Source organism: Salvia splendens, chromosome 17 (assembly GCF_004379255.2).
Source record: "Salvia splendens isolate huo1 chromosome 17, SspV2, whole genome shotgun sequence".
Taxonomy (NCBI): Eukaryota; Viridiplantae; Streptophyta; class Magnoliopsida; order Lamiales; family Lamiaceae; genus Salvia; species Salvia splendens.
In genome coordinates, this window is record NC_056048.1 from 19,567,722 (window position 1) to 19,711,900 (window position 144,179).

The 144,179-nt window shown below is 39.2% G+C and overlaps 7 protein-coding genes and 3 long non-coding RNA genes across 13 annotated transcripts; 5 read left to right on the top strand and 5 right to left on the bottom strand.

Moving 5' to 3' along the window:
- Nucleotides 1-27,034: 27,034 nt before the first annotated feature.
- LOC121775258 lies at nt 27,035-28,363 on the top strand. Of its 2 annotated transcripts, none has more exons than XM_042172308.1 (2): nt 27,035-27,242; nt 27,530-28,363. In XM_042172308.1, the coding sequence occupies exons 1-2, from the start codon at nt 27,115-27,117 to the stop codon at nt 27,870-27,872; spliced, it is 471 nt and encodes a 156-aa protein (XP_042028242.1). In that variant the 5' UTR covers nt 27,035-27,114; the 3' UTR covers nt 27,873-28,363. The 2 variants fall into 2 exon arrangements, with proteins under 2 accessions (XP_042028242.1, XP_042028240.1); XM_042172306.1 differs by having other exon boundaries at nt 27,046-27,242; nt 27,521-28,363.
- Nucleotides 28,364-35,093: 6,730 nt separating this feature from the next.
- Nucleotides 35,094-43,346, bottom strand: LOC121773755 (chromosome transmission fidelity protein 18 homolog). Of its 2 annotated transcripts, none has more exons than XM_042170675.1 (23): nt 42,674-43,346; nt 42,230-42,291; nt 41,881-42,021; nt 41,430-41,705; nt 41,022-41,108; nt 40,327-40,428; nt 40,150-40,215; nt 39,796-39,906; nt 39,658-39,719; nt 39,323-39,367; nt 38,542-38,615; nt 38,282-38,349; nt 38,073-38,141; nt 37,872-37,972; nt 37,718-37,799; nt 37,497-37,575; nt 37,317-37,404; nt 37,096-37,249; nt 36,498-36,680; nt 36,324-36,383; nt 35,921-36,180; nt 35,485-35,590; nt 35,094-35,361 (listed from the first exon to the last, which is right to left on the bottom strand). In XM_042170675.1, the coding sequence occupies exons 1-23, from the start codon at nt 43,278-43,280 to the stop codon at nt 35,308-35,310; spliced, it is 2,937 nt and encodes a 978-aa protein (XP_042026609.1). In that variant the 5' UTR covers nt 43,281-43,346; the 3' UTR covers nt 35,094-35,307. The 2 variants fall into 2 exon arrangements, with proteins under 2 accessions (XP_042026609.1, XP_042026610.1); XM_042170676.1 differs by having other exon boundaries at nt 35,094-35,387.
- A 7,248-nt stretch (nt 43,347-50,594) lies between these two features.
- LOC121773827 (putative vesicle-associated membrane protein 726) lies at nt 50,595-52,611 on the bottom strand. Its single transcript, XM_042170745.1, has 5 exons — nt 52,342-52,611; nt 51,739-51,880; nt 51,544-51,664; nt 50,945-51,007; nt 50,595-50,882 (listed from the first exon to the last, which is right to left on the bottom strand). Exons 1-5 carry the CDS (start codon nt 52,529-52,531, stop codon nt 50,739-50,741), a joined length of 660 nt encoding a protein of 219 aa, XP_042026679.1. The 5' UTR covers nt 52,532-52,611; the 3' UTR covers nt 50,595-50,738.
- Nucleotides 52,612-70,209: 17,598 nt separating this feature from the next.
- LOC121774432 (nucleolar and coiled-body phosphoprotein 1-like) lies at nt 70,210-77,944 on the top strand. Its single transcript, XM_042171310.1, has 3 exons — nt 70,210-70,413; nt 76,523-76,934; nt 77,025-77,944. The coding sequence occupies exons 1-3, from the start codon at nt 70,210-70,212 to the stop codon at nt 77,942-77,944; spliced, it is 1,536 nt and encodes a 511-aa protein (XP_042027244.1).
- Nucleotides 77,945-81,083: 3,139 nt separating this feature from the next.
- Nucleotides 81,084-83,112, top strand: LOC121774842. The gene is made up of 2 exons (XR_006045037.1): nt 81,084-82,699; nt 82,796-83,112. It is a non-coding gene; the product is annotated as an uncharacterized LOC121774842 (long non-coding RNA).
- Nucleotides 83,113-84,467: 1,355 nt separating this feature from the next.
- On the bottom strand, nt 84,468-86,227 carry LOC121774037 (UPF0481 protein At3g47200-like). Of its 2 annotated transcripts, none has more exons than XM_042170954.1 (2): nt 86,097-86,227; nt 84,468-85,920 (listed from the first exon to the last, which is right to left on the bottom strand). In XM_042170954.1, exon 2 carries the CDS (start codon nt 85,908-85,910, stop codon nt 84,621-84,623), a length of 1,290 nt encoding a protein of 429 aa, XP_042026888.1. In that variant the 5' UTR covers nt 85,911-85,920; nt 86,097-86,227; the 3' UTR covers nt 84,468-84,620. The 2 variants fall into 2 exon arrangements, with proteins under 2 accessions (XP_042026888.1, XP_042026889.1); XM_042170955.1 differs by having other exon boundaries at nt 86,005-86,101.
- Nucleotides 86,228-100,834: 14,607 nt separating this feature from the next.
- Nucleotides 100,835-103,419, top strand: LOC121775224 (probable pectate lyase 8). Its single transcript, XM_042172261.1, has 7 exons — nt 100,835-101,022; nt 101,161-101,205; nt 101,295-101,372; nt 101,683-102,325; nt 102,402-102,505; nt 102,585-102,723; nt 102,793-103,419. The coding sequence occupies exons 1-7, from the start codon at nt 100,925-100,927 to the stop codon at nt 103,012-103,014; spliced, it is 1,329 nt and encodes a 442-aa protein (XP_042028195.1). The 5' UTR covers nt 100,835-100,924; the 3' UTR covers nt 103,015-103,419.
- A 25,229-nt stretch (nt 103,420-128,648) lies between these two features.
- Nucleotides 128,649-129,716, bottom strand: LOC121774433 (WEB family protein At5g55860-like). The gene has a single exon (XM_042171311.1). It carries the CDS (start codon nt 129,714-129,716, stop codon nt 128,649-128,651), a length of 1,068 nt encoding a protein of 355 aa, XP_042027245.1.
- An 8,064-nt stretch (nt 129,717-137,780) lies between these two features.
- LOC121773519 lies at nt 137,781-139,344 on the bottom strand. Its single transcript, XR_006044763.1, has 2 exons — nt 138,586-139,344; nt 137,781-138,033 (listed from the first exon to the last, which is right to left on the bottom strand). It is a non-coding gene; the product is annotated as an uncharacterized LOC121773519 (long non-coding RNA).
- On the top strand, nt 138,040-140,360 carry LOC121773518. Its single transcript, XR_006044762.1, has 3 exons — nt 138,040-138,418; nt 139,780-139,844; nt 140,316-140,360. It is a non-coding gene; the product is annotated as an uncharacterized LOC121773518 (long non-coding RNA).
- The last annotated feature ends 3,819 nt before the right edge of the window (nt 140,361-144,179 follow it).

Below are 144,179 nucleotides of genomic sequence, written 5' to 3' on the forward strand. Positions count from 1 at the left end.
TACTATTATTATTAATCAATATTAATATTATTATTTTGATGTTATAAATTAATAATTACTTTATTTTTTAATATCACTTAAATATACTTAATCATAATTATAGTTATAATTATATTTAATTATTATGATAATATTATTTTTTATAATAGTAAAGCTAGTAGTAATTAATAAATAATTATTATTATTATTATTTATATTAAATTAATAACTAATCTATAGTCTTAATCAAAATTGAAAATTGTGAATTGTATTCATAATGATAAAGAGTTGAATATTTTTAGTTAGGTGTTTCAACCTAAAATGAGTATAAATAATTTAATAAAAAATATTCAATTGATTTAATTACTTTAAATAATTAATTTAATTAGGTATTTTGTTATTCATTTATATTATGAATGCAATTAGATGTATGTATAAAACACTAAAAAGAAAGAAGAAAAAGAAGAGAAAAGAAAAAAGAGGAAACATAAACTATGGAGAAAAAAGAAAGAAGAAAGGAAGATAAAATACTAAAAAGAAAGAAGAAAATGAAGTAAAAGAAAGAAGAATAAACTAAAGAAGAAAAAAAGAAACAAAAAAGGAAGAAAACAAAATCACATATTTGGTTCTATTTAATTGAAATTTCCAAAAATATCCCCCATAACAAAAATAGCACATGTTTGGTACCTAGGGTTATTTTTGTCATGAGATACCAAAAACGATATAAAATAAAGATCAGGTATCATTTATGTGCGGAAGTGAAAGATCAGGTACCATTTATGTAGTTCACTGTTTTAACGTGATCCCATTTCTGTACAAACGAATAATTAATAATTTGGTGTTATGCCAAGTACTCCCTCTGTAGTAGAGGCGTTTCCTTTTACCTTGAGATTTAAGAAACTGAGTTAAAAGTAAGTTAATTGAAGGGAGAATAAAATAGAAAAGTAAAAAAATAGAGAAAAAAGTAAGAGATAATAAATACGCTTGCCAAAAAATGAAAGAAAATTTGAAAATGAATTGCAAAACCTTTTGTATTTTATTTTTTACATCCATGGAGACAATCCAAAAAGAAATACAACTCGGGTACGGAGGGAGTACTATTTATCACATAAAAACCTTAATCAATTCAACACGACATCCCATTGAAAACAAATGCAAACGACACAGATCGTACAAAATATAATTATTAATTATTTACCAAGAAATAATTATTCACGTTCAGTTTGGTTTCCTATTCGCCATTACTTAGCATTTAAAAGATATAAGAAAAAAGGTTGGCGCTACGAAAATAGTATCATGTGAAATCAAGAAATTTTTGTTGTACCATATTTATTTGAAATATTAAAGCTAATTTTTGACATGATAATGACAACAAAGAAACTGTAAAGTTGTAACATATGTAAATAATAGATCCAAATCTCCCTCACCAAGCCTGTTAGCCATGGAAAAGTGATTAGTAGCTTTTATTTAAAATTGTAGATTGACTGAACAATGGCAACTCTTCTTCTTTGCCATTGCTCAAACTATAAAAATAATTAACTATCCCAGCCATCGATACAAAACTCACTATGAGTATTTATGCTCAATTCTTACTTTCAGATCCTGTATCATTTCCATTCCAAACGAAATATTTGAAGTAGAGCAGTATAAGCAAATTTTAATCCATAACAGCGCAGTTCCTCAATTTATAATTCAACTAACTAGGATAAGCAATAACTAAAAGAGTGAACTACATAAATGATACCTGATCTTTCACTTTCGCACGTAAATGGTACTTGATATTTATTTTATATCGCTTTTTGGTACATATAAATCACATTTTTGGTGTCTGATAACATTTTCACCCCAAAAATACCCTCTAAACAAATACTCCCTCCGTCCTATAATAGATGTCACACTTTCCTTTTTAGTTTGTCCCACAAAAGATGTCGCATTTCCTTTTCTGAAAAATGTTCTCTCTCACATTAATCTAAATATAATATTTTCTCTCTCCACCTAACGCACAAAACAACATCTCCTAAAATCTAGTGTCATTCTCCAACTATGCCATCTTTTATGGGACATAGGGAATACATTTTCTCATTTGTGTCATAGAGGATATTTTGGCATACACAAAACTAGTACCAAAAGTGATATTATAATACATTCTCTCATTCTCCTCGCTTTTTATACTCTTATTATTAATCATTAATATTATTATTTTGATGTTATAAAGTAATTTATTTATTTTTAATGTCATTCAAATATACTTAATTACAATTATAGTTATAATTATATTTAATTAGTATAATAATATTATTATTATAAAACTAAAAACTAGTAGTAATTAATAAATAATTATAGTATAATTATTTAAATTATGAATCATATAATATATAATACTAAATAATAATAATAATAATTATTATTATTATTATTTTATGTTAAATTAATAGCTAATCAATATAGTCTTAATAAAATTTTAAATCTGTGAAATTATATTCATAATGATAAAAAGAATTGAATATTTTTAGTTAGGTGTTTCAACCATAAGATGAGTATAAAATAATTTAATAAAAAATATTCAATTGATTTAATTATTTTAAATAATTAATTTAATTAGGTGTTTTGTTCTTGATTTATATTATGAATGTAATTAGATGCATTTATAAAATATTAAAAAGAAAGAAGAAAAAGAAGAGAAATGAAAAAAGAGGAAACATAAACTAAGGAGAAAAAAGAAAGAAGAAAAGAAGATAAAATACTAAAAAGAAAGAAGAAAATGAAGAAAAAAGAGAGAAGAAGAAATTAAAGAAGAAAAAAAAAGTCACATGTTTGATACTATTTAATTGAAATTTCCAAAAATATCCTCCATAACAAAAAAATCACATGTTTGGTACCTAGGTCATGTTTGGTTGCCAGGATTCTGTATTGTAAATGATACTCGCTTTGTTTAGTAGGGGCTATATTGTAAATGATACTCGCTTTGTCCTTGATGGTCTTGAGGGTATTTTTGCCCAACATAAATTCGAAATAGTAAAAAAGTAGATTAAATGATATTAAGTCAAAGTTGACACGCCTCAAAAGATATTTTCAAAGTTTACGGACCAAAAATGATAGCTTGGTGAAAGCTCTTTATGTTTCCTAAGTATATCTCTAGTGCACGTACAGATTAAACAGATGAGGGTTCACGCACTTGACCAAGATAAAACTATCAATGGATCAAGTAAGCTACTAACTAGTCATTGGGTGAGCAAACTGAGAGACTTGGGGCTTTCAAGACCTTAACCCACAATACTATAAACTAGTAAAGGGAAGTAAGAGTCGAATCCCACAGATACGGAGACGTGTCGAGTTGTGTTTGGGACATTTGGGAAATTTTGGCTGCTGCCACGCTTTGCAGTGGGTTAAGTTTAATCTATAAACAGAACTGATCAAGACACGAAACCTAATGGATCAACTAAACTAAATAAGCATAAAACAAAGACATATTAAATTGATCAACTAGACTGACACACTACAAGTATTTATGCAAAAAGTAGGTGGGACCACTGACTCAAAACAGCACACTAAGTAATGGAAAAGGTGACAGAGATGGTTATGCTAACGAACTACGACCTTCTTCTATAATCAACCAAAAGTAAACAATGTATCAGCCCCTCGGGATGTAGGAAAACATAAACGAACAAAAGGTTCTTCTAAGATTAAGGCTCCCTTCTTCCTTGGCGAGGAAGAAGAAGGGGGATGTAGTGGTAGAACTTCTCCTTCGGCAGCTGCTATCCTACTTGCTCCATGTTAGCTGGCGGTGTGGAATGATGATAGGTGGTAATTTGGTGATGATGTCCCCCGACTTCGTGTGTTCCTTCCACTATTTATAGGACGACTTTGGGGCACAAATCCATAGGGTAAGCTCCTCCTGATTTGGCATAAATGCCCTCGCATAGGAAGGCATTCTTCTTTCTCTCTCCTATGACTCATCCCTCGCTGCTTCCTGATTTCGACTCATCTTGATCAACTCGTACTGCCGCCAGGTCCAGTCGCTCAGTCTGCCTTCACTTGATCAGTTTGCTTCAAGTCTGGGCAATTTTTCTACTTCTTTTCCCAATTGATCAAGTCGCCCCAATGCTTGGCCGTTCTGATGCTCTTCAGCTCCTGCACACTTAATTTACTACTTTTTCCAACATTAATGCCCCGATTGGTGTAATAACCACCATAAAACCATGCTTGGAACGAGCCCTATCACTTGGCAAAGTTTGCGGACTAAAAAAATATTTTCTCTATTGAATTACAACAACTAAATACTCTGAATTTGTTATGTATCAATTACCTGAAAAACTTTCAATCTAAATAACTCAAACTCAAATCAATAATTTTCAATAAATAAAAAAATCCTATAAATTAAACTTTCTTATTATTATTTTCACCTAATAAAGTAAATATGAATAATTTTAGAAATACAATTTTTTATAATTGAACTAAAATTACAAGCAAAGTCCGCCATTGTAAGCCAAATAACTGAATAACTAATTCTGGAGTATTTGATAAATTAAGTTTTACTAAATTAAAGAAGAATTCGTAGTTTTACTAAATAAGTTTTATGGAGTATTCTTACTATCTAATTCTCCTATACCTATGCAATTCTGAATATTTTAATCTAACAAACAGTAAATGCACAATAAAAGAGGCTTGAATCAGTCCGTATCTTTTAGTAATACATTGAAAGCTGGAATTTTCCTTCTTTTTTTGAACTGAAGTACTCATGGTTCACATGCAAATTAAAACATGCAGAGCATGCGCAACTTGACCAAGTAAGACAATGGACAGTTCAAGCTGGTTGTCAACTACTGGTAGCTGGGTGTGTGAAAGGAGAGACTCAGCGCTTTTATGACCTTAACCCACAATGCTATTAAACTAGTATAGGGAAGTAAAGGTCGAATCCCTCAGAGATGGAGGCGAGTAGAGTTGGGATTGAGACATTCGGGAGGTTTGGTTGCGGCCACGCTTTTTAGTGGGTTATGTTTTAAACTAAGGAAAAGGGAACTGATCAACTAACTAAACTAAACTGATCAAGCTAGACTAGAGACATCATAAACAGAGAAAAGTAACTTGATCCACTATGCTAAGAACAGAAAGGTAAAAAGTAACTTGGGACCACTGACACAAAATAAGCGCACTACTAAAAAGCTGTAACATCGAAAAGGTGACAAAGACTGCAATCCTAACAAACTTCTATCCTCTTCTTCGCTAAGCAGGTAAATAAAAACAACGAAAGCAGATCTAAAACAGAGCAATGAGCGTAAAACATGAAATCAGGCAAAACGAACATAGATCCATATGAAATCGACGTAAAGAAAAGCAGATCTAAAGTATCTAACCTATTCTCATGCAAGTTGACAAACTAAAATGTAAATCTACCTACGAGAAAGCATAAACAAGGCAGAACTAAAGGAAACGAAAACAATCAAAATAGAAAACACCAGATCCAACACAACTTGAACTAAAAACTCCATTTCATAAACGATAGTAACTAAAACAGAATTTCAAACAGAGATTCAAAGAGCGATTAACGATGGAAAAGAAACTAGAGTAGCAACTGGAAGATAAACGTTAAAAATAACTAAACTACGAAAGCGATGAACTAAAAAACAGAATGAAAATTGTTTTAACCCCTCGGGGTGTGACAAAAACTCCAACTACAAAGACTTCTACGCAGATCCATGTCCCTCATTCCTTGGCGAGAAAGAAGAGATGAAATAGAGGTGAGAACGGCGACTCCTGCTACTAGCTTCCTACTCCATACTTTAAAACTAAGGTGAAAATGAGGTGACTCAAGGTAATGATGGTGTCAAACTCCTTCTTGTGTGCACTCTTTCCATATTTATAGGACAATGTTGGGCCCAAATCCCTAGGGCAAGCCCATCCTATCTTCACATTTATGCCCTTGAGATGACCTTTTTTCTTCTCTCTCCTCTGACTCATCACTTCTTGTGGTGAACTCCACTTGATCAACTTGTCGGCTAGGCAGGCTTCGCAACTGATCAACTTAGCTTCATTTCTGGTCAATTTTCCGCTCTTTTTTCGAGTTGATCAAGTTGATCCTGCACTTGCCGCTTCTGCACTTTATAGCCCTTGCACACTCAATTTCACCATTCTTTTCGCACATTATAAGTCATGTTATTGTAATAAACCCTATAAAACCATGCTTGTAACGAGCCTTATCAAACTGCTCATACTTAAACAATGCTTATTCTCAAGTATGAAAGAACAACAAGAAAAGGATTAGTTACAGGCATGGGTCCCTGACCGACTCCTAAAAACTAAAAAGACTTACAGATAATCACATGACTGGCTCAAAACAACACTTAAACAAATATTTACATCTCCATGTTTGAAACTGGCTCAACTTCCGGCAATATCCCCCATAAGCTTAAAGTCATTCCAAATATTTTGCAGTCTCAAATTCCCTCATTCCCTTTGGTTCAGTCTGATCAGCCTATCAGTTCGTCAAGATAACACCTACTCTAGACAACTGTTTGATTCACTCGGTCACTCATTTCTCACCAGAGATGTTAGGACCATTCTCTCATTCATTTCGCCATACCACTCATGCTTGAGTTCCATAGGCACATATTAGTTCCTTAAAGTCTTTTATTAAGGTTGTAATGGGGCCAGGGGTTATGCTCTAGATAGACAGGGTCCTATGGGTCCTAAGTTCATAAAAATCTTGAAAAACGATTAAGGACATGCGAGCTCAGGAACAAAAGTGGAGCAGCCTCCCTATTACACTTTTAGACTTCCCAAAATTTAACAATACCCCTCGGTCATTGTGGCCTTATTTCTCTATTCTTTCTACTGCAGGGCAAGGTTACATTATTTCCTACCCTGCCTAAACTAAATATATGACTTTCTCTCTTTATTTTTTATTTTTTTATCATGACTATAACTCTTTCTTTTCTTTTTTAATCAGCTTGGTTGTAACTCTTTCTTCCTATCCCTTCTACCCCCAATTGGTTAGCTGCTCCATTCTATCCCCTCACTCACATGGCATGGAGGCTCATGGTTTCAAAAGAAAGATGGATTCGAATGTAGGCTCAAAATTGAGTAACTAGGGGGTGCCCTTACAATGAGGCGGGTTCTTCTGGTTTGATAAAAGAGAGGCCCAACAGGTTATTTCCTATTGCCTTTTAGTCCTCACTAGCCTATGTCATTTCCCTCTCAGCATCAAGTGGCAGCCACTCTATTTTTATATTTCAGTAGAAAGTGTTCTACTCTAGCTTATAACTCACTTTTAGAGGGCTTCACAGTTCGCTAAAAATCTGGGCTTTTCATCGTTATTACTTCATCCAGACTGACTTTAACTTATTTTTAAGAAAGAGGAGTCTCACAATTCAACATGCATTTTTCTTCTTCATTCACTCTCACTAAGGGTTTTATGCCTTCTGTTTTTTCAGCTCATTCGTGGTTTCCTAGGACAACTTGGACAAGCACATAAGGACTGATTCAACATGTTTCGCTCAAATGACTCACTATCCTACCAACTGACACATCAACTGATCAAGTTATGATTCGACATGTGAAGTGCTGGTCTGGAGAACCGCGTGTGCTTTGATGCTAGGTCGAGCTTCTCGAACCAGAGAATCCGCTAGATCACAAGGTCTAGGAACTCTGAGGATCTCATAAGTCTCAGTCGTTGGACACACAGATTCCGCATTCAAAACCCTCAACCCGCTATACTATGAATTAGCACAGGGAAGTAGGGATCGATCCCACGAAGATGGACGCGTAAGAAAGCATTTAGAAGACTCTGGAAAGGTGTATGGCTGCTGCCACGCAAATTTGAGTTGAGGTGTAACTATTACTAGACTCAGGAATAAAATATGACTCTAAACCTAGGAAACCGAAAACATCATGCTAACATCGAACATCCTCATAACTACAAGATATTAAACTAACTTCCTAGGCTGGGCAAACAATTTCCTAATTTAGCTAGACAGAAAGCAAGTAAACAGTGAGACCATGTTCCAGAAATAGCAAGTACGGAATAAAAGCTGCAAATAACAAACTACAACTTTAACTAACAACGACGAGCATCTTATCACCTGAATCAAACGCGAACATGAAGAAAACAGAGCATAAATCCAGATTCAAGCAAAATGTAAAAGTTCGGACGTCGGAAACTTGCAATTAGCCAGAAATAAGAAAGATCTACATATGTGAGACGGAATGAAACAAAAATACAAAACTCAGGCATCGACCACAACTAATTCTGTTCTGATCCAGATGTCGGATGCTTAATCCACTCCGGATCCAAGCATTCCAAACCCAACAACCCACAAAATCAACTCCATAACTCCCAATTCAACAGATCTGCCCCAATTGACTCAAGCTTCCAACAATTTCTACTCAAACTCAGTAAACCAACTCAAAATCAAACATCCAATTCAGTAACTACGTCAAATTCGAAACCTATCGCATTCATAATCGAAAGCAACAACAGCAAAGTAATTCGGAAATAGAAAATGCATAGATAACGAGAATCCAACAGAAAACAAAGCCGAGCTTCGAACGGCGAAGCTCGGTGAAATTCACGACTGCAAAAATAAATTGAAAGCGAATAATTATATCTTCTCCCTCCGTGAGGACAGTGTTACCCAACTACTTCAGCAAAATGAAACCCGAAGCCCCCTCAAGTTCCTGATAAAATAAGTGTGTAGAGTGTGCGAGTGAGCTAAGAGAGCTAAAAGTACCGAGAGACCCCTTCTTTTTCCAAAAAGTCCTTGCTCTCCTCTTTATATAGGTGCGGGGTTGATCTTCTGGAAGCCTTCGCAGAAATCTCTATTCTGACCTTCAGCATCTGTGATCTTCCTCCGTCTAGTCATTTTTCCACAATACTCACTTTTATCGCCATTTCCCATCACCATGCAAATCTTCATCCTTCTTCCTAGGCCTGGCGAAACTCTCTACACACCTGGCTTAAAAGATGTGTTAGACCCCGTAAATACACGAATTTAACCTCTTAATCAATGCATGAAATTAGCCTTATCAAACTGCTCACACTTAAACCATACTTGTCCTCAAGTATAAAGACAAGAAAATGAAATAAGGCGAATTTCAATGCATGATTATCCTATGACCGACTTTACAAACAAAACACAACTCCTTGATCTAGACACACTAACAGACTAACAAAGAGAAAATAAACACTTACAGAAAAACACGAAGAAAACACAAAGGCATGAACTAGCTTCAACTTTTGGGCAACCGTCCCCACAAGCTTAAGGTCTATCAGATTCGTCTACAGTCTCCAAATCCTCCCATTTCCTTCTTCTACCTCACCGGTCTGTCAGTTCATCAAGATAGCCTTTTGACTTCCCAATTGTTGGATTCGCTCGACCGCTCATTCCTCACCAGGAATGTTAGGATCGATTCACTCTTAAGTCAAAGTTATACCACTGATGCGTCAGGTTATGAGAGTTCTCCTTCCTATAATCCTCCTTTTCACTTCCTGGGTCAGGTTACTATTGCTTCCTGCCCTTAGGAATATCTCTTTTGCTACCATATTTTCCTGGACTTCGTCCAGCTTATACCTCCGAAATTTTTATTTTATTCCTTCTCTGGACTTTGTCCAGCTTATACCTCCTTTCCCGGACTTCGTCCAGCTTATACCTCCTTTCCATTTGTTTTTTTATCCATTTTCTCTCCTTCTGACTCTACTCCCTAAGCATCAAGTGGTGGCCCATTTTTTATACAAGTTAGCTCACAAAGTTTCGGCTTATAACTCACTCTTATAGAGGGGCTTCACAACTAGGTTATCTAAGGCATCCTCTATCGTTCTTACGTCATTCAAACCGAATTCAGCTTATTAAGGAAACATGCCTCAAAGTTGACATGCATCATTTCTTCAATTGCTCTTACTAAGGGAATCTTGCCTTATTATATTCACTAGCTCATGCGACACAAAACAAAACAAGACCTAAAGACACCTATTCACCTTAAAACACGACTGTACGACTCCCTCCCCCTCCCATTTCACTCAAGCTTGTCCCCAAGCTATCCTAGTGAAGGGGGTAAACAAGGGAGTACAAGACAGATAATCATGAAACACATAACAATAGACACGCATAAACAAAACAAACTTCTCACACTTAGACTGAGCAACAAGCTAAGTGGGAGAAAGCACATCAGCTATAAACCAAAACATGCCCAAAAGAAACTTAAACTTCTCACACTTAGACCAAAATTGGGCTAAGTGGGAGAAAGCACATAAAAACGCAGACAAATATATACATCACAAAGCATGCTGGAATAAAAAGCACAAACACAAACAGCAAACACATAAACATCTATAAACTGAAAGAACATAAAAAAAACTGAGAGTAAAGTTACTTGGTCAAGGGGATCTTAATTTGGGGTTTGGCTCCCGCGGGAGCCAAGCTGGGGTGGAACGTAGGGTCGGGTTACTTTTGCTTTTTTCCTCACCGGCGACTCCGACTTATCCTTCTCTTACTCACTTCTCGTAGACACTGGCTTCTTTACTGACATGGGCTTCGATGCAGACGGGGCTGTCAGGGGCTTAGACGCTGGTGGGGGAAGCTGGATGGAGGAACTTTCTTGCCCTGGCGGCTTGGACACACTGCTAGGTCCAGCGGGTAATTTCATCTGGGTCGCGGAAGAGTTCTCCTTTAGCCATTTTGTCATCTTCATCATCATCAGGTTCACGGCCTCCGCCATACGATCGTTCTGTGTAGATGACTTTCCCACCAAGACAATGATGCGCCCCTTGAGGGCCTGCATCTCTTCCCTGACTCCGCCGAGTTCTTTCCTCATCTCGGTCATCTCCTTCCGGACGTCATTGAGCTCCGTTTGCATCAAACCCATCTCCTTTTGAACTGCACCCAGTTCCTTGTGCATCACACTCACTTCCTTCTTCATCTCCTCGTACTCAACACTGGTAACCGCTTCGGCAACATCCTGTACTGGCTTAACTAGGGGTTCCGCTCTGCCGACCTCATAGAAGCACACATCTTTCCCGTGCATGTATATCAAGCCTTTGTTGAAAAAGTAATCCACACTGAAAAGCTCCGGAGGCTCACACATCACTACCCCAGGCGCAGATTTAGCAATCTTCATTATCGAGTTTCGCTGGAACCTAGGAGGTGACACGTATACATGTGGCGGGAAGGATTCGCGACCATTTGATGGCAGGCCTGGGCTAACCAATAGCCCAGATGCACTTTCACTCCCTTGGCCATGCACCATGTGAAATAAAGGTCTGTTGTAGTCAAGGCAGAGTTAGCAGTCCCCATCAAGTTCTAACTGATAAATGTCTGGGCAAAACGCAGAAGGCGGTTTTCGATATGGAACACCTTCGAGTAGCTCGTCTTGAACTGTCCCACTTTCGGATGCGTAACAAACTCCCAGGCAGCCTGCAGTTTGAATCCGGGCGTATACTTTGGGGCTCCTACCATCCTTTCATTCCATATGCCGTCGTCATCCTCTGCACGCGTGAACAAACCCATCCTAAGGGACCATTCTCTAAGACTCATCTCATGTTCTTCAGAAAAAAGGCGAAAAGTGATAGAATCCGCATCCAGATCAGTGGTGGACTTCAGGTGGAAGGTGGAGAAAAACTCCCGGGCAAGTGCTGTTGGCACTTCCGCATCACAATGCTTTTGAAGCCAGTCGAATCCTATCGCACCAATGTACTGACGAAATTCCTCGTCGGAGTCTATCTCCTCCAACTCCTCCCGAACATATCATTTTCTGGACTTTGCTAGCTTTCCGGGTTATCGTACAGATCTATCACCAAGTTCGGCCCACTCTCCTTGGGCTCCGAAACGTCATCAGGAATGAGGGTCTCTCCCCCCTCAGACAACATAGGAGTCCCCCCCTCAGCAACTTTCGGATCAGAAATTAGGGCTTCACCGCCCACGAACCTCTCTGGGGTTTCCCCATCAACAGTCTTCTCAGAAACAACAGGGTTTCCCCTTCAGTCAAACCTTCAACAATAACAGGGGTTTCCTCCTCCAAAACACTCGCAGAAATAACCTTCAAAACACCAACAGAGGGCTCCCCCTCAGTTCCACCTTCAATACCAACAGGGGTTTCCCCCTCACAAACGCTAGCAGAAATAACAGGGGTTTCCTCCTCAACGACACGTGCTACCCTGCGATCACCAGCCGCTATTTGCTCCACCCCTGCAGTCAGATCCGCCTCCTATCCCAGTTCTGCGCCTATCGCGGCATCTTTATTTGGTGTGCTGGCGGACGGTTCGGCTACTGCATGTACGACCGCGGGTTGGGCCATCGAATCTTCTGGTATTTGCGGTGGTGGTGGTGCGGTGGTTGTTGATGTGGTTGGTGTTGCTTTTTCCATCATCGTTGTGAACATGACGAAAGCCTTCATCGCCTCTTCCGGACCGCCGAATTTCTGCATTAAGTCTGCCATGAACGTCGCCGCACTTGAATCGGCAGATGTGGTGAGGTTTCCTGCATTCGGTGCGTTCTCCATGACTTGAATCTGAAAATTACACAAAGAACTTGGAAGAAATTTTCCGATTAGGGTTAGAGAAAGATGGGTATTGCGAGAGTGAATTGGGGATTTTAGGGTGAGAGAAAATTAGGTGTGTGGAAAATAAAGGGATAAGAAGAGAAATAAGTGTTTTGGGTAAGGATGGGACGGTTGCAGGTGGTTGCAGGCGTGATGTAAGTAACCGTACGTTTTCCATAAAGTGAAAATTTAAAATTCGAACCTTTACCACTTCTCTCCAAACTAAAATTTCTCTGCCCCATGTAAATGTTGTCTCTCTGCAATACCACACTTAGATGAAAATCAGTAAAAATGAAACGCCAGACTCCCAGGTCAAGGATTCATATGTGACAAAACAGTTTCCCTAATGAGTCTGGTGTTTCGAAAATATTTTTGGAAGATTGGAATTTTTTTCTTTGTTTGGCATTTTTTTTCTTTTTGAAAAGCAATTAAACTATTTACACTTTCAATTGAGTACTCCCGAGATCCCCTGATTCAGTATGTAGATTAAAATGCATTCCCACTTACCTGACCCAGGAATTCTTCGAAAGTATCCTTTCTAGGCCACTTAGGTGATAATAGAGAGTGCGCGTAGTGGCACTTCCTCTACTACGCACAACTCAGAATTGTCCCTAAAATCTTTTACCCGATGACCATTGACAAGGAAAGAAGTAGAGTTTGAGGCACTGCCCTAGATTTCCACGGCTCCGTTTGCTCGAAGGCCAACAATAGTGTATGGCCCGATCCACTAGGACTTCAACTTCCCAGGTATCAGCTTGAGCCTGGATTGAAAAAGGAGGACCTTCTGACCCACTTGTAGTTCCTTGACCCAGAGATTTTTGTCATGCCAGAGCTTCGTCTTCTCCTTGTACCACATTGCAGACGCATATGACTCCAGTCTTAGCTCTTCCAGCTCTTGAAGTTGCAATTTCCGCTCTTCCTCGCAGGAGTGGGGTTTCATATTAATCTCCTTGACCGCCCAATATGCCCGGTGTTTTATCCCCACGGGCAAGTGGCACATCTTGCCAAACACTATCCTGTAGGGCGACATCCCAATAGACGTTTTGTATGCTGTCCTGTAGGCCCATAACGCATCTCCAAGCCTCTTACTCCAATCCTTCTTGACGGATTCACCATCTTCTCCAATATCGCCTTTATCTCCCTATTGGAGATCTCTGTCTGCCCATTAGACTGAGGATTGTACGGGGTGGAAAGTCTGTGGTGGACTCCGTACTTCATTATCAAAGCTTCTATGGTTCGGTTACGGAAATGCGTCCCTTGGCCAGATATAATCGCTCGGGGCACGCCGTACCTGTTAAAAATGCTAGCCCTAAGAAATTTAGCCACCTCTTTGGCTTCACAAGACGTAGTAGCCTTGGCCTCTATCCACTTTGAAACATAATCCACAGCCACAAGGATGTATGTATTTCCGCACGAAGATGGGAATGGACCCATGAAATCCATTCCCCAGACGTCGAAAACTTTGCAAACGATTACTGGGACCTGCGGCATTTCATCTCTTTTAGAAATTCCCCCTGTTTGCTGGCATCTCTCATAGTTCTGACAGAATTCAAAGGCATCCTTGTGTAACGTAGGCCAATAAAATCCACTGTCTAGGACTTTCCTCACAGTCTTCCTTGTTCCAAAATGGCCTCCACACGCCAATGCATGGCAATGATTAAGCACGTCCATCTGTTCCCATTCGGGGATACATCTCCTGATCACCTGGTCAGCTTCCATCCTCCACAAGTAAGGATCGTCCCAGAAATAATATTTTGCCTCGCTTTTGAGCTTCATCTTCTGGGCCAGGGAAATTTCTTATGAACTGGGCACCTCCCCTGTGACCAAGTAATTTGCCAGGTCTGCGAACCAAGGCTCAGTGTTCAGATGACATTACCCTTTCTCAGAGTCTCCTGGACCTGCTAACGCCATTATCATTTCCCAACTGATAGGTCTAGGAAATTTTCCTAGATAATGCAGATGCTCCTCCGGGAATGCATCAGGTATAGCTTTGTCTGTTTCTCCATAGAAAATCCGACTCAGATGGTCAGCTACTTTATTCTCTGTCCCTTTTTTATCTCTGACTTCCCAATCGAATTCCTGCAAGAGTAACACCCAACGGATTAATCTTGGTTTGGATTCTTTCTTCGCCAACAAGTACTTGATAGCCGCGTGGTCGGTGAAAACTATCACTCTCGATCCTAGTAAGTATGGGCGAAATTTCTCAAATGAATAGACAACTGCCAGCATTTCCTTTTCCGTGGTGTCATAGTTTCTCTGGGCCTGGTTGAGTGTCTTCGATGCATAGAAGATCGCGTAATTTTTTCCATCAATCCTTTGACCTAGCACCTCTCCCACTGCGAAGTCGCTCGCGTCACACATTATCTCAAACGGTTGACTCCAGTCGGGTGCTCTGATAATAGGGGCAGATACTAATTTGTTTTTCAATAATTGAAAAGCCTGCTTACACTCTTCGTCAAAAACGAAATCAACATCATTATGCAACAGATTGGTGAGCGGCTGGGCACTCTTCGCAAAATCTTTTATGAATCTCCTGTAAAAACCTGCATGCCCTAGGAATCCCCTAACTTCTTTCTGATTCGTTGGGTAAGGCAACTTCGAAATCACTTCAACCTTTGCTTGGTCCACCTGTATGCCTTTCTCCGAAACCACATGCCCCTAGACGATTCTCTTGGGTACCATGAAGTGACACTTCTCGAAATTAAGGACCAAACTCTTTTCCTGGCATCTTCTCAATACTACGTCCAAGCTAGCTAAACTGGACTCGAAATAGTTCCCATATACAGTGAAGTCATCCATGAAGATCTCAATACAGTTCTCTAGTAGATCCGAGAAGATACTCATCATACAGAGTTGAAAAGTGCCTGGCACATTGCACAGTCCGAACGACATTCTTCTATAAGCATACGTGCCAAAGGGACACGTAAATGTAGTCTTCTCTTGATCCTCGGGGTCTACATAGATCTGGAAGTAACCACTATACCCGTCAAGTAAACAAAAATATTGTTTTCCACACAACCTCTCTAGCATCTGATCAATGAAAGGTAAGGGAAAATGATCCTTCCTGGTTGCTTAATTCAGTTTTCTGTAATCGATGCACATCCTCCACCCAGTGACAAGTCGGGTAGGCACCAATTCATTATTATCATTCGTAACTACCTGAATTCCTGACTTTTTAGGTACCATGTGAACCGGGCTGACCCATTCACTATCTGGAATAGAGTAGATTATTCCCAGCGAAAGCAACTTCAAAACTTCATCTCTCATGTTAGGATTCAGCTTGCGTTGGGGGTCTCTACAGGCCTTCGCACCCTCTTCCAGCCTGATGTGGTTCATGCAAAGGTCATGACTGATCCCGACTAGGTCTGAGAGAGTCCATCCTATTGCCTTCTTGTTCTTCCTGATTACCTCCAGTAGCTTCCTTTCCTGTTCCTCGGCCAAATCATTGTTGATGATTACCGGGAAAGTCTCGTTCTCTTCTAGGTAGGCATACTTGAGTCCTGGCGGAAGCGTCTTCAATTCCTTCTTGGGGGTACTTGTGTCCTGGGGCAAGGGATTTTTTCTATAGCATCTGTTGTCATTCCCTTCCCAGACCTGGAAGAATTTCCCAAACTAGCTACATGAGCTAATCCCCTTGACCTGGCCGACTCAGGATTTGTACAAAATTCCGAAATAGCTTCGGCCAGCTCTTCATCTGATAATTCCCTTGTATTCATTGTCTCGCACCATCCAGCTACTTCCCTGTCAATAGAGTTACTTAATTCTATATTATCAATCTGCTTCTGCATCAACTCGGTCTCAAGATATTCCTGGACCAGGGGATTAATAACATCGATAGCATGCATATTCTCAACATCTAATGGTTTCTTCATTGCTTCAGAGATCAGAGACATGGCACACGTAGTCGACCCAGATCCGGAGATCGGTTCCCTCACTGCCCATCTAGATGGTGAGCCAACCCAAGCTATAGTTATGAACCCGCGTTAGAGAGCCATCGATATCAAAACAAATGTGTTAGGCATTCTACCGACGTTCTCTGGACGTAGGAACGAGTGTCCATACGAGTTCTTGAATGAGTTTAGCAAGCTATGCAATATTCAGAAAAGGCCCAATGATGCGACAGAGGAGGACTACCGCTTACGTGCAATTCTGTTTGCCTTGAAGGGAGAAGCTAACACATGGCTACTGAGGTTACCTCCGGATTCCATCCGTACATGGAGAGACTTCAAGTTGGAGTTCCTGGATTACTTTTTCCCTTCGAACAAGACGAACACCCTCAAGAAGGAGATCGTGGAATGCAAGCAGGAGTACGATGAGTCTCTGAGTCAGTATTGGTCGCGATTCAAAGGATTACTAGATGCTTGTCCAAACCATAGGATGATCGAGGCAGAGATTTATTATCTGTTCTATGAAGGAGCAAACCCCGAGTCAAAGGATTTGATGAATTCCTCGAGTGGGGAGAATTTTACAAAGAAAAAGGGAAGTGAAGCAAGAGAAATTTTGGGGAAGCTGATAGAGGCTAAGAAGGCATACGACAGTCCGAGGAATGTTATGCGAAGAGGGACAACAAACGCTCTGAGAGAGCAAGATGATGAAAGAGTCGAGGCAAGGATAGATAGACTTGAGAAAGCACTTTTGAATGTAATCGAGAAAACCACCTCACCAGCCTCAAAAGAGAAGGAGAAATCTTCGGGTCAAGGAGAAATTTCACCCCAACAATATTATGGTCCTCAAGAAGGAGATTACCAGACCCAAGTTAGTGCGATGGAGAGTTGGAACCCAGACGGAAGTTGGAATCCAGGGAGGCAGAGGGATGCACCCAGGAGGAACCATCCAAATTTCAGATGGTCTGAGCGCCATTTTAAGTGCTGGTCTGGAGAACCGCGTGTGCTTTGATGCTAGGTCGAGCTTCTCTGTATCTGTTTCTGAAGTTGACTTTGGATCTTCCTTTCCAGATGAACTCCAATCGTCTTCACTTTCCGAACCAAATGGAAATGGATCTCCCGTAGATAATCCCGATCTGGTGGTGACCGTAGTTGCTGTGTCTCTGACCTGCCAAGTAAACCGATCGTTCCTCCACCCAGACGAGTTGCTCCCGTTTCTAAACCGCGAGCCCTTGCTCATAAACTGAAAATAAAGGAAAAAAAAGAGAAAAAAAATCAAAACTATGTACGCCAAAATCTTTTGCACCCAATCGTAAATTACGCCATCCATCCTCGGCAATGGCGCCATTTGAAGTGCTGGTCTGGAGAACCGCGTGTGCTTTGATGCTAGGTCGAGCTTCTCGAACCAGAGAATCTGCTAGATCACAAGGTCTAGGAACTCTGAGGATCTCATAACTCTCAGTCGTTGGACACACAGATTCCGCATTCAAAACCCTCAACCCGCTATACTATGAATTAGCACAGGGAAGTAGGGATCGATCCCACGAAGATGGACGCATAAGAAAGCATTTAGAAGACTCTGGAAAGGTGTATGGCTGCTGCCACGCAAATTTGGGTTGAGGTGTAACTATTACTAGACTCAGGAACAAAATATGACTCTAGACCTAGGAAACCGAAAACATCATGCTAACATCGAACATCCTCATAACTATAAGACATTAAACTAACTTCCTAGGCTGGGCAAACAATTTCCTAATTTAGCTAGACAGAAAGCAAGTAAACAGTGGGACCATGTTCCAGAAATAGCAAGTACGGAATAAAAGCTGCAAATAACAAACTACAACTTTAACTAACAACGACGAGCATCTTATCACCTGAATCAAACGCGAACATGAAGAAAACAGAGCATAAATCCAGATTCAAGCAAAATGTAAAAGTTCGGACGTCGGAAACTTGCAATTAGCCGGAAATAAGACAGATCTACATATGCGAGACGGAATGAAACGAAAATACAAAACTCGGGCATCGACCACAACTAATTCTGTTCTGATCCAGATGTCGGATGCTTAATCCACTCCGGATCCAAGCATTCTGAACCCAACAACCCACAAAATCAACTCCATAACTCTCGATTCAACAGATCTGCCCCGATCGACACAAGCTTCCAACAATTTCAACTCAAACTCAGTAAACCAACTCAAAATCAAATATCTAATTCAGTAACTACGTCAAATTCGAAACCAATCACATCCATAATCGAAAGCAACAACAGCAAAGTAATTAGGAAACAGAAAATGCATAGATAACGAGAATCCAACAGAAAACAAAGTCGAGGTTCGAACGGCGAAGCTCGGTGAAATTCACGACTGCAAAAATAAATTGAAAGCAAATAATTGTATCTTCGCCCTCCGTGAGGACAGTGTTACCCAACTATTTCAGCAAAATGAAACCCGAAACCCCCTCAAGTTCCCGATAAAACAAGTGTGTAGAGTGTGCGAGTGAGCTAAGAGAGCTAAAAGTGCCGAGAGACCCCTCCTTTTTCCAAAAAGTCCTTGCTCTCCTCTTTATATAGGTGCGAGGTTGATCTTCTGGAAGCCTTCGCAGAAATCTCTATTATGCCCTTCAGCATCCGTGATCTTCCTCCGTTTAGTCATTTTTCCACAACGCTCGCTTGTATCGCCATTTCCCATCACCATGCAAATCTTCCTCCTTCTTCCTAGGCCTGGCGAAACTCTCTACACACCTGGCTTAAAAGATGTGTTAGACCCCGTAAATACACGAATTTAACCTCTTAATCAATGCATGAAATTAGTCTTGTCAACATGCTTCGTTTAGTTGACTCAGATGATTAAACATGCAGGAAAGGTAAACATAGATAAGTTAAGTCATGCTTTATGTCCAAATACTCCACACTACTCTCCCCCCTCATTTTATCTTAGCTTGCCCTCAAGCTAGCCTAATAAAGTGGAAAAGAGTAGTAAGTGCTGCAACAACAAACACTCTAAAAACCAAAAACCATATTATCAGATAAAAATTTCTCACACTTAGACCGAGCATCGGGCTAAGTGGGAGAAAACAACACATCAAACACAGAAAACATACAAACAAGACACAAACTTCTCACACTTAGACTGGGCACTAGGCTAAGTGTGAAGAAGACACGACAAACACACGTATACAAGAATCTAAAACAAAAAACTAAAATTACTTAGTCAATGGGGGGTTCATCTCCTTGGCCGATCCCTCCTGGAGTCAGCAGTTCTGGGGTAGGAATCTTCTCTTCCAGCCGGTCGCCTGCTGCCTGCACCTTGGGCTGCATGTTGGGGAACCCTCTGCCTCTGCGGAAGTAACTCTCTGGCCATCAAAGACACCATCTCTCGCACCGCGAAGACTGGTGTCCTAACATCCTCATTATGTTTCATCTGTATTTCCGTCTAGGATGTTAGCAGCTGCGTCTGGGTCTCGGAGCTCAAGGCTATTCTCTTAGTATTCATGGCAATCCTCTCAACCAGCCCTTCCATTCTAGCTCTCCAGTCATCTAGGTTCCCCACCAGCTCCACAAGGCTGGCATGTCCAGGGGACACCTCAGGTGCAGTGGATGTAGAAGGCACATCAGCTTCATCTTGTATTTGCAGAGTGGACGAGGCTGCTTCGATCCTTGCTCTTGTCTCTCTCTCCGCCTCAGTCACAACCACCTCCATCTATTTCTTCTTAGTTTTCTTCTTGGCAGCCCCCACTAGCTGTGAACCTGGCCTAGTCACTTCGTAGAATTGAAGTACGCCACCCTTCTGTACCAGGACGCCTGCATTTGTGAGGAATTGCACACCAAACTTCTCTGGTTGGGGGAAATAGGTCATCATGTGTATTCTTTCTATGATAGTCATCTCTACACAGTTCTGGACGATGACTCCTAAGATGTGACAGCAATTCAGATTGCGGACAGCGCGGTTAGCGATCGATTGACAGGTACGAGCAAGCCAATATCCCAAGTGCACCTTTCTCTTTTTCATCATGAACCACATGAAGTATAATTCAGCTTCTGTGAGGGAGGCGATGGTGTTGGCTTGGCCTAGCAGATTTGCACCCACAGAGACTTGGGCTAGACGGATGATAGGATTCCTGATGCAATCAGCTGTGGATGTTGTTGGTTGATATGCCTTAGTGCCCCTTGGAACAATTTCTTCCCAGGTGGCTTGCTCGTTGAATTCTGGAATGTCCTTTGGAGGACCAATGTCTTTCCCAAACCATTCAACCTCTTGGTCTGCAGTGTACAGGCCACGTCTTACCAACCCCTCCTTGATGCTCATCCTCATTTACCTCGTAAATAACCTGAAGCTGATAGACTCAGCTCCTACGTCAGTTGAGTATGTGAAGTAGAACGAAGTGAAGAACTCCTGGGCCAATTCTATTGGCATCTTTGGCGTGCTCAGAACCAAGAGCCAGTCGAATCCTATCCTCGTGATGTACTCTATAAATTCCTCTCCGATGCATGCAGAGGTCAGGGCTGATCCCGACCAAGTCTGACAAAGTCCATCCAAATGGCCTTCTGGTTCTTCCTTAGTACCTCTAATAACTCTTTCTTTTGCTTCCTTGTCAACTGGCTGTTGATGATAACTGGAAAGGTTTCATAATCCCTTAGGTAGGCATACTTTAATCCTGTGGGTAATGTCTTCTGCTCCTTCCTAGGTGTAATTGCCTCTTGGGGCAATGGGTTTTTCTCCATATTCTTCGCTGCTAGTTCCCCAAAATCGGGCACCTTTTCCAAACTGCTTAGTTGAGCAAAACCAGTTGATCCAGTTGAAGTAGGCTTCTGGCAGAATCCCATGATTGCATCATTGATCTCTTCATCAGTCATATTCTGCGTCAAAAGTGTCTCACACCATTCGGAAACCTCTTCCTCAATCGAGTCGTTCAATTCAGCAGCTGCAATCTGCTCATGCATGAGTTCAGTCTCAAGAAATTCTTGAACTAATGGGTAAATCACATCTAACGAACGTAGATTTTCCGTATCCAAGGTCTTTTTCATTGCTTCGTCAATATTGAAAGTGAATTTCTCCCCGTGATATTCCAATCATATTGTACCATCACTCACATCAATTATAGTTTTGGCCGTTTGCAAAAATGGCCTCCCCAACAATACTCCACTGGATTCGCCAGCCTCATACTCATTCATACGGATCACGTGAAAATCTGCAGGGTATAGGAAGTCATTCACCCTTACAATCACATTTTCCAGTACTCCTTCAGGGCTAATGCAGAATCTATCCGCTAATTGGATCACCAACTTTGTGTCCACTAGGCTGACTCCAGTCAATCTCTTGTAAATTGAGAACGGCAAGACATTAATAGATGCTCCTTGATCACACATGGCATGCTCAATTTTTATGTCCCCAATGATGATGGGTAGAGTAAACATCCCAGGATCAGTCCTTTTAGAAGGAAGCATCCTCTTCTGGATTACAGCAGACACACTCTCTCCGATCTCAATCTTCCCGTCGGCCTTAGCTTTTCCAACTATGAAGTCTTTGATAAACCTGCTGAACGGGGGTAGCTTCAATGCTTGCAGAAATGGCAGGTTGATCTCAAGCTTGCCAAAAATTTCCATGAAATCGGTCGGATCCTCTTTTTGCCTTTGGCCTCTCCCCTGTATGGGTAAGGTTTCATGCGCTTGAATGCATTGCTAGTTCCTTCACCCAAGTCATCCCTTTCATGTTTATTAACTTCCTCAATCAACTTCTCTGGTTCGGGGTTAAGAGGTGATGGTTCGACAAACTGAGGAAATGGCTCTCTTGCCTCTTTTAAGGGGGTATCCTCACTGTTTTCTCATCCATATTCATCCTCTGTTCTGCCCAAGGGTTCGTCATAATCTCTCCCCGGCCTCAGAGTTATTTTGCTAATGTTAGCCTTGTCCGGCATCTTGACAGTCACGGGGATCTTGCCATCATATCCACGTATTTCATTTAGCGTTGTGGCCATCTGGGATAGTTGTTTAGTCAGCATATCCATAGCCGCTTTCTGCTCTTGTTGGGCTTCTTGTATCTTATGCACCAAGTCATTATTGGCTTGCATGTTTCCTTGAATGTGTTGCTGAGAATTCAGCAAATTCCCTACTACATCATCAATCTGCCTCGGTAATTTGGAATTTGGCTTACTCGCATTCATTCCCAACGGATGATTCGACGAAGACCCCTGTCCTTGGTGGAAGTTCCCATGTGGCCCTTGATTACCACGCTGTTGCGACTGAGTGTTCTGGTTGTTGTTCTGGTATCCTCTCTAATGTGGTGGAACATGGAAACCATTTAGTTGTTTTGATTCCGATTCTGCCAATTAGATTGGTTCCCTTGTCCCCTGTTGTTGTTCCCTTGTCACCACAGGAGCAGGTTGTGTATTTTTCTCCATGGTAGACAGTATAACTTTTTCCAATCGATCCATCTGAGCATCCATCCTATCTTCGGTTGTCTCCACTGTGGTGTTTGATGCCACTCGTCTCATTATCAGTTCTGTGGGAGAATCATACGCTTTCTTGGAATTTACCAGCCTCTCCAGAACCTTCTGTTTCGAGAAATCACTTCCACTAGAAGAATTCATCAGATCCTTGCTCTCGGGTGTCATCTCTTCATAGAAATTGTTGAAGATTTCGACCTCCACCATATGGTTGTTTGGGCAGGCGTCCAACATTCCTTTGAACCTATTCCAATACTGAGTCAAAGGCTCATCGCAATCCTGATAGGCTCTCTGGATCTCCTTCTTCAGCGCATTAGTCTTTGTGGAAGGGAAGAAATAATCCAGGAACTGAGATCTAAAATCGGCCCACGTCCTGATAGAGTTGGGCGGTAGCCTCATGAACCAAGTATATCGGCTTCCGCTTTTAAAGCGAAAGGGATCACCCTAAGCCTGTAGTCGTCCTCGGTTGATCCAGCTGGATGTTTTTGAATCCCACAAATCTTGCAGAAGTCATGTAAGAATTCATATGACTCTCGGTTGGTCTCCCATAATATTGGGGCATGACGCTCAGTACGTTGTTCTTCACATCTATGCTCGCTTGCCCTGGGGTCACCACTATTGCTTGAGATGGTTCTCCGGGCAAGTGAGCGTTGAGAGACCCAATCTCAGGATCATTATCAACTAGTTTAGCCATCCTGACAGGTGCTTCTCCTGCAATCCTAACTGAAATGGTGATAGAGACTGCAATCCTAACGAACTTATATCTTCTTCTTCGCTAAGCAGCTAAATAAAAACAACGAAAGCAGATCTAAAACAGAGCAATGAGCGTAAAACATGAAATCAGACAAGACAAAGATAGATCCATATGAAATCGAGGTAAGGAAAAGCAAATCTAAAGTATCTAACCTATTCTCATGCAAGTTGACGAACTGAAATGTAAATCTACCTACGAGAAAGCATAAACAAGGCACAACTAAAGGAAACAAAAGCAATCAAAACAGAAAATACCTGATCCAACACAACTTGAACTAAAAACTTCATTTCATAAACGATAGTAACTAAAACAGAATTTCAAACAAAGATTCAAAGAGCGATTAATAATGGAAAAGAAACTAGAGTAGCAACTGGAAGATAAACGTTAAAAACAACTAAACTACGAAAGCGATGAACTAAAAATAGAATGAAAATTGTTTTAACCCCTCAGGGTGTGACAAAAACTCCAACTACGAAGACTTCTACGTAGATCCAGGTCCCTCATTCCTTGGCGAGAACAACGACTCCTGCTACTAGTTTTCTACTCCATACTTTAAAACTAAGGTTAAAATGAGGTGACTCAAGGTAAAGATGGTGTCAAACTCCTTATTGTGTGCACTCTCTCCATATTTATAGGACAATGTTGGGCCCAAATCCCTAGGGAAATTCCATCCTATCTTGACATTTATGCCCTTGAGATGACATCTTTTCTTCTCTCTCCTCTGACTCATCACTTCTTGTGGTGAACTCCACATGATCAACTTGTCGGCTAGGCAGGATTCGCAACTGATTAACTTAGCTTCATTTCTGGTCAATTTTTCGCTCTTTTTCCGAGTTGATCTAGTTTATCCTGCACTTGCTGCTTCTGCACTTTATAGCCCCTGCACACTCAATTTCACCATTCTTTTAGCACATTATCAGCCATGTTAGTGTAATAAACCCTATAATACCATACTTGTAACGAGCCCTATTATACTTTTATATCATTATTATATTATTTAATATTTAATGTTCTTCTTTCTTCTTCTTCTTCTTCTTCTTCTTCTTCCTCAAACCATTACCACCATTGTTCCTTTTCTTCAACTATTTCAAAATTTCAAATTCAGCCCCGCTCATCAATCCATTTCCAATTATTTAGTCTTTAGAGATACTTGTTTTGTAAGGGCTAAGTAGATGGTTTTTAAAAAATTTAAAAAATTTACAAACTAAAAACAAAAAAAAAATATTGGGTAAGGGCTTAAGCCCCACCCTCTTCTCACGTGTGTCCGCCCCTGCTTTCTCCTACTTTACCAATTTCAAAACTCATAATTAGTAATTATATACTACTCCATGCATCCACGAAATAATGTCCACATTTGCTCTTTTTCATTTTTGATAAGCGGATCTCACTTTCCACTAACTCATTACACCACATTCTATTATAAAATTAATATATGAAAATGAGATCCGATTCCATTAACTTTTTTACACCTACTTTATTTCATACTCCCTCCGTTTTACCATTTCGGGTCGTCCCCAAAATTAGACCAAAGTCTAAATATGGAAAGCTTTTAACAATATACTCCCTCGTACACAAAAAATAGTCTTATTTGTGGATGATACGAGTTTTAATGAAAACATTGGTAAAACAAGAGAGGATGAGAAAAAATAGGTAAAGTAGGAGAGATAAAGAGAAACAGTGGGTAACATATGAGAGATAGGAGAAAAGTGGATAATGAGAGAGAAACTTTCCATTTTTAGAAATGAGACTATTTTCTGTAGACATCCTAAAATGACAAAATTGAACTATTTTTCGTGAATGGGGGAATAGTAATGTGGAGGACCCCCACAATTCACTAAGACTATTTTTTCTAATTTCTTTCTTACTTTATCAATTGCACATTGAAACCGTGACATTTACAAGTTTATCTATTGTGACATTTACAGGTTTATCTATTTTATGAGACAAAGAGAATATTTCTTAAAATTTGTACTTGAGTCAAAGTGATAATTTAAATCACGAAAGAACTGCACCACAACTCACAGTTGTTCTATTTCTTACACATTGTGTCATTATGATATAAAGGAACTTAATATCATATGAGTTGGTAAAAACAATGACAAATATAGACAACATAATAAAAAGTTGAAGAAAAAAAAGCACTCCTGTATAATATTACAAGACATACTCATAACTCGTAATACCCAGTCAGAGAATAAAAATAAACCATAATTTCATTGCATGTGTCAATCACATAATATATAAGTTCTACCTTCAAATAATTTTCCTTTTTTCTTTTTCAATCCTAAATACTATTCACTACCATACCTAATTTAATTTCTCATGTCAAATGGAAACACGAGTGGAACTTGTGTTTGTTGTAACGTCTAATCAAACATTAGTAAACACGGCAAAAACCAATGTTTTAAAGACCGGACCGGACCGGCCGGTTCGACCGGTTCAACCGCGAACCGATAGGCAGTCCGGTCCGGTTCACCCCTAAAAACCACTAGCACATTGAACCGCCGCGAACCGGTGGAACCGGCCGGTCGGACCGGTCCAACCGCGAACCGGAAACCGGTTTTTCAATTTTTCAATTTTTTTTTTTAAATTTTGTTCAATTTTTCAAAAAAAAAAATTTTTAAATTTGCTGTTGCTAAGACTTGAACACATGACCTCATCTCTAAATATCAACTTCTTTACCACTCCACCACATGATCATTTTGAAATATTATGAACATTAATTATCCTTATACATTAAATCTGAAATTCTTTTTCCACCAAAACTAATAATTCATATTAGTTTTGTATTCTTTTAAGATAATTCATTTTAATTTTATATTCTTTTAAGATAATTCATTTTAATTCTATATTCTTTTAAGAAATTGTTAATTATAATATATTTCTTTTATTTTAATTATATTTTTACAATCACTATATTTTACAATATAGGAGTTTATAATTATACATAGACTTTAATACTAGTTTTTAATATTGTGTATTATAGTTTATTATTGTATTCAAACTTAACGTCATTAAATATTCTAATATACTAATATAAGACTTGTTTTCTATAATAATACAATTAAAAGTATAATACTATAATATTTATTGATAAAACATGTAATTAAATTTTATTATTTATAACTAAATAAATAAATATATATGTATAAACAGTATTACGGTTCAACCAATGGTTCGACCAGTGAACCGGTTGAACCAGTGAACCAGTAACGACACCGGTTCGCTGGCCGATCCGGTTTTTAAAACATTGGCAAAAACCTTAGTAGGAAAGACAATTTAAAAAAGGGAAGAAAGAAAGGTTGTGAGTGGTGAGCCCCCACCCTTCTTTTTCATGCCACTATTCGTGGCATATATTTATTATTTTTTTCCAACTTATCTCACACGGAAGAAGACTTGGGAAAAATGAATATGATACCCATTTCAATCTCAATCTCAATCTCAAAAAAATATATAAATTCATATATTTACACCTATATATATACATACTCTCTCTTGATTCATACCACATATATGCACATATAAATGGGAAGAAAAAACGTTGAAGTGGAAGGTGCAACATCTTCATCAATTGAATGTTGTATGTGTGGAGATCATGGCGTCTCTTCAGAACTCTTCTTATGTAGTGCCTGCGGATTCCGATCACAACACAAGTAATCAATTTTGTTAGTTTGTTTTTATCGAATCGAGTTGAGTCTATTGTATAGGGATGTAATCAAATGCAAACTCTATATATCATACAAACTCTTTATATCATATAAATTTCAAACTCTGATATGAACCATTAGATTTTTAGATTTGACACAACGTCAACCAATTGACATTTTCCATTGAGGTTATTTGTTGAAATATAACAGTCCGGATCATAGTATGCAGATTATCACTGCCTCTATTGTGTAAATATTTACTGATATATATACAAATGTGGTAGATATTGCAGCAATCTGTATCCGGGAGCTGAATCGTACGACATTTGCAACTGGTGCATCAATCGAAAAGGGGAAGAGACCACAAAGTCGTCGCAAAATTCGTCTCACAAAACGGATCATCGCGATGTGAAGATGAAAAAGGGTAAGATCGACATTAATCTTAAAAATAGAAGAGCAATTGGTAACGGAAGCAAGAGGGAGAATAAAACAGCGGTGGCTGCGCCGCCGCCATTGGCCGGAAGGAAGAGGGTGACGAGCGATCGCGGCGGGGTTTGTGGTGAGAGGAGGATTATTAAACCTGTTTTTAGAAATAAGGTGAGAAGGTATAAGCTGTTAGATGAAGTCTCGAGCTAATGAATCAACACTTTTATTCTCACAATTTGCAATGATCTCATCTGGCTCCTCTCTAGCCAAATATGTGGTCGCCACCCACCACACAAACACGTGTCTTCTTCGTAAAGGAGTGAGTTAACATAGTCATAACAGTTTCCCATGTTTAAATTCTGATTGTCATATCATCACATATTTCATCGGAAATTAGATGATTGCGGAATTTGTGGTTCGTGATTTAATTTTTAGATTTTGAAAAAGTGTAGGAGGGACCAGAATTTTACCCTCTATCATGATTTATTCGAAAATTACCAACATTTGAGTTTTGGTGGACATATAATTCCTCAAATTATTGGATGGAAATGTTTGGCACTGCCGCTTCTATTATTCAACTACTTTGTCTGGGAGAGAAAATTGTAAACTTTGGTTATACTTATGGGGTCGACTTCAATAATGACCTCACGTTTTGAATATTTCTTTTGGATATAGTAAATAAAAAAAAATCTTAACAACTATATATATGATGTTTTTCGGCAAATCTGTCTCCTACCATCTTTATACAAAAGGGTGGTTGCTTTCTTTTGTTTGAGCCCCCGTCTTCTTCATATTTCCATTTACCCTGCACGTAAAATTCAAAAATAGTAATCATTTATTTAATTTTACTAAAATATCATTTATTTTTGTATTTAAAATTAAAATGCCATTTTCCATATTTTCTTTTTATCTTTCGTTAAGGAATACAGATAGAAACAAGGGTTTTGGTTTGGTTGGTAGAGAATAAGAATAGAAAGAGAATTTCGTTGTTTCAAAATGAAGAATGCTAAAATGTGAGACAAAATGTGAGACAAATGGTCTTTAAAGGTACATAGCAGAAATTTGATCAATGTCACAACTAAATTGTCTATTTCTCACCATTACCACTTTTGGCCTTTATTTTTCTCCCTTTTAATAATATATACTCTTTATGTTACACTAATATTAAAAAGTAGGAAAAAATGCTAAAAATTAATAAATTTTGTCAATTTCTAGTCAATCTCGTAACTTTAACATTATTCATAATCGTCCCATTAACAAAATATTCAGGCATGTTACGTGCTGAATACATTGACGTGATGTGTGCATGTTTAAAAATTAAAGACGTGGCTAACTGGGTGTATTAAATGACACATTTAAGTAGCTTAAAGTTTTGCCCACATATATTTTTCGTCTGACACATCATACATAAATTTTCCTAAATATGAGAGTATAAGATAATTGAAAGATATATCAAAGTTATGATATAATTAACAAATTTCAAAAATGATAATATTAACCATAATTTGACCAAATTTGATGATCTATATTAAAATTGATCCTTAAAAATAAGTATATTTGTTAAAGAATTGGTATGGAGGGGAGAATAGTTATCATGAGTGCATTGATATTGACAAGAAACCACTTCCAAATTTTTGCCGTTAATTAAGAATATAATAAAAGTTGATTAGCCATCATTTTGGGCCCTTCTCACACGCCTTACAGCATCCACAACCGTGCCCTTGCCAGCGAGCACGGTTGTGGGCCCGGCGCCACTATTCCTGCCTGCTCTCTGGCAAGAGCACAGTACTCACAGCTGTACTCTTCCGCAAGGACGAGCACAATTCAATTTAAAATTCAATTAAACAAAAAGAATTCAATAATATTAAAATTCATTAAAAAACCACAATAAATATTTCAAATTACAAATAAAATAAAAAAGACATAATTAAAATCCTAAAAATTAAAAATTACATAATTAAACTCCTAGAAATTAAAAATTACATAATTAAAAGCTAAAAATACCCCCGTGGACGACTACTCATCCGATGGCACTACCCCCAATTGTCTTTGGAGGCCCAATATCATGGCCTCGTGTGATCGAAGTTGCGAGGGGGTCATAGTGGACCTATCGGCCATATTGAGTTGGGCCAAAAGCTGCCACAACGAGTTGGTGGGGGGTGGAGGTGGCTCATATGGAACGGGAGCGGGAACTGGAGCATCGGCGGTTGCAGCCGCGGCTCGAAGGCGATTGGCCGCCGCCTTCTTTCTTCCTTGCGGTCGGCGTTGGGAACCGCTCGGGCCAGCGTCGGGGCTACTCAAGTTAGCTCCGGCGAGTTGGCTAGCCACTTCTTCGGAGCCGGCGTCGGATAGGGATACCGACCTTGACCGTTTGGAGGAGCCGCTAGAAGAGGATGTTACGCCTCCCATATACTTCGGGTGCGTCCGCGTCTCCTGCCAAACATTGAGGTACTTGAACGGCTTGTAGTTCATGGATTGGTAGGTGCTCATCGTGGCAGTGATGAAGTCGACCTCGTTCCGGCCGCTCCCCGCATTCCGCTCTTCCTGGAGGAAATAGCCATTGAACTTGCCAATTTCATCGTTGGCTCGGAAGATGGCGTTGCGCACCATACTCTCGTTGCGCTCGACTGTTCCCAGCGGTCGGTTTTCATTGTACCGGCGAGCGATGCGCCACCAAAAGTGATCGCCGGATTGGTTCGTGCCAACCACCGGATCTTTGGAGATTTCCAAGTACGCCTTGAAAAATTTATCCATCTCCGTCGGAGTGTACGGTGTGCGGACACCGCGAGTAGGAGGAGTCGGAGTTTGGGAGGGGGCGGTCGGCCTAGGCTCCGGTGTCCACCCGTATCGCCCTTCGGGGGCACCTTGGTCGTCGATTGGGTAAGGTCGGTAGCCACCCGGAACGCCCGAACTTTGGGTTTGAGGAGGGGCCGAGTATTCCGTTTCCGGACTAGGAAACGGTGGTGAACCGAACCATTCGGGGTTCCAACCGGAGCCCGGGGGGTTATCGCCGTGGCCGGACATTGTTATGGTGTAGGAGTGGAAGAAAGATTGAGAATGGATATGGGAGAATGAAGATGAGAATGGATATGGGAGAATGAAGATGAGAATTGAGTAGTTTGGTGTGAATTTTTGGGTGTGAAAGTGGGGGTATCAATAGATGAAAATGTGTATTTTTGGGGGGAAAATAAAAAAAATTAAAAAGTGGGGGTATCAATAGATTAAAATGTGAATTTTTATCGGTTTTTTTAATTAAAACCGATTTTTAATAAAAAAAATTTAAAAGGCAACGGCAATGCCGTTGCCCAATCGCGTGCCGCCACGTCGCCTGCTCGCTGGCACGGACGTGCTCTTCGCAGCGAGCAGCGCCGTTCCAGCGGCGCAAGCGCATTGGCGCTGGGACGAATTCATAAATTCTAGCTGAGGTTTATTTTTTCGTGCGAGCAATGTAAACGCTAAGTTTGGCTTTGGATGTATTTTGAAATTGATTATAAAATATTATTTGATGGAGTGGAGGTTGCTTCGATGAGATTACTCTACGATGGGCCAATTTATTTTCAAAGTTTATATTGAAATCGATATTCATCAATCTTGTTAATTTGCTTTCTTCTTCATATTAAATTAGTTAGTCATTAAAGGACAGATGAGCAAATAAATGTTTTAATGGATTATTTGGTTATAAATTTATAATCATGGAGTCTCCTAGGGGTGGGAATACGGATATCGGGGGAATTGGATTTACCCGTACCCGACCCGATATCCGCCGGGTATTGGGTATCCAATATCCACTTTTATGGGATTGGATATAGGATTGGATATTGAAATTTAAGATAATTCGGGTATTGGGTAATCCGAATGGGTATCGGGAATTACCCGAACACCCAATTTATTATTTTAAGTATTTTTATAAATTAGGTTTAGTAATTCCGTGCTTCAAGAGCCGGGCTAATTTATTTACTAATTATAACTTTCTCTAAACTTATAGTAGTATAAATAAGTCAATTTCTCTTACTCTAGGTCACTGCTTCTACATTTTAATTAAATGTGTAACTTTTACGGTGTTACTTAGAACATCTACAATGGAGGCTAGTGGATTGGCTAGCCGATCGCGGGCGCTAGCCGATCCGCTAGCCTCCATTGTGACAATTTAGGCTAACCGATCGGCGAGCTCTAGCCGATTCGCGGGCGCTAGGCGATCCGCAAGCCGATCCGCTAGCCGCCATTGCGGGCTCGGAATCGGCTAGCCGATTTTTTTTTAAAATTATGTAATTTTTTTTATAATTTTCTTTTTTAAATTTAAATAAAATTATTGCATTTTCCCGTATCCGTGTCGTAAATTTAATTCCGTATTTGCGAGATTGTAATTTTTAATTATGTAATTCTGTAATTCGTGTGTGGAAGAGGAGTTTTTTTAAATTAATGTAATTTTTTTTAATTAATGTACTTTTTAAAATTTTAATATTATTATTGAATTTTCCCGTATTTGTGTCGTAAATTTAATTCCGTGTTTTGCGTGAATGTAATTTTTAATTATGTAATTCCGTAATTCGTGTGTGGAAGAGGAGTTTTTTTTTTAAATTAATGTATTTTTTTAATTTAAATAATATTATTGAATTTTCGCGTATCTGTGTCGTAAATTTAATTATGTATTTTGTGTGATTGTCAATTATTTGTTTTATATAATTAGGAGTGATGTGGCTAGGCTATTGTTAGGCTATTGCTGGGCTATTTGCTTGTCCTGATGATGTGGCAGGAGAATTTTTAGTGGTGATAATGTGGCATGGGGAGTTTGTAGTTGGGCTATGGCTGGGTCATTACTGGGCGAAAGCCATTGTGGATGCTCTTACATAACTAATCCTCATAAATATAATCGTGTACTTTAAAATAAAATTGACCCATTTTTATAGTTTTATACTACAAAATAAATGCAACACTAAAGATATTAGTCTATTTAAATATTTTCTATAGTTATATAAAAATAATTATAATTTGAATTTTTTATTAGTTATTAACACATGTAAAGAGTCGGGTATTTGGGTACCCGATTCGTCGGGTTTGGATACCCGGGGAGGGTATTGGATTACCCGAAAATATATCGAGTCGTGTATCAGATGAATATTTTAGATGATTTTTGGGTTTGGGTACCCAGTTTTTTCGGATCGGGTATCCACGGATACCCGTATTCCCACCCCTAGTGTCCCCAAATAAGAATAGAAAATATATAGTCATCATAAGGAATGAAGATTTCCTTATTTTAGCGCCGTTTTGGTAAATGAGGAAATATGAATTTTTAGTAAAAAAAGTAATGTCCCATTATTTTTTACGTCCAATTGTTTGAATCCCATTTCTTATATGGAAAGGACTAAACAAAAGTGGGGATTACTAATTGTAGTTAAAGCTGAAGGGCCCGCGGATAAAGATTAGCTATTAAAGTGATATCCATCATAATGATCTACTACTAATGACAATTAATTGAGCCAAATTTTATTCTCAAATGTTTGATTATGGAATATGAATCCGAATCATCGATATGATCATATGACTTAGATGCAATAAATATGTACAAACTGAAAATAAAAAAATCATTTAATCATATATATAGTATGTTTTGATTCTTAATAGAGTTTTTGTCAATATTTTGTTGTACTACGTTTTTTCTGTACAATCTCATCCGTTTACTTATATGTAGAGAGAGAAGAATCCACAAAGTTGGCATCTTAGTGAAAATATTATACATACAAAATCAATGGAGGGAGAGAGGATGATCTATCACACAAAAAAGGACATTAAATTTTACACGGAAAGCATATTAATAGGATGGAATAATTTAACTGTGGGATATTCTAATTTTTTTTTCAAAATTAGATTTTTTGAGCTTTTAGTACTTTAGTCTATAGATGCCATAATACAGTTATCAACGTTTTTTTTAGTTGAATTACCGTTTTGAACTTTATAGTATTTTTTTAATAGATCAGGTTCAAATAAAGATATCAACGTTTTTTTTAGTTGAATTACCGTTTTGAACTTTATAGTATTTTTTTAATAGATCAGGTTCAAATAAAGATATACTAGTACTTGAGAAGTGTTATATCGCTAAATCAATACTTTATTGCTAACTACCATTAAATAATAGCCATTAGATATTCAAATCAAAGGTCTAGATCATCAGCCTCGTAATGTCACTACTATCAACAAAAAACGTCAATAAGGATATTAAGGTCAATTTACAGTAAATTAGTTTAATTAACTTTTGAAAAATATCTCATAACTTTAAAATGCATATAACATTCTCGATTTAAATTATTTTTTCACAAAACATATATCAAATTAAAGATAATTTCATAAGGATTATAACGAGATCTCACTTGCATATGTTCCGATGTCAAAATTTGAAATTGTTTTTGAAAATTTTCATAAATTTCGTTAAGAGCATTATATCAATACACGACACATAATATGTCAATACAATGCTGGTACAATGTCAATATGAAATTGTATTGACATTGTCATGTCTTTGTGTTGATGTATTTCATACACTATATTGACATTATGTTTCTAAATCATAAATTTGATAGTTGTTAATATTTTTTTAATATTAAAAAATGAAAAATGAAATTACACATGACAAATTGTTGATTACAAGATTTCTAAAATTTTATGGTATTAAATTAGTTGTAGTTAACAATTAAATGATAAGTTAGCGATGTGATCACTCCCTACTACCAATAAGTCTAAAATAATTATGGTGTTAACCATTAACACAACAATAAAATCTATCAAACTAAGAAATCAGACTTTGACCATATTCATAAGTTCGTGTATTTTTTTTACAACATTCAAGCTAGGTGTAGTTTTTAACAAACTGACGGTTAAGTGACATGGACATCCTGTGCGCCACATAGGATTAAATTAAAGTGAAACTGAATTTTGGGTAAAATTTACTACAAACTCAAAGTACGTTTATATTTTCACCACTTTCAAAATTTGTAGAAAAAAAACTAAATTGAGTAAAAGGTATTTTTGGGCTATTAGCCCTAATTTTAAATCTTAGAATCATCTGAAATAACATACTCCACTATCCTCTAAAAATGGACACTTTTGCAAAAACACGGATTTTAATATAAAATTAATAAAGTAAGAAAAATATATTAACAAAGTGTTTTAAAAGAAAATAAATCTCATCTGAATAGAGAAAAAAAAATTTAATATAGAAATTTTTTATTTTTAGAAGATCAACCAAAAAAGTAAATAGTTTCTATTTTTAAAAGATGGGAGAGTATATTAAGAAATATTTATTTTGATTTCAAAGCATTAATTTTATTTTCTAGCTCTAGAAATCTTGATCCGATTCACCAAATGCGAATAATTTATTTTATTTTTGAAGTGGAATTCAAAATTGGTTTCTAAAATACCGTCATTTCACCTCGACAGTCACCAGACACCCCTGAACTAAAATCTAAACACCTTGGTAGGACTTTTTCAGTATTTTAGGATGAGAATAAAATACACTTATTTGTTTTTTCTAGCAAATTGTATAATATTTTTACATTATCAAAACTGAAAATGGGAAAACACCTGAAACTGTTCTCTTTTCTAAAAAACTATTGGAAGTTTTAATACTATATATCTGTTGGAGCTTGATAAATCAGAGAAGGAATTCACGCATTTTCACCGGTCTCTTTACTGCATTTGTATACCCCTGCACAAAGCACACCAAACTAAAGTCTGGTCGACCAAAATGATGGATCCAACCCGGTTTTAGGACAGGGTCAGGTAACGAAATCATGTCAAATTCGATGGTTTCAAGGTAACAGTAGCATACCTCGTTAAATTTGAACAAGAAAGGGTGTGAATCTCTCCGGCTTGTTGCAGACTTTGGCACATCACTGTTTGTAGCTTCAGAACCTTTTTCACCAACCTTTTTAATCCTGATCGAAATGCATAAGAGATGATAAATGACAAACAAAGTATCTCTTTAATATATAAAGAACAACGAGTGTATAAGAGTAAAATCAATCATTTGCAACCCCGCGGTAAACAGGGAAGTTAGAGGGAAACAGATTTCATCAATCGGTGTTGAGAGAAGAGTATTAGAAAAAATTTGGTACGATGAGCTGGAAACAGAGGAATAGCATGAAATGAAATGTGTGAGTGTGATCTTATTTTGCTTTTCAATCTTGTGAATAGGTTGCATTTACCGTTTTCTTTCCTATCTAACTAACTAGAAACAGATCAAAGCAATAAAGGAATAATCATACCGACTGAAAAAACTAGTCAGGCTGCCAGAAGACTTTTTCGTCTTTTGAACTGATTTTACTTCAACAACAGCTTTAGGAAGTTCAGGTTTCTCAACTGCTTGACTTTTCTGGTTCGTTTTCATTTCAACCGCACCATTTGTAAAACTAAATTTTGATGGTGGTCTAGTGCCAACATTATTCTTTGCAAGGGCATGGTTCTCCTGCTCACGCAGATTGGCCGATTTGGAGAGGCTACCTTGAAGAATCTTTTGCTTTTCCACCTGCAATTATTAGATGATCGCATATAAGGGTCATAAGGGTTGATGCAGGAATTTAAAAACAAAACGTAAAATAATAGCAGAAGGAACAACCTGGAGCATTAATTCAGAAATAGAATAAATCATCCCACAGTTCTATAACTTACCTCGTGAACCAAGACCTGCTTTACCGCCAAAGCAAGATCAATATGGCATGAACTGTAGTCCTGCTCAACAGGCAGAAACCAAATAAACCAAGGAGATATTTCCAGAGCAGTAATACCAAGTATTTTATCAAAGTCATTATATTGTAAGCTCATTTTCATAACCACGGAACTAACTTTGAAGTGTACGAAATTGCTAAGCGGTGGATCGAGTGCAATTGTGGTTGCTTCATCTTCACGTCTCCAAGTGTCAGGTCGATCAGATTTGATGTTCTTGTACGTCATAGAATATGAGACCATCGTATTTACTAACTGCACCAAATCACACCTTTCTTTGTCCGAAAGCAAATGCAGTGCAACCTGTATATGGAGAATGCATTAGTGACTGCACACAAGAAACAGAAGCAGCAAATGTGGTTGACTGGTGTTTACATTCCTAGTGGAAACCTTCTACCATTGTGAATGAAGGAGAAATTAAAACAGCTTATACGTAAGCCAATGATTCGTGTAATGCCCCCAGCCCACAGAGGTGTGGCCCAGTAGCGATACAATTGCACTACGGGGTTGCTCGAGCAACTGTTTGACATCCATCTTCAGATTACCAATTGAATAATCCATGTTGCTACAAGAGTAAACTGTGCTAATAAATTTTTGAAGCATAGGTTTCACATCAGTTGTGGGACATTACATATCGAGTATTCACGATTTTTTTAACAGTGTAATAGAGTGAAAACCTAAAATTGAGAACTGAAGTCAATGGAATAAAATCATTTACCGGTCTCAGAGATGGTGGTGAAAGAATATGCAACAATGCCGAAATTGAGTCTTCGACAAAGGATTTTGTTGACAAATGCCTTGAAATATATGGTGATATTCCATTATGCCATGAGTGAAACATGTCAATCCTTTCTGCCAAAATGGTTCGGTGTCTGTGGAATGACAATTAGATTATACTCATAGAGTGTGAAAAATAGAGATTAAAGGTAGTGTAGATACCTCTGTAAGGGTTTTGGCCATTGAATATCCTTTCTTTCAAGTTGAGCTATCAGACGATGAATAAATATAGCAATGGGTGGTTGATAAACTGTGGAAGAAGTAAATAACAAAAACAATTAGGACCAGATACGCGTCATATAATGAGAATGTGACATCTGAAGATTGCTATAACAGTATTACCTAGAAGAGACATTTTTTGTGTGCGCATGATGTACTGATGAGTTACATCAGAAACTCCCAGATTGTCCAAACATTGTACCTAAGACATAAGTTTCAGTGAAAAGTTTATGTTTACTCCAAAGTAGTATGATTCTTCCAAGTCATACACCTAGTGAGTATTTGAGGGGTTGTACCCCACCGAAACAAAAAAAAAAAAACAAATGAAGAATAGCAAGACTCACAGTCTTTTGCATCAGAGGATCAACATAATGGAGCTGAAAAATATTTTCATGGATCCCATCCAATATTAACTCCGAATCGCCACTGGCAAAATAAAAAAACATTAAATCGACTTTCACTTGAACAGTCGAACTTAAAAGGAAAATTTATGCTTGCCGGTTAGATATCAAGGAGTAGAGATATTCAAAGTCTTTGGACACGTTGTTGCTTGAGTTGTTAGATCTTCTGCCAGATTTCCGCCTTTGCTTTTGGAAGATCTTTGTACATACAAATGTATATTATATGAATATATGAAAAACAGAAAACAGAATAATGAGCAAGCAAATTAGCATGTAACTGAAAACAATGGCAACTCACCTCTTTCCATATATCAAAAGCACTTTTAGTTGCATCTTTCCGACCCACCACTTGAGAGCTTATATCCATCTTGAAGCAGAAAAGTAATCAAAATAAGGAGGTCAAACCATCTTTGATTTGTTTCAAGAGAGCATCATAAGTACTATATTGATCGTATATTTAGATACACACACACATACATATCAAAGAAAAGTTGCTAAAGGTCATACCACATTCAGCATTTCCTTCTTCTTGTTAAGAAACTGAAGAGTGTTCAAGCACGACCGTATGTCACATTCTGATGAAAGTGAAGATTATGAACACATTTACTACAATGACTTGCTTGGTGATAATAATAATTAATGTGTTAACTCAAATATGTAGTTTGTCTACATAAAGTGTTCAGCACCAAGCTTCTATGTTTTTGTATGCATTGAGTAGCTATGAAAAATACATTATCTTGGTACATTCAACAGCAAGTCTGACTTACCAGTACATTCTGCAAGAGCAGAAAGAGCAACGGAGCTGGAATTTACTCCTTCCTTGTTACAAATATATTTCAACCTGTCATTAAAATTTACACACCAAGCTTAGAAAATGATAAGCAACAGCATTTTCCTAATATTACCAAACAATTAACAGAAAATAGAATCAAATAAACCTATATAATAGCCCAAACTTTACATAATACACTTAAATGGTCATTGGACCATACTGGGAAAGTGGCAAAACACTAAACTTTGAAAAGCATATCAAACTTATAGCCTTTACTTTGAATTTAATATCAGTCTGTTGTGTACTATATCTGTGTTGTATCAACTGGGTGTAACTGCAAAAATGATTCATCACATACAAGCACATTTGCCAATAATCAATGAGCAGCTATTATAAACGGAGTATATGAAGTACAGCAAGTACATTAGAATTTAAGTACTAGAAGGGGGGAAATCCCTTATAAAGGGGAAATTGATCATAAGAAGATACTTTATGAAGAGTTATACATCAATATCGAATAGATTACTCTCAAACTAATAATGTTTTTAACATAAATGAAATAAACAGCTTCCAAAGATATTACAAATCTTCTAATAATTAAACGCCTTTATTAGCCATAATGTTCCAAGCAGATATAGATCAACAAGGAGTGATGTTCTGTGTGCAAAAATGAAAAATTGACACCATGGAAAATCAGATATATCAAATCAAGCAACGGAAATAAATTGGTAAGAAACATCAACTGATTCATGAAATCAACAAAATCAACCTCATACCTGTTTGCTACACGACTCACAGTTGGTTGGACAAAGATGTGAACCCTGAAACAGAAGCGTAAGTTTATGAGATCTTCATCTTGTAGCATTATTGCTCGGAATCAATAGTTTATGTACTTTAAATTGCTCAAATTTTGTAAACCTGCAATGAGATTTGTCACTCTTAATCATGTATTATGGATTACATGCTTCTTACTCTGTTCTTATCTTCTTCTTAGCTGATAATTAACATTTATTGCAATTCCAAATAAACACATTTTGTTATGCTGGTCCTGACAAGTCCAGCATTGCAAAAGAAACTCAAAAAACGAAAAAATCAAATAATAGGGACTTACTTGGCCACTTGACGTAATGGCCTTAAGGCTGGCGCATATAGGTCATTACAGATGCATATCACCTAAGTATCCCAAACATTCAACTCATACCAATACATATTATATATGAGAAACGGTACAAGGCAAAGTCGTACTTACAGGTCTCAGCAAAACTGAGCTTTTCTGCTTCTTTCCAGAAGATTTTTGACCAGTATTTGCCTCTTGAGATACGTTTTCTTTTCCAGTATCAAGTTTTTTCTCAGCCGCTAACTGCATCATTATGGTTCATAATATAGTGTTTTGTAGTGAATATCTGACATTAGAAAGCCTTCCTATCTATGCACAGAGCAAAACCAATATGCTTTGACCTAATTTTACCAAGGCACTAGTTCACTACCGCACTAGTAGCTTTTACTATAATCTACCATGGAGGTATGGGTTTTCAACTGTATAACTTCTTTATGAAATGAGATATTATGACCAAAAAAGAAAGAAATGTAAGCAATAATTTACCAATCGAAGAATGATCTCTACAGCACCCTTTCCGTCTCCAAGGGCCCCATCTATCTCATCAACAACCTTAAAAAGTCCCAAATTTTGTTCAAGATAAGCACATTAACTAAGGAATGAAAATTATGAAAGAGTTGAAAAGGTATATTGACAGTGTTATTATTACACACTGAAACCAACCAAGCACTTTGGCTTTGAATCAGCAATTACGGAATTCATCTGGACCACATCGAGGATTTTAGCTTCGATGGTTGATGCTGACCGGTTATCACTTGCATTAATCTGACATATGAACAACACCCAACCAGTCAGTTAAAGGGTTTCTGTATTTGAAGTTTTTAAAATGTAAGGCTTCGCCCAACTTTATCACTTCATATGCATGATACTTAAATTTCAATAAAGCAAACTTGGCACTTTTAGTTGGTGGTGTGATCAGAAGAGTTCATATTTAGATAGCAGTATTCATCTGCACTAAGAACTTATCCTGGATAGACTCCCTTACTTATGGTAAACAGTTTACTTCTTACCTGGTAAATATCTAAAAAACAGTAGGAAAAAGGACAAGCTTGATGGCTTGTAAAAAATTTCATCCTAATCAGCATATTTAGTTAAAGCAACATTCAGTGCACATTCTATGAGCATGGGAAAATATTCTTCACAATAAACCACCCAGCAATGAGGCAAAAATAGTCAGCTATTTGCTTTTACGACAAAAAGGCAATTAAGTGTGTGTGGTCCTAGCGGTAGAGTGGTTCGAGTCCACCGTGGCGCGGCCTTTAAAATCTTATGTTTATTTGACCATAAAAAAAAAACAAAAAAAGAGGCAACTAATATGAGCTCATAAATCATAAAACATATAGTTTAAATCATTTGACCTCAACAACGCGGTACCCACAATGACTTGCCGCTACATGTGCAAGTGTAGTCTTCCCAAGTCCAGGGGAACCACAAAGCAATAGGACCTGCAATGGTCAAAAACAGTATATTAGCATTCTTAAAATGTCAGAGAAGAAACATTGAAATAAATGTAATGCAGATGATACTGTAAAATGATTGACAGTAATACATGCAACTTCGATTGCAAAAATGAACTAGTTGCCCATGCTGCAAGTAATCATAAATCCAGAACAGATTACTCATATAGCAATCACAAAATTCCCTAATATTGGCATTTACTAGTGAATGAGACATCAGCTCCAGCAGTTGAGCTCCACCTCACAATCAAAAGGTGTTATAATTAAGGTGGCAAAATGTTGTTAAAAGATAATATGCACATAAATAACCTTCTGTTCTGGAGGACCAGAACTTTTGTTCTTGTTGTCCCACATTTCCTGAATGCCTGGGGAGGTGTTGTTTTCTTTATCCAACTCCATATCAGCCTTCGTCATATCTTTGTTAAATCTGGTTTCTCTGTTATTTCGAGAAAAACTCCTGGAAGATTGTTTAAGATGATGGGAGCCTGTAGAATGCCGTCTCAATGAAGTCAAAACATCATCAGTGGTACTCTTTATCTCAGACCCAAAAACGCAGGAATCCCACTGTTTCAACCACAGGAGAACCTGCAGTGTATAGATTACAAAGGTTACACAAATGGCAGAGAAATGTAGGAGTACTACAGTCAAATAAATTTATTTCAGAAGTGGCAGAGAAATGTAGGAGTACTACAGTCAAATCAATTTATTTGAGAAGTCTACCAAAAACATGTAGCAAGTGACATAAAAGATGCTACACAACCTCACGGTTTGTCTTTTCATCACTGAGAAGCTCTGTAAATGAACTTGGAGCATATTTCTCCACCCAAAGTTTTTCAGTAGTAACTGGCGCCAATGATGGGACTACCTCTACGGTATCATCTTCAAAGCTTCCTTGCAAAGCCTTCACAAATGAACATGTTTCATCAATGTACATAACATCTTCTCTCTTTCTCCAGACAAATCTAATACAAAGCTTATACACATTAACTTGTCTAAACTAGAACATAACCATTTGGTCAACAAAAAAATATGAATGGAAATATTCATCAGAAAGTCACAGGGAAAACTCTACATTAGTTTTTATAGCAGTATGGACAGGAGAAACTTACCTTTGCAAAATGTTCTTGCTCAACCTTTTCCATCATAACTCTGACGGGTTCCTGAAGGAGTCCTGCATGTAATAGTCCACTTGATCAACATCAATTCTCAGCACTCAGTAAGTTAGAAGTTTGCACTTGGTTTATAAGGATGAATTTTGTGCAAGTGAAGATCGTACTATTGTGGATGGCATATCGAAGCATAAGAAATACTCCATTCATTGTACAATTCCAAATGTAAATGCATAGAAAGACACAAACAGGGATGCTAAACGGATTAAATTCTTCTCGTTATTCATATAAAGCTCGTAGTCAAGGAAAAAGACATGGATGAAATTAATGCAAATCCTTAGATAATGAGCAGTGTTTTTATTTAATCCAGCAAATAAAAATCACATTGTCAATGTAAAACAAACGGCAAACAGGACTGATCAAGTGTGCTGGTTACAGCCTCACCATTGTTGTCTCGTCTGAAATTCAATTTCCTGTTCCTCGCCTCCTCATCTATCTCCGTACTAGTGCATATCTTGGCATACACCCTTTCCCCATCCAACCCTGTGATAGGCACACAAGCCCCGTCTATCTCCGTGGCGTATCTAAACAATATCCTCTCCTGCTCCTCCACCACCTCCATCTCTTCAATCGTATCCTGCGGCGGGGAGAATCTCAGCCACTCCTCGTCGTCGTCGCTTCCTTCCATGTTCTCCTCAGAGACGCCCGGGCAGTCAGGCTGGGCGACTTTATCACTCCGAGATTCGTCTTCTCCAATTCTGCTCCTCTTTCCATTCGTTCCGTTAATGTTGAGGCGGTGATTGGGGGTTTCGTCTAGCGATATCGAGCTCGAGAGATCAGATCCGGGGCGTTTTTTGGAAATAGGGTTTAGCTGAAGGGAGGGTTTGGGAGGGAGAGACAGAGGCGGGCGCTGTGGAGGCTTTTCAAGAGACGGTGATGAAGGGGGTGAGGGCGGTTCGACATCGAGCTCAAAATCGTCGTCGAACTGATCGTCGTCCTGCGCATGGGATTCCAGCCATTCCAGCTCATCCAAATCGGGAATATCCATCATGTGCGAGCGGCGGCGACCTTGACGGAGAGGGAACCACTGTGTGTGTTTGTTTGGCGGGAAATGGAGACGAAGAAGAGCGGCAAAATATTCCGAAAACTGAGTGCTATATATATTTTGTGAAAGTGTGTCCATGCAAACTACTGGAGCTCGGCTTCTGAGCTCGGAAATGAAGCTCGGCTTTGAGTCCGGTTGTGATCGAGTGGTGGAGCCTCGGCAGCTCCGAGAAGAGATCAAGAAATAAAGCTCGGCTTTGAGCTAGCCGAGAAAGGCAGTTCGGTTGATAACCGAGAAAGGCAGTTCGGTTGATAGCCGAGAAATGCAGTTCGGTTGCTAACCAAGAATGGCAGTTCGGTTGATAGCCGAGAAATGCAGTTCGGTTGCTAACCAAGAATGGCAGTTCGGTTTTAGCCGAGCAGCGGTTATAACTAACTTTGGGAAATAGAGTTAGTTGGATTTTATTTCTTGATTGCATCTTGTATAAATAGCTCGATAGAGCTCAGTAGTGAGAGACGCAGAACACAGATTACACACACAATTAGAAGAGAATTCTTGCACTAGCTAGCGTTTGCTTAGAGTGATAGATTGTGAGTGTGAAGTTCTTGTATTGAGAGTTCCATCAATAAGATTCCGGTCATCTTCTCCGTGGACGTAGGTGGATTATCACCGAACCACGTTATATCGTTTGCGTGCTTTATTTCATCGTTCGTGCGTGTGTGAGATCGGCGGTATCACGACCCAACAAGTGGCGCCGTCTGTGGGAAGACTTCCACGATTTGCCGATTGATTGGTTTCTGGGTGAGTTCGCGTCTAGAGGTTCCGTTGTATAAGCTGATCTTGGCGATTGCCCACCGCTCGTTTTGAGAAATGTCTACAGCCAAGTTCGAGGTGGAAAAGTTCACCGGGAGAAACGATTTTGGGCTGTGGAGGCTGAAGATGAAGGCCATCTTGATGCAGCAAGGCCTATGGGATATCTTGAAGAATGAAGGTGACGCTAAAGAAGGCAAACCTGATGCTGATGAAAAGGAGAAGCAAAGGCTTCAAGATATGCAGTATAAGGCTTATAGCACCCTGATCTTGAACCTCACGGACAGGGTGCTAAGGGAAGTTTCCAAGGAGGAGACGGCTGCAGGAGTATGGGGGAAACTTGAGTCATTGTACATGACCAAGTCTCTGGCGAACCGGTTACATTTGAAGCAAAGGCTTCTTGCTTTCAAGTTTTCAGATGGGAAGAGCATTTCTGAACAGCTCGAGGAGTTTGGGAAATGCATAGATGATCTTGAGAATATCGATGAGGTCATTAAAGATGAGGATAAGGCATTGATGTTGCTCAATTCCCTGCCTAAAAGTTATGAGCACTTCAAGGATGCAGTGCTTCTTGGAAGAGAAACCAAGGTCACCTATGAAGAGATTCATTCTGCATTGAAGATGAAGGAATCGCAGAAGGCTAATAACAAACAAACTGATCCAGTAGCTGAGAGTCTGCATGTGAAAAATAATCAGAATAAAAGGGGTTCCAAGAAGAAGTTCCAGAAGAAGGAAGAAGGTGGAGTATGGAAGGAGAAGAGAAGCTGTCACTACTGTAAGAAACCGGGCCATTTAAAGAAGCATTGTTTTGCTTGGAAGAGGAAACAAGAGCAAGAAAAGGCTGGGAACATAGAGACTGCTGATCTGGCTCAGGATGTTGAAGATAATGAAGCTTTGAATATCCACTCAGGGGCCAAGATTGAAGAATGCTGGATCATGGATTCAGGGTGCTCCTTCCACATTTGCTCACACAAATCTTGGTTCCAAGAATTATCAGCTTGGGAAGGATCAGTGATGCTAGGAAATGATCAAGTGTGCAATGTCAAGGGCATTGGGAACATCAGATTGAGGATGAAGGATGGGAGTATGAAGACTCTCACAGAAGTCAGATTCATTCCTCAAATCAAGAGAAATTTAATATCTCTTGGAATGCTAGAGTCAAAAGGGTGCAGATTCAACTCTGGTGATGGGATCCTCACAGTAACAAAAGGCACCAGAATTGTGATGGAGGCCCAGAGAAAGAACAGCCTATACTATTTGCTGGGTGAAACCGTGGTTGATGCTGTGAATCTTGCCCAGACAGAAGACCTGCATCTATGGCATGCCAGGCTTGGACATGTGGGTGAGAAAGGCATAAGAGAGCTGGCTAAACAAGGAGTGATGAAGTTAAGTGCATCAGACAGCCTAAAGAAATGTGAATCTTGCATTCTAGGAAAGGCAAAGAAGCTGCCATTTTCTGGTGGGAAACACACTTCATCAGCCCCATTTGTGTATGCCCACAGTGACTTGTGGGGGCCATCCCAAACTGAATCCATAGGTGGAGGTAAGTATTTCATCTCCATCATAGATGATTACTCAAGAAAAGTGTGGATTTACATTCTAAGAGAGAAGTCCCAAGCTTTTGAAAAATTTAGAGAATGGCATGCTAGATATGAGAATGAAAAGGGCTCAGTGCTTAAATATCTAAGGACTGATAATGGCATGGAGTTTCTGTCTGCGGAGTTTGATAGTTTCTGTAAGGTGAAAGGGATAAGAAGGCATAGGACCGTGCCAAGAAATCCTCAACAGAACGGGCTGGCAGAAAGAATGAATAGGACATTGCTAGAAAGGGTGAGGTGCATGCTATTCTACTCTGGAATGCCAAAGAGATTCTGGGCAGAGGCTGTCTCTACTGCAGCTAATCTGATCAATAAGTGTCCATCATCTGCTATATCCAATGAGACCCCAGATCAAAGATGGTATGGAAGCCTAGGTGATTACTCAGCCTTGAAGGTGTTTGGGTGTGCTGCTTATGCACACATTAAGCAGAGTAAATTGGAGCCAAGGGCAAAGAAATGTGTGTTGTTGGGATACCAAGATGGGGTAAAAGGATACAGATTGTGGAATTTGGATAGAGAAGGCAGAAATATCATTGTGAGCAGAGATGTGACATTCAATGAAGAGGAGATGCCATTTAAAGATGATGGGAAGCCCTCTGGTGGTGGCAGTAGCTCTGAAATGCAAAACCTTGAGTTTGGTGGAGAATCTGCTGGAACAGACACTGATGAGGATGTTGTGATCACAGGAAATCAAGAAGAAGGTGGAGCAACTAGCTCTCAACATACTCAGAACACAGGTGAGCAGGAGTCACCAGTGCAGCAAGCTGCTGCAGCTCAAGGGGCCAGAAGAAATCCAAGAAGAAATGCAGGCCTACCTAGCAGATTCTCAGATTATGACATGAGCTTCTTTGCTCTATGTGTAGCAGAAGTACTCATGTTTTCAGAACCCTCAACCTATGAAGAAGCCATGAGTTGCAAGGAAAGTCAGAAATGGATCAAGGCCATGGAAGAAGAAATAGAGTCCTTGCTGAAAAATGGGACTTGGATTTTGGTGACTGATCCAGGGACTCAGAAGCTGATCAGTTGCAAATGGCTGTTTAAGAAGAAAGTAGAGGTGGGGGAAGTTGAAAGCATACGGTTTAAGGCAAGGCTGGTTGCTAGAGGATTCACACAAGTAGAGGGTATTGACTACACAGAGGTGTTCTCTCCAGTGGTGAAGCACACTTCCATTCGGATCTTATTGGCCATGACTGCTCATTTCAACTGGGAGCTGCATCAACTTGATGTGAAGACAGCATTTTTGCATGGAGATCTAGAGGAAACGATCTATATGATGCAGCCTAAGGGTTTTGAGAAGCCGGGAGAAGAAAAGAAAGTTTGCTTGTTAAAGAAAAGCCTATATGGGCTCAAGCAAAGCAGCCGGCAGTGGAACAAGAAGTTTCATGAGCAGATGGAATTGATGGCATTTGAGAGATCCAGTTTTGATAGCTGCGTGTATGTCAAGAGAAGTGGAAATCTAATACTGGCCTATCTACTGCTGTATGTGGATGATATTCTGCTGGCAGGATCAAGCAAAAGTGAGCTGCTGTCTGTCAAGGAGGAGTTGAAGCAGAGATTTGATATGAAAGATCTTGGGGAAGCCAAGAGAATCTTGGGTATGGATATTGTCAGGAACAGAAAGAAGAAAGAACTGAAATTGGTTCAGGCTGATTATATCAGAAAGGTGGTAGAAAAATACCAGGTAAGGAGTGAAAAGTCAGTATCCACTCCATTGGCTAGCTGCTTCAAACTCAGTAAAGAACAGATGCCAAAGACAGCTGAAGATAGAGAAGAGATGAGCAGGATACCCTATGCAAATATAGTGGGAAGTGTGATGTACTTGATGATATGTACAAGGCCGGATGTGGCTCATGCCATAAGCGTTGCAAGCAGATATATGGCTGATCCAGGTAGGGATCACTGGGCAGCACTAAAGTGGATTCTGAAATATCTGAAAGGGTCTGTCATGGTTGGCTTGAAGTTTGGTGGTGGAGTTTGGTCTGAGGAGAGGGAAGTCCTAGAAGGATTCTGTGACTCGAATTATGCGGCTAACTTAGACAACAGAAAGTCTCAGAGTGGTTACATCTTCACACTATATGGCACAGCAATCAGCTGGAAATCAAATTTGCAGTCTGTGGTTGCACTGTCCACAACCGAAGCTGAGTATATTTCTCTGACTGAGGCTGCAAAGGAAGGAAAATGGTTGCAAGGAATCTTGGAAGATTTAGGAATGAAGCTGGGAGCAGTGAAGATTAACTGTGACAGCAACTCGGCTATATGTTTAGCAAAACATCAAATGTTCCATGAGAGGTCGAAGCATATAGATGTGAGGAGACACTTCATCAGAGATGAGATTCAAAGTGGAAAGATCAATGTGGTGAAAGTTCCTACCGAAGAAAATGCATCAGACATGTTGACAAAATCTCTGCCAACTTCGAAATTCAAACATTGTTTGAAGTTGGTTGAGATTGTGGAGTGTTGAAGCTTGTAACAAGGATTGAGAAGGGAATCCAGATATTGATGGAGTTTTGCAAGGACAAGGTGGAGATTTGTGAAAGTGTGTCCATGCAAACTACTGGAGCTCGGCTTCTGAGCTCGGAAATGAAGCTCGGCTTTGAGTCCGGTTGTGATCGAGTGGTGGAGCCTCGGCAGCTCCGAGAAGAGATCAAGAAATAAAGCTCGGCTTTGAGCTAGCCGAGAAAGGCAGTTCGGTTGATAACCGAGAAAGGCAGTTCGGTTGATAGCCGAGAAATGCAGTTCGGTTGCTAACCAAGAATGGCAGTTCGGTTGATAGCCGAGAAATGCAGTTCGGTTGCTAACCAAGAATGGCAGTTCGGTTTTAGCCGAGCAGCGGTTATAACTAACTTTGGGAAATAGAGTTAGTTGGATTTTATTTCTTGATTGCATCTTGTATAAATAGCTCGATAGAGCTCAGTAGTGAGAGACGCAGAACACAGATTACACACACAATTAGAAGAGAATTCTTGCACTAGCTAGCGTTTGCTTAGAGTGATAGATTGTGAGTGTGAAGTTCTTGTATTGAGAGTTCCATCAATAAGATTCCGGTCATCTTCTCCGTGGACGTAGGTGGATTATCACCGAACCACGTTATATCGTTTGCGTGCTTTATTTCATCGTTCGTGCGTGTGTGAGATCGGCGGTATCACGACCCAACATATTTTACTCATTTTTACCTGCAATTTTTTTAAGTAATAATTTAAAAATACTAATCATATTGTTATACTTTAATTATTACAGTATGTTTGTTAATATACTTTATAAACCAATATTTTAATTTAAATATATATATATATATATATATATATATAGTCTCTCCATCTTCAAAAAATAAGGCTATTATCTTCATTTTGGTCAAGTCTTAAAAAGTAGTCTACTTTCATTTTTAACAGATTTTTCTTTATTAAGAGATGGATTTCGTTTAGAAGAGGCAAATCGTGCGAGCTGAGGCATGAACTCATTAACGATATGATACAATGTATTTGACACAAATAGTTAACAACACTATTTAAATTTGATTTACAAGAAACTAGAAAATAAAATTAAAAATGTTTTTTTCTAAAAATAAATAAAATAAGGTTAATAATAATAATAATAATAATAATATTCTCCCTTCATCCTATAAAAATAGAAATTTTTATGATGCCACATGTTTTAATGCACAATTGATAAAATAGAAGAAAGATAGAAAAAAATAATTAAAACATTGTTAGTAAATAATGAGGCTCACCGCATCAAAAAAAAACAAAGAGAGCTATAATTGTGTCAATTTTATGAGACAGATTGAAATAGAAATAGTTTTTATTTTTATGAGACGGAGTAAGTTATTATTAGTGGACAAGAGTGTGTATTTTCTTATTTATTAGACTCAGCTATTCGCCACAAGATTCTGGCCTTTTATTTTAAATATGAGATTTAAGAAAAATGATAGTACCCCATTTTTAATAAATTTAGTGGAACTTGGGGAGTACTACCACCAAACAATTAAATTGGTTTTGTTCTTATTAATTTAACTGAAAGTTGGACCAGAAGGTTGCTAAAAAATAATAAGCCCAAGATGGCTTATTTGGGCCTCAAAGACTCGTCTAATAATTAACTAAGTAGGTAATTGGGCCGCCGGTTAGGCTTATGCAGATTACATCCACTAGTTCTTATATTTCTTAATCTTACTTAGATCAAATAATTAGTTACTAACATAAGCATGTTTTCATCTTTTAAAAAATTATTTTGATCACATAAGCAACTTGGAGAATTAAGAACACCTAGTGTATAGAATGCACACTTGATGATGCGTGCGATGTACAATAAATGTGAAATGAGACATAATCTAGTGACGGAAGGAGAGAGTATTATGTAATTTTGAATTCGAATCCTAATTTATTATCGAACCGTGATAATGATTCTATCATTTTATTGTCAAATTTCTGGAAAAATATCTTACCATTAGACACCGATGGTTTTCTTAAAAAAAAGTAGTTCTCCAATTTTTTTTCAAATCATGGAAGCACATTCACGTCACTTCAATAATTAAATTGTGCTAATTTTAACCCAGAGGGTGTAGTCGAGTGGCATGAGATCGATTTCTGCCTTTGGGTGTGGAACAACTTTAAATCTTTAGGTCAGCTATCCCACCCAATGACCTCGCTTACATATTAGCCCAGTGAATAGTCACTGGACCCGCCGGTGGATATCCTTGGAAATTATCCAAAAAAAAAGAAAAATTATGCTAAATTTTTTTATAGTGGAGCCATTATTAAGATTGCGTTTTTAACCATTAATTGAAAAGGTTGAACTATCAATCAAATTATAACCTATGCTAAAAAATAACACAATTAAGTCTAAAAATATACTAGTACTACTTGGTAAGAGTAAAAAAATGTAGAGTTTGGAATATGTTGAATCTAGTAGTGAAATACACCATCAAATACATGTATATATATAAGAAAGTGCGTTAGAATGTGTAAACAACAAGTATCTACAATTGTAATTCACTTGTACACCTATGTTGGTAACAGGATACAATTTACAAACTAACTCATAACTCTAAGTGGTGAGCCAATCAACACTGGAATTTGGGGCACACCGACAACGCCACCAGGAGAGCCAAAAGTGCCACAATGCCGAACACCACCAGTTTGATCTTCATGTTCTCAACCCACATCTTCCTCTTCATCTTCGTCCCTTGCTTCTTGAAATCTGCTGCCTACAAATCCACAATCATTTTACAAATGCTACAAGCTTGTTTTATTAATTTCAGGGACTAACTTGTGATTTGAGATTATCTGTCTTGTCAACAAGCAATTCGATCTTCTCTCCACGATCAAGAACCTATTCGTTGCAAGCCCACATTCATACCATATTGTCAACTACAATATGCAACAAGAATAACAAAACCTTTTATATAAAGAGGGAACAATTCTTTTTTTGTCCGTGGACCAACATATCAATTCTGATCCGTAATATTTGAAAAGTCAATCAACTTTGATGTAATATCGTTTGAGTCATTTTTTCACTATTTCAAACTTTTGTTAGTCGAAAATACCCTCAAGTCATGAAGTGTATTTCAGTCTATTTATTTTCTCTTTTTTATTAAAATATTTAATTTATCTTTCTAACTTTATTAAAAATAATTAAGAGAGATAAATTAATTATTTTAATAAAGAAGAGAGAATAAATAGACTGGAATGCCTTCAAGAACTTGTGGATATTTTTGTCCCATAAAGTTTAAAACAATGAAAAGATAGCTCAAATAATATTACAACGAAATTAGTGAACCTCAAGATATTTCTAAATGTTTCGGGCCAAAATTGATACCTTGACAAAGTTTACGGAAAAATATATTACTGCCTCTTAAATATACATACCTTCTCAATGTTTTGCAGCATCACACCTTTCACCTCAGAAACCTGAGCCTTGACTTTAGCAATCTGGTTGATTTCTTCTGGGTGATCAACACAGTACTGCATTTGCTCTTTCAGTTTAGGCCTACAACAATACTAAATTAAAGGAGTTGGAAAAATTGTTTTTAAGAAAAATGGTACTAAGAAATGTGACTTTACCCAAACTCCCTTTTGAGGCTGTTGGGGCCAGCAGTCGAAGCTTTCCCGCCTCCATACTTCTTGGTAAAATCATCCTTGACGCGCTCCAGAAAGGCGATCGGTAGCTGTCTGCCCGCGGATTCAACAGCAACCACACAATAAGCTGCAAAGCCACACAAATGCTTGTTTTTATGAACACGGACAATGGACAACATGCATGCTAAACTACTAATTATTCCATCTGTTCTGCCTTAATAGTGACGTTTCATTTCCTGTACTCATTTTGGAAATATAATACTTCTTTCGTCTCACAAGAATATGCATTTTCCAATTTTGAAAACTCTTTTCTCTCTAATGTGGTGGGACTAATTCCCCACTAACAATACTTTAATTATTTTTCCTTTCCACCTCTATGTTACTTTACCAATTTTGCTTTGCCGAACTCAAAGTACATATTCTTTGGGGACGGATAGAGTAATAAATAATTAAAATAGAGAAAGATTCTCGTTCTTAATTTAATTTTTATCCCCATTAACTATTTTTTTTTTTCTAAAACAAGTGCAGGAAATGAAACACCTCTATTAACATGAAACAGATAGAGTATTAAGGAATCAACGTTCATACTGAATCCATTATCGACGAGGTAATTGAAGGTGTGGTCGTCACAAGTGTAGGAGAAACGGTTGTTGGAAGCGGAGAGCTTTTGAAGACACTGAGCGGCGATGGTGCCGAAATTCCCCTTGAATTCCGTGTAATCGGCCAAGACCACGGTTCCCCTCGCTACTAAACTGTAGATCAATTTCTGCTGACCCATTCTTGATTGGGTTTGTTATTGATTATATTAACATGAAATATAAAACCCAAAAACCAAAAAATTGCAAGCAAGAGGAGGAAATAATAGCTGAGATTGGAGGAGAGGAACACAACACAACACAACACATGGGTATTAGTTGATTTCCAAACATGGGATGAATGAAGAAGCGGAAAAAATGGCGGTAACGCTCGTTTCAAACCCATATTTTGGTGATCGTATTTAATCCATGCATGTATACTTTCTCTATTGTTCATACGAGTAACAAGAATCTAATAAAATCCATGAGAACATAGTAGTTTAATAAAAAAAAACTCATAACACAATTATATAAATAACACGAATCAATGTGTATTGAATATTTGAATGTATAGACCTTATTAATTCAACTAAATCATGTAATTTTGACTAAATACTAACGCAAGGATGAAGTCACAAATAGTACTAATTTATCCGTTTCATAAAAATATGTTTAATTTTCAAATTTCATCCAATTCACCAGAATATATTCATTTATTTTCTAAAAAGAATACAGTATGTTTTATAGAGATGGTCACAATATGTTGTATTTTTCAACTTATTTACAACCAACCAACCTACACTCTTTATCTTTTAGCAACAAAAGATAGAACACTTATCTTTTTTTTAAATGGGTAAATGAACGTGACTTTATCCACTTACATACTTATCATACACTTTAAGGTAGTTAAGAGATATCTTAAAATTACTCAATATTTTCATAATATGGTTACCATAACATATCGGTTTATCCTTATTATTTAACATCGCGATTAACATCCCATTCCAATCTTTTTAGATTTTATGGATTTATTTATCCACTATAAAACACTTATATTTGGACACAAAAATATAAATGAAATTACTTGGCTGGAAATTTTTTATAAATAACAAAAATTTAGGACGCAAAAAAAAATTATTGCTAATTAAATTAAGGCTAAAATAACTTAATCTTTTATTTTTTAGGATGCTTCCATTTGCATCCTCTAATTTTAGTTGGGACACCAATAATAAAATGTCCTTAACGGTTTTTTTTTGTTGCAGTTTTTTTATCGAGAAAAAAATGTTCAAAGCCAACATAGAGAGGCAAGCGAGATAATTCTACACAAAGCCAAAACTAACAACAAGCAATAAATAACGCACAAGAGCTAGGTGACCCGCAACAAAAACCATAAGACAACCTCAACTCAACATGAAAACCAACAAGCCAACGAGCAAGACACCAAAATAAGAAAGTACGTAAAACCAACTAGTAAGGATGACCAACCACTTGTGGAGACTTGACTAAATAATATTAATATGTCATTCGGATCGATGACAATGAGAATCTTGAATACCTTCCTTTCTCCCAATATCCGAGACGCCATAAAACCTTTCTCTTTTTCAGCTCCCAATTTGAGTGAAACTTCTGAAATATTATCTTGTTGAGGATATCCCAAATAGACCAAAGAATGATGTAAAACATAGAGATCCGATTCCAAGCCAACTTAGAAAGCAAGCCAACGGATCTTTAGGAAGACAGAAGGAGATATTCCACAAGTTACAGCAAAAATACCAGAGGATGTTAGAGACCTTGCGGCAGAAAAAGATGTGTTCAAAAGACTCAATTTCTTTTTGCCAAGTGAACAGAGATCATCTTCGACTCCTTTCACTACAAAAAACTATCGATTTACAAGCGAAAATTAGTAGCAGATATAGTATGTTGCTGTTAGTAGCAGATTGGGGGCGGAATATCCGCTAGTAATTGTACTAGCGAAATTAGCAGCAAATTTATGATGGATTTTGATTCCTCAATCACGGGTCATAATTAGCAGCGTATATAGCAACATATTGATAGTCACTAGTAAGTAGTGATGCACTTTTTATTAACACTAAATAAACCTACAAGTATACAGAGTATATATAGTATAGCTAAAGGTCAGTACCAGATATCGAACACAGGGAAAAGAATCACAGATTGGCTACCTTCTACTAAGCTCCGTTCACTATTTGGAAAACCGAAATTTTTGGAGGTTTTGAAAACTAAAAACAGTTTGAAAGTAATAAAACAATTAATTGCAAATAATTAAAGAGGTAAAATATGAGAGATAAGAGAATTCCATGGATGTGCATTCACAGTTATGGTTATACAAATTCCAACTACAATACCCTATCAGAGTTTATACTTCGATAGAACGAGTCACAAAAATTTTGCCTACGCGGTATGTTAAGGCTCGTTTCATGGATTGGTTTTTGGTGATATTACATGCTTTTTTGGGGAGATAATGCGCAAATTTGAGATTAAGTGTGCAGATATTTGCTGGGTCAAGTAGATGCTGCAAATTGACCGAGCAGATGCAAAATGAGCAGAAAAGGAATAAAAAAGTGTCAAAAATCTGCTAGGTCAAAGAGAATTATTAGGAGAGCAGGTGCGTAAAAAATCTGCCGGACCCAGGAACGCACACAAATTACCCGGGGCGGGGAAAATGGAACAGAAAAAAGTGAAGAAAGGAGCAGATTTAAAAGATCCTATTTTAAGGGTACAAACGTCAAATCAAGAAGAGCATACCCTAGGGATTCGAGCTTGAAGCCTCCCTATATAAAGGGACCAACATGAATGAAGAAGGGAGCGCTTAACGCTATGGTAGTTAGGTAGGAAGTTCTCGGTAGTGCTTAACGCTACCATTCTCGTAGTTTAGGTAGGAAACTCTCATAGGCGTTTAACGCCACCGCTTTCTTAGCTTAGTTTAGTTTAGTTGCTGATTTCTTAGCTTAGTTCAATGGTTTCGACGGTGGAATTGACGACTCCGCCTTTGGATCTCGACCTATTTTTGGTTTTATGAAGCTTTGGTGTTTATTTTCATGTTGATGATGGTATTTACTCATGTTTCTTGGATGCTTTTCGCAATTGGTGGCTTAAATGTTTAGATCCATGATGTTTACATGATTTTCAGTAGTTTAGAGGTTGAGATCTAGTTATTCACGTGCTCGATTTCTGAGATCTGTTAGTTTAGGTGATGCATGCAAGGTTAATCTGTGTTTATTCCGCTTTCTGCTTGATCCAGGAGAGTAGATATGGCAGTTATAGCTTGAATTTCGTGTTTACGTTTAGTTTTTGATGTTGGATTGTGGTGGATCTGAATCTGTGTTGGTGGATCTGAAGTTCTCTGTTTCTATTCTGCATGATTATGGTTGTTTACTGTTCGATCTCGCATCTGCTAGACCCAGTAGCGTAGATCTGTTAGTTTAGGCTTTAATTTCATGTTTAAATTTAGATCTGAGATTGCTCTGTTTTCATGGTGTTTAATGCTCTGTTTTGTTCTGTATTTCCTGTTGGATTCATGAAGAAGATGAAGTTTTCTGGTAGTTAGAATCATATCTGCTTTAGTTTGTTAGTTGCAACTTTCTTGTCAGTAGCTATTTAGGGAAATCTGTTCTGTTGCTTTTCTTACGCTCTGCTGTCTGGCTGGTTCAGGAAACTTATTTGCTTGACCCAGGAAATTTGGTGAATGATCTAAAGTTAATTTTCAGTTTCAAATCATGGTTGCAATTACATTTGAAGCACCTTCAGTTCTCTGTATCCAGTAGATAGAATAGATTAGGTTTAAATTCCCAGGTCTAGTAGTTAAAACTCAGCCCTTAATGAATGCGTGGCAGCAGCCGACCCCTTTTCCATTTGTGTCGTAGAAACAATCTCGAGTAGGTCCCTAGTCTCTGTGGTTCGATCCCGCTCTTGCCGCTTATACTTTGTAATATTTGTTGTGTTATTGGGAAAATTATAAATCTTGTTGAAAGGAGGAACACGTGCACACGACACACGTGCAAAAATCCTCTCTTCAAATGGCGCCGTTGCCGGGGACTATGGCGTGATCTACTTGATTTTGTTTCTATGACACTGTAAATAGCTTTCGGCTTTCTTTAATTATATGTTTTTGATCGTTTTCTTTTGTACAGGCATGACTTCTTATCCAAGGTGTTTTCCAATGTTGAAAAAAATCAAGGCTGAAGTGGAGAAGGAAAGCTCTCCGATTACACGTGGCTGAAAGAATGCCTATAGGGCCATAAAGTTTTCTTGTTCTTTCAATTTTATGATTAATGGTTGCATATATGGCCCTTAGATACTTTAGAAGCTCATTTTGTAAATAATTTTAGTCTGACTTTTAATTCTTGTAAATAGTTTTCTAAGAAAAAATCCAAAAACATTTAAAAGTAAAAATTAAAAAATTAAAAAAATTAGAAAATTGCCAAAAGATTTTTAGTTTTTTAAAATCCCTTTTTCTAATTAAGTTTGTTTAAAAAAAATTTATTTTCAAAAAAAAATTTAGGATAATTCGGAGTTACGCGTAATGGAAGAAACTCCACTATGCATGCACCTTTTTATTGCCTAGCGGGTCAGTTTGCTAAGTACTCTTCGGGAATCTGCTGGGTCAGGTAGATAGGAAGGAATTTGAAAATTTTTGGACTGAACCAGTATACTCCCAAAAATACTTTAGCAAAAGTTGTACATAGTGTGAATATGTTTTTTCTGAAATTTCTTATTAAAATCCAAACAAAGAAAAAACATTTAATCCCAAAAATATTTTTGAAATTCTAAGTAAATCTGGGAAAGAAGTTTATAAATGAAAAAAAAAATCATTTGGATCTTACATCCACTTGACCAGTTTGCTTAAGAATTTCAAGTTTTAGTTTCGTAGGTCAGGAAGAGAGTACAAGGGACCTCCAAGGAATTCAAATGATGAAGCTCCCAATTCAGGAAATAAGGAAGACGACTACCTGACCCAGCAGAATGGCAAGTCAGAAACAAGGGAAACAGAGGATTCCGCCCAGCAGGGAGTGGCCAAATCTGCTCTACACACTCCAGAACTGTCGATGTTGATGTACCAGCAAGAGAACAAGGAATCCCCAAAGAAGATGCAACCCCATGACCAGCAAGAGGACCAAGAAGGTAAGCACCACCAGCACCCCCAGGAAGGCTGACTCCAAAAGGAGCCAGAAGCAAAATTGAACCACCCTAAATGACCAAGTAATTTTTATTTTTCAGTTTTTGTTTTTTTAAGATGTCTGTTATGCTTGTTGTGTTTCTGTTATCGTGCATGCTTCGTTGTGTCTGTATATATGTATGTTTTGTATGCCTTCTCCCACTTTGCTCAATTCTTGGTCTAAGTATGGGAAGTTTTTGTTAATATAGCATGTGTTTGTTATTTGTGTTTTCTGTGTATATCTTCTCCCACTGAAGATTGTTGTGTATATACCTTCTGTTAGTTTATGTTTGTGTCTTCTCCCACTTAGCCTAATTCTTGGTCTAAGTGTGAGAAGTTTGTGTGTTTCTTTGTGTCTGTGATCTCTGTTTTGTTGTCGCCACTAACTGTCATGTTTTCCACCTCATTGGGATTGCTTGGGGACAAGCATGAATGAAGTGGGAGGGGGAGAGCAGTTAGTGCAGTTAGTGTCAAGCATGTAAATAATCTGTTAGGTCTAAGAGTCTGTAGTTTTTTTTAGGTTCTGTGTTTGTGTATGCATAACTGGTATAATAAATAGCAAAAGCCCCTTACGGATTGAAGAGAGAATACATGTCAATATGTGAATCCTTTTCTCTTAATAAATCAAAGTCAGTTGGATGAAGTAAGAACGATACAAAAGCCTTAATTTAAACTAACTGTGAAGCCCCACTATATAAGTGAGTTATGAGCCTAAACACTTTGAGCTAACATATACAAAAGAGGGCTGCCACTGGATGTGTAGGGAGAAGAGTCAAAAGAAGAAAATAGGGGAAAAATAATTTAAAATTCGGAGGTATAAGCTGGACGAAGTCCAGAAAAACAAAGGAAAATGAGGTATAGGCTGGACGAAGTCCAGGGAAAAATCTAAGGGCATGAAGCAATAATAACCTGACCCGGGGAAGAAAGGAAAAAGTTGTAGGAAGGAGAAACTCTCATAACCCGAAGCATCAGTGGTGTGGCAATGACTGAAGAGTGAATGATCCTAACATCCCTGGTGAGGAATGAGTGATCGAGTTAATCCAATAGGAGGTAAAATTTAAGGCTATCTTGACGAACTGACAGTTTGACTAGATAGAAGAAGGGAGGGGGAAGAATCTGAGGCTGTAGATGCTTGGATTGACCTTAACTTGTGGGGATGACTGCTAGGAAAAATACCATTTTATGCGTTAATGTGTTTTGTCTTTGTATGTGTGTTCGTGTCTGTTTTCTTTGTCCAAGTCCTTTTTGCGTCTAGGTCTAGGAGTCTTTTGTTTCCCGTTTTAGAGTCGGTCAGTTGATAACCATGCATTGAAACTTGCCTTATTTCTTTTTCTTGTCTTTCATGCTTGAGGACAAGCATGGTTTAAGTGTGAGCAGTTTGATAAAGCTCGTTTCATGCATTGGATTTTGGTGATATTACATGTTTTTTTGGGGAGATAATGCGCAAATTTGAGATTAAGTGTGCAGATACTTGCTGGGTCAAGTAGATGCTGCAAATTGACCGAGCAGATGCAAAATGAGCAGAAAAGGAGTATAAAGTGTCAAAAATCCGCTAGGTCAAAGAGAATTATCAGAAGAGCAGGTGCGTAAAAAATCTGCCGGACCCAGGAACGCACACAAATTACCCGGGGCGGGGAAAATGGAACAGAAAAAAGTGAAGAAAGGAGCAGATTTAAAAGATCCTATTTTAAGGGTACAAACGTCAAATCATGAAGAGCATACCGTAGGGATTCGAGCTTGAAGCCTCCCTATATAAAGGGACCAACATGAATGAAGAAGGGAGCGCTTAACGCTATGGTAGTTAGGTAGGAAGTTCTCGGTAGCGCTTAACGCTACCATTCTTGTAGTTTAGGTAGGAAACTCTCATAGGCGCTTAACGCCACCGCTTTCTTAGCTTAGTTTAGTTTAGTTGCTGATTTCCTAGCTTAGTTCAATGGTTTCGACGGTGGAATTGACGACTCCGCCTTTGGATCTCGACCTATTTCTGGTTTTATGAAGCTTTGGTGTTTATTTTCATGTTGATGATGGTATTTACTCATGTTTCTTGGATGCTTTTCGCAATTGGTGGCTTAAATATTTAGATCCATGATGTTTACATGATTTCCAGTAGTTTAGAGGTTGAGATCTAGTTATTCACGTGCTCGATTTATGAGATCTGTTAGTTTAGGTGATGCATGCAAGGTTAATCTATGTTTATTCCGCTTTTTGCTTGATCCAGGAGAGTAGATCTGGCAGTTATAGCTTGAATTTCGTGTTTACGTTTCGTTTTCGATGTTGGATTGCGGTGGATCTGAATCTGTGTTGGTGGATCTGAAGTTCTCTGTTTCTATTCTGCATGATTATGGCTGTTTACTGTTCGATCTCGCATCTGCTAGACCCAGTAGCGTAGATCTGTTAGTTTAGGATTTAATTTCATGTTTAAATTTAGATCTGAGATTGCTCTGTTTTCATGGTGTTTAATGCTCTGTTTTGTTCTGTATTTCCCGTTGGATTCGTGAAGAAGATGAAATTTGCTGGTAGTTAGAATCAGATCTGTTTTAGTTAGTTAGTTGCAGCTTTCTTGTCAGTAGCTATTTAGGGAAATCTGTTTTGTTGCTTTTCTTACGCTCTGCTGTCTGGCTGGTTCAGGAAACTTATTTGCTTGACCCAGAAAATTTGGTGAATGATCTAAAGTTAATTTTCAGTTTCAAATCATGATTGCAATTACATTTGAAGCACCTTCAGTTCTCTGGATCTAGTAGATAGAATAGATTAGGTTTAAATTCTCATGTCTAGTAGTTAAAACTCAGCCCTTAATGAATGCGTGGCAGCAGCCGACCCCTTTTCCGTTTGTGTCGTAGAAACAATCTCGAGTAGGTCCCTAGTGTCTGTGGTTCGACCCCGCTCTTGCCGCTTATACTTTGTAATATTTGTTGCATTATTGGGAAAATTATAAATCTTGTTGAAAGGAGGAACACGTGCACACGACACACATGCAAAAATCCTCTCTTCACGGTACAAGCGTAGATTATTAACACTAGGGTTGTCAATCCTAGATTCGTAACTCCTAAAAGCTCCTAAGACCCTTGAAAAGTCCTCACTCTCAATTAATAGTGCCGTTTTAAGGGAAGCTAATTGTAGTGTCTACTAAGTGGATCTAACTTGTCAACATCCTCTCACGATTATGTAGCAAGTTATATTAAATCATCACCGAATGTATCACTTAAACGTGAAGTATTATGGAACAACTTAGGGAATAAACGAATTAAAAACAAAACAGATACTTCCTCGTCCCCTAATAGGAGTCGCTCTTTGACCGGGCACGAGTTTTAAGAAATGTAGAGAAAAGTTGGTTGAAAAAGTTAGTGGAATGTGGGACCCACATTTTTATATTGGTTTTATAATAAAATGTGAGTGGAGTGAGTTAGTGGAATGTGAGGTCTACTACCATTTATGGTAAAAATGAAGAGTGACTCTTAATGGGGGACGGCCCAAAATGGAAATTAGCGACTCTTATTCGGGGACGGAGGGAGTATTAAATAGAAAACAGAATTGTATAACCAAAGCCGTTACCAACACATCCCTAACATCCTATGAATTTAGTTATACATAATTGAATAATCTAAAAACATAGAATGAAGGGAAAACAAAAAGAACATAAGAACTAAAGCAATAAAACCCAAATGTTGAATCCTTGTAGCCTTGATCTTCTCTTGATTCCTTCTTCAACCTCTTGCACAATTAAGAGCTCTCTCATATATATGCTCTAGAATTTTAAGGCAAAAAGAAGATCCTAATGAAGAGGTTTGAGGGGATATTTATAGAGGAAATTTCGAGCAGCAACAAATAAGGTAAAAGATTGCTAAGTTTGGTAAATCTTGGGAAGAAAGTAGATCAAATTCGTGCGCCGCGTTTTCCCAGCGGGCCGCTGCGCCTTGGCCAGCGGTCGCTGCATGTTGATCCGTAGCTTCTGCCTCTTGGATAGGTTCACTACACTATGTTGCAGCAGTCGCTGTGAATAATTATGTAGCTTCAGAAACTCTTCGAGCAGTCGCTGGGCGTGTTCTTCGTTTCAGCACAACTCTCTCCGGAGCAGACCGCTACTGGCTCAACGGTCGTTGGGCCCTAGCGGTCGCTGTGCGTCATGAAAGCTCCAGATTTCCAACTTCGACTTTTTGCTGTCTTTTTAGGCTCAAATATGCACAAATCTCACAGAACAAGTCAAAATACCAACATAGAGTAAATATGCAAAATATGGACATGAACTGTGATTTTGAGATTAAAAACAGACCAATTAAAGGCCTTAAAACAGTACAAAATCCGAGTGTATCAACTCTCCAAACTTACATTTTTGTTTGTCCTCAAACAAAACAATAAAGACACAAAATAGACTCACGGAATGCACAAGAACTAGACGTCTTAATTGCCTCAAAGTATGGAATAGATGGATCAAGCATGTATTAACGCAATCAAATCAAGCAAGGCTTATTAGTGCACTTTCATTACTAACTCGTGGAACACCTTGAATTCATGCACTCACATGTAGCAAACATCCAAAGATGGGAAGTGATTCTTTATCTCACTCTCAAAGTGTATAAAGGTAAAGTGTATAGCACTCAAATCATGCATCATGCAAAGTTTACCATAGGCTTGCTCAAAGTCTAATCCCTCCTCTACTCGATGTGATTAAGCATCAAAAGTCCGAAAGGTCTTTATTTTTTGTTGTAATGGAGACTCTTAGGTAGGTGATGAATATTTGGTTAAAAAGTTACTCAAAAATAAAAATATCCCAAGTAGAGTAAAAATGACTCCACTTTTTTAAAAACCCAAGACACTTTTAACACATTTTTCTCCTTCAACTCAATTTTCCAATCCTTTGAATTTTTTTTTCTCTTCACAACCTTTCACAACTTTTCTTTTCTTTTCTTTTCTTTCTCATTCTTTTGCTTTTCTTCTCATAAGCATCCTTTCTATATCAAGCACACATTTTGAATTTTCTATTTCCCAACTTGCACTTTTCTACATTTCAACACACTACTTTTTACAACTTTCTCCTTATCTCTCCAATTCCTTTACAAAAGATAATAAATACTATACTAACCCAAGGAATTTTCCCCATTTATTTTAGCTTCCAAAGAATAGGCTTAAAGGCTCAAAATTGGCTCCAAAGGGAAAAATTTGAGAGGGTTGAAAATTTGGGAATAAAAGTAGCTAAGAAAAGATGGCCTAACATCCTCCTTCATCAACTTAAAAACTATGTAAACTTAGGCAGACTAGGAAACATATACATGAATGCAGATAAATCACACAAGAAAGAATTTATGATCAAATCTCACAAGGTATAAACATGATTCAAGGCGAACAAACAATTCACTAATTATGCACTTTTTCACCAAACAGTCATATCAAGACGCCAAACCATACTTAATCAAAGATGAAAATAATTTAATATCATTGGCAACTCGGACTAACGTGTCCCTAAGCATGCGTGTTTCGCTAAGTTCATGACATGTTGCCAATTTCCCCTTTAATATTAATAAAAGTCTTACATCTAATACTTTTATCTTTGAATGGAGTATATTTCAACCCATTTGCTAAAAGTTTACTAATTAATTTTTCCCTGTATAAGATAAACACTGCAATTTATGTAAGATAATCTTTATTCAATTTTGGTTTTTGTTACAAAATTAGGCATTAACAGGTAACGCCTCCATGTGAATTCGATACTAACATATACATAAACAACGATCGGAATCATATATTTTCTAAAACAAAATTAATAGATTGCGAGCTAGAAATAAGACTTGTTTTCAAAATTCAAACATGTTCTTGAACTTGGTTCTTTAATATTTTCATTATCTTGACCTCAAGTCATACTTTGGATACCGATAAAAGTATTCATATTCGGGTGCCTATATCTTGTCTTATAAAGCATTCACAATGCAGCCGCCTTTGGGATGGCCACTTGGCGCGGCTGCATTAGACGCGGCCATGTGTTTCGATGTGCCAAACAGCATGCGGTTCGGTTCTGAGAGGATTCATAGATAAAGAATAGTATAAGAGCATTCACATCCGTGCTCTTGTCAACGAGCACGGATGTGGATTCAGACCCACTTTTTCTGCCTGCTTTTAGGCAAGACGCAAGAGCACAACACCCATATCCGTGCTCTTCCGCAACGACAAGCTCAAGGGTCCAACTATTCTATTATTCAATTTATATAAAACATTTCTACAAAATTAAAATGCATTAAAAATATCCGAAATAATATTACAAATTACAAAAAATTAAAAATTAAGTACATAATTAAAATCATAAAAATTAAAAAGTACATAATTAAAATCCTAAAATTTAAAAAGTACATAATTAAAATCCTAAAAATTAAAAATTACATAATTAAATTCATAAGTGGCCGAATTTCATCCAAATGGATGATGAATGTGTGTATTTATAGACGATTTTGGGATTAAATTTTAAAAAAAAAATTTAAAAATGGCAATAAAACGGCTATATTTTTTGGAATCCGATTTTTTATTTTATTTTTGGTATTATTTTCGATTTAAAAAAAAAGAAAAAAAAATGCCAATGGTCAATAGAAACACGCCACGTCGCCCTGCTCGCTGGCACTGACATGCTCTTAGCTAAGAGCATGTCCGTGCCAGCGGCAAGAGCGCAGCGGCGGATAGGGGTCGCCCCAATCGTTATAACTGGAACCGAAATTTCCAAACATGTCTAGAAACTAGTTTCTTTGTTAGAACCCAATATTGCTTTTCGATCAGTAAATATGGGCCGGTGTGGAAACCCCAAGCTTGAGGGTAGCATGTCTTCTTATTTCGAAGTTTGTGTATATACCACATAACCCCATTCATAATATTTCCTTCTGCTGGGATGATGTCTATTAGCTTGAGTATTTTAACATTCCAGATTTGTTTCATAAACAAGATATTACCAAAAATCGAAATTTCTTTGTATAATAATCTAGAGAAACAAAGTTTTGGATTTAATAATTTACTAAATGCAAGAGTATAGGGTTAAGTGATGTATGAAGTCTGAGAGTGCAAAAGAGGTCAGATTTTTTTATCACCTCTTATTTCGTGGGAGGACATATGTAATCCCTGGAAAATTAATTGATCTGTTAATTCACATATCGATAATTGCATATACTGTACACACACTACTTACATACTAAATTAATCACGAAGGCCATTCCTAGGTAATCATGTCAAATAACACATCACGATCGATACTTCAATATCTAATAATTCAATGACCAAATTATTTAGATTATCGCGGAATTATGAACAGATAGGAACTCACCTATTGAATCTCTGCGTAAGTTCCTATCTTGTAGTAATATAAATTTAGTGAGAATACACAAAATATAAAATCATCGAGCGCAATGATAGTATGGAACGCATTAAAACTAAATAATCTCAGGCCATTTCATTTTTGTGCCTTGTGAGTTTACCTTATGTTTCATAATATTAATATGTAATGTTTTAATACCATTTGAATTTAATACACAGTTGAGATAATATTACCTTAGGTATCACCATATGTAAAGTAATTTTAACTATTTTATTAAAATTAATAGTTATGTTCGAAACTTCGTCGTAAACTCGTTTTAGTTGAGAGCTCATGATGGGGATCGATATAAATAAATATTTATTCAATTTCTTGCTGTAAATTATGTTAGAAACCTATATGTCAGTAGTGGAAATTAGTTACAATGCACAGAAATACCTAGAAACATTTGTGGGGAGTCCTGCTAATATCACCAGTGTTGATATTGTATTGATGTTGTGTTTTGGGCTTTGTCAACTGTAACAAAATAGGTGTGTCCACTGCAATTCAGCCGTGTTTGATTATTTACATATATATGGCTAATAATGAACCTTTTTGTAAGTCCTGCTAATATCACCAGTGTTGATATTGTATTGATGTTGTGTTTTGGGCTTTGTCAACTGTAACAAAATAGGTGTGTCCACTGCAATTCAGCCGTGTTTGATTATTTACATATATATGGCTAATAATGAACCTTTTTGTATTGAACACAGACATCCTATCACTTTCAAATGTGAGTATGATGGTGTTTTATGGAAGAGAAATTTACTTGCAGATATATCATTATCATAGTTCAGAAATGTCCTTCATTATTAGCCATCCAGCGGTCCGCTGTAGACTTCCCAGCCGGTCTAAAGAGATGTAGTTGGGGTTAGTTTAGGTTTTTACGGCTCTAGTGATAAGGCTAATTTCATGCATTGATTAAAGGGTTGAATTCATGCATTTACGGGGTCTAACACATGTTTTTAAGCCAGGTGTGTAGTAAGTTTCGCCAGGTCCAGGAAGAAAGAAGGACGATTGCATGGCGAAGGGAATTGGCGATAAAAGTGAGCATTATGGGAAAATGACTAGACGGAGGAAACAATGAAGCTGAAGGGTAGAATTGAGATTTCTGCGAAGGCTTCTAGAAGATCCTCCGCACCTATATAAGGGAGAGAGCATGCAGAAAGAAAAGGAGTTTTTTTGGGCTCCTTAGGTTTTATTTTGGCTCTCTTAGCTCACTTACTTCTACACACTTGGGGGGATGTCCGGGAAGTTGTAGGGGATTACGGGTTTCACTTTCTGTTTGTTATTGGGCAACATTGTCCTTGCGTAGGGCGAAAATACAATTTACCGCTTTTATTTCATTCCGTTGCTGTGAATTTCACCGAGCTTCGCTGTTCGAATCTCAGCTCTGTTTTTCTGTCGAATTATCGTGGATTTATGCAATTACTGTTTTCTGATAATTTGATGTTTATTTCGAGTATGAATGATGTTTTATTTCTGAGCTCGTAGTTATTTACTCAATTGAATGCTTTTCGCATTTGCTTGTTGAATCGGAGTAGAATCGTTGATGATTGTTGTTGATCGGAACAGATTTATTGAATTGGAGTTTATGGAGTTGATTTTGGTGGTAGTTGGGTTCGGATTGCTTGGATCCGGAGTGGATTAAGCATCCGATGTGTGGATCTGAAACAGAGTAGTCGTAGTTTGATGCCTCATTTCCGTGTCTTTATTTCCTTCCGTCTAGCATATGTAGATCTGTTTTATTTCCTGCTAATCGCAAGTTTCCGACGTCCGAACTTTTACATTCTGTTTGAATCTGGAAATCTACTCTGTTTTCTTCATGTTCGCGTCTGAATCAGTGAAAAGCATGTCGTTGTTAGTTAAATTCATAGTTCGATTGTTGCAGTTTTTCATCCGTACTTTACTGTTTTAGGGAGATGGTCCCCACTGCTTGCGTTTTTTTCTGTCTAGCTAATTTAGGTAGTTGTTTACTAGGTCAAGTAAATTTGTTTGAGAGATTAAAGTTACGAATGTGTTCCATGCCTGCATGATGTTTTCCTAGGTCTAGTGTCATATTTTCTTCCTGAGTCTAGAAATAGTTTACCCCAACCCAAAATTGCGTGGCAGCAGCCAATTCACCTTTCCGGAATCTCCCAAATGTTTTCTTACGCATCCATCTTCGTGGGATCGATCCCTACTTCCCTGTACTAATTAATAGTATAGCGGGTTGAGGGTTTTGAATGAGGAATTCGTGTGTCCGACGACTGAGACTTCTGAGATCCTCTGAGTTCATAGACCTCGTGATCTAGTGGATTCTCTGGGTTTGAGAAGCCTGACCTAGCATAAAAGCACACACGGTTCCGAAAAAGCTTTTCAAATGGCGCCATTGCCGGGGATGGATGGCCTAGTTTGTGATTGTGTTTAGAGATTTTGGCGTATATAGTTTTGATTTGTGTTTTCTTTCTCTTTATTTTCAGTTTATGACCAGAGGCTCACGGTTTGGACACTGGGGTAACTCATCTGGGTGGAGGAAGGATCAGTTTACTTGGAAGGTCAAGGACACAGCATCTACGGTCACCACTAGATCGGGATTATCTACGGGAGATCCATTTCTGTTTGGTTCAGAGAGTGACGACGATTGGGGTTCGTCAGGAAGGGAGGATCCCAAGTCAATTTCAGAAACAGATACAAAGGAGGCAGAGATCAGAGACATGGCATACGTAGTCGACCCAAATCCGGAGATCGGTTCGCTCACTGCCCATTTAGATGCTGAGCCAGCCCAGGCCATAGTTATGAATTCGCGTCAGAGGGCCATCGATATTAAAACAAATGTGTTAGGCATTCTACCGACGTTCTCTGGACGTAGGAACGAGTGTCCATACGAGTTCTTAAATGAGTTTAGCAAGTTGTACAGTATTCAGAAAAGGCCCAATGACACAACAGAGGAGGATTATCGCCTACGTGCAATTCCATTTGCCCTGAAGGTAGAGGCTCACACATGGCTACTGAGGCTACCTCCGGATTCCATCCGTACATGGAGAGATTTCAAGTTGGAATTTCTGGATTACTTTTTCCCTTCAAACAAGACCAACGCCCTGAAGAAGGAAATCGTGGAGTGTAAGCAGGAGTACGATGAGTCTCTTAGTCAGTATTGGTCGCGTTTAAAGGATTGTTAGATGCCTGCCCGAATCATAGAATGATCGAGGCAGAGATTTATTATCTGTTCTATGAAGGAGCAAACCCTGAGTCAAAGGATCTGATGAATTCCTCGAGCGGGGTAAATTTTACGAAGAAAAAGGAAAGTGAAGCAAGAGTGATCTTGGGGAAGTTGATAGAGGCCAAAAAGGCGTACGACAGCCCGAGGAATGTTATGAGGAGAGGGTCAACAAATGCGCTGAGAGAGCAGGATGACGAAAGAGTCAAGGAGAGAATAGATAGGCTTGAGAAAGCACTATTGAAAGCAATCGAGAAGACTAATCCGGCAGCCTCACAAGAAAAAGGGAAATCTCCGGGTCCAGGAGAAATTTCACCCCAACAATATTATGGTCTACAAGAAGGAGATTACCAGGCCCAAGTTAATGCGATGGGGAGTTGGAACCCAGATGGAAGTTGGAATCCAGGGAGACAGTGGGATGCACCATGGAGAAACCATCTTAATTTTAGATGGTCTGACAATGATCAGAACCAGCCACCCCACAACAGAAAGCCCAGTTGACGCATCAACCAGAAAGGCAGACTAACTGGTCTGGGAGAAATCAGGAGGGACAGAACAACTGGAGCAACTGGAACCAGGGAGATCATGCGAGTTGGGGAAACAAGAATCAAAACCACCAGGGGAACTCTTATGTGCCGCCACACCAAAGGAATTACCCAAGGAATTATCAAAATTCCCATCCTCCTTACCAGGGGAACCAAGGGCCAGGAAATCAGTACAACAACAGTTCAGGAAGTCAGGGGAACTTCCGCCAGAACCAAGGAAGTGGACCGAGTCCTAACCAACCCACTTCTAAGCCACCAATGAATATTGATGATATGGTGCATGATCTAGTCAGCTAGCAACAACATATGCAGAACAACTTGCAATCTAACAATGACGTGGTGCATAAGCTTCAAGACGCTCAGTTGGAGCAGAAGGCAGCAATGGACATGTTGGCCAAGCAATTTTCCCATATCGCGACTTCCTTGAGCGAGATGCGAGGGAACGAAGGAAAGATTTCTGCCTTAGTAAGGCCTCCAGACCGAGCTAACATCAGTCAAATCACTTTGAGACACCTACCACACAAGGCAAGGAAGGGAAGAACTCAGTTTCCGACCCTGAGAATTCGAAAGTAGGGAGTACCACAAGAGGAGATGACCTTCGGGAAGGTGATCTAGAGAAACCGCTACCTAGTGAAGCTGAATCATTTTTCCTAGACCCAGAGCCAGAAACAAAGAAGGAATTAACAAGGGAGGAAATAGGCGAGCTTCCAGCTGGAGGATCTACAAGACCAGGGAAACAATTGAAACCATTTCCGCACCGAGGAGAGGCTAAGAAGAAGAAGGATGAACCAGTGGATTTCATGGATATCTTTGGACAGTTGGAGATAAACCTACCATTTTTACAGGCTTTGAAGCTGCCAGTCTTCAGCAAATTCATCAAAGAGTTCATAGCTGGAAAGACAAGACCCAGTGGGAAGATCCTAATTGGAGAAAACGTGTCAGCAGTGATTCAGAAACGCATGATGCCTTCGAAATGCACTGACCCAGGTATGTTCACCTTACCCATTTACATTGGTGATGTCAGAATTGAGTATGCCATGTGTGATTTAGGGGCATCGATAAATGTTTTACCGCTTTCCATATACAAAAAGTTGGTAGGAGTAGGGATGGTGAATACAAAAAAGGTGATCCAATTGGTGGATAGGTCGTGCATTTGTCCATAGGGAGTTTTAGAAAATGTTATAGTTAAGGTGCATGATTTTCCGTATCCGGCCAATTTCCATGTTATTAAAATGAGTGATAATGAATCTGCCGAGTCTAGCGGGGTGCTTTTAGGATGACCTTTCCTGCGTACCGCTAAGACCATTATCGATGTCTTTGATGGAACAATATGTCTGGACTATAATGGGGAAAAATATACATTTAGCATAGATGAAGCAATGAAGAAACCTCTAGATGTAGAGAATTTGCATGCTATCGATGTTATTTACCCTCTGGTCCAGGAATATCTTGAGACCGAGTTGATGCAGGAGCAAATTTAAAATTCAGAGTTAAGTCACTCTATTGACAGAGAAGTAGCTGGTTGGTGTGAGGCAATGCACACGAAGGAATTAACGGATGAGGAGCTAGCCTAAGCAATATCAGAATTCTGTAAAAATCCAAAGTCAGCCAGGACAAAGGAATCAGCCCAGGTGGCTAGTATGGAATGTTCTTCTGAGTCTGGAAAGGGAATGATAACAGATGCGACAGAAAATAATCCCTTGCCCCCGGAAACGAGCATCCCCAAGAAGGAACTGAAGACGCTCCCACCAGGCCTCAAGTATGCCTATCTAGAAGACAATGAGACTTTTTCAGTCATCGTCAACAGCAACTTGACCAAGGAACAAGAAAGAGACCTACTTGAGGTAATCAGAAGAAATAGGAAGGCAATAGGATGGACTCTCTCAGACCTAGTAGGGATCAGTCCGGATCTTTGCATGTATCACATCAGGTTGGAGGAAGGAGCTAAAGCTTATAGAGATCCGCAACGTAAGCTAAATCCAAACATGAGAGAGGAAGTTCTGAAGGAAGTTTTGAAGCTGATGTCCCTAGGCATCATTTACTCCATACCAGACTGTCACGACCGCACTTCCTCGGGATAGAAAGCACGGTGGGTCGTGACTAGTGGGGGAATTAATAAGCGGGGAAGAAGGGGGAAAACAATCAAAGGGGTACGACATGTAGATCAAGAGACGAAACTTCATTATCAAATCATAGTCTTAGATCACGAAACAACATAGTTTGAATAAAAATACTCCAACGGATTAAAGAAAAACATAAGAATTTCTAAGACTTAGTGTAGCGGAAGCAATTGAGAGTTAGCGACTACTATGTATGAAGACACAATAGCAACCAGAACGTTTATTGAATATGGTCTCAGTCCAATGCTCAACATCCTCCGTCTCCCGTCCACGCTCAACCTGCACATAGGGAAAACACATGCAGGGGCTGAGTACTTGATGCAATCAGTGAACTCATGCCCAAAATACATTTCATCAATAAAGTTATGTCAGCCATCATTGAGTGAAACTCGGGTTTTACTTTAAAAGGGCCGAGAAACACTAAAATCATTCCTTAAATAAAATAGTGTCCGCGCGGACAATGTCATCGTCATCCTCCATCATATACCATATCTGAACCATCATGTGAAATGAGAATGTGGCCACAAACTCGATCACTGGACCGGCCGACCCAAGGGACGGCTCACGATCCCCATCAGTGCACCAGCCTAAGTAAGGCTTAGACCCTAGTTAGACCCGAATTCGTTAACCATCAAAGTCTAGTAGAACATTATTCTAGTAGACAATCAGATAGGAAATTCAAAACATAAAGTACGGCATGACATAATATTTAAACCACCCTTATCTCACCATAAACATATCATTTGCAAATAAAGAGTTTAAGTAATAAAGCCCACCTCAAAAGCTTAGTAGTTTCCTTAACAAACTTCTTGGTCCGACTTTTTAAAGAGCGTGCGAACCACCTTTTGAGAAAAATTAAAGTACACATCAATCTCAAGAAAGAATACATTTAGAATGCATGCACTCTGATTAACGTCTTTTATCTCGCTTCTCAGTTTTCGTGCATTTTTTATTATTCGGCGGCCGCCCAAGGCATCTCGGGCGATGCCGGTCGGCCGCTTTCACCAATATTTTCTCCGTTGGCTCCTAATATTTTTTGTTTTCCATGGTATCGAATTACGAAGCCTCAAAATTATCCAAGCGCATAAGTAAATTATCGCAATTATTTCCATTCGAAATTTATATTTATTTCGTACTTTGAATTATTCCGAGAATTAAATAAATAATTCCCCTCGATTAAATTATCGGTCCAAGGATTTAATTAGAAGGCCCAAGACTTATTTCCCCACCTTATACCTCCAATTAATATTTTAAAGCCCAAACAATTAAATGGAGCCCATCTTTAATAATTTACCCCAAATAAAAAAAATAGTGAGGCCCAATTCAAAAAAAACAAAAGAGGCCCATTTATACTCCTTCCCTCCTTCACGCCCCAATCTTCTTCTCTCTCAATCTTTCTAATTCTCTCTCTCTACCGAACATCGCCGCTGTTCTCAATCCGTCGTCGTCGCCTCTCCTTTCAGTGTTGCTCCTCGTCGGCTATTGCTCCGATTCGCCGCCGTCTGTCATCACCGATGGAGCGGAAGTGACCCAGCCGTTGCGGTTCCTACTGCTGCTGCCGCTAGCGTCGCTCGACATCGCCGATGCTGTCACGAAGTTGTCAATGCAGCCTCCGTGGAGTCACCGCAGCCGAGCAGCAACGTTGAGTCAGGCGCCTGCTGTCGCTGCTCCGTATTGTCGCTGTCTAAAGTCGTCGTCGTCTCGCGGTTGGCTGCTGCTCGAGCAGTTATGCGTTGCTGGTCGGTAGCTCCTCCGTCGCCCGACGCTGCTTGACTGTCGTACTACCCCGAACGTGTTCGGGCAGCCATCGTTCATCACCGGACTCACCCGAAACATCCCGTAACCAACCCAAACAGCCCCGCACAACCCTGAAACAGCCCTGAAAGATAAGTTTCTTTTACAATTATGTTACTTCGATTAATCACAGCGAGAGTTCCCTTATTGATGTCCGATTGGTTTGTTCGATTGATTTAGTTATTTGTGGGAGTTATGTGTGATGATATACATGCTAGAAAAGAAATTTGTGCTTCTGAAAAAGGGTAGAGTTTATACCTCAATGAATTGAACTTGATTGTGGAAACAATGGCAGCAACTTCTTCTACCTCTTCTTCTCTCGGCTCTCTCTCGGCTCCCTCTCTCTCTTTGTTCTTGTTGTAAGGTGAAATGTGAGGAGTTAGGGGAGGGGATACATGAAGGAACTTATGGGTTAATGTGTGACCTTTGGGTGTAGGATTAATTGAGGGAGGTGGGAGGTGGAGAAGTTGAAAGATGGAGAGTCTCCATGGAGGGAGGAATCGGCCAAGAGGGAAGAAAGAGGAAGAAAAAGATTTTTGGGCTTGCACCCACATTTTTTTTTGAAATGAATTGAGCTCAAAGACATCTCCCACCCTTTATTTATTTGTTGAAGTTTATAGGCCCAAAATGATTTATTTTGTAGTAAATAAATCAAGCCCAAACTTTATTTATTTGCCATAGAGTTCTTCTATTTTCCATGACCCAAAGCCCTTTTATATAAACATTTGGACTCCAATTTTATTTGAGAAGCCCAAGTGTATATACTTTACATTCTCGCATTCCTTTCTATTAATTAAAATTCACGGAAACTTTAATTAATTTCGTCATCTTGTTTCCAACAGAGATTAAAATCGCCCGACGCAACAATTAATATTTGGTGTTGTTCCAAATACAAATTCCTCAACCGATCCTTGACTTAAACGCGCCAAGTACTATAAAACCCATCTCCACCATCTCATTCAATCATGTCAAGTATAGCAATATCAACATCATTACTTCAACGAGACTTTCAAACACGTCTCCTAAAAACTCCACAATTAAATAAAAAGGGACGTCTCATTCCATATCAACACATAAATACTACACTCCATTCCATAGAAAAATTAACGAGAAGCATAGCATCCGAAATTTTTTTATTAATTATTTCATGACATATATTAAATTAGTACTTAAAAAGTACGGGCGTTACACAGACAGTGTATGGGTCAGTCCGGTTCACATGGTGCCAAAAAAATCAGGAATTCAGGTAGTGAAGAATGACAAGAATGAATTGGTGCCCACTCGACTTGTCACTGGGTGGAGGATGTGCATCGATTCTAGGAAACTGAATGAAGCAACCAGGAAGAATCATTTTCCTCTACCCTTCATTGATCAGATGCTAGAGATGCTGGTTGGAAAGCAATATTTTTGCTTCCTTGACGGATACAGTGGATACTTCCAGATTTATGTAGATCCCGAAGACCAAGAGAAGACTACATTTACGTGGCCCTTTGGCACGTATGCTTATAGAAGAATGCCGTTTGGACTGTGCAATGCGCCGAGCACTTTTCAACTTTGCATTATGAGTATCTTCTCGGATCTACTGGAGGTTTGTATCTTCTCGAAAGAGTTCACCGTATATGGGAACTCTTTCGAATCCTGTTTAGCTAGCCTGGACGTAGTATTGAGGAGATGCCAGGAAAAGAGTTTGGTCCTTAACTTCGAGAAGTGTCACTGCATTGTACCCGAGGGAATCGTCCTGGGGCATGTAGTCTCGGAGAAGGGCATACAGGTGGACCAAGCAAAGGTCGATGTGATTTCGAAATTGCCTTACCCTACAAATCAGAAAGAAGTTAGGGGATTCCTAGGGCATGCAGGTTTTTATAAAAGATTCATAAAGGACTTCGCGAAGATTGCCCAGCCGCTCACCCATCTGTTGCATAATGATGTTGATTTCATCTTCAACGAAGAATGTCAGAAGGCTTTTCAACTATTGAAAGACAAATTAGTATCTGCCCCTATCATCAGGGCACCCGACTGGAATCTGCCGTTTGAAATAATGTGTGATGCAAGCGATTATGCAGTAGGGGCGGTACTAGGTCAAAGGATCGATGGAAAAAGTTACGTGATCTTCTATGCCTCGAAGACACTCAACCAGTCCCATAAAAACTATGACACCACGGAAAATGAGATGTTAGTCGTTGTGTATTCATTTGAGAAATTTCGACCATACTTATTGGGGTCGAGAGTGATAGTTTTTACCGACCACGCGGCTATCAAGTACTTGCTGGCGAAGAAGGAGTCCAAGCCAAGGTTAATCCGTTTTACTCTTGCAAGAATTTGATTGGGAAGTGAGAGACAAAAAGGGGACAGAGAATAAAGTGGCTGACCATCTGAGTCGGATTTTCCAGGGAGAAACGGAGGAAGCTATACATGACGCATTCCCGGAGGAACATCTGTACTACATAGGAGAATCTCCTAGACCTATCAGTTGGGAGGAAATAATGGTGATAACATGTCCAGGAGATGCTGAGAAAAGGAAGTGTCAGCTGAACGCCGAGCCATAGTTCACAGACCTGGCAAATTACTTGGTCACAGGAGAGGTGCCCAGTTCACAAGAAATTTCCCGGGCCCATAGGATGAAGCTTAAAAGCGAGGCGAAGTATTATTTCTGGGACGATCCTTATTTATGGAGGATGAGAGCTGACCAGGTAATCAGGAGATGTATCCCCGAATGGGAACATATGGATGTGCTTAATCATTGCCATGCATTGGCGTGTGGAGGTCATTTTGGACCGAGAAAAACTGCGAGAAAAGTCCTAGACAGTGGATTTTATTGGCCTACATTACACAAGGATTCCTTTGAATTCTATCAAAACTGTGAGAGGTGCTAGCACACTGGAGGAATTTCAAGGAGAGATGAGATGCCGCAAGTCCCAGTAATCGTCTGCGAAATCTTTGACGTCTGGGGGATGGATTTCATGGGTCAATTTCCATCTTCATACGGGAATACATACATCCTTGTGGCTATAGATTATGTTTCAAAGTGGATAGAAGCCAAGGCTACTACGTCTTGTGAAGCCAAAGAGGTGGCAAAGTTTCTGAGAGCTAACATTTTTAACCAGTACGGCGTGCCCCGAGCCATAATATCTGACCAAGGGACGCACTTCCGTAACCGAACCATAGAAGCTCTGATGAGGAAATACGGAGTCCACCACAGGCTTTCAACTCCGTATCATCCTCAGTCTAATGGACAAGCAGAGATCTCAAACAGGGAGATCAAGGTAATATTGGAGAAGACGGTGAATCCGTCAAGGAAAGATTGGAGTAAGAGGCTTGGTGATGCATTATGGGCTTACAGGACTGCATACAAAACGCCTATTGGGATGTCGCCCTACAGGTTGGTGTTTGGCAAGATGTGTCGCCTGCCCGTGGGAGTGGAGCACATAGCATATTGGGCGGTGAAGGAGATCAATATGAGACCCCAGTCTTGTGAGGAGGAGAGGAAATTGCAACTTCGAAAAAGTGTAAATGGGGATGTTTTTTTTTTAATCTACACACTGAACCAGGGGATTTCGAGAGTACTCAATTGAAAGTGTAAATAGTTTAATTGCTTTTCAAATAGTAAAAAATACCAAACAAAGAAAAAAAGCTAACCTTCCAAAAATATTTTCGAAACACCAGACTTCTTAGGGAAATTGCTTTGTCACATGTGAATCCTTGACCTAGGAGTCTGGCGTTTCATTTTTATTTTTTCCTAAATATGGTATTGCGGAGAGTAGCGTTTACATGAGGCAGAGAGATTTTATTTTGGGAGGGAAGTGGTGAAGTTTCGAATTTTCACTTTATGGGAAGGCGTACAGTTGCTTACATCACGCTTGCAACCACCTGCAACCGTTCCCATCCTTACTCAAAATACCTATTTCCCTACTTAAATCTTTTATTTTCCACAAACCGAACTCTCTCTCACTCTAATAATCCCACAAATTTTCTCTCGCAATTTCCACAGTTCTCTAACCCTAATCGAAAATTTGTCCCAAGTTCTTGTGAAATTATGCAGATTCAGGTCATGGAGTCTACATCCAAAGCAGGGAACCCCACCACATCCGCCGATTTCGATGCGGCGGCGTTCATGTCAGACTTGGTGCAGAAATTCAGAAGTGCGGAGGAAGCGATGAAGGCTTTCACCCTCTTCACGACAATGATGGAAATACCAAATCCTACTGCGTTAGCAACCACCACTACCACAGCGCCACCACCGTCTACGATTCCGGTAGATTCGACGGCCCAACCCTCTATTTTACATACAGAGGCCGAACCGACCATTAGCGCGCCGGAGAAAGACGCTGCGGTAGGCGAAGAAAAAGAGGATGAGGCTGATCTGGCGGCGGGGTTTGAACAGATGGTGGTTGGAGACCAAAGGTTAGCCCGTGTTGTTGAGGGGGAAACCCCTGGTTTTTCTACAAATGTTGGTGAGGGGGAAACCCCTGTTTTCGAATGAGTGGTGATTGAGGGGGAAACCCCTATTTCTGTTGTAAGTATTACCGAAGGGGAAACCTTAGGTTGTGAAGGTATTGCTGAGGGGGAAACCCCTGAAAAGTTTGTGGGCAGTGAAGCCCTTGGTGTTGATCTGTTAGTTGCTGAGGGGGAAACCCCTGTTTACATTGAGGGGGAAACCCTTGGTTTGTCTGAAGGGGAAGAGGCCCCCGTTACTGAGGACGTTTCAGTGCTCAAAGGCAGTGGGCTACAATTGATGGTAGATCTGGTAGAAATTTCGGAGGCCACAAATTCGCCGGTGGATAAAAGGGAGGCCAGACTTAGGGCCAGGAGAAGCTTAAGGGATGAGATCGAAGATCTCACCCTACCCACAGAGGAGAAGTGCCTAGCCCCGGGAACAGAAGGCGGACAAGGGGAGAAGATCCCTGGGTCTAGCAAGAAGGAGGACGAAGCAGAGGAGCGCCGTTTGGCGGAGGAACGCAAAAGAAAAGGCAAGCATGCTGCTACCTCCCGGATCAAGAAGTCCAAGCAGAATACAGCGGGCAAATCTGCTGAGGCTCCACTCCCTGCTCCTACTAAAGTTCCCTTCGCCAAGGAACGAGTTGGCCCTACTCCGAGTAGTGAGTCCGAAGAGGAAGAGATGGATGAACAAGATGAGGAGTTGAATTTTGAGCCAGCAGAAGTCTGGTTGACGAAAGGATTGTTGGAAGCAATGGGGAAGTTTGAGGATCCAAAGAGGGCGGCAACGTACAAAGAGCGGTGTGGTTCTGGCAAGCTAGCGAAATCCGAGAAACGGTACGATCGGGAAGAGTTACGGGAGATGGACTCCGATGAGGAGTTCCGTCAGTACATCGGTGCAATTGGGTTTGACTGGCTTTTAAAACATAGTGACGCGGAGGTGCCAATAGCATTGGCCCGGGAGTTTTTCTCAACTTTCTGCCTGAGAACTACCACCGATCTCGACGCGGATTCGATTACTTTCTGACTTTTTACAGAGGAACATGAAATGAGTATCAGAGAATGGTCCCTCCGGTTGGGGTTGTTTACCCGCGCAGAAGACGACGAAGGCATTTAGAACGAGCGCGTGGTGGGACCTCCGAAGTACACTCATGGGTTCAAACCGCAATCTGCTTAGGAATTTGTCACCCATCCTAAAGTGGGGCAATTCAAGACTATCTACTCGAAAGCCTTCGATATCGACAACCGTATCATGCGTTTTGCTCAGACTTTTATAAGCTATAATTTGATGGGGACCTCCAATTCTGCCCTAACTACTCCTGACCTCTATTTTACATGGTGCATGGCTAAAGGCGTGCAGGTATACTTGGGCTATTGGTTAGCTCAGGCTTGTCACCAGATGGCTGCAAATCCCTCCCGCCACATGTACACATGCCACCTTCTCGGAGCTTACCTTCAGCGAAACACAATCATGAAGATAGCAAAATCTGCGCCGGAGGTAGTAATGTGCTAGCCGCCCGAGATCTTCAGCGTTGATTATTTCTTCAACAAGGGCCTGCTCTACATGCACGGGAAGGATGTTTGCTTTTATGAGGTCGGCAGAGCGGAACCCCAAGTGAAGCTAGAGCAGGATGGTGTCGAGACAGTAAACAGTGAAGAGTACGAAGAGATGAAGAATGGCATGGGCATGATGCAGAAGGAGCTCAGTGACGTCAGAAAAGAGATGGGCAAGATGAGGAAAGACCTCGGCGGAGTTCGGGAGGAGGTAAAAGTCCTCAGGGGCAGTATTACTGAGCTGGTGGTGAGGTCATCCGCGCAGAATGATCGTATGGTGGAGGCCGTAAACTTGATGATGATGATGACCAAGTGGCTGAAGGAGAAGTTTCCCGAGCTCCAGAAGAAATTGCCCGCTGGACCCAGCAGTGTGTCCAAGCCGCCAGGGTAGGGAAGTTCTTCTCTCCAGCAGCCCCCACCAGCGTCCAGGCCTCTGATAACCCCGTCTACATCTAAGCCCCTATCAGTAAAGAAGCCAGTGTCTAACAAGAGTGAGAAGGATGAGGAGAAGCCAGAGTCGCAGGCCAGGAAGAAAGCGAAAGTGACCCGACCCTATGTTCCACCCCAGTTTGGCTCCCGAGGGGGCCAAACCCCGAATTGAGACCCCCCTTGATCAAGTAACTTTACTTTAAGTTTTTTTTTCTTTCAGTTCTTAGATGTTTATATGTTTGTCGTTTTGTGTTTATGCTTTGTGTTTATTTTTCCAGCATGCCTTTTGATGTATATTTGTTTGCATTTTTTTTATGTGTCTTCTCCCACTTAGCCCAAGCTTTGGTCTAAGTGTGAGAAGTTTGTGTAGCTTTTGGGCATGTTTTGGTTTTTGTTATGTTGTAATTTCTCCCACTTAGCCCGTTGCTCGGTCTAAGTGTGAGAAGTTTATTTTATTGTGCGTTTTGTGTTGTTGTGATCTGTTATTACTTCCCTGGTTCCCCCCTTCACTGGGATAGCTTGGGGACAAGCTTGAGTGAAGCGGGAGAGGGAGGGAGTAGTACAGTTTGTGTTTAATATCGATAGGAGTCTTTAGGTCTAGGTTTTTGTGTGTCGCATGAGCTAGTGAATATAATAAGGCAAGATCCCCTTAGTGAGAGCAATTGAACATATGATGCATGTCAACTTTGAGGCCTTTTTCCTTAATAAGCTGAATTCGGTTTAAATAACGTAAGGACGATGGAGGATGCCTTAGATGACCTAGTTGTAAAGCCCCATCATAAATGTGAGTTATAAGCCATACACTTAGAGCTAACTTGTAAAAAAAGGGGGGGGGGGCCACCACTTGATTGCTTAGGGAGAAGAGTCTTAAAAAAAAGAGGGTTTCTGGAGGTATAAGCTGGACGAAGTCCAGAAAAATAAAGGAAAAAGAGGTATAAGCTGGACGAAGTCTGGGAAAATGAGGTATAAGCTGGACGAAGTCCAGGGGAGAAATAAAATAAAAAAATCAAAGGTATAAGCTGGACGAAGTCCAAAGAGATAAAAATATATATATATGAAAGGGGGAATACAAAGAAAGAAAATCTTAGGGCAGGAAGCAATAGTAACCTGACCCAGGAATTAAAAAGAAAAGGGGACTGTAGGAAGGAGAAACTCTCATAACTCGAAGCATCAGTGGTGTGTCATTGACTTAAGAGTGAATCGATCCTAACATCCTTGGTGAGGAATGAGCGATCGAGTGAATCCAACAATTGGGAAGTCTGTAGGCTATCTTCACGAACTGACAGACCGATTGGGTAGAAGGGAAGGGGAGGATTTGGAGACTGTAGACAAATCGGATAGACCTTAAGCTTGTGGGGACAGCTACCTAAAAGTTGAAACTAGTTCATGCCTTTGTGTTTTTTTTAATTGTTTATTTTCTCTTTGTTAGTCTGTTAGTGTGTCTAGGTCTAGGAGTTTGTGTTTTGTTTGTAGAGTCGGTCATAGGATAATCATGCATTGAAATTCGCCATTCAAAAATATTCATGCTTTTCACATAAAACACATTCTGAAAGAAAAGAAGAGAAACCCACCTCGATTGCTTAGACTCTTGCAAACGGGTGCTTTCCTGTCCTGAAATTACGTGTCGAGCGACGACGTTCGTTTACAAAATTAATATACTTAAATTAGGCTTTAAGTAATTATTTATCTTGCATGAATGCATGCCTAAGCGTGCGCTTATTATTTTATTCCCTTCTTTCTAGTTTTAAAATCTTAATTCCGTAATTAAATCGGTGATTTAATTTATTCGAAACCTGGCTGGATTGTTCGGGTATGAATAAATTCTCGGGTTATCTAAAGTATTTTAAAATACTTCTGTGACTAATGTAATTCTCTTCTATTTATTTGTTGGGTACTATTTCCACACGGCTTAAGAATTTTTCTTTCTTCCGTGGCTAAAGAAATTAATTCCATTATACTTTTTAATTAATCTGAGATAATGGCTTCAACCAAATTATTGGTCCAAGTGATTAACTTCTCAGGTCCAAACTTAATTAAATTGTGCCTGGCCCTTTTTCTACTCCAATACCATCGGCCCGTTGGCACTTAAAAAGGTGGCCCGAATTAATTTACTAGTTCAACTCCAACAATTTATTCACTTGGGTCCAAATGTTTTAAGAATTTGGGGAGGCCCAATTCCATACTCCAAATCTGTCGACCTCCCCTCCCCCTCTCTCTTTCATTCTCGAAACCTTCTCCCAAAATTGAAGAAGAGTTGAAACGGGAAAACCCTAGCCTCCTCCCTCGGTGGCTCCCACCGCTGCCCCGTCATTCGTCGTCGCTCCGGCGCCTTCGAAACGGAGAAAAGGCATCGCTTCTCAGGGACCCGCCGTTGCTTGACCCAAGGCTACTGCCTGGCGTAGATTGCGACGGATATTCCAACAGCAGCTTCGCCGCCGTGCTCCCGGCTCACTCTGTTTCCCCCGTTCTCGAACCCTCTTTACTTTCTGTCGGCCCTCCCAATTTGGTGACATTAAGTCACGAAACCAAGCTTTAAATTTGAGGTGAGGAAGGAACAGCGTCGTTGACGTCTCCTATCCGGCATGCGCACGGAAACTGGTGGAACAGCAGGGTTCTACGTCGCCTCGCGAGACTTCAGCCGTCGCCTTCGATTCGCGCTGCTGGGTCGAGACGGTACGGCGTCGCCGCCGATTTTGCTCCGTCATGGGAATGCTGTGACTACACCGTCAGCTCCGCGCTCGCTCTCTCCGTCGGGACCTCTCTCCCCAACGGATCTCGTCAGCGTGCCTAGTCGCTGTTCAACCACGGCAACGTCTCCTCTTCCCATTCGACGACCAGCGCTGTCGTTATCTAAAGCTTGGGAGCGACCGTCGCTGCGCCGCGGTGATCTTCGGGGCTCCGTCGCCTCGCGGACGCCCCTTCTAAGCTAAGTTTTCCTCCTATACTTAGCTCACTTGGTGGTTCTCGAAATGGCAGTAGCTACGTGATAACAGAGCTTTTATGTTTGACTTTTAATGTGAGAGTTACTGCTGTTATCTGCATATCGTTCTTGTTGTTCAAGTTCCTTTTGTTCTCAGTTCAGGAAGCCTTGATTCATGTGTGAAACTTAATTGTTGAACAAATGTTTTGTTGTTCTAAGTTCTTGATCCTAAGTTTCACTCATTGATCTGTTATGGTGTGGGGTTCTAAAGCATGCTCCTATGTTCTTGAGCTTTTATGCTCCTAAGTTCTCATGTTCTAGCTATTTACTTGTTCTATATGATGAAGTTTTTGGTGTTGAGGGGATTACCTCTTGTGGGTGAAGTGTAAGGGAGTGGCTCTGAGGTTCTGACCTTGCTTTCACCGAGCTTCCTACTAACACTTGACTCCTTCACCCTCTTGCTTGCTATTTAACTGAGTGAGGAATGTGGTGGAAATGATGGAGTGTAACCGAAAGGGTAGCATATGTACATAGTTGTAACTAAAAGCTGTAAAAGCTTGCTATTTGACTGGAAAAAGGGGCTTTAAGGCTGTGTAGGCTGGCTGGCCTTCCTGCAGCTTTGCAGGCTGTGTACCCGTGGATTCATAGGGGTTTTATAACTTCTTTTGTTGCCATATTGCAGGCCCTCTCAGTCCTTAACTGCTGTTATGTACTCACTGCAGTGTGTGTGACCTTTTGCAGATATGAGCTGGAGTAAAGGTGGTTAGAAATGGGGTGCAGATGCTGCGATTCTCGTTCTGATTTGCTGCACTCGGTGCCCAGGTAATTGCAGCATGCCATCTTACCCCTTTAAGCAAGTTATGGTCTCCAACCTTTAAAGTAGGTTTGCCTCTTAACCTTGCTGGTTTTTGCCCGTCAATTGTCTTATTCTCTTATGCCTTTTTTTTTCTTGTTCATTTTGTTGGTAACCGACAGGTATGAGGGCTGATCTTGTTTGATGTTGGCAGCGTATAAGGCTAACTGCCGAGGCTGTTTCCTCGATGACTCGCCCTTCCGGCTTTCTGGGATCTGGGGCCGAGACGGCCTATTGATGAAAAAAAATCGACATAGCTGCTAGGGCTTCAACCTTGTAATATTGTAGTTCGACTTAACTTACTTCCCATCATGTACGAAGAGTTCGATATTAGTTGGTGTGTATTTAATCTCAAGCATTTGTAATTTATTAGCTTTGAAATTCTGAAATTTGTATTCATACTCTTATTCAAGAAATAAAAATACTCCTTCATTCTTTATATAAAATTCTAATATTTTATTTCATAATTCTCGAGGATCTAAGTCCCGGCTATTACAGACATGCTAACTATAGCTTTGCCAAGAGAAAATGTGGAGTTGTGCAGAAGATTGGTTCAATTACAGGACAATGTTGGAGCTGCTTGAGCAAGGTGGAGAATTGTGGATTATGCTCAATCCAGCCCAACCAAGTCAGCCCAACACTTAGAGTAATTGAGGGAGGTTTAAATGTGAGTTTAAATCCTGTCCGTAGATTTGGTTTTAGTTGATAGATTTTATCATAGCCGTTGGATCAAGTGATTAGTTGATAGTCAGTTTTGAGTTCTTATTAGCTAAAAATTAGGGCTCATGTAATAATTCATTGTGGTTTGATCGGACTCCCAGATTCAGCTCAATAAGATTTCTCTCTCAAATTTCTCTCCATCTTTGTTGTTCTTAGTGAAGATTTTCGATTCTGTTTCTTAACAGTACATAAAATAGTTATGCCATCACTCATAAATTTTGTTAGGATTGTTGAGTTATGCCATCACTCATAAATTTTGTTCGGATTGTCGATTGCAACAGACGTTTGATATTGTCCGCTTTGGGTCAAACCTGCACGATTTGTTTTTGGGTCACTCCCAAAAGGCCTCAAACTGATTAGGGGTTGGACATGATTATACACATCTTCCAAATTCCCTCAAACTCCCGATGTGGGATGGGTTTGTACATAACAAACCTCCCCCTCAAACCAGATCACATCGGGAACAGACAACTCAAACTCCCGATGTGGGATGGGTTTGTACATAACAAACTTCCCCCTCAAACCACATCACATCGGGAACAGACAGATGCAGTCGACTCACATCAAGACATTACGGGCCCGACTCGAGCTGGCTCTGATACCACTTGTTCGGATTGTCAACTGCAACATACGTTTGATATTGTCCACTTTGGGTCAAGTCCACACGGATTTATTTTTGGGCCACTCCCAAAAAGGTCTCAAACTGATTAGGGTTGGACAGGATTATGTACACCTTCCAACTTCTCTCAGACTACTCCTGATGTGGGATGAGTTTGTACATAACAATTTTTTTTGGTTGGCAAATTATCATAAATTCTAAAGAATGTATAACAGTAGACTTGAACCTGTGACGTAGCCTGGACATTAACCATTCTACCGTTTAGCCAAAACACATAAAAAATGTAAACAAAGTCTTAGTCTAATTGTTGATTGCGGTAGCTATGTTTCTAATCTTGATTGATTATTGATTTCATCCCTCATTGCCCATAAGAATTCTTGTGCAAATAAATTGATACTACTATATTACATTAACATTTGGCACTTGCCTACAAATTTTTATGCCCCAGCACCATATAAAAGAAGACCATCACAATATCACATCCTTTGCTTCAACTTTATTATGCTCTACAAATTTAGTTTATATGGGAATATTTTTGGACAAAGACAAAGTCATTACACAACAAGTATTGATAACAAAAAATGCAGCAGAAGCGAAATGAAAACAAACTAAGTTTTCTTATAAAAGGAGAGAACAGCAAACACCATCTGCACTATGCTAACCGCGAGCAAAACTACAGCTGCAAACAAGGAAAGGACAGTCCATGGATTATTGAAGTGGTGGCGCCTCAACACCGCGATCCACTTGTTCCACTTTCGCCCACAGTGCTCATTTATGCTACCGAAAACACCCTCATACGAAAAACGCCTAGATTTAAACGCATGTGTCCCCAATCTGACTATCACCTCATAAACTCTAGCATCACCTCCCAACCAGTTGCTGATCACCCCATACCGTCGCAGCACCTCTGCATCTTTGGAGTTGCTCACCAGGCAGTGCAGGAAATACACGTAGTCACTTACGTACTTGGGGCTACTCCCCGGGAGATAGAATTCATATGCTATCATGTTTTTAAACAACGACTCCATCTCATCTGAAATCACTAACTCAGGAATGTAAAGCGTCCTGTTCTCGAATGTGATATCCAACCAACTACAATCTTCCCCCTTGGCCTTCTTCTTGAAGACTATACCGGCTTCTTTAAGATCCGTGGCTGAGTTTATGTTCTTCTTCTCACAACGTTTCGCAGAATTACTATGCGAGCGTAGTTGAGCAAAGGAAAAACATTTGACAGAATGAACTAGGCCAAGGAGATGCTTTGGCCTAGTAGCATCATTAGGCAATAATGCACTTGCTACATCTTTTTTACTACATTTAGTCAAGGGCCAGATTAGATCTTTGAACTCTGTATTATTATTATGATTGGAGAGTTGGAAGAGGGCTTCAACTACAAAAATAGGGATTTGATTCTCGAACAGCATTAGATCACGAAGGAGATGACTCACAACATATTCGAAACCAAAGATGGGATTTCCGTCTCTCTTTATTCCCCCTCCATCTACATCTGAGTACTCACGGAGGAACTCAATGATGAAGATGCCATCAAGAAGTAGCATTTTCACAAACTGGTTTGTATCGAGCTCAATCTCGTGGGAGTAGAAATCTCTTGCAGTTTGTTCCATGTTCCTTATGGTGTTCAAGTAGGTACAAAAAATACTAGAGTTTCCAAGCAGCTGCTTGAGATACCTCATTTTGTGTTGCTCCATGGCTTTGAGGTGAGGTTTTCCTTGGTGCAATGGCCCTATGGAGATGATCATTGGATCATACGCCTTCTCATTCGTGTTGCGTAGGCAGTCGTTGACTCTGTGGATGGATGGAGTTGAGGCTTTGTCGCAAAATTCAGGTAGCATTTGATCAATGTTCACAATCAGTTCATTGCTGCTACTGACTTCTAACATTTTTCAAGCTCTGAAACAAATAAAGAAACATACTTAGTTGGCATCTGCTTTTCTATAGCAAAAGCAGTAGCAATTAACATCAACTGTAACAAACCCGATTTTGGAAGTGAACAAATACATTCTAGCATGTTGGACATAGAGATTATTCTAGAATGAAATAAGAATAGCAAAGTATGCATTTCTTACTGTTTAGTTTTGTAGATTGAGTTTTTTTGGTGTCTGGCTTGATGTTGGGCTATGAACAAAAAATAAGAGAGGAAAGCGATAAAGACTGAATTTTTAATGTACACCAACATCCTCCGATCGTTGAACTTTTCCATATGCTTGTGCTATTCCTCTTAAACTTCACCCATCAACCAAACGCGGTATTAATAAATTATTGTATGATAGTACTCCTCCGTCCACCATTTACTGAGTCATTTTGACTCAATATGAGTTTTAAGAAATTATTTGACTAAAGAGAAAAAAAATGAGTGAAATGTGGGAACCATTTAGTATTAGTTTTATATTGGATGATTGTGAGTGTAAAAAGTTGGTGGAATGTGAGTTCTGCATACTAAAAGTGGAATAAAGTAAATGGTTTTATAAATCTTGGACAACCCGAAATAGCAAAATGGTTCTTTAAATAGTGCACAGAGGGAGTAGTATTTATTCTGAAACCAATCGGTGGTATAAGAAGTGGTTCATTAGATTTTTATAGTGATTTTGATTATTTTTTTTACTTTAGTGTGAGATTTTATTATAATTATTTTTCTTTCATTTTGCCAACATCCGCCTTTTAATTTTCAGGGTGAATTTTGGTGGAGTTTTACTTTTTTCTTTGATTGGGTTAGACCACCTTTATGTCGAATTGATCCAAATTTAAAATTCATATACTGTTAGATCATGTATTTTTCAGTTTCAATTCACATACACTATTACATCAGTTAAATTTAGTTCGCAGTCGGCAACCCCCTCTTATACTATAATTGGCAACGGAGGGGCAGATCTTGCTGCAATGAAATTCATATGGTTCCATCCTAAAATTTTATATAATGATTTCAGTTTGTATCTTTATATCAATGTTTGAACTTTTCCATGCCCCTTTCATCTGCCACCGACCCACCGACCCACCAACCAAACGCTGGACTTTCTCTTAGTTGCAGAGTTTTATTGGATGCTCATTGTTGATATGGACCTTGGAGACTGTGTTATTGGTCATACCTACACACACTAAAAAGAGGGGGAGATTCCAACGACTGTTTTTAATGTAAATCATTAATCAACTTTGTCTTAGGATAATATTTTTACAAGTTGAAGTTATTATATGTTATAATTAATTAATTTTCATGCAACTCTCTCCTTTTTTTGCTCTTGTATAGTTATAGTTTTATGGTTTGTCCTTTTTCATATACCCACCATCCAAACACGGTCTTATTGCTCATATATATGACTCTTTTATCTTTGAACCGTCATTTCTCAACATTGGTTAACATTTCTATTTTTGTCTATTGGAGGACCTCTAAATACGAAAAACTTTTACATAATCTACGAATTGCATATAAATTCAAAATTTAGTATAACATCCTGAGAGATCAAACTAGTGGCAGTCACGTTCTCCATAATAAACCTTTTGAGATAGCATAATACTTGTTGGAAATCCTTGTTTCAAAGAGAAAGGGTACACTTATTCAAATTCAAAATAGATAGCAAATACAGTATCACATAACAACAACAAAGTTAATGTTGGAAACGTGCTTAGTCAAATGATTTTTGACTAATAATAAATGTTACAAGACATTTAATTTTGTGAAATTAAATGCAATAGCGTCGATCTACGTTCCGAGTAGATGACCGTAGTATATTCATTTTCTCAAATCCGATTCCCGGTGAGTGAGAAATAATATATTAAAGTTAGTCACAATAAAGCTAGAAATGAGCTATGTGAAAATACTAAAGGATTAATTAACTAGGTGTTAATTATCCAACATCGGGGATGATAAACTTCTTTGATGAAGTATTTAATCAGATGAATTATCATGTGTAATAATTATCGTGGAATAAGACGGGTGACAGAGCCCACACGCGCGCACACGTGCGCCGCCGCCTCTTGCCCGCGAGCCGCGCACCGTGTCCCGTGCGCCGGTGCCCGTTGGACCTCGACTCACAACGGGAGTCAAAAGGTCCCCGCTGGACCCCGACGAATAACGGGAGACAAAAGGTCCCCGATGGACCCCGTCGGTCCATGGTGTATCCCGTCGTGTAGCATGTCAAGGTGCGTCGTGTCTCTTCAGCTCCCACTGGCTAGTGCACTAGTCAATAACCCCCGGCGGTTACAGTCAAGCCATCATGGCACACATAATGGCTGTTGACTCCATCAATGCCCTGCAGGTAGGCTTGGCCCCCGGCGGTTACAGTCAAGCCATCATGGCACACATAATGGTTGTTGACTCCATCAATGCCATGCAAGTAGACTTGGCCTATAAATAGGCATGCATCCATTGCATTCTTGACATAACTTACTCAAGCATTGCCCCCGCCTCACTCCCGTTCGTCGGAGCTCTGCTGCTAGCGGTGCTGCTACTTCAGATACGAAGCCGTTTTATCTTTGGGGACGACACGTCAAACCGTGAGCACTATCGGGGCGTATCTCGTCTTGCGGAAAGAGGACTACTCGACTCGGCTTACCGCTTTCCACAATCCTTTACGTGTAATTTGTTCAGTTATTTCCGTGTAATTTTCCTTGTTTTTATTTTCAATTGTAATTTCGTCCGGCAAGACTTGTATCTCAATTCCACAACAGTTAACAACATAACATAAAAATTAAAAGCATTTGAACAAGAACATTCCCATCAAATAAAGCACGTATCTGAGTTCTCGACAATCCGACGCCGCTGTATCTCTCCCCGATGAAGGAAAGGATATGGCTTCAAATCTTCATCCAAAATCATGTTAAAGATAAATTATATATAAGGACGAGACACGGCTGGCTAACGGCGTGCTGGAATGAAATTAGAAAGTGAAAGGAAAACAGGCAAAACCTAACTAAATTAGTAATTGGTACATCTCATATTAATGGTCATGCTTCATTTCAATACTTTTAGTAGTGGATCTTTTTAGTGTTTTGTGTACTGTAAATCATTTTTCGGAGTTTTTGTATATTCTAAATATGCTTCGTTTATTTTATAATTAGTAAAACAAATTATTTTATCACATTTGTACATTTAATGGATGTTTTGCATATTTAAATGTTGGGTTTTGATCCATGCAAAACCATTCTTAATACAAAAATGCAGAACCAAGCATACAAAAGTCATTTTTAGGTCATTGTAAGCTTATTTTTACGTCATTATAGTAAGGATGACATGAAATGATCTTAACATGACCTCAAACCCAAAGTTTATAATATGACCTAAAACTGCTTTACAATGACCCTCCATGTTTTTGTTTAATTATTGACCATTGGATTGTCAAATCTCATGGTCAGGATTTGGTCTGGATTTTGTATTGAGATCAAGTTTTGTATTGATCATTTTCCTTTAAATGTTTATACATTTAATGGATGTTTTAAATTAGTAAAACAAATTATTTTATCACAATGTGTTATGTTTGTACATTTAATGGATGTTTTGCATATTTAAATGTATAAGAAAAAATCAAGGTCTTTTGCTCAAGTAGATAGGTTGTGGGCGTCGTTCACATTAAAGTAACACAGTCGGTTCTTGGCAAAAGATAATTTGTATTTCATAACCTAGATAGACTTTGAATATCTAATCTAGCGTATTAATTATGTCAATAGCAGACTTCAATTAATTAATAGAAATTTATATCTTAAGCGCGAGAAATATTTAAATTAAAGAGGAAGCCCGGGTTACTTGTAATTTCAGGTTTGTATAGACAGTTAATATTATTTATTGTAGTGGCCGATAATATTATTCTATTTGGGCTTAAATTAATCTAGGGCTCAATTTAATTAATTAAGCTAAATAGTTGTTGTCAAATCCAAACCTCCGTAGATCCATGACTGGTCCTGTTGGGGTTTGTGTACTAAAGTTGTTTCGAGTGTAGACACCCTTGTACAATTACTCAAATGAGTGTATACAAGAAACCCTAGATACGCTTCTAACCCTAATTTGAGATAAATAGCATGCTCCAAAGTATTTTACTTTAATGAGCATTGACCGTTTTAATTATATTTCATTATATCAATTATAACGTCGGAAAGTAAAATCAGTCTAGATCTTCTGCATTGAAGGCTGGGTAGTGGAACAGGTCATCACAGTAGGTGACCCAGTCGGTACCTTGCAGAAGTAAAATGTATTCACGACCTAGATAGGTTTTGACTACATATCGTGAAAGGTTGATGTGCTCATCCAAAAAGTTATCTTTACCTGGGAGATAAGATATAGACACTAGCACCGAAAGGATCTAAAGCATAGACACGTCTTTATTGCTATCTACTGAAAGACGGAGTCTTGGTGATTCATTATTTCTTAATCTTTACGTATAACATAGGACATACATTGTTAATTATACACTTCTTTGATTTATTAGTAGGTGTCGGTTTTTCGTAGCTCAATATTCCTGATATTTTGGGTAATGGTAATTAATAACTAGTATGATGTTAGTTTTGTTATAGCATTGAATCGTGTGCCTGTGTGGTTTGACTATATCCCTAAGAGGTGTTCGAGAAAAGTTTATTACTTCCTCCGTTTTTTAAAAATAGCAATTATTTCCATTTTGGGTCGTTCCTTATAAATATAAACTTTAGAATCTTTCTATTTTAGGACATGGACCCCACAATCCACTAACTCTATTTTCATTACTTTTTCTCTTCTTCTCTCTTACTTTACTCATTTTTTCTTTTCTTCTCTCATACTTTACCATTTTTTCTCACTTACTTTACCAATTGTGTATTAAAACCCGTGTCGTTTCAAATGTTTCTATTTTTTGAGTACGGAGGGAGTATTCAAAATCCTGCCGGTTTAGAATTCATTCCAAGAATAATAATAGGAAAATTATATTTTAAATATACATCTCGAACTGGACAAACTCTTGGAAAATAAAAAGATATATGGTATTATTTAATTTAAAGTCCATAGCAGACTACAAATTAATTGATGGATATAGTTGTCTTTGACACGGGAAATAATTTATTAAAGAGGTAATCCTGATTGTTTGTAGTATTGGATTGGACGCACGATCAGTATTTCTTCTATAGTGGTCCAAGAAATATTCGTTTGGCCTTATATTAAATTATAGGTTATAAATTAATTAGTAAAGAAGGTTCAAAGAGGAGGCCCGGTCCAAGCCCCATAGATCCCCAACCTAGCCCATCTCACAAACTCTATATAAAGGAGATGGAGGAGTGGACAAGATACTTATCACACAAAAGTGAAAACCCTAGTCAGCACACTTAGAATTTTCGGTCCTCACTCTAATAAAGGCTTATGTGCAATTAGTTGCTCTTGTCTTCTCCTTTAAGATATATACATTTCTAACAAGTTCCTCCCACAAGTAAGTTAGATTAGAGTTGGGATATAGGTTAGAAGATTCTTGGTTTAGCAATCAGAGTATGAAGAGTCTTCACGTGGAGAAGGCCCGAGCCACGTCAATACTTTGGAGGATTTCGAGGTATTCTTAATATCACATTTAATTCATGTATTTTATGTGAATTTATGTGATATATTCATAGATTTATATGTTTTACACGAAAAAGGAATTAATCTCATAATGGCATAAATAGATCCGTAAGGGTCCATTTGTTTTTGCGCTTTTCTGCTGCGCTAGCCCCAACAGGTCCAGTACAACTTTATAAATAGATGAATAGATGAGAGACATAATCATCAGTTTCCATTCCAAATCGAAAATGTCATTCCAAGATCATAATACTCCATCCGTCCCAGCATGTGATGATTTTGTTTTGAACACAAGATTTGAGAAAATGATATTTATTGAGTTGAGTGAAGAGAATACAGATGAGCGAGAAAAAAGTAGGTGAGATAAAGAGAGAACAAAATAAGAAAGAGGGAATATAGTAAGAGAAAGGGAATAAGGTGAGAGATATAGGGAAATCAATCACTTCTGATTGAGACGGAGGGAGTACAAGTTTGGGACATAGTAAGAAGATCTTTGGTCAAGTACACAAGATGATCATAACATAGAGAAGTAGCAAGCAACTTTAAATCTTTGGAGAATATTCAATGTAATGAATTCTCTCCGTAGAGCGCATGCTTAGGTTTTCAATTATACCAAAGCATGATTTAATTTAAGTTCTATGCATGCAGCATGTCTATTTGTGTGAATAGTTTTAGTCTAAATGATCAACTAAATAGATCGAACTTTAATTTATTTGTTTTTCCGCGGCAAACCCCATCAGACCCCACATTCCACTAATTCATTTTTACTTTCATTTTATTATTAAAATATTATATAAAAGTAGGACATGCATTCCATTTAACTTTTTCAACTCACTTTCTATTATATTTCTTAACACCGTGTCTGGTCGTCAACGTGAGACACATTGGGGACGAAGATGCTCACGATTCAAAAATCATTGGTTTCGGTTCCCAAATGTGGGATCGAAATTGGCAATTCCAGTTCCAGCCCGAAATAGCCAACTTTTTGCTGGTTTTGGCAGTTTCGGTTCTAATTTTGGGATCAAAAATTCAATTTTATATATAAAATCAATGGTTCAAATCAATTTTTGTTTATAAAAATCAATGGATCATACTTCAAGTTAAATTTTTTTATTTTTTATAATGCCAACACTTAGTCTAGGATTTTTATGACTTATGAGCCTTTGAAATTATATTATTCATTTATTTATTAAAAAATTATTTGTAATTATAAAACTCAATTCTTATAAGTAAAAAATACTATTTTTTATATTAATTTGAACCTCCGGTTTCGGCAGTTTTGAACCCTCGTTATGGTTCGACATTTCTTGAAACATGACAGACCTGAATAAACTGGAAAACCGGTCACGGTTCCGATTCTGGTAACCGGCCGTTTTAAACCGATGTTTAATTGTCGGTCTAATTCGGTTTGGGCACCTGAGAGAGGGAGTACTACGTAGTTTTTTTTAGTTAAGAGATGATTTTGGTGGTGATGTTTCGAATCCTGAATTATCATTGAATCCATTCTCATTGCTTATATACTTTGACGGTATTTACAATCTTGTGAAATACCTTTAACAGTTGACACTTCAACCGTTAAGTCTAGCTCAGACCCGTTTCATTTTATCGATGAGCCAGGCCTAGAGGTGTCAAGTGGGCTGGGCCGAACCGGTCAGGCCAGGCACGGTGAAGCCAGCTGAAATTTAGGCCAGGCTAGGTTTAATGTTTTTAATTTTTATGATTATATAACAAAAATAATTGGGATTATAGAATATGGGAGGAGTCTTTCAGAAGGAAAATGATAGATGTGTGATTTACTGTCATAATTAAACTCTAATTAAGATATGTTTAGAATACTAAACAATCTTTATGATTTGTGTTATAAAAGGCATAGACTCAGAGTATATATATACTCTATACAAATACATAGCATATATGTAAGACAACTAATGTTGTAATGCAGTTTTATATATTCCCACTAAATCATGAATCGAAATCTACTAATAATCTGAAGAGTGAACTGTCTGATTAGTCCCTAACGTTTGGGCTTGTGACACCATAGATCCCTAACAAAAAAAATATCCCCAGAAGATCCCTAACGTTTGGCATATTTGTAGAATTTTGCTTAGTTGTTGGTATAGTTGTAGAAATTTGTTACAGAAGAAAATGATGCTTCTGTTTGTGGTTTGGTAAAGATGAAGATTTTGGTTCAGGTTTTGTAAGAAAATCTAGGGGAACTGTATGAGTTCTGGGATTTTTCATTTCTCAGGATAGCGGTTTTTTATTTCTATTTTCTCTTCTTTTCTTTTCTCTCAAGGGTCTTTCTTCCTCCATCCTTTTTCATTTAATTAATTATGCGTAAATCAAGTGTTTGCATTTGATATTTGATGTGCATAATTATGTTCCTTATAATTTGAAAGTGTCTGATCCATTTGAAATATAGAGTATGGGAAATATCAACCCTAATTATGTTTGATTTGACGAAAGTCTCCAGGTCTTGCACATGTATGCAGAGTAGGTGTACAGGTGCTTGCACAATTTGACTAAATTGCCCTTCAAACTATTTGGGCATTTTCGACTAAAAAGTGGCTAAAAAAGGTGCATTCGTGATTATATTAAATGTTTAAATCATCTGGGGATTTTTTTTGTTAGGGCTATGTGGTGTCACAACCTCAAACGTTAGGAACTAATGAGGCATTTCTAGGGTTGGCACAGTACGGTATACCGTACCGAAATGGGCATACCGCATACCGTATCGAAAAGTACGGTATGAGAAAACACGATACTGTATAGTGCCTATTTTTTCGGTATACCGCATTTCGGTATACCGAAAATGCGGTATACCGAAAAGTCGGTATATCAAAATATGAAAACATTTACCTTACCGACATTTCGATATACCGTACCATGATGCTGTATACCACGGTATACCGCAAGTCATACTTGTTTGATATCATACTTGTTTGATATATAAAATATTAAAAATAACATTTTATCTATCTAGAAAATATCCAAAATGATATGATATATAAAATATTAAAAATAACATTTTATATATCTAGAAAATGTCCAAAATGATAAAATTCCATCACAATCAAACATAGTTCATGACATTCAAAATTCATATAACTTCCAAAGGGATAATACTAACTAAATTTATATCAAATAGTAATAAATATTAATGATCCATTGTTGAAACTCAAATCTCGGAAGGAAAAATAAGCCATTATTCATTTTGGAGTTTTTATTTAATAAAAACACATCGTCATTTATCAATGATTTAAGAATTTGAAAATATAAAATATTATAAATAATAAATATGTTAAATATATAAAATTATTAACGGTATATACCGCAAAATTACGGTATAATTACAGTATACCGCGCTATATACAAATTTCATACATTTGCCGTACCTAAATCTATCGGTAAGGTATCATACCATACCGAAAAGTGCGGTATACCGAAAATTTGGTATTTTTGGTATTTTTTTGGTACGGTAAGTGCGGTATTTCGGTATACTTTGCTAGCCCTAGGCATTTCACTCTAATTTAAAAATTATACATTCAATCATAAAAAATAGTCAATTAAAATGAGATAATTTATTCTCTACACCAAAATCAGCCGATTTTAGATTGAGATACTTTTAGAAATCAAAATCAATTTGCTCTCCAAATCTATTTTGATCTTTAAATGCGGATGAACATCTAAACTCTATAGCACATATCTAAATTCATATTAAAATAAAAATTGGGCTTCTATTGGGCCGGGCCGGACTGACTTGAAAATCGGGCTTCGAATGAGCCTGGGCATGGGCCTGGGCCGGTCCTTGGTTTATAAATGGCCCAATTGGAGCCCAACTTAACTCCCAAGCCCAACCCCTGCTCGCTCTATTTCATTAATGGGCTTGGCTGGGCCGGGTCGGCCCGACACACTTGTCAAGTCTATTCTTGACATTAATTTTTTTTACTTGTTAAAATTATTTTTACACAAAACCAAACCCATTTTACATTCTAAAATAATACTACAATCATAATTTCGTTCTAGATCAGCCGCTAAAATAAAAATGACTAATATATTTTTTAATGCAATTAAGTACGTTAATTTGTATATCCAAATATATCACCAACGCTTCAAAAAGTATCCTAGAAAAATAAAATATTAATATGATTTGTTCTAAACTTAGGAATATTTTCTTTTGCATCCTATATGGTGATTATTTTTCAAAATTTTCTAACATGTAATTGCATCTTTATTTTTGTGTCTTTAAAAGATAGGAGTATGGCTTCGGTAAGGTAACGAATTTTCATATACCGCAGCATATAAAAAGAAAAAACCCTAGCTTGATCCTATAAACAACACCGTGTTTGGCTGTTAGTGAAAACCATATCTTCTTCCCAGTTCTCCGCAATGATGTGCGCCGAGACTAGCGGAGCAAGTCAAACAAACTTGCCGCCCAAACAAGTCCTAACTAATTTAATTAAACGAGAAAACAAAAAATCGTGAAATTCCACCATAATTTAAGTGGGCCCCTTCTTTATTAGCATCAGCCCAGCAATTAACTCAATGGAAATTGTCTCTTTTCAATAATAGAAAGGAGTTTTTTGTTTTACACAATAGTACCAAGTGAATTGATTGAATGACTCTTATATCTATTCTGTAATGCATCATTTTATATAATAAGATCTTTCATAATAAACACACATTTTATAATATTTTCTATTCACCGAGTGCATTTATTGATTATAATCTTTTGACCAAAGCTATTTTAGTAGCCTTACACTAAAAAGATACCTAAATAATTAAATTTGCGAAAATCAAATTCAGAACATTTTGCAACTCACGAAAATGACGGTCACCAACACCTAAATAAAAAAAAACAGAAAATGTGAGGTCACGTGAGCGACCGACACGGGCACGTGATATGCAGACATTGGATAAAATCAATACTTCGTTTCAAATACAAGTAATTAATCTATATAAACAATAATAATATTAATTTATTATGAAAAATTACAGATAAATAATCCATTATCCACAATTCCACATGCACAATAATATTTAATTCTATCATAGACTGTACTATTCTCCAATTATTCGGAAAGAGGTCGCTAAATAATTACACGTGTACATACGTACAATATATGGGTGAAGACTACTCTTTACAAGGGAGATTAAATTAAATTATCTAAATACGGTATACACTTTTTAATTCATGCACCTATCAAAATTCATTTCTCCTTTAGAATATTTTGAGTGATTCCTAAAATCAAGGAATATTTATGGCATTAACAGTTGATTTATTGTATATATTATAGATTGGAAATCAATATAGATTCAGTTAATTACGTTATTGATAAAGAATGTTTTGTAACTTTATGCCTTTTACGCATTAATAAAAGTTTATATATTTTTATAAAAGAAAATAAAGTAATATGCAAGTCTTAAATTATGTGAAAGGAAAATAAATAACTACTTATATTTACTTTATTTCCATTATACGTGACTTTTGTAGTACTACTTACTATTTTGAATTGTTTTACTCTAATTTTAAATTGCCTTTATAAAAGGGAAACCTTTTTTGTATACACAAAGTTAATTAATTGACTAGACCATGCCACTTTATACATAATACAAAATTTTATCATTGTAAGTGCATAAATCAAATAAGCTACGGGATGGAGATTGTACACGAAAAATAAAATTGGTTATTTAATGAAGCATTGACTTATAAGATCTAGAGTTAACTACCTCAAAAGTCCCTAACTTTTCCGTTTGTGACACTGCAGGTCCCTAACAAAAAAAAATATCCCCAGACGACCATAACCTTAATAATCACATATCTTGTTTTTGTAGCCAATTTTAGGACTAAAATACCCAAATGCCTTGAAGGGCATTTAAGTCAAAGTACCCACAACCTGCAAACCTGCTCATTATAGGTGTGCATAAGATGTGTAGGCATAATATTTAGTATAAACTTAAATTATTCATTTCCGGTTCACGTCTGCAGTCCTGAAACCCCTTGAGATCACACTGCTTTTACCTCTACGTAGTTATTTTATCACCTCTACTGCTTCGACAAGACAAAGCAGAAGCAACTAGAAAAAAAGCGCAACGTTCATCTCTCGAATGGGTCTCCTTCGTTGTACTCTAAGGGGAGACTGCTGCGGCTACTTTCTCTCGGAGATTGAATTTCTGGGCGATCAGGGGCCGTACATCTTGAGCTCCGACTAAGCTTTCCAAGAACGGGCCCGTCGACCTGTTTCTATTTTGTCGCAGCCCATTCGGTTGCTCCTCAATCTCGCGACAATCCATCTCACCCGTACCCCTACGACTAAATTTGTCTTGTGTCGCCTCTCTCTTGATTTTGATGTGATCATTTTTGCAAAATCGAAATTGAGTTTCAATCTGTTCGAACGAGCTGGATGGTGGTCATTGCTTGGCTGCTCAAACTCAGAAGGAAACTTCCTTGCTACCAGATTTCCATCCCCAAGTTCAATTTGTTGCAAGTCTAAGCAATTTTCGTTGAATTCTCTGTTCCATATTTGTTGGATTTTTTGTGTTCCATCTTCGACAATTTCAAATGAATTTTTGGGCTTCGCAATTGCTGTAAATTCAAAGATTTAGGCATTAATTTATCAATTCATTAGAATAATTTTATTGCTTTTTAATTAATGTAATTAATGGGATTGCCGTAATTAACCGAGAATTGATTTATTTTCATCTGTCACTAATCATCAATTCAAAGCAATTATTTAATTAATTAATTTGACCTTTTAATTACTAATTACTAATTCAAAGCAATAAGTTTTAATTAATTAAAAATGATTTATAATTTAATGTATGATATAAGTTTAAATTTGTACTGCTTTAAACAGTAGATGATGTGCATCATGCAGGCCACAATTGTCATCATTCTTATTGAGATGACCATAATACCCTTTAGGGCTTAAGGGCATTTTAGTCAGAAAAAAAACAAGATATGTAATTATGTATAAGGTTAGGGTCGTCTAGCGATTTTTTTTGTTAGGGATCTCCAGTGTCACAAACGAAAAAGTTAGGGACTGTTGAGGTAGTTCACTCTAAAATCTAAGTTTTCATAATTAGAAAGTAAAAATGCCATAGTACACAGATGAGTTTTGTAACACAATCCAAAGCCGAATGCACAATGTTTAAAATCCGGGTAAGGTCATCTCCAACCATATACCAAATCTCATTTTTGGTATAGAGAACTTCTCCAATCATCTGCAAATTCAAACTCATTTTTGCAGTTTTGTACAAAACAACATCAAATATGAGTCTACTACAAAAGTTTTATGAGACATATACTAAAAATAGTGTAAAAATTTGAATTTAGTGTAACTAATTAAAATAAAATTGTTTTTTAGTGTGATATAGTATAAAGAATTTGTGTTTAATGTAAATAGTTGGAGATATCTAAGTGTATGATACGTACATTTTCATAAAGAGTTTACTGTTATTATAAAATTAGTGGCTTGTCTCAATTCAAAATGTCAATCTGATAAAATCGGAAATTTTGAATGTTAGGGCATCAGCAGTGGGGCGCCCTAAGGTGCGCCCTATGGCGCGCCACGTCATCAGTTTTATCCTCTTTCCCCCCCACCTGCAGTGGGGCGCCCTAAGGCGCACCCTATGGCGCGCCACATCATCATTTTATTGTTTTGTTTAATGAATTTAAATGTTTTCAAATAACAAGTAACAGGTAAATAAAAAATGTCTAAATAACAAATGGCGACGCATTAATAAAAAAAAGTTACACCATTCAACTTACAAAAAAAAAACAACTAAGTCGGTGCAATTCCCAACTTCCTACGCAGCTCATCGATTAACGCCCGGAGATATTCGGTTTTGTCGGGGTCGGTACACTTCTTGAGGGCCTTGTGCGTCTGCAATAACGTCCTCGCCATCGACGCTGTTGTCAACGACTCAAACGCGGTGGCCGTCTAGGTCGGGAGCGTTTCCGTGAACGGAGATGGGTTTGCAGCGGTCGAGGATGAGGTTGCGGCCGCCTTCCCCTTGGCCTTCGCAGCGTTGACGCCGGGAGGACACCGGTGTGCCGGAACTCCATTCATCCACGTACGTCTGGTTGAGGTCAACCGGGTGATTGCCGCTGCCGCTGCTCGTGTAATCACCAGCTTCGGTGGTCTTCGTCCTCTTCGGCGCACCAGTGTGCAGAATTCCACCTTGGAACTTCTGCTTGTCCCTCAAGAGCGCCCAGATGGCCTCGTGCTTGAAGTCGCCGTACATCGACCGATACGACAACAGCGCTTTAGCGCGCACTTCGCTCAAGCTCTCGCCGCTCCCCTGTGCCCGCGTGAACTTCTCGAACTCCGCCGCGTACAAATTCACTTGCTTCTTCACTTGATCCCAGTGCTTGCGGAGTTGATCACGTTTGCGCTTGTACGCGGTCGGAGGCTTGGCCTCATTGTAGAGGCCGGCGATGCGCTCCCAGTACGCGACCTGCCTCTGGTTGTTCGCGAAAATCGGGTCTTCCGATATATCTACCCAACACCGGGCCAAAATGAGGGTTTCGTCGTCGGTGTAGTTCGTACGGCCGGGGGCGTACTCATCGCAATTTCCGAGAGGCGGCAACTTCTGCGCCCGCTGCCGGTTCCTCTTCTTTTTGGCTGGGGCGGAAGCGGTCGCGGCGGGTTCGGGATCGGCCGCTGCGGCATCACGGCGGGAGGGAGCGCTTCGTCAGTTTGGAGACCGCTCCATGTCAAACAACCCGTACGATTCCGTACTGAAATCGGGATCGTACTGGGTGTCGGCGTCGAACGAACGATATTCGCCGGGTTCTGTACCCGGCCAACGCGCCTCTCCGCTAAACATAGGACTATTGGGACTTGAATCCATTTCGTAGTAATTATGTAAAAGTAATAAGCTTCGAAAGTGAAATCGTAAAATGAAATTACAAATGAACTCTATTTATAAAAAAATGAAACCGCGTGCCATCGTCCGCGTAGCCCACAGTAGGCCGGACGATGGCGCGGACGATGGCCTATCGTCCGCGGCCATCGTCCGCGTAGGCCGCAATGAGGCGGACGATGGCGCGGACGATGAGCATCGTCCGCGCTATACTCCGCGCCCTTAGTATAGGGCCCGACGATCGTCCGCGGCCTATGTCACGCACCCGCAATGGGGCGGACGATGGCGGGCGCGGACGATGCGCGCCATCGGGCGTGCCATCGTCCACCCCACTGCGGATGGCCTTATGGGTGAAGGGAACAAATAAAACAAAGAATTGTGATTTGTGATTGGCAGTGAATGGCGTTAACCGGTAATTGATGGCGCGCTGTTAAGTAAGTAACGGACGTTAAGTGATCTGAGCGTCATAAAACGAGGAGATGGCCGTTATATTCGTCGTAGCTCCTCCCTCCACCTTTTCTTCAGAGAATGGCGTCGAACACTCTGTTTTTGCTGCTGCTGCTGCTCTTCGCTTTTCTCGCTGGAGCTCTCTCTACAATTCAGAATGACAAATCACCTATTTTGAGGTTCCAACTTTGATATTTATTCTCTCTTTCCAAAATGCTTGCTTTAATCTCACAATTTCATTTAAAAAATGTTAGAATTAGTGAGATTTGTGTAGCGAATTATTTGTATTTATGTTTTCCTTATTCTGGTTGCGGCAGTGCGGTTGAGTTGGTGAGCTCTCAGAATTCTACGGCGCCGGAAATGTGAGTAAACTTGCCTACACTACTACTTCAAAATTCAATTGTTGTTACAAAATCATGTATTCGTTTATTTAAAATAAAATTTGGTTCAGGTTTGAAGGAGTTGAGGAGGAGTATTTTAACGAACACGCAGTGGATGATCCAGAAGAGGTTGCAAGAATGGTAGAAATGTAGGTGTTTTCTCTTACCTCAAACATATTACTCCATCTGTCTTATAGAAATAGGTCATTTATGATTCACACGAGTTTAATTGCATAACCCGGTAAAGTAAGAGAGAATGCTAAAAAATAATTGAAATTGTGTAATGGATTGTGGCATCCATATCCATAAATGATAAAGTAAAAAAAAAAAAAAGATTGTCATAAGTAAAGAGAAAAAAGATTGTCATAATTGGATATATGAAAATATGTCGTATTCCTACTAGATTCAGTTGCAGTTGGTTTTAGTGGGCTAATTTCTGCATTTTAATGGGCTAATCAGGGCCACAAGAAACAGCACTGAGAGGAGAAAACTCGGTTTCTTCTCGTGCGGAACTGGCAACCCCATCGACGACTGCTGGCGTTGCGACCCCAACTGGCAGAGGAACCGCAGGCGCCTCGCTGACTGCGGGATCGGCTTCGGCCGCAACGCCATAGGCGGCCGCGATGGCCGCTACTATGTGGTGACGGACGCTGGCGACGACAACCCTGTCAACCCTAAACCGGGCACTCTGCGCCACGCGGTCATACAGGACGAGCCCCTGTGGATCGTCTTCAAGCGGGACATGGTCATCACACTGAAGCAGGAGTTGATCATGAACAGTTTCAAGACCATCGACGGGCGCGGAGCCAATGTGCACATTGCCAATGGCGCATGCATCACTATCCAGTTTGTTACTAATGTTATCATCCATGGCTTGCACATCCATGACTGCAAGCCGACCGGTAATGCGATGGTGAGGAGTTCGCCATCGCATTACGGTTGGAGGACTATGGCTGATGGTGATGCTATTTCCATCTTCGGGTCGAGCCACATTTGGGTCGACCATAACTCCCTCTCCAACTGCGCGGATGGCCTTGTCGACGCGGTCATGGGGTCCACCGCGATCACCATTTCCAACAATTACTTCACACACCACAATGAGGTTGGTAATTTCACTTTTGTTGAATTTTACTATCACTTCCTCTGTTTTGGATTTTAACAGTTTGGTCGAAACACAGGTTATCCTATTAGGCCACAGTGATTCTTACATGAGAGACAAGTCAATGCAGGCTACGATTGCGTTTAACCATTTCGGAGAGGGCCTCATACAGAGAATGCCAAGGTATTATAATCAACAACTATGTACAATGCTCTTGCAATCAATCCATCTATCTAACTTGTTAGACATCAAAATGTTTCAGGTGCAGGCATGGCTACTTCCACGTCGTGAACAACGACTACACTCATTGGGAGATGTACGCAATAGGAGGAAGCGCAGAGCCCACCATCAACAGCCAAGGCAACAGATACCTAGCACCGGTCAATCCCTTTGCTAAGGAGGTCTGCATATCCACACATCTTTGATCTTTCCATAAACAAGATTTAATTGTCGGCTGTTTCCATGATCAGGTGACAAAGAGAGTTGACACGGACGCGGGCAAATGGAAGAGCTGGAACTGGAGATCAGAAGGAGACCTGATGCTGAACGGGGCTTACTTCACACCATCAGGAGCTGGAGCTTCTGCCAGCTATGCCCGAGCTTCGAGTTTGGGAGCCAAATCTTCCTCCATGGTTGGAACTATCACTTCTGGTGCTGGGGCCCTTGGCTGCCGCCTCGAGCAGAAGTGCTAGCTAGCCTCCTATCACATGAAAAACACAGAACAAAGAAATTGGTCAAATTTTTTTGAAAAAGCCCATGCTTCATTCACATTGGCAAGTGTACATTTTTTATACATGTCTGGACACTCTTCAATTGCTTCTCCACCATCATATTATTGTGCAACCTCGGCCTGCTTCAGCCCGAAAGAAAACATTGCTGTTCGGAACAGGTGCGGAAGCGTTGTCCAAAATCTTCTCCGTCCTTGTCTTAACAGAGAAAATCTATACTACATTTTTAAGAGTATCTACTATTGTGAGAATCCAAAACTTGTGGAGAAGAAAAAACAAGGAACTTTTGTTATAGATGATGCGTAGTATGTAAGTAGTGAGGTTCAATACATTATGCTTTTACTACATTTTTGCTGTTTTATTTCTAAAGTCACAACTCCCCTTTCCATTTTTCTGTTTGATTCTGGATTTTATTTAGATTGATTTTCGACTTGTCCGATTCTCTTATCCTCATTGTATGTTTTTATTTAATGAAAAATAGATCTGTAAAACAAATAGTAATATATGGATATGTGGAAATCTCATCTCATAAATTAGATAGAGATCTGTCGGTGTTATAAGTTCCAGAATTTTAATAGTAATTGCCCTTGAATAATCATGCAATAAAGGCACCTTTTTCTTTGGAAATAAAGTGCCAAAATGGTCGCCGAATAAATTGCTAGACCCCATCTAAAACATGGCTAAATCTCGATGTGATACGAGTAAATCATTATTTATGTATGCATTGCCGTAAAAAGTACTAGTAAGAATTATCATTAACATTTACTTTAACTAAGAATCCATAAAGTTTAATTAGTAATAATCTCATGATTAGGTTTGTTTACTTTCCTAGTTATGTCAAGAAAAGAAGTTTTACATGAGTTTTACATGTGTTTAATCTGTAAGTTATAATTTCTAATTAACCTGAGAAACAACTTCAGACCTGAGAATTTATCATATACTCGTATTAATTTATAATTAGCATTTCTCACCAAAAAGATAAGTTTATGTTAAAACTCTTAAATCTTGTCCCACATCGACTTGGTGATGATCCTAGCTCACTTATATAAGTATGGATAACCCTCCCCTTTTAATGGGTGAGTGGCCAATTTATAATAGTTTATATGCTCCAAAGATAGTCATAAAATCTATCTATATATGCTAGTCATTTAAAGTATTATCCCATGGCAAAGGAATCCCATTTTCCATAGGAGGATTTACCACAACATGTAAATTGAAGGATGGTAGAATTTGGGTAATATTGTAGGTCACATGCAAATATTGGTGAAGCACATAGGGTAGCATGTGATGATGGGTCCATAAAGCAAGTTTGATAATAATGGGGCCAAGCCTGCACCAACAGCCGAGTCACAATTAAGTCACCAACCATGCCCACATGCATTTGTTAACACCCATGTTACTTGTTTATATACATAGGTGTCATCCTCACATTCAATATAAACACTAGCCAAATCAATCAAGAATAATATCTCAATCATTTCCCAACTTTTTTCATCTACTTGAATATCTACCTAATTCTTGTTAGGCATATCTTATGGTTAGCAAAACTATTCACATCTATCGCCGCTGATAGCGGATTTCGTAAGATGATGAGAGTAATCAATTTTGGTAAGCTTAAAATTAAGTCATCTGGGGGAGGATCTTGCTGCAACATTGGCGGCTTGTGTGTAGCAATGGGGATTCCAATGACTATTTTGTTACACCTTGGACAATGCTTTAGCGATGATGTAGCAATTTATGCTTATGAAGTCCACGTTCAATGCAAGAAATATTCTTGTTGCCTAAGGGCAATACATTCATCGTCGATGTCACATAATCAAATTGATTGAGTGAAGGATTAACAGAAATAGGCATGTCTGAGAGACGAGAGTCACAGAAGCTGTGAAATGGATAAAGTCTTCATCTAGATCCATCTCATTAAAAATATAGCCATATCTAAGGTTGATACCTCAAAGTTCTTGTGTTTGGATGTGCGGACCAAGTGTAACCCGATGCTTGAGAGTCAGCATTGCCATATGAGCCGATTATGAGACTAGTCGAGGACATGAATCTCAAGTTTGTTCGTGGCTAATAAATGAAAAGAAGCTGCTGAAGCTATGAAGATACACATGCTAGAGTTATGTTTGGAGAGAGCTCTCAAATCAGCATTTTTTCATTGCACCGAATGTAACAAGTTACAATACATATATTCTTCACTATCGGACATTGTACTAATCTACTTTAATAAACTTTGAACATTGTACTAGTCTACTTTAGCAAACTCTGCAAAATCTCTCTCTTCTTCATTCCATTGAGCAACACGTCTCTCCAAGTACAACGGTGGTCCTCCACCTTAGCTGGCATGCTTGGCTCAATCACAGCTGTAGCTCGTGTGAGCTCTCGGATTGGTTCTTTTGGTGCAGCAGCCTTTGTCGTCTCTTTTATCTTTTTCTGTCGCCTTGGCTCGTCTGGAGTTGATGACTTGTTTATCACGCGTAATCTCAGCATTGCAAGCTGTCACGACCGTCCATACTAGGGGTGTTACAAACGAGGCGATCATGACCAAGGGACAAATATTAAGAATAACATTTAAGGATAACAGTTCATAAGAAAGACTCAATTAGCTTAAAAGAATAATATTTTAGTTAAAAGAAAACATAGCAACGGAAATAAGGTTTCAAAGAGAGTCAAGGATGACGCCTATGTATGAAGACACAACGCATCCAAATTCCCTAGGCCGACTCAACATCCACCGCAACATCCCGCTCAACCTGCACATAGGGAAAACACATGCAGGGCTGAGTACTTGTTGTACTCAATAGGCTCATGCCGAAAGCATTTTTATAAAAACAGTTATGTCATCCATACCAGTGATCTCGAGTTTTTATGTTTTTTATGTGTAGTTAAGAAATATCACGAGAACACAAAAATATTTCAAAGTCTGACCAGACAATCAATCTCCCCACTTTCTCATCAATCATTCAATCACATTCTCTTTCCATAGTGCGACGAAAGTGTGGCCACACTATTCGCCCACGAGACCTGCCGACTAGCAAGGACGGCTCACGATCTCACCTGTGTATACTAGCCTGATAGGGTTTGCGGCCCTACTCAGACCCGAATTCGTTTAACATAGCCCTATAGCCTAATGGAGCGAACTCACAAACTAGGCATCAGGCACAATCTCATCATCAAAACAAACATGGCATGACATAACACTTTAAACCACCCTTATTTCTCCATAATCATACTTTTGAAAGCGTAAAAGAGTTTAGTAAAAGAAAGCCCACCTCGTTTGCTTAAACCATTCAATATCCATTTAAGGCAACCCTCGTTCCTCGAGCTCACGTATACTCAATCACCCTTGCCAATGACAACACAAATAAGCCTTTCGTAAACTTATAATATCATGCATGTCCTATTGTTCCCCCTTTTTATCGTTCTCTTACCCATCCCAACTTTCACCAACACAAGAAAGACATGTTATAATACTTTTCTCAAATCACACATGCATCACATCATAGGATACATTCCTAAAACATACATGCATCGTATAATTCACCCAACTTGGCAACAAGTGATATTTCCACATAACAACGAATATGGCAGAACTGCGCGGTTGGTTTGTAAAAATCACCAAAAATCCATTTGGTCACAATACAGTATACACATTCAAGTTCACCCAGTTAAAATTTCACACCGAAATCATATCATTTGGTCAGTCAAAACATTTATGCAACTCTCTAATCGGAACATAAAAATTCTGGCAGCACAGCACAGTTCATTTGAAAAATTCGCCAAACATTCATCCGATGTCTAATAAGGCTGAAACTTTTACAAGACTTAGAAGACACTTCAAATTTTCGTTTAGTTCAAGAATCACATCAAACGGAGGTCATTTGGTTGGTCAAACAGAATACGAAACTTTCTGGGCGAGAACAAAATTTTCTGGAAGAATTGCGCAGTCAACTTCAAACATTTTTCAAAAATTCATTTTTCTACAAAAAGAGTTGAAATTTTCACGAGACACAGAAAACACCTTGAAATTATCTCAGTAAAATTTTCATACCAAAATTCGATCGTTTGATAGGTCAATTACACATTAGAAACTACTATTTGAACGTCACAGATTTCAGGCTCACAAAAATCGAATTTAGGGTTTCTTCCTCAATCATCTAAACACAATTTTCTTCATGCTTATAACACACAATCATGCTTAAAAGTTTATCACAATCATGCTCTCACATAAAATCAAATTATTCACCAAGGATTCAAATCAAACTCCACATAAACTCATTCAAAATCGCATATTCATCAAAGTTCTCATGCAAACACACATTCCCACCGATTAATTTGCGATCTATGATTCCTACACCCTCTATATGCATGTAGGATTCAAGAATAAAGTTTCAATGAAGGAGATGAGAAGAAAAACTTAGTTATACCTTCTTGAATCAAGAAAACGAACGGTAGAAACAAACGTTGGCACGATTCGTCGGAAATTCTTGAAAAATCCACTCCAATTGAAGCAAGAACAAAGGTGGAAGAAGTTTTTTTTTTTGAAGAGGATGGAGAGTGAGGGAGAGGGGAAGGTTATATTTATAGACAAGGGAAGGAAAAAAAATGGAATGAAATTTCATTTTTTTCCACAAAAGACAAAAATTCACGTCTTTTCATTTCGATACGACGACTAATTAATGCAGCCGTTGATAGGAAAACGTGCTTGATGATGCGGTTCTTATCCACTTTTCGTCTTGATTTGATGTCGAAAGTGTATTTGATATGTGGTCTATTCTTTCGTGTAGGTATCGGGAGTGCAAAAAGTGGTGATCGAGCAAGACCCGGAGGACAGAAGACGGCTGTCCCGGGGCTGCCCGGCACTCGGCACGGCTGTCAGGCGCGAGTCCATCCCGGCACGACTCTTGTGATGTCCGAAATCGTGTTCTTATTCTAATCTAGCATCGAACTCGTTGTAAAAACGCTTTTGGACTTTTGTTGGATGTATCAGACATTAAAACTTTGATTATGGGTCTTGATTCTTATTGTACACACACACACATATATATATACTTGGCTGACGTTAGAAACAACAACGACACTCTATCATAGTTTGAAATTAATTACGCAAAAAGTCTCTTATGTGTGTATAATTACGCCAACATTATTGTTTCTAATAATATCGTTTTAGCGGGTCGTTACACAAGCAACAACTTGATCAACTCGCCATGCAGCGGCTTGATCGACAGCTTGATCAACTTGGCATGCAGCGACTTGACCAACAGCTTGATCAACTTGGCATGCAGCGGCTTGACCAACTTTGTTATCTCTTCCAACTTGATCAACTTGGCATGCAGCGGCTTGACCAACAACTTGATCAACTTGGTATGTAGCGGGTTGACCAACTTTGTTATCTCTTCCAACACGCCGACTCAAACCAAGTGAGGCTAGAGATATTATTCCCAACCTTTCTCTCAGCTTCACGAAGGGTTGATGACTCAAGGGTTTAGTGAATATATCTGCTATTTGATCCACCGTTGGAACATGCCTTAGCTCAATCTCCCTGCTCAGAACCTTATCTCAAACAAAGTGGATATCTACCTCAATGTGCTTAGTTCTTGAATGTAAGACAGGGTTAGAAGCCAATGCAATTGCACTCAAGTTGTCCACCCAAATCACTGGACTCCCTTTCTTCTTAATCTTCAATTCACCAAGCATTGAAGACAACCAACTCACTTCAGCAGCTGCTTGAGCTAGGCTCCTATACTCAGCTTCTGTGCTGGATCTAGCAACCACAGTTTACTTTTTAACACACCATGAGACAAGGTTCCTTCCATCATAGGCACACACTCCTGTGGTGGATCTCCTTCTGCTACTGCTGCTCCATCACCACCATCATGTGATCATTCTTCATCATCATGTGTTTCACTCTTCCTTGCTTCCTATTCTTGCACCTACTGTCTCACTTCATAGGGAAAATGCTGCACCAGATCACTCATCTGGTAGAGTCAGTGAACAGTCATTCACCACAGCCACCACCACCTGATGTTCAATCATCTGATCCATCACCTCATCATATTTCTCCAGTTGTTCCAGCAACAATTCAAGCAACTCATTCAATGACAACCAGGACAAAATCTGGAATTTTTAAGCCTAGAGTCTTCACTCTTTCTATGTCATCTCATCTGCCTAAATCAGCTCTAGAAGCCTTACTTGTTCCTTGTTGGAAATCTGCTATGTTGAGTGAATTTAATGCACTTCTTAACAATAAAACATAGATATTAACAACACTTCCTCCAGGCAAGAATCTTATAGGGTGCACTTGGGTTTTCAAGATTAAACTTCACTTGTCTGGTGTCATTGCTAGATATAAAGCTAGATTGGTTGCTCAAGGCTTCTCTCAACAGCCTGGGTTTGATTTTAATGAGACTTTCAGCCCAGTTGTGAAGCACACTACAATCAGAATCATCCTCAGTCTTGTTGTGTCTCTTGGCTGGGCAGTAACTCACCTTGATGTGAATAAAGTCTTTCTTAATGGTGAGCTTAAGGAGGACATATACATGAAGCAACCAGTTGGTTTTGAACAAGGGGGTCCTCACTTGGTGTGCAACGTGTTGCTCCTGAGTCTGGATACCAGCTTGAAGATGCATTTGATCCATAGCTAAACTCTGATGGAGTTCCAACAGAGAAGGAAGCTGAAGGAGACCTAGGCACTGACTGCACAAGATGAGCTGAAGGATTAAAGAATCCTTGATTATGTTGCTGTGGAGTATTTCCTCTGAACTGGACTTGAGGTGGTGTGAAGTTTTGCTCGAATCTATGCCAACATTTTGCTGCAGAATGGCCAGGCTTCTCACACAGCTGGCAAACAATCTTGTTGTTTCCTCGGCCAAAACCTCTACCACCTCTTCCCCCTCTCTGAAATCTTCCTCCAAAACCTCTTTCATTCGTTGCTTCAAACATGTTGTTGTTGAAATTATGATACTCCCTCTTCTACCCAGACTGCTGATGGACAAGATTCAATGATGGTTGAGATTCATCTAAGCTGATGGAATTGGCTCTAGTTGATTCCATTCTTGACTCAAAACTGAGCAAAAAAGCACTAACATCTCCAAGACTCCAAGGATCTGACCTTGAAGTTACTGCACATATTGCTGGATCATAGTCCTGCCCTAGTCCTCCAAGAATGTGAAGTACTTGCTCAGCCTCTGAGATTCTACACCCTATTGAACCAAGTAAGTCAAAATATGTTCTCATCTTACCCAGATAATCTGTCATAGACATTCCATCTCTCTTCAAATTTTGCATTTGCTGGCGATATTGCATCACCTTAGTTGTGGAGCGGCTTGCGAAGTTAGTCTCTAGTGCACACCATATGTCTCTAGCAGATCTGAGCCATACAACCAAGGTTAGAGCATTATCTGATAATGAAGACAAGAGCCATCCAGCTACTCTCCTATCTTGTCTCTGCCAACTTAAGTAAGCTGGATTTGAAACCATGGACTCTCCATCTTGATCTGGAATCAGTTGTGGAGGGGGATCGGTGTCCCCTGTGATAAAGCCTTCAAGGTCGTAGCCATACACAACAACATTAACTTGTTGCTGCCACATGAGGAAGTTACCATCAGTTAGCTTCACTGAGATTGGAGGTAGTTGAGAGAAGATTGGTGGCAGTGTTGCCACTGGAATAGTTTCATTGGCTTCTGCCATTTTGAGTAGTGAAGAAAAGGAAACAAAAAACAAGAGTAAGAGAGCCAGGATCAGAGAGGTCCTGCTCTGATACCATGAAAAGAAGCTGTGGAAGCTATGAAGACACACATGCTAGAGTTATGTTTGGAGAGAGTTCTCAAATCAGCATTTTTCATTGCACCGAATGTAACAAGTTACAATACATATATTCTTCACTCTAGGACATTGTACTAATCTACTTTAACAAACCCTGAACATTGTACTAGTCTACTTTAACAAACTCTGCAAAATCTCTCTCTTCTTCATTCCATTGAGCAACACGTCTCTCCAAGTACAACGGTGGTCCTCCACCTTAGCTGGCATGCTTAGCTCAATCACAGTTGTAGCTCGTGTGAGCTCTCGGATTGGTTCTTTTGGTGCAGCAACCTTTGTCGTCTCTTTTATCTTTTCTGTCGCCTTGGCTCGTCTGGAGTTGATGACTTGTTTATCACGCGCAATCTCAGCATTGCAAGCAGCAGCTTGATCAACTCGCCATACAGCGGCTTGATCGATAGCTTGATCAACTTGGCATGCAGCGACTTGACCAACAACTTGATCAACTTGGCATGCAGCGGCTTGACCAACTTTGTTATCTCTTTCAGCTTGATCAACTTGGCATGCACCAGCTTGACCAATAGCTTGATCAACTTGGTATGCAGCGGCTTGACCAACTTTGTTATCTCTTCCAACAATAAACACATATCTTATATATTTTTAAGGTCTAGATTTGACTCATTTTGAATTTCATTCGAGCAAAATTTGTTCTTTGTTTGCTTATTTTAATGGTGGCAGAAAGTTCAATGAAGTAGTACAAGATGAATCTCATTTGACATTCTTTAGCGGTGGTAGAAATACAATTTGTTATTTCCTTTTCTGCCAGAGATAACTTGAGATATCCTTGCTAGCATTTAGCACGGGGTTGTCACTGTTGGATCCTGTGTAGTACAAAGGGCTACAACCATATCCCCTAATTGTAATGAAATTCCAAACGAAGCAAGATAGTCCAGCGATACAATGTCACCTGCTCTTTTTAAAGCCTGATTTCGAACCTCGGCTGTCAAATAATATTTTTTAGTTCTTTGCATTTTATTTTTGTCCTTCCTATTGTGTTTCAATCGTCCTCACTTTCTTAGTAGAAAGAGTATCATATCTGTTCCATTCAAGATGTCCACGTTCTCGAACGACATGAAATTTTAGATGGAGTAATTGAGTGTGATAAAATAAAGTGAAAAATTTGATTGAATATTTTAATAAAGAGAGAGGGGAGAAATATGTTTATTTTCACATATAAAAAGTAGTCATCTTGGGTGAGACAAATAAAAAAGAAAAGGTAAACATCTTGAGTGAGATGGAGGGAATACTTCTTAATCTATTGCTTTTAATATATTCTACTTTCTATTTTGTACTCCCTCCGTCCCACAAGAATGTGCACTCTTTCCTTTTTAGTCCGTCCCACAAGAATATGTATTTTCCAATTTTGGAATTCTTTTCTCTCTATTGAGGTGTGATCATTCTCCACTAACAATACTTTAATTACTTTTTTCTTTCTATCTTTCTTCTATCAATCAGTTGTGCATTAAAACTCGTGTTCACCCCAAAATGCATATTCTTGTGGGACGGATGGAGTAGTAGTTATTAATCTCTCCGTCCTACAATAGGAGTCACATTTGGTGTGGGCACGAATTTTAAGAAATGTCATGTGTTAGAAAAAGTATTGGAATATGATGCCCACTTTTTCATATTTGATTTTATAATAAATTGTGAGTGAAGTGAGTTAGTTATTGAAATGTTAGACCTGCTTACTATTTATGGTAAAAATGAAATGTTACTCTTATTATGAGACACACCGAAATGGAAAAATGTGACTCTTATTATGGAACGGAAGGAGTAGTATATTTCTACTTATTTTGAAAATTTTATATTTTTATCTATTGAAAGTTTGAAGAATTTAGCATATAAGTTATGATTAAGTTTCTCTTCTATTTTGAAAATAAATAATATCTTGAAGTATATTCCTATTTATATAGTACGATTTACAAATAATTTATAAATTGTTTAGTGATTATGTTTTTCTTTTTTATTTTTTAGAAACAACTTAAACTTTATTCAATTAATTTATGTTCAAAAGATTTATAAGTATTTTTATTTATTGTGTTATTATTCGTATATTCATAATTACATAAATTATTCATAATTAATAAAAATATCTATATAACAACTAATAATATTGAAGAAAAGTGATCGATCGATTTTAAAGCTCTAATGTAAATATTTTACCTCCGAATTTAAAATAACAGATCCACCACTGGGGGTCGTGTTATTTCGGATATTAGAAGCTCTTTGACCCCAAATATGGTGGGGTAATTACATGTTCCATACAAAATGTTTTACCCTTGTTTCAATTTAGTACAAAAAGTATTAAGTTTACATATTTTATACAAAAAGTTTACTTAGTGTTCCAAAATAATACATTACGTTAAATATTTTAACACTGTTAGTTAGTTTATAATTTGTCCAACTTATCATCATAATAAAAGAATAATTAGAGATTGAATACAATTAATCACTCTAAAAAAATAACAGTCAATATCAATTCTTCCAGCAATTGATCGTGATTTAAAAAAATTCTATTTTTTTATTGTATTCTTTATAGAACACATTATAAAATAAACCCATATTTCATATTTACAAAATGGCTAATTTGAGCTTTAAACAGTCAATAAGTCAATATTTAATTTTTACAAAAAAGATTCAATATATTTTTAGTTGTATTCTCCATTGTTACGTGAGAAAGCTTCGACAATAAAATGCAATTCGCTAATTTGATGGTGAAGAGTGGTGATTTTTTTCTGTGTTTTTCATTTTTGTGAGTAATAAAAATAATTGTATTTGAAATAATTAATGGAAAGTTTTAATTTAAAACTTTTTGTACAAAATTGAAACATTGATGAAACTTTAATTGGAAGTAACGGTGTTAGTGAAGACTTATCGGAATGTATTATTTTGGAACACTAAGTAAACTTTTTGTATGAAATATGTAAACTTAATACTTTTTGTACTAAATTGAAACAAAGGTAAAATATTTTGTATGAAATATGTAATTACCTCAAATATGGTAGACGTTGATATGTACTGATGACGGATTGAGATATAGTCAAAACATGCTCTAAGATACAGAAGATGTATCAGAAACATGTAAAAAATCATGGATTAAATATGCCCGGTCAATGCATTTTGACGAAATAATAAATGTGACGAGACATTTAATTTTGTGAAATTAAATGACATAGCGTCGATCTACATTTTACGTAGATAAATGTAGTATATTCACTTTCTCAAATCCGATTTCCGGTGAGTGAGAAATAGTGGATTAAAGTTGGGCATAATTAGCTTTTAATTAAAGCTTGGAGTTGGAGCTTAGGGAATAATTAACTAGTGTTAATTATCCCACATTGGAGGATTAACACATATTTTAATGTGTTTAAATTAAGTGACTTTATGTTACTTAATAATTATAGTGGACCAAGATGGGTGAAAGAGCCCACACGTGCGCGCCGCCGCCCGCCCGAGCCCGTGCTCGCGGGCGCAGGCCGCGGGCCTCGGTCCCAGGCCCGATCCCGATCCCGATCCCAATCCCGATTGTGATCTTGATCTTGATCTTGGACTTACTACACAAAAAAACAAGCATTCTCTGCATTCATAAGCTCTCTCCCTCTCTCTGCATTGTCTTTCTATCGAAGCTCTGCCCTCTCCTCCATCCAGTTCGCCGGAGCTCTGCTGATAGCGGTGCTGCTTCACCAGAGATGTAGCCGTTTTACCTTTGGGGACGACACGCCAAACCGAGAGCACTACCGGGGCGTATCTCGTCTTGCGGGAAGAGGCCTCCTCGACTCGGCTAATTCATGGTTTAGTTGTTTCGATTTTCTGTTGTAATTTTAAGTTCAGTTTCTCCTTTTGTATTCTTTCTTTTGGGTTGTATTACGCCCGATTGTATCTATTGTAATCCCCAGAAACCAACAATCGCAAGACGAGATATAACTTGCTTTTGAAGGAATTTGGACTCTAAACTGAACCTAAAAACTTTCGAAACATTTAACACCTTTGCTGGAGATGTCGACTGAATCCAACACCGCTGCTGCCACCACCACCGCCGCCATTTCCTCCACCATGGCGACCACTGGACCTATTAACATTTCATCGATTCCGTCGATGATGCCAACCCCTGGGTTCTATCCATCTTCATCAACAACCCCTTGGGTGTATGTTAACACCTATGGGCTCACTGGCGGATCCACCTCGAGTGGAACAGTTGGTTCCACTTTTAGTGGTTCCTTCGGATCCTTTGATGGATCAAGTGCTAGGGCCTTCGGGTCTCACACAGGTGTTGGGGCCTTCGGGTCTCACACGGGTGCTGGTTCCTTCGGGACCAACTCGGGTATTGGCTCCTCCGGGACCAATATGAACATGACGGCCTCTATGCCCAACATGACCATGGCGGGCTCTATGCCCAACATGAATGGTGGGGGCTCTATGCCCAACCACGTTGTTGGCTCCTTCGGGGGCAACGGAATTGGTTCCTTCCATGGACCAAGTGCGGCACCTTTGGCACCAAGAATGATGCCACCTGCCGAGAAGCCACCGAAGTTTGGAGGATCTGACTTCAAGCGGTGGTACCAGAAGATGTTGTTCTACTTGACAACATTGGGCGTCGCCAACTTTCTCACGGAAAACGAGCCACCCGCGCCAAGCGACCAAGAGACTAGGCTCGAAGTCATGGCGGACTATGAAGCTTGGAGAAAGGGGGATTATCTATGTAAAATTTTTATTTTAAGTGCATTAGATGATAGCCTCTACAATGTATACTCCAATGTAACCACATCTAAACAAATGTGGGAAAACTTAGAAAAGAAGTATAGCATAGATAATGCTGCAGGGACTGAACAAGTTGTAGCTTCCAAATTTATGGACTACAAGATGGTCGATTCTCGACCTGTCATGAAGCAAGTCCAAGAGCTCCAAATGATCATCCACGCACTAGTGGCTGAAGGGATGACCTTGCCCGATAAATTCCTAAGGTGCACGATCATTAACAAGCTTCCTCCCAGTTGGAAGGACTTCAAGAGCTATCTCAAGCACAAGCGAAAGAAGATGACCCTTGAAGACTTGATCGTGAAGTTGCGCATTGAGGCTGATGTGCGCAAAAGCGACCAAAAGGCTAAGGGCTTCACCCCACTTGAAGCCAAAGCTAATCTGTTGGAGCGGGGTGGTCCCTCCAACAAACGCCCTCGCCCAAATCGTCCAAGTGACAAAGGGAAGGGAAAGCAGCCTACAAAGAAGTTTGAAGGCGATTGCTACAAATGTGGCAAACCGGGCCACTTTGCAAACGACTGCCGCAGCAAGAAGAAGAAGCCAGCTGCCCACGTCGTTGAGAAGGAGTTCAAGGACTGGGATGAAAACGACATCATTACTGTGGTTGCTGAAGAGGTTAACCTTGTTGATAACAAGGGTGGCTGGTACATCGACACCGGCGCTACTGCTCATGTCTGCTCAGATAGGAGCAAGTTTGCCTCCTACACGGCTGTTGAAGGGAGGAAAATCAACATGGGGAATCAAGCATCGTCTAAAATCCTCGGCGTTGGCAACGTGATTCTCATGATGACGTCTGGCGTCACAATCACTTTGAAGGATGTGCTGCTTGTCCCGGACATCCGCAAGAACCTAGTGTCAGGATCAATACTAGTTAATAAGGGGTTTAAACTTGTATTTGAGTATGATAGGTTTGCTTTGTATAAGTTTGGAAAATCCCTCGGAAAAGGTTATGTAACCGATGGGCTTTTCAAGCTTAGTGTGGCAACTCGCAGTGTTGCAAAGCCATTGGCAAATAATAATAAAACATCTACTTTCTCTTATTTGACCGAGTCTTCAAATTTATGGCATTGTAGATTGGGACATGTAAATTCAAAAGCCATTAAAAGATTAGTGAATTTAGATTTACTAAAGGCTAATGAAGTGGATACCCAAGATAAATGTGAAATTTGTCTTGAAGCAAAAATGACTAAGTTGTCGTTTCACTCAGTTGAACGAAACACAAAACCCCTTGAATTAATTCACACGGATGTATGTGATTTAAAGATGGTGCAAACTAGAGGTGGTAAAAAGTACTTTACCACTTTCATAGATGATTGCACAAGGTATTGCTACATTTATCTTTTAAGAAGTAAAGATGAAGCAATAGAAGCGTTCAAAAATTATAAGAACGAAGTTGAGAATCAACTTGGTTGTAAAATCAAAACGATTCGAAGCGATAGAGGAGGCGAATATGTAGCCCCGTTTGAGGAGTTATGCAACGCAAGTGGTATAATTCATCAAACAACTGCTCCATATTCACCACAATCTAACGGTGTTGCAGAACGCAAAAATCGAACTCTAAAAGAAATGATGAATGCACTGCTTCTGACTTCAGGATTACCACATAACATGTGGGGGAAGCTGTTTTGACAGCCAACTATATCTTGAATAAGATTCATCTCAAAGGAAAAGATGTTACTCCTTATGAGCTGTGGAAGGGAAGGAAGCCATCCTACAAATACCTCAAAGTGTGGGGGTGTTTGGCAAAGGTCATGGTTCCTCCGCCCAAAGAAGTTACAATCGGACCTAAAACGGTTGATTGCATCTTCATTGGTTTAAGTGCATATCGATTTGTTGTTCACAAGTCTGAAATATCGACTATCACAGTAGGAACAACAATTGAGTCGAGAAATGCTGTATTTCTCGAAAATACATTTCATTGCAAAGACAAGAAAAAAGTCTCAACCAATTCTGAGACAAGAATTGAAGAAGCCACTAGTTCTAAATCAGCGGATGAGGAACCTGAATCGCGCAAGCGTGTAAGGCACGATCCAAAGGATACAGTACTAAGACGTGGTAATAGAGTCAGAACACCAAAAACATTTGGTCCTGACTACATTGCTTTTATGTTAGATGAAGAACCGACATCTATAAAAGTAGCATTCGATGGCCCAGACGGGTTACATTGGAGAGAAGATATTCAAAGCGAAATTGATTCAATTTTGCTAAACCACACGTGGGTGTTGGTTAGGATGCAAATGAGTCCTTAAAGAAAGTTTAAGGCCGATGGAACAGTTGATAAGTATAAAGCCCGATTAGTAGTAAAGGGTTTAAACAAAAGGAAGGACATGACTTCTTCGATACATATTCACCTGTAACAAGGATTACATCTATCCGAGTGCTTCTCGCTATTGCTGCATTGCACAATCTTGAGATTCATCAAATGGATGTAAAGACAGCGTTTCTAAATGGTGAATTAGAAGATGAAATATATATGGAGCAACCCGAAGGGTTTGTAGTACCTGGACAAGAGAAAAAGGTATGCAAGCTTGTAAAGTCTCTATATGGATTAAAACAAGCGTCATTGCAATGACACTTGAAGTTTGATAATGTGATGTTATCAAATGGGTTTAAAATCAACGAGTGCGACAAATGTGTCTACATCAAGAGCACTAATAACGGCCATGTTAGTGTGTCTATACGTTGACGATATGTTAATCTTGGGTAGCAACACTCAAGTAATTAACGATACAAAGACCATGTTAAAGAGAAACTTTGACATGAAAGACATGGGTCTAGCCGATGTAATTCTTGGAATGGAGATTCTAAGAACGTCTGATGGAATCATCTTAACACAATCACATTATGTTGAGAAGATATTGAATAAATTCAAGGCCTATGATGGCGTGCCGGTTAAGACTCCAATTGAACTCGACGTTCACTTGAGCAAAAACAAATGCGAGCCCGTTGCACAAGAAGAGTATGCACGGGTCATCGGGTGCATTATTTACTTGACTAATTGCACTCGACCTGACATTGCTTGTGCCGTGAACAAGTTGAGTCGTTACACGAGCAATCCTAGCAAAGAGCATTGGAGAGCTCTTGTGAGGGTTTTGAGAAATTTAAAACATACTCAAAATCATGGGCTACACTTCTCGAGATACCCCCCGGTACTTGAAGGGTACTGTGATGCGAACTGGATATCCGATAATAGAGACTCACTTTCAACAAGTGGATACGTCTTTACTATTGGGGGTGGTGCTGTATCGTGGAAATCCACAAAACAGACATGTATAGCCCGATCAACAATGGAATCGGAGTTCATTACCTTAGATAAGGCTGGTGAGGAAGCCGAGTGGCTTAAGAACTTCCTTGAAGATATTCCATGTTGGTATAAGCCAGTGCCACCAGTGCTGATCCACTGCGATAGCCAAGCGGCTATTGGAAGGGCAAACAATGGTTTCTATAACGGTAAGTCTCGACATATACGTCGACGACATAACACCGTGAGACATTTGATCACAACAGGGGTGATTACAATTGACTATGTAAAGTCAATAGATAATCTAGCGGATCCGCTAACCAAAGGGTTAAACCGTGATCAAATGAATAAGTTGCTAGAGGGAATGGGTTTGAAATCCACAAACTAAAGAATTATTATAGTGGTAACCCAACCTGATGACTGGGGATCCCAAGAACTTGGTTCAAAGGGACAACTAAGCTATGGGAGTTCATGAGAAACACTCAACTATATCTATTCCCTATAGAGCAATAGAGTGTTGGAGAACTTGCCTAGTGGTACAGGCTAAGTCTATGACTTTTAATGGTTCTTAAATATCTCAAAGAGATGGACTTCTCAAGGAGACCAAGTATGGCAAGGTACTTGACTAAGAATCACCTATGTAAGTGCGAAGTGTGGTCGCTTCATAAAACGCACTTATGAATCCAAAGTGGGGTCCAAGACCGCAACGGACACAAAACGTGAGAACGGATGAGGTTGAGGTGTTTAAGCGTTAACACCATTGTCTCGGTGCACGCCGTGGGGGATTTGTTCAAAGCATCGCGCTAGTAAGCCGCCTGTGTATCCGATGGTGTCGACTATGGAAGGTTCAAAACCAACAACTACATATCCTTATGCTTATATACCTCTCGAGGGTTGAGCTTGTGTCTGCATGCATATGCATTCGGCTATTTCCACTCATGTGGGGGATTGTAAAAAATCATGGATTAATATGCCCGGTCAATGGATTTTGACCAAATAATAAATGTGACGAGACATTTAATTTTGTGAAATTAAATGACATAGCGTCGATCTACATTTTACGTAGATAAATGTAGTATATTCACTTTCTCAAATCCGATTTCCGGTGAGTGAGAAATAGTGGATTAAAGTTGGGCATAATTAGCTTTTAATTAAAGCTTGGAGTTGGAGCTTAGGGAATAATTAACTAGTGTTAATTATCCTACATTGGAGGATTAACACATATTTTAATGTGTTTAAATTAAGTGACTTTATGTTACTTAATAATTATAGTGGACCAAGATGGGTGAAAGAGCCCACACGCGTGCACACGCGCGCGCCGCCGTTGCCCGCCCGCCCGAGCCCGTGCTCGTGCTCGCGCTCGCGGGCGCGGGCCCGGGCCCGATCCCGATCTTGATCTTGGATCTTGCCAATTGGTCTTTGGGTGGTCTTTGGGCTTGGTGCTTGACCCAAACTAATCTTTTTAGACCACCGCCGAGTCAGCAGTCCAAGTGGCTTGACATATCGTCAAGCGAGGCACAGTCACGACTGCCACATAAGAAATCCACACGCTCCACACGCGAAAGGCACACTCCTGCCACACGCCTGTAACCGACGACGGTTACGAATCTGCCATGATGAGCCTTCAATGACTTGGTTGACCCTGCATGGTGGCTTGGCCTATAAATAGGCTAGCCATACCACTTCATTACTACACAAAAAAACAAGCATTCTCTGCATTCATAAGCTCTCTCCCTCTCTCTGCATTGTCTTTCTGTCGAAGCTCTGCCCTCTCCTCCATCCAGTTCGCCGGAGCTCTGCTGATAGCAGTGCTGCTTCACCAGAGACGTAGCCGTTTTAACTTTGGAAACGACACGCCAAACCGAGAGCACTACCGGGGCGTATCTCGTCTTGCGGGAAGAGGCCTCCTCTACTCAGCTAATTCACGGTTTAGTTGTTTCGATTTTCCGTTGTAATTTTAAGTTCAGTTTCTCCTTTTGTATTCTTTCTTTTGGGTTGTATTACGCCCGGTTGTATCTATTGTAATCCCCAGAAACCAACTAAACAACGTTGGGAAAAGAATACGGCTGTTGAGTGCTCTCCGTCCTCCATTAATTGGCACCAATTTTCTTTTTCATCCGTCTCTCATTAATTGACACTAATATTATTTTGTTGTATATTCACAATTAATTGACTCCCCTATTTTTTACTATTTTTGGTAATAGACATCATATTCTACTAACTTATTTCACTCACATTTTTTATAAAATTAATACTCCCTCCATCCCCAAAGAGTATGAACTTTGAGTTCGGCACGAGTTTTAGGTGATTATATAAGTTGTAAATAAAATGATGTGTAGGGGTAATATGTTGTTTGAACTTTTTGAAATTAGAACGTTCATATTCTTTAGGGACGGATGAAAAAGAAAATAGTTCATACTCTTTGGGGACGGAGGGAATATATAAAAGTAGGACCTACATTCCACTAATATTTTACATCCACTTTTCATTACATTTCTTAAAACCCGTGTCAAGTCAACCGGTGCCAATTATTGGGGGAATGGGGGAGTAATTTATTTGATTTATTCTTCGACTAGATTTATACTCCCTCCGTCCCATAAAAATATGTGCATTTTCTATTTTCTTCCGTCCCACAAAAATATGTGCATTCCATTTTTGAAAAGATATGTCAATTTATTATCCATAAACATCAACTTATTTACAACTTATACCACCATCAAACACTATTAATAATATGAGTCTCACTATCCACTAATGTTAATTTAATGAAACTTCTCTTTATCTTTCTTACATTACCAATTTTATCATAATTTTCGTATCTTATTAATTGTTTATATTTTTATGAAAAGGGGTGTGTATACTTTATCGTACATTTATTTCTTTATTTGACACAACGGTGGAGGAACTACGAAAAGTTGCAATAGAGATATAGAGGTGGCGTACAAGTACAGAAACAGAAATGGCTTCTAGTGGTAAGAGTCAAATTTGTGGATCTAAGAGTCAAATGTGTGGATCTTTGATGATGTTAGAAAACTTTTCTTTAATGACGTTGGAAAATTGGAATTTTCAACTCTGTCTATTTTGTTTTATGTTGGAAAGTTAGAAACAATTTCTTTGACATTGGAAATTCGATGTAGTTAAATGCTTACTATACCTATTGGATGCAGTTAAATACTCTCCCTATGCTTCTTAAAAATAAAAATTCGTTCTTTTTTTATTCATTTTCTTAAAATTAAAAATTTTCTTTCTAAAAAAATTTCTTTTTTTTAATAAGGTGGGATCTATTTTCGACTAACATAGTTTTCTTTCTATATCTCTCTTACTTTACTAATTTTGCATTAAAACCCGTGCCTTTCAAATGTTTTTATTTTTGGGGCACGGAGGGAGTATAATTTGTAATAGTGTTTTAAAATTGTTATTTAATCTATATATATTGTTTAAATTTATATTTTCATTCTTAGCAGAGACGAAAAAACACAATCAATTATCAAAATTATGTGTAGCTCAAACAGTTCGCTGAAGCAAAGTTTCCATCAAGACCAGTGTTCGACAACTAGCTCCTACAACTTTTTTTTATTTGAGTTGGAATCAGTTAGACTGTGACCGATCAACTTTATGTAAGAGTCGAAGCACCAAAAGGAGAATTGAGAATTTTTCTGATCGGAGATCAGAGTGTTTTTCCTTGGAGATGGAAAATCCGACCGCCGGGGTTTATCAACTTGCAAATTCTTCCGCAGTTAGTTAAAAGAATGAAATTGGCTGATATTATGACGATACTAGGTAGTATAGATATCATTATGGGAGAAGTTGATCGTTGAAATGATAATTGATATCGGTCTAAGGCCATCCACAATAGGAATAGCCCAGCAATAGCCCAGCCATAGCCTAGCCACTGCCACATCATCAACACTAAAAATCCTCCTGCCACATCATAAATAGCCCAGCCATAGCCTAGCCACATCATAAATAGTCCAGCCACATCAATAGCCACATCACTAATAACAATTATATAAAATGACATAATTAACAATCACACAATATACGGAATTTAATTTACGAGACATATACGGGAAACATTAATAATACTATTAAAAATTTGAAAAGTACAATAATTGAAAAATATTACAATAATTAAAAAAAAGTACAATAATTAAAAAAAAGTACAATAATTCACTCCTCGTCGCCGTCGTCGTCTCCTCCGTCGCTGTCGCCACCATCGCCTCCGCCTCCGTCGCCGTCGCCTCTACTTCCGGCAGCTTCCCTCCGTGCCGCCTCCAAATCCTCCTGCATGCTCAGGAGCAATGTTTGAAGCAAACTCTTCTCCACGGGGTCCACCGCCGCCCGCCATTCGGCCATCGTCTTGACCATCTGAGCGCGCGTTTGTTGACGCGCGAAGAATTTGAGATCCGCTGTGGATTGGCCAAGGTGGGATGCCGACTGGACCTCCTGTGAACCCCCGGCGACCCCCATCGCCTCCCGTTGAGCCCGCCTGTGCCCAACCGGGCGAGTACGGCGAGCAAACGAACGAGGGGTCGAGACCTCCTGGGCTGTCTCAGGGAGGTCGTGGGAACCACCGCTACTGCCGCTGAAATCACCGGAATAGTTCAGCCGTTGCTTCTTCGGCCAGCCAGAGTCGACACCTACTCGGAACTTCTCGGAGTCGTTCAGCACAAGATAGCAGTTCGAGTAGGTGAAGTCCTTGTACACCCCATTCAGGGGGAAGGCTTTCTCCGCTATCCTCCTGCAGTCGTCCTCAGTTTGCCCACTGCTCATCATGCAGAGGGCGTTGGTGTACAAGCCCGAAAATCGGGAGACCGCAACCCTGATTCGGTCCCACGCCTTCCGGCAATCCTCCCCATTGCGTGGCCTCCCCTCCGGGCAAAACCTCTGGTAGGCTGCTGCTATCTTGCCCCACAAGTTGACGATCCTCTGGTTGTTCGAAACGAGAGGATCGTCGCAAACACTCACCCACGCCTTGGACAGCGCGACGTTCTCCGCGTCCGTCCACCTCCTCCGTACCGCGTTGTCGTCCTCACCCGGCTGCGAGGACTCGCCGACCCTTTTCCCCTTGCCTTTCTTCTTTGGGGCGCCCCGCCCTGCGCCCTGCGCCCCCCGTTTGAACGGGAGCATCCGGAATACCGGAAAGATCTATCCCCTAGTCATCGAAGGAGAAAGTGTCAAACTGGGCCGGAGGCGCAGCCTCCGTTGGCGTCGATGTGTGCGACGAAGCAGTCGAAAAATCAACACTGGGGCGATAGACGTCCCCCGGCGTCCCCTGTGTCGCCGGTACCCCGCCGGGCATCATCTGCATTCCGGGTGCCCACCCCGGCATCTGGACACTGGGTGCCCACCCCGACATCGCCGGAAACGCCCCCGGCGGACTCCCCCCCGCTGGTATCCCGGGCATCATCTGCTGCCACGGGTACATGTTGTAGTATGGGTGCATCTGACTCGGGTGCATCTGACTCCATCCACCTCCCACGGGGATCGGGGGAGTTTGAGATCCGCTACTCCCTGAAGTAGGCTCGTTGTTGAGATCCATTTACCGTTGTTGATCTTGTACAGAAATTTAGATAGAGAGAGTACTCGTTAATACAAGTGGTGCGAATGAAAATGACAGGCAAGTCGCGTATATATAGTGTTTCGGAATAAAAAAAAAATAAAAATTCGCGCTAGGCGGTGCACTAGGCGATCCGGACGCTGCAATAGCGCCTAGCGGATCGCCTAGCGCACCGCCTAGCGCCGCGGAACCGCCGAGCGCTAGGCGGTTTTTTTCCGCGAAATCGGCTAGGCGGCTGCAATAGTTCGCCTAGCGCACCGCCTAGCGCTGGCGCTCGGCTAGGCGGTGCGCTAGGCACTATTGTGGATGCTCTAATTGATTCCAACTCGATTAAGATTCGAGTTAATTGTTTGCTTGCTTCAAGATGTCCGTTAATCAACATGTCGGTTCGATTAGAAACTGAACCGATACATATACCCTTTTCTTAAAGTACGAGCATGTGAAAGGAGTTAAATATTTACTCACTATTATTTGCATCAAATTACAACACTTATCTAAAATTCTCTGTCCAGTCTTAAAATTTAACTAAAGTGGCTTTCTATATAGATAATTGTTCTCCTTAATTTGGATACTATTATTTGTACTTTTACTCTACTTTCCTTTCCTTATACTTTACATTTTTTTATTATTTTCTTAGTTTCAAAATACAATCTTTTGTCATTATTTGGTAAATTTATATAATTTAAAAAATACAATCTTTTGTCATTATTTTGTAGATTTATATACTAAATTGAGTATGATTATAGTGTTTCTACATTTCTACTGTAATTTTTCTGTGATTATTTGCCACTTATTTAAAGTTCTCACTTGACTCTATTTTTTTAATAGTTAAGTCATTATAATGGTACTCTAAAACTTAGATAGAGTAGAAAATAGCTCTATATGCCTCTCTTTTTTTAAGGAGGATCAACGATGATTCCCCATCTACTCTCGAAGTGACTCGTACCCCCCCACCAATAGGTCGGAGGTGAAGCGTCTTACCACCAAGCTGCGCTTCGTTGTCTGGTTGAGTACAAACAAGTAAACTGCCACCCCCAAACATGGGTACAAGCAAGTAAACTGTCACCCTTCGTTGTCTGGTTGGGTACAAACAAGTAAACTGCCACCCCCAAACATGGGTACAAGCAAGTAAACTGTCACCCCCAAGGAAAATTAATCCTCAAGTTGCGCCTCCCAGGGATCGAACTTGTGACCTCCAGGATGGACACGGTATCTAAGCACCCTTTACCGCTAGGCCAAGGGGCTTGGATAAATAGCTCAATATACCTCATAATCCATCCCATTTACAGATTTTGACATATAAAATACTTCATCTGTTCGTCATTAAATATCTCAGTTTTTCCTTTTCTATGAGTTTGCCAATAAATTTTACTTTAATTGATTTTGGCAAGTGGATCTCACATTCCACTAACTTTTTAAACCAATTTCTCAAAAACCGAGCCGTTAAACTATGTAACATGATAACATCTATTGACGAACAGAGGGAGTACTTATTGTTGGGTTTACATTATAACTTACCCAAATAGGTTTGAGTTTGATATAAATGGTTAAAGTAAAATCACTATTGATTATAACATTCACACCAAAATGAGTTTAAATTAATGTAAATAATTGAAAATATTATTAGAACGGTCAAATTAAGTTTAATAATTTCTAATTTTTCGTGCCTCAAGAATTCATGATAAACATAATTTCATCTTTTATTTCAAAATGTCCACCAATATAGTCTCACCCAACAATGGGAAATTTCTTTCAAATTATTAATAGTATCCTATTCCCTTCTTCTATTTCTCTCTCATAATTTATCTAGTTTTTCTTTTTATCTAGTATTATATGATTTAGGTTTTGATATATGCAGACTCATTCTTAATACAAAAATACAGAATCAATCATACAGAAGGCATTTATGGGTCATTATAGTAATAATGGCATAAAATGATCTTAACATGACCTCAAATCCGAATTTTATAATATGACCTAAAACTACTTTATAATGACCCTCTGTGTTTTTGTTTAGTTATTGACAATTAGATTGTCAAATCTGATGGTCAGGATTTGATCTGGATTTGATATTGAGATCAATTTTTTGTATGGATCATTTTCCGATTCACTATTTCACTTTTTCCATAATATTTCTTACTATTGTTTTGTCTATATATTTATTCATACTGTAAATGAACATCACCCAAGAATTGATATACTCCACTCCACTCTAGTCAATGAAATTGTTGATTATATTGATACTTAATTATTGTTAGTGATATATATTACTGAGGTAGAAAAAATTTGATTGGGAGAATTAGGGTGATTTGTGATATTACAGCATTTAGGAGTTTAATTTATGGATTAGTTAAATAACGTACGATTATTCATGTAATTCATAAAATATGTTTAACTACAAATAGTACTCCATAATTAGGGAATGAAGATTATAATATACTCTCTCCGCTTTCTATTTTGTCATTTTCATCTGATATCCATTAATTATCATATTTCATTTTTGTAATTTTTAGTAAATGGACCCATATAATTATTAAAAATCCAGAGTAATATATAAAAATAGAATACACATTCCACTAACTTTTTATTCTTACCTTTTTTTTAACAAAGTAAAATAATTTCTTATTCTTAAAATAATAGAAGGGAGTATATATAAGAATATATTGAATTTTATAGTATTAGTCAATCAATTAAATATATGAGTAGTTTATTGCTATTTTTTTGGCGAGTTATAGATTGTTGATAAATAAAATGCGGAAAATAAAATATTATTGCGGAAAGTAAAAGACGGGGAAAACTTTAAAGACTACATTGTGAATGACTGAATTGATTCTCTCAATGATTACACAACCTTTTATAGGCTCTAATTCTAGCTATACATGGAAAATATATTCTAATTATACTAATATCCTTTGTATTTGATTTTCCATAATATTTAATTGATTTCCTTCTTTATTCTTGCCATAATTTCATCCATTGCCTTCTTGTTCTCCAATCAATTAATTTCCTCATTCTAACACTCCCCCTCAAGTTCAGTATCGAGTTTTTCGACACTTAACTTGCACGATCTTTAGTTTGATAAATAGTTTATACTCGTATTTAAGAGTTCTTTAATTTCAATTGATAGTTTATGCTCGTATCATAAAGCGTCTTCAATTCATCATTGATAGGTTATACTCATATCATGGAGTTATTTTTTCTTCATTGAAAGTTTAGACTCGTTTCAAGGAGCTTCTTCATTTTTCTTCATTGAAAGTTTAGACTCGTGTCAAGGAGCTTCTTCATTTTTCTTCATTGAAAGTTTTGACTCATTTCAATGAGTTCTTCAATTTTCTGTTGACGGTTTTAACTCGTGTCAAGGAGCTCTTCAATTTTTGTTGACAGTTTTAACTCGTGTCAAGGAGTCATCTTAGATAGTTTTAGCTCATATCCAGGAGCCCATTCGGGCAGTTTTAACTCTTGTCGATGAGCTAATTCAGGCAGTCTTGACTCTTGTCGAGGAGCTAATCTAGACAGTTTTGACTCTTGTCGAGGAGCTCATTTGGACAGTTTTGACTCGTGTCGAGGAGCTAATTCTGACAGTTTTGACTCGTGTCGAGGAGCTAATCTAGACAGTTTTTTGCTCGTATCTAGGAGCCAATCTTAAGACCATTTTCGGTCCATTCCAGCTCAAACTATGAGCCCATTATTTTCATTTCATTTTTCCTTCTCTAAAAGTGAAGACATGAAACCATCAGTCTCCTTTATGTTTCTTCATGGGTTTTTCCTCGGTGACATACTCTCAAACCATGCCACCTCCACCGAGTTATTGACGAACTCCGTGGTGAGAATTCTTCTCAGACAATACTTTTGGTCGTCCATCCAAAGTCTGCTCTCTCCCGACGGTGAGAATTCTCCCGTCACTCCTTCAATCCGGTTTCTGATTCTTCGACGCTTCGCGGCCATTGAGCATCCCCCATCTCTAGATCTTCTCCCGTTGGCTTTGGCTTTTCCCGTAGCTGTTCCTTTAACATCGTCTTTTGGCAACATGTTCTCAACGTCCTCTCGACGCCATCCCATTCCCATCAACTCTTTACAGCGGCTGTGTGGTGACACTATCTCTCTCCCCCTCGCCACCCAGACGTTGGCTGCTCTGCCTTCGTCCTCAACAATTTTCTCCTTAATTCGGAGATTGAATCGTTTGGCAGTGGCTGATATCTCCCCCTCGGCCAAACGCTTCATCCATTATAACATGAGTTCGCAGCCTCTCACGGCTGTCACCTCCTCGACAATTTTCTCCTTTCTCGGTTGCTTCTTCTTCTCCGAACCATTTCTGCCTGAAGCTATCTTCTCTTCTCTGGCATAGGCGCTACTCCAATCATCTCGAATAATTATGCGGTTGGGGCTAACCTCTCCCCTTCGGCCGGATAATTCTTCGGCTGCTTTGTCTAATGATTCCTTCGCACCAATCAACTCTACAGTGATAGCCTTGACAGAACCAAGATCAGAGACCCTTGTATTCTCCATCTCCTTTCGTAAAGATTCAATTTCAGACAAGGTTCCATTCAACTCGGACTCCAAATTTCTTGCGACTTCAGGGTCTACATCTTTTTTCAAAGCAACCAGTCTCTTCACTGAACCTTCAATTCTATCTTTATATAATTGCTTCTGTTTCTCCTTGTCGGCACAGATCTTCGTTTCATCTTCCTTTGCTTGCATGTGTGCCAACTTTACTTGCTGAATCGACTCATGCACACTAGCGCTTTCCGCAGACAGTTTACCAACTCTCTCCATGCTTGCTTTGGCAGCAGTATCAGCTACAACAGCTTGCTTTGCTGCTTTCTCCTTTTCTTCTAAAGACGCATCATATTCCAGACGAATTTTCCTTACTTCCTGTTTAGCAGCATTAAGTTCAGCAACATCATTCAAATACTGCACTTTGTCAGTTTCAACATCACCGTTTGAATGTCCATTTACTCCTTCCAAAACATTGTCGTTGGCTTCTGCAAGTTGGTTTGCCTGATGCTTAGCAGCTTCTGTAGATTTAATTGCTGAATCTTTTGATTCATTAATGACTCTTAGCTTCTGGCTCAAATCCTCAACAGTCTGTTTGGCTTTTTCAAGCTCTGAAAGAGCATCAACTTTAGTAGTCTCGGCATTTTTCAACTGTTCCTTCAGCTTATTTAACTCCTTTTTGGCCAGGTGAAGCCGCGTCTCTTTTACAAAAACTCGTTCTGCAGATTGTACCTTTGGCTTCCGGATGGCGGACCTTTCGCCTGAAAAAAGCACCTTCACCAAATAAGTTGACAGCATCTTTGACGAATTGAGACGGTGCTGGTGCCACCATTTACAGTGGTTGGGGTAAGTGCAAGGGAGAGTTGAATCGGAGAAGGCTAGGGTTTTGGCTTGTTTTGGCTGGTTTTTGGAAAGTTGGATTTTTTTATAGAGACAGTGATCGATCCCTATGATCGAACCTGCTCTGATACCATGTTGAAAAATAAAATGCGGAAAATAAAATATTATTGCGGAAAGTAAAAGACGGGGAGAACTTTAAAGACTACATTGTGAATGACTCGAATTGATTTTCTCAATGGTTACACAACCTTTTATAAGTTCTAATTCTAGCTATACATGGAAAATATATTCTAATTATACTAATATCATTTGTATTTGATTTTCCATAATCTTTAATTGATTTCCTTCTTTATTCTTGCCATAATTTCATCCCTTGCCTTCTTGTTCTCCAATCAATTAATTTCCTCGATATGATTAAATCCACATTTTAGCCTTTAGGGTTGAAAACCAAGGTGTGAAAGACTAGAATAGTAGTGAATATTTTGATTTATTTTACAAATGATGTTTGAATGTATTGTTGATCTCAACTGCAAAATATGGTTCCGAGATCAAAATTATAATATACGCGGTAAATTTGGGTCTTCTATTTTAGAATATTTAGAACCACAAAATAAAATTTATAATATCATCTTCGATCGTAAGTAAATTTTTATATCCAACTGGAACACGGGGATACTTATGTGAATTAAACACGAATAAAAATAAAAATATATACCTTCATCATCTAAATCACATGATATCCAATCCAATTAGTCTGTTTATCATATCATAAAACATAAGTAAAAATATGAATTAATTGTGTTTGTTTTCATTTATCCTTCTTATCGACATTTTCCTGTACAGCTTCGGCGGCAACTTTGCCGGTGTCCAACAAATCCTTGCCTTTTTTAGTCTCCGCCGTCTCGGCCGCGCGTTCGAACCCCTTCTTGGCCGCATCCGCCACCATCTGCCGCCGCAAAAATATTAAATTAAGGATCTATTCAGTTTCCTTATTAAATCAAGAAAAAAAATCCTCATAAACTCTAAAAATAATTATAAAAAATATATACACAATTTCTTAATTTATCATATTCGTTAAATTTTACTATAGAATTTCGTACATTTCCGGTAGCATTGGTGACCTTTCCGGTGATAGATTCGCCGATGCGCTTGACTTCCTTGACCACATCTTTGGACCCTTCTGTCACCGTTTTGGCCGTTTCTATGATCTTCCCGCATGTCTCTTTATCGATTTTAGCCTATTTTATAAAATCATCACACAAATTTCCTTAATTTTTTTTACACTTTAATTTGAGATTTTCATGAATAAATGAAAATGGATGTGGCTTACTTTGTGAGATGGCGCGGTGGCAGAGATGAATCCTCTGCAAAACCATGCATAATTGAGTGATCCATTGATTACGAATTTGGAAGACAGCGCCATTTTCTCAAACTAGTTTTACCACCCGTGCTCGGGCCATAAAACTTGAAAAAAATTCTAAGATAAATGAACTTAAAAAAAGTAGATGACAAATATTGTATAATTATGCTTGCAGACGGAGAATAAATGTCTAATAAAAAATCACATTGTAAATATCAAGACAAATAAATAAGTGTCTATTTCCAATGAATAAATAATTTTTTTGAATTTAAAACGCATATATGAGTGGACTAAATAAAATATAATACAAAATAAAGATGAGATAATGATACTTATATACATACCTAGTACATAAATGAATAGTAAAATAAGTTCATTAAAAAAACAAATATTCATAAATAGGAACTTACACAAATATCAACAATCCAATAGTTCATAAGTTTTGAAAAACTTCTTTATAAACAATGTTAACAGTAGAATCACCATTGCATTCATCTTCTTCATCTTTACACACCAAAATCTTCAAACCTTCACGGCTTGTGACTCTTGATATAGCAACATACAGCTGTCCATGATTGAAAACAGGTTTTCTCAAAAATAATCCAACATGAGAGAGTGATTGACCCTGACTCTTGTTAATGGTCATTGCATACGACACAGCCAAAGGAAATTGTCTTCTTTAAAACTTGAAAGGCAATCTCGGATCAGATGGTATTAAGGACATTCGAGGAATAAACACTTTATGACCAATATTATGGCCACCCAATACCTGTCCCTCTAACACATAATCACCTAATCGTGTAATTATCAATCTTGTGCCATTACGCAACCCGTTTGACAGGTCTATGTTCCTCAACAACATCACATGAGTACCAACTTTCTGCAACAATTCATGGTTAGGTGTACCTGTGTCACGACCGCCCATACTAGGGTTACCACAAACGCGACGATCGTGACCAACATGCATGGACAACGTCTTTAAAAAGAAACTTAATTAACTTAAAGGCAGAAAAAAAATATTTTTGTTTTAAAAAAAAGTTTAAGGTTAAAATTGTACTATTAATTAGAAATGACTCATGATAAAAACTTTTAAAAGAAGCAGCGGAGAAAAATAAACTTTAAGAAACCCAAATAACTTCTAAAGTAAAACATTTAATTTAATTCACGGAAAACACCATTTTCAAAGACAACGTAATTACTTGGTTAAAACCTAACACAACCATACATGTTCAAAACACAATACGGAAACGATTTAAGTCTTGAGACATAGTTAATAATATAGCAGCGGAAAAAGGTTTAAAGAGAGAGTCAAGGATCACGCCTATGTATGAAGACACAACGCATCCTAAGGCTAGCTCAACATCCTCCGCAACATCCTGCTCAACCTGCACATAAGAAAAATAATATGCAGGGCTGAGTACTTGTTGTACTCAATGGGCTCATGCCGAAAACATTTTTAATATAATTATGTCATCCATACCAGTGATCTCGAGTTTTAGATAGCAAGAAAATATCACAAGAACACAAAACATTTCAAGTCTGGCCAGACAATTTATCTCCCCACTTTTCACATCATTCCATCAATCACAATCATCATATCACAGTGCGACGAAAGTATGGCCACACTATTCGCCCACGAGACCGGCCGACTAGCAAGGACAGCTCACGATCCCACCAGTGTACACAGCCTGATAGGGTTTGCGGCCCTACTCAGACCCGAATTCGTTTCACAACACAGCCCTATAGCCTAACGGAGCAAGCTCAGACGAACTAGGCATCAGACAACAATCTCACAAACAAAAACATGGCATGACATAACAGTTAAACCACCCTTATAACACCACGTAATATTTTCGGAAAATAAAGAGGTTTGAAAAGAAAGCCCACCTCGTTCGCTTAACAATTCACAACCCAACTTATGGAAACTCTCGTTCCCCGAGTTCACGAATACACAATCACCCTTGTAAATGATAACACAAGTCAGCCTTCCACCAAAAACACATTACTATGCATGTCCTATCGTTTCTCTCTCATCGTTTTTTCTCAATTACCCAACCCCAACATACGTCACAAAGATGGAAAGACACACCGTAATATATTTCAACTTATCTCACGTGATCACATCATTAAACACGTTCCTTGGACATACATGCATCATATAATACTTTTAAACTTGAAAATAAGAGTTATTTTAACAAGGCAGAAAACTGGCAGAACTGTGCGACCGTTTTGTAAAAATCACTATAAATTCACCCGACCTCATATGAAGCTAAATTTTGGTGACAACACAGAAGACGCATTCAAGTTAATCCATACAAATTTTCACACTGAAATCACGTCATTTAGTCAGCCATATCAAATACTAAACTCTCTGGTCGGAACATAAAATTTCTGACAGCACTGTGAAGCTCATTTGAAAAATTCACCATATATTTATCCAATGCCCAAAAAGGCTGAAAATTTACACGACTCTGAAGACACTTCAAATTTTCATATAGTTCAAGAATCATATCAGTCAGAGGTCATTTGGTCGGTCAAACAGAAAACGAAACATTTTTGGCAAGAACACAAGTTTCTGGCAGATTTGCGCAGTCCACATCAAATATTTTATTAAAAATTCATTTTTCAACAAAAAGGGCTGAAATTCACACGAGACACAGAAAACACCTTGGAGTTTACTCAGTAAAAATTTCATATCAAAATTCGATCGTTTGATTGGTCAATTACAGATCAGAAGCTATTGGTCATACGTCACAGATTTCAGGTTCATAGTTTCGAAAATAGGGTTTTCCTCTTCCATCGAACAAACACCAATTTTTCATGCTTGAAACACACAAAGTCATGATTAAAAGTTTCTCATAAACATGTTTGCACATAGACTCACACCATTCACCAAATATTCCAATCCAACTTCACATGAATTCAATCAAAAACACATAACTATCAAAGTTCTTATGAAATCACACTTTCCCACCGTTAAATTTTGCGATCTATCAATCCTACACCCACTACATGCATGTAGGACTCAAGAACATGGTTCAAACGAAAAGGATGAGGGAAAGTGAAGCAATTATACCTTCTTTGACGAAAACGGATCGGTAGGGACAAGAGACGATGCGATTCGTCGGAGACTCGTGGAAAAATAGGCTTCAACGGATGCAAGAACAAGAATTTGATGGGGGATCTTTGGAGAGATTGTAGAGAGGGAGGGGAGAGGCGTGTGAGAGTGAGGGAGAGAGGGAGGAACGATTTTTGTGAGGGAGAAAAGGGGGCTAGGGTTTGTTTAGGTGGTATTTGAAGTCTAGGGTTATGTTTAATATTTAATTAATTAAGTAATTGTGGGGAAAATACAATTAAATAAATCCCACAATTAAAAGAATAAAATAGGCTTGTGGGGAGGGAGGAATTTCGAAAATTCCATGTAGCATACAACAAGGAATTTATTTGGTATTTACTTGGAGAATATATTCATAACTTAGGAAATAAAAATAATGAATACAAGGAAACAAATAAATTAAATCTCCAAGTAGGAAAATAAGGTGGGGCCGAAAATAACTAGAGGAAAGCACAAGGAAATTATTTAAATCCTCAATTCAATAGAATAGGATTTGAATTTGGTAATTTCTTTATGGGAAAAGACTCCCATATAATAGGTAACAATTAAATAAATTTCCACAAGGAAAAAAAATAGGAGCATGGGGCGTGTGATATGGGTAAGAATTAAAAGGGAAAAATTCACATCCCCATTTAATTAGACATAGGAAATTAGTATGGTATTTAATTGAATAAAAAGGGATTCCACAAAATAGGAAACAAATAAATTCTCCCCTACAAAATCATGAGGGGGGGCGAAAATTTGGCTTAAAAGGCCAAGGAATTGTTTCAACTCTTTATTTAAGTTGGGAGAAGAAATAAAATATGACATGATTTAATTGGATTCAATTCAAAGGAAGGGAGTCAACAAAGCACCTAATTAAATCAAAGAAATTAATTCATCCTCCCATTTAAATATGGGATTTTCGAAACTCCCAAGATGAATAGGCTAGAGTTCGAATTTCATGTGATACAATTTAGGGATCAATTGATTTGGATTTAATTTGGATAAGAAAAATCCCAAAATAATTTATTAAATCCAAGAAATGAAATACTATCTTAATAATTAGGAAGGGCCGAAAATTTCAATGAATTGACTCGAAAAAGAATAAATGCATGATCCTATTAATTTATTTTTTCCTCAATGGAAAAAAATATAAAAACTCAATCTCATCATTCCACATCAACCACGATAATTTATTTCACGTAAAGCACTTAATCACATAGAACAAAAGTCTCATATTCGAAAATTTCAAAAACATAAATAAAAGAGTCATAAAAGTTTGGGATGTTACATCCTTCCCCTCTAAATAGAAATTTCATCCCGAAATTTGATCGTCTCACATAAACAACTCGGGAAACTTTTCTTTCATTTTATCTTCTAACTCCCACGTAGCTTCCTCGGGACCATGGTGCTCCCACAACACCTTCACGGACGCTATCGACTTGTTTCGTAACTCTTGTACCTTCCGATCTAAGATTGCTTCGGGCCTTTCCTCGTAGCTCATGTCGGGGGTTAGGATCACTTCCTCCTGATGAATCACATGCTTTGGGTCGAACACGTACTTGCGCAACTGCGACACATGGAACACGTTGTGCACGTTCCCAAAGCTGGGAGGTAAAGCCAATCGATACGCTACAGGACCTACTTCATCGATAATCTCGTACGGTCCTACAAAACGCGGTTTCAGTTTGCCTTTCACACCAAACCTCACAACTCCTCTCGTTGGGGATACCTTCAAGAACACCTTGTCACCAATGTCGAATTTGATTTCTGTTCGACGCACGTCAACATACGACTTCTGCCTATCTTGAGCTTCCTTGATCCTTGCGCGGATTTGATGCACAATTTTGGTCATCTCCTTTATAGCGTCGGGTCCTAACATCTTCCTCTCGCCAACTTCATCCCAATAAAGTGGGGATTGACACTTCCTGCCATACAAGGCTTCATACGGGGCCATATCGATCGTCGCTTGGTAGCTGTTGTTGTAGGCGAATTCAACCAATTGTAGAACAGTTTCCCAACTTTCCCCTCGATCTAAGACAACGGCTCGCAGCATATCCTCAAGCGTTTGATTCGTCCTCTCTGACTGCCCATCCGATTGCGGATGATAAGCAGTGCTGAAGTTAAGTTGCGTGCCCGATTCTCGTTGCAAACTCATCCAAAACCTTGATGTGAACTTCGTATCGCGGTCGGACACAATGGTCGTTGGCACCCCATGCAAACGCACAATCTCATTCACGTACAACTTTGCTAACTTGTCCGCGCCATAAGTAATTCGAATTGGTAAAAAGTGCACGCTTTTCGTTAGTCGATCGATGATCACCCAAATTGCAGTGTTGCCCTTCTGTGACTTCGGCAAACCCGTCACGAAATCCATAGCTAGATGCTCCCACTTCTATTCGGGAATTTCAAGTGGTTGCAATTTCCCATATGGTCGTTGGTGTAAGGCCTTCACTTGTTGGCATGCTAGACATCGCTCTACATACGACGCCACGTCTCCTTTCATTCCATTCCACCAAAAGCGTTGCTTCAAATCTCGATACATCTTCGTGCTTCTGGGGTGAGCAACGTAAGGCGTGTCGTGCGCTTCACTCAAAATCTCATCTTTTAGCGTCTCATCGCTCGGCACACACAATCGTCCATCGTACGTCAAAGCATTATCCGCCTCCTCACGGTAATGATCAAGCTTCTCGGCTCTCACCTTCACACGTAACTCTTCCAACTTCTCATCATGTCGCTGGGCTTCTATGAGCCTGGTTCTCAAATCTGGCTCAATCACTAGTGTCGCCAATCTTGCTTCTACTGTCTCGGGCGCTTTCACTATTTCCAATCTCATCTTGTCGAACTCGTGAATCAATACTTCATCTTGCATTAGGACATAAGCCAATTGCGGTTGGTTCTTCCTACTCAAAGCATCGGCTACTACGTTCGCCTTGTCCGGGTGATAGTGAATACCACAGTCATAGTCTTTCACAATCTCTAACCAACGTCGTTGTCGCATGTTTAGCTCCTTCTGTTTGAAGAAATACTTGAGACTCTTGTGATCCGTATAGATTTCGCATCTCACTCCATAGAGATGGTGTCTCCAAATTTTCAGTGCATGCACCACTGCTGCTAACTCCAAATCATGAGTCGGAAAGTTCAACTCATTCGGTCTCAACTGTCGGGAAGCATATGCTATTACTTTCCCATCTTGCATTAACACGCATCCTAGTCCTACTTTTGATGCATCAGTATAGACGGCAAAGTCTTTATCGGTTACCGGCATGGCTAGAACCGGTGCTGTCGTCAACTTCTCCTTCAACAGTTGGAAACTCGCCTCGCACTCCTGCGTCCAAACCACCTTGATCCCCTTCTTTAGCAGTTGTGTCATCGGTCTCGCAATCTTAGAGAATCCATCAATGAAACGTCGATAGTATCCCGCCAATCTCAAGAAACTGCAGATTTCACTCGGCGTTTTTGGCGATTTCCAATTCTGCACGGCCTCGACCTTTACTGGGTCTACTTGAATTTCATTTGCCGTCACAATATGACCTAGAAATTATGAAATAAATTACATCGCGAATTTGAATAATTTCCTTTCCATGAGGAATATTTAATGGACTCAATTCCATGTTGGATCCGATAAATTAAATAAATAGTAATATAAAAGTCCAGTCCGTGATAAATAAATTGTGTACTGCACAATTTAAAATAAAATACAATGGGCTGTGATTTAAACTAAACTAATTAAAATAAAATATCTTTAATTCAAATATTAATTAAAGATTCTACGCAGATTTTCCTCCTCCGTGAAAGAATTTTTCTTCCTCCGTAAGCTGCAAATAAAATACCAAAACAAATCCAATTTCAGCAAAATCACATTAAATAAAAAAAAGGGGAATTCGAAATTCATCCCCTAATTCCACGTTGAAACCGTTCCCCTCTATCCCACAAATCTCTCCCATATCCCCAACCCCCTCTCCACTACATTAAATCCTATATCAGTTATTCTTTTTCTTCACCTATCGTATCTGCAAGCAAGAAAGCAAGGACCATTCTTCAACTTCTATTCAAGGTAATCAATTTCATCAATTCGTTTTGTAGACTTCTCAATGTTGTTCGAAATCAACATCTGTAATCTCTGTTGACAGAAACCACATTCGGAGGAACCTCTTTGTTCACCCAACACTATTATCATCCCAATTCAACTTCAGGCAGAAGGTAAAAATTCCTTTTAAATTTGAACTCTATACACATCAATACACGCTTACTTTCTGCATTCACCCATGTTTGCCATCTTAAACTCTCACAATTTATACGAACAAATTCTCATCAACAATTGAACCCCATCATAGTGTAATTGAAATCTAAGAACGAAAAGATACGACCTTTAGTAAAAAAATTTAAGAACTTGACTCGCGGGGTGAAAACGGGGCTGGTTAAATCGGGGCTGCCGGAGCGGCGTGTGCGTCGACGGGTGGTGCAGCTCGAACCTGTGACGGGTCGAGCGACGTTGGTGGTGTACGCGGGGCAGCGGCAACACGATGTCGATCCCGGTACAGCAGCAGCGACGATGCAGAGGCTGGCTTCTATACAGCAGCGTCTTCCCGGCGGTGAGAGCAGCGACAGCAGCATCGACGCGACGGTGGAGGTAACTGCACCGCAGCAGCGTCGCGCGACGGAGGCAGCACTTCCTCTTTCGGAAATTGATGACTACTCGCGGGGAGAACACAGCGACGACAGCAGAGATAGAACGGCGACCACCCTCGCGCTGCAGTGGCGGAGGCTGGCGAAGGCTGACCCGGCGACTACTCAGACAGCACCGCGACAGCAGCGTCATATCTCCTCGGCGAGCAGTGGCCGGCGGTGTGGAGTGAATCGGGAAGGCGACGGGAATTTGGGAAATCTGGATTTGGGAAAATTCTTTAATTTTGGGGCTGAATTAGAATGAAGTAGAAGAGAGGCGAAATGAGATGGTGAGAAATAATTTTGGGCTTTGACTTAAAATTGGGCCATTAGTTACTAGCTGCTGTTTTTAAAAAAAAAAGGAATTTGGGCCTCTTTGAGTAATTCGAATACTTCATTTAGTTTGGTTTTGGGCCTCTTTAATTTAAATGGTAGGATTTGGTTAGTTGGGCACCAATTAATTTTGTTTGTGGCTTTTCAATTGAATTGGAGATAAAAGGTGGAGAAATAATTAAGTTGAGCTTTTAAATAAATCTTTGGGTTATTAATTAAATTAATTTTGGGATTTAATAATTAATTCTCGGAATAAGTCGACGTACGAATAATTTACCCCAAGTCTCGAAATAAATAGTTTTGCGAGGGAAAATATTCCGTTGATTAATTTATGCGCTTATGTAATTTTCGGATTGTAATTCGATTTCAAGAGGGAAATTACGAGGAGCCATCGGAGCGATTATTGACGTAAGCGGCCGACCGGCGTCGCACGCGACGCCTTGGGCGGCCGCCGAATAAACGAAAAATCGAGAAAACGAGATAAAAAATTTAAACTAGGGTGCATGCATTTTATTTATTTAATTGGAAGGTATGTTGATATATGTGCTATGTAAATTCTAAAGGTGAGACTTCGCAAGGGAATCGTGATCGCAAGGGAAAGAAAGTGATTTCGGATTAAGCACCCGAGGTGGGCTTTCTTTTAAATAAGGACAAAAGTCCTAAATGTTTTATCGATGAGAATGAAATGTGTTTATCATGCCGTGATTTGATTTTTAACATGCCTATCTGATGTGGCTTTTGCGAATATTGTTTAAATCGAATTCGGGTCCTCGTAGGGCCGCAAACCCTACTTGGATTAGTGTACACCTATGGTAGACTGTGTGCTAGCGTACGGGCTGGCCGGTCTAGTGGCTTGGTTTGTGGCCACATTCCAAGTCATGTATGAGCAGATATGACTAACGTCTATGGGAAAATGACTAATCAGTCGATGTTTAAAAAGGAAATGATTTTGAGTGCCTCGGGCATTTCTAAATCTAAACCCCGATGGGTACTTGTGAATGGCATGATAAATTACTGTTTATTGAAAATGTTTTCTGCATGAGCCACTGAGTATTTTTTTTATAATACTCAGCCCTGCATGTGTTTTCCCTATGTGCAGGTTGAGCGGCGACGAGGATGTGGTGGTGTTGAGCAAGTGAATTTAAGATATTAATCGTTGTCTTTGAACCTTGAGTGTCGTTGTGTCTTCACACATGACGTCACTCTTTCTCTTGGTCGTTTCCGTTGTGACGTTTCGTTTAATTATGTTTTATTTGGGCCGACAACTTTAATTGTTAGGATAATGGATGCTTTGAATTTCTTGTTGGGTAATATCAAACTCATGGTTATTTATTGGGATATTTATTGTTGGTCCAACTTGTGTTGAAACCCTAATTCTTTTCATCTATTTATTAAATTCTTTTAATCACGATCGCCCGTATTTATTAACCCTAAAGGGCGGTCGTGACAATACTCGTGGAAAACTCGGTTCATTAAGTCCATGAAAACGGCTGGGGCGTTGGTCAGCCCAAATGGCATCACGACGAATTCATAGTGGCCATAACGAGTGCGAAAAACAGTCTTGGGCACATCCTCTCGTCGGACCTTTAGTTGATGATACCCTGATCTCAAATCCATTTTCGAGAATACGCTCGCTCCTCGAAGTTGGTCAAACAAATCATCAATCCTTGGCAGTGGGTACTTATTCTTCAAGGTCATCTTGTTTAGTTCACGATAGTCGATACACATCCTCATTGTTCCATCCTTCTTCTTAACGAACAAAACTGGCGCTCCCCACGGTGACACACTGGGTCGAATAAAACCCAAGTCTAACAGTTCTTGCAACTGTACCTTCAACTCGGCCAACTCCTTAGGGGCCATTCGATATGGCGCCTTTGATACTGGCGCTGACCCTGGTTCCAAGTCAATGGTGAACTCCACTTGTTTGTCGGGCGGCGGTCCTGGCAAAGCTTCGGGAAACACATCGGGAAAATCTCGCTCCACTGCCACGTCTTCCACTTTCAACTCCTTCTTTTTCTCTCCATTTAAGTACACAAGATACGCCGGACGCCCTTTTCTTATCATCGTAGTTGCTTGCAAAGCGGAGATTATGGAGGTTCGTCGATTCATGGAGATCCCGTTCAAGATAGTCGGCTTTTCACCCGGGCTTGAAAAGAAATCTGTCTCTCTTTACAGAGAATTGTTGCGTGGTTCTCGGTAAGCCAATCCATTCCCAAGATTATTTCTACATTCTCCAAAGGCATAACGTGCAAGAGTTGGGCCACTACTCCTAATTCTCCTAACACAAACTCTAGGTTCGAGCAAGTTCTCATAATATCAATGTAACACCCGTACCTTAAGTTTGAAATTAATTTTATGTAACGAAATAATTGATAAAATTATTTCGAAATGCTATGCTTCTCGGTAAATGTGATATGGGAAAAATTGTGGGTTATGCGTGTGGTGTGAAAAGGAATGTGTTTATGTTTTTTTTAATTGTGAACGATGGGAGGCACGTTTAAGGTCTCGTTGAAAGGTCAATGATGAAATTGCTATTCTTTAGCAAGGCGAATGAATTAAGTGGAAAGGTATGTATGTTTTATGGATAATGACGCGCGTAATTTGAGGAACGGTTGAATGAATTTTATATTTGGAACAACACCAAATATAAGTTATGTACGATTTCTCGTACTTTAATTTTTGGTTATGAAGAACGAGATAACAAAATTTAATAAAGGCCCGTGAATTTTATTTAACAAAGGAAAATGTGAAAAATATAAAAATGTATGAAATTACTTTGGACTTTCCAAAATAAATTTGAAGTCCAATTAAAATAAAATAACTTGAGTTCTAATCACTCTTTAAATACATCAAGTGGTAGTTTTTAACTTGGGCTTGTAATATATTTATTGGTTTTAGCCCAATTGAAATTTAATTTATGGAAGCCCAAGTTTGGTTTTAAACTAGCTAAGCCCAAAAAGAGCCCCCCCCCCCCCCCCCCCGTCGACGGTTTTCCATCCCCTCCCCCATGACCGATCGGTTTTACTCCTCTTTGATCCACCTCCCCACTTTCCCCATCAATATCTACACCCCAAAGCCACCCCCCCACTTACTCTTGTAACCTTTCACTTAGCAAAAAAAAAAATGAGAGAAGAGAGAAGGAGAAGCGGCGAGAGAGAGTGCCGAGAGGGAGGAGGAAGCTTTGAGCCACTACCTTGTGTATTTTCCACCATTTTCAACCATCTTGGAGGTATAATCCATTCCTTATTTAAAGCATGTGTTGTTCTAGTTTTTCATGCATATTACATCCTTGTTTCGTAGCTTTTCTTCCATAACCAAACTAAATAGGAACCAACTTAGAATCTTCCAAACGATCGTCGTACATAGCTGAAGCTTAGAAAGAACTTAACTTTATAGTAATAGCACGTGTTTCGGGAAGTTTCGGGGTGGTTTCGGGCGTGTTCGGAGTGGCGTGGTGGCTGTCCGGCGGCTGGACCTCTCGGCGATGGCAGGTGGGTGGCTGTCCGGCGGCTGGGTCTGCCTCCGCTCCAGGCGCGACGACCGACGGCGACGGAGCAGCAGACGGCGACAGCTGCTGTGCCATCCGGCGATGGCAGCGACCGACGACGCCAACAGCAGCTGCACGGCTGTAAGGGACGACGGCGACGGGCTGGAAGCGTCGACTCCTCGACGACGGGGCTGTAGCAGCGACGTCTCTCGCCAGGGGCAGTCGGCGAGAGAGAAGGAGTCGGGGAGAGGGAAAGAAGGGAGGAGAGAGAGAGGGAAGAGAGAGAGGGAAGAAGATAGAGGGAATTGGGCCTTGGATTATTTTTTTTTAGTTGTTGGGCTCTTCCTTTAATTGATGGGGGCTCACTATGTAATTTTGGAGGAATAAGGTGGCTAAGAAATTTAATCCCGGGTCGGTGATTGAGAGTTTAATCGGGGGAAAATATTTAATTAAATTTTGTAAGTTCTTTTGACGAGTGAATAATTTACCTAGGTATGAAATAATACTTTTTCAACGGTAAATAATTACGGAAATTAAAGTATGCGCGTAAATAATTTTTTTTAAAAATTATTTTCGACGTTATGGAAAATACGAGGAGCCAACGGAGGAAAGAACGAGTGTAAGCGGCCGACCGGCGTCGCACGCGACGCCTTGGGCGGCCGCCGAATAACCGAAAGTGCGCAAAAATCGAGAAAGAGAATTAAAAGATTTTAATTAGAGTGCATGCATTCTAATTATCGTCGTTACAGAGGTTTGATGTGAACTTTATGTGTTTTCCAAAAAGGTGGTTCGCACGCACGATGAAAGTCGGAACGAGGAATTTTTACGGAAAACTTAAGCATTTGAGGTTGGCTTTATTCTTTAACGTTTATTTTAAATCAATATGTTTACGGTGTTATAAGGATGTTTCTATAAGTATGTCATGCCGTGTTTATGTTTTGAAACTGCCTATCTGATTGTCTACTAGAATAAAACTCTACTTGGCTTTGATGGTTAACGAATTCGGGTCTAACTAGGGTCTACGCCCTACTTAGACTAGTGCACTGATGGGGATCGTGAGCCGTCCCCTAGGTCGGCCGGTCCAGTGATCGAGATTGTGGCCACAGTCTCGTTTCACATGATGGTTCAGATATGGTATATGATGGAGGATGATGTTAGTCCGCGCGGACACTATTTCATGGAAATGGTTTTTCTTGTGCTTCTCGGTTCTTTTAAAGTGAAACCCGGGATCCACACGATGATGGCTTGACATATCTTAACGATGAATGTTTTCGGGCGTGAGTTCATTGGGTGCATCAAGTACTCAGCCCCTGCACATGTTTTCCCTATGTGCAGGTTGAGCGAGGTCGGGAGGCGGAGGATGTTGAGTGGTGATTCAAGAACTGGTCCGGTTACTATTATGTCTTCATACGTAGTAGTAGCTAAACTCTCAAATTGCTTCCGCTATTCAATGTCCCAAGAGACTCCGTTATTTTC

Bases quoted from the DNA above. Each gene is read 5' to 3' on its own strand.
- LOC121774037 (XM_042170954.1), bottom strand. From the start codon at position 85,910: ATGTTAGAAGTCAGTAGCAGCAATGAACTGATTGTGAACATTGATCAA.
- LOC121775258 (XM_042172306.1), top strand. From the start codon at position 27,115: ATGGGAAGAAAAAACGTTGAAGTGGAAGGTGCAACATCTTCATCAATT. The intron at 27,243-27,520 runs GTAATCAATTTT...CAAATGTGGTAG, and splicing joins GGATTCCGATCACAACACAA to ATATTGCAGCAATCTGTATC.
- LOC121774433 (XM_042171311.1), bottom strand. From the start codon at position 129,716: ATGCTGTCAACTTATTTGGTGAAGGTGCTTTTTTCAGGCGAAAGGTCC.
- LOC121773827 (XM_042170745.1), bottom strand. From the start codon at position 52,531: ATGGGTCAGCAGAAATTGATCTACAGTTTAGTAGCGAGGGGAACCGTG. The intron at 51,881-52,341 runs GTATGAACGTTG...GTGGCTTTGCAG, and splicing joins CCTCGTCGATAATGGATTCA to CTTATTGTGTGGTTGCTGTT. The intron at 51,665-51,738 runs GTAAAGTCACAT...GTATTGTTGTAG, and splicing joins AGCCTCAAAAGGGAGTTTGG to GCCTAAACTGAAAGAGCAAA.
- LOC121774432 (XM_042171310.1), top strand. From the start codon at position 70,210: ATGGAATGTTCTTCTGAGTCTGGAAAGGGAATGATAACAGATGCGACA. The intron at 70,414-76,522 runs GTAATCAGAAGA...GAAATTATGCAG, and splicing joins AAGAAAGAGACCTACTTGAG to ATTCAGGTCATGGAGTCTAC. The intron at 76,935-77,024 runs GTGAGGGGGAAA...GGGAAACCTTAG, and splicing joins TGGTTTTTCTACAAATGTTG to GTTGTGAAGGTATTGCTGAG.
- LOC121775224 (XM_042172261.1), top strand. From the start codon at position 100,925: ATGGCGTCGAACACTCTGTTTTTGCTGCTGCTGCTGCTCTTCGCTTTT. The intron at 101,023-101,160 runs GTTCCAACTTTG...TGGTTGCGGCAG, and splicing joins GACAAATCACCTATTTTGAG to TGCGGTTGAGTTGGTGAGCT. The intron at 102,326-102,401 runs GTTGGTAATTTC...GTCGAAACACAG, and splicing joins ACTTCACACACCACAATGAG to GTTATCCTATTAGGCCACAG.
- LOC121773755 (XM_042170675.1), bottom strand. From the start codon at position 43,280: ATGATGGATATTCCCGATTTGGATGAGCTGGAATGGCTGGAATCCCAT. The intron at 38,616-39,322 runs GTATGAGGTTGA...TTTTAATGACAG, and splicing joins GTGAGTCGTGTAGCAAACAG to GTTGAAATATATTTGTAACA. The intron at 37,800-37,871 runs GCAAGCATAAAT...TTATTTTGCCAG, and splicing joins TACTCCTTGATATCTAACCG to TGGCGATTCGGAGTTAATAT.